This window comes from Bos indicus, chromosome 10 (assembly GCF_029378745.1).
Source record: "Bos indicus isolate NIAB-ARS_2022 breed Sahiwal x Tharparkar chromosome 10, NIAB-ARS_B.indTharparkar_mat_pri_1.0, whole genome shotgun sequence".
In the NCBI taxonomy this organism is placed as follows: domain Eukaryota; kingdom Metazoa; phylum Chordata; class Mammalia; order Artiodactyla; family Bovidae; genus Bos; species Bos indicus.
Genome location: NC_091769.1, coordinates 85601688 through 85743280, shown reverse-complemented (window position 1 = coordinate 85743280; position 141593 = coordinate 85601688). Strand labels below are relative to the sequence as shown.

Genomic DNA, 141593 nt, shown 5'->3' with positions numbered 1-141593 from the left:
AAGGCTGGGAATCCAGCCAGACACTCCAAGGAGAGGCTTGGGTGGAAGAGTTTGGGGGATGGGAAGGTCTAGGTGAGCATGAGAGAGGGGCTCCAGCTCTGGAGGGAGGTGGAGGGGAGGCTGATTACTATCCTGGGGTGGGGGTCTCCTGGAGAGGAAGCAGATGTGAGCCAGCCAGAGGTGGGAAGTAGGGTGGAGTGTGTGTGTGTGTGTGTATGTGTGTGTGTCAGGGTGGTGGTGGTGGCTTACACCTGGGAACGAGGCAGGAGATGAAGACGTGCTCAGACCAAGAGCAGAGGCTCAGAACAGCGTCCAGCTTTCTGCTTAGGCATCAGCTTTCTTGGTACTGAAGTAAACTCAGGACTTCCTCAGTAATGAGCAGTAAAAGAGAATGTGCTGGCTGCATGCCTGAAAAGTGTAGAACAGGACAGACTTAAGGTCCGTTCTCAACACCATCTGGACTTGGTTTCCCTCCACTCTTGGCTCCACCCTCAATTCAGTTCAGTTCAGTTTAGTCGTTCAGTCGTGTCCGACTCTTTGCGACCCCATGAATCGCAGCACACCAGGCCTCCCTGTCCATCACCAACTCCCGGAGTTCACCCAGACTCACATCCATTGAGTCAGTGATGCCATCCAGCCATCTCATCTTCTGTCGTCCCCTTCTCCTCCTGCCCCCAATCTCTCCCAGCATCACAGTCTTTTCCAATGAGTCAACTCTTCACATGAGGTGGCCAAATTACTGGAGTTTCAGCTTTAGCATCATTCCTTCCAAAGAAATCCCAGGGCTGATCTCCTTTAGAATGGACTGGTTGGATCTCCTTGCAGTTCAAGGGACTCTCAAGTGTCTTCTCCAACACCACAGTTCAAAAGCATCAATTCTTCGGTGCTCAGCCTTCTTCACAGTCCAACTCTCACATCCATACATGACCACAGGAAAAACCATAGCCTTGACTAGATGAACCTTTGTTGGCAAAGTAATGTCTCTGCTTTTCAATATGCTATCTAGGTTGGTCATAACTTTCCTTCCAAGGAGTAAGTGTTTTTTAATTTCATGGCTGCAGTCACCATCTGCAGTGATTTTGGAGCCCAAAAAAATAAAGTCTGCCACTGTTTCCACTGTTTCCCCATCTATTTCCCATGAAGTGATGGGACCGGATGATCCCGGTCTTCGTGATCTTCGTTTTCTGAATGTTGAGCTTAAGCCAACTTTTTCACTCTCCACTTTCTGCCCTCAATGGCAGTGGCTTATTCTCAGGCCAAGTCCTCTGCCCCACAGCTCTTTGCTCACAGGTTCTAACCATTAGGAGCCCCAGCACAAAAGCCTCTCTGGTGCTGAGGGGATGTATCCTGGCCTGAACTAATCCCTGCGGCTAAGACAATATAATGCTTTGATTGGCGTAGGTCTCCATCCCATGACACCACGAGGAAAATTACTTTCACCAGAAAAGTGTGAATGGTTTTGAAACACAGCTGTTTCCATCCGCCCACTACTGTCTTTAAAAAATATTGCGATCTTTATGTTGGGCTAGACTATTTTTACTCCAGGAGAATGTAAGCTCCACGAGAACAGAGACGGGCACATTTGCTCAATGATGGAAACCCAGCACAACAGTGCATGCTGCAACGCTCAGTGAATAACTGCTGAATGAATTCAGCAGGCAGAGTTAATTGCTGGAAACCCCAGACTACTGGCTAGTGATCATTCACTGCTTAGTGTACCTTCGGAGAAGGCAATGGCACCCCACTCCAGTACTCCTGCCTGGAAAATCCCATGGATGGAGGAGCCTGGAAGGCTGCAGTCCATGGGGTTGCTGAGGGTCGGACACGACTGAGTGACTTCACTTTCACTTTTCACTTTCATGCATTGGAGAAGGAAATGGCAACCCACTCCAGTGTTCTTGCCTGGAGAATCCCAGGGACGGTGGAGCCTGGTGGGCTGCTGTCTATGGGGTCGCACAGAGTCGGACACAACTGAAGCGACTGAGCAGCAGCAGTGTACCTTAGACTGTTCTAAGCAGTTTAAACATTTTAAGTTATTTAGCCATTACGCAATTTCATGGCAAGTTGCTGCTATCGCCTGATGGGGAAATTGAGGCACAGGGAAGCTACACAGCAAGACGCAGCCCTAGGGTTCTGATCCAGGCATCTGGCTCCAGCACAGTGTTCGTAAGCACTGCCTCATACAGCTCAGCAGATATGGGAAGTCCACATATTGGACTTTCAGGGCATATGAATTTCCCAGACTCTAATTTCTATGGATACTGCTTCTTTTATCTTTAGGTTAAAAGTTCCTCCAGCTTTCCTCAACCCTCATAAGGGAGTAGAAGTAAGTGATTCTGTGGAACCTGGGAACAGCTCCTGTTGTTTCTCCCGGCTGCTCTGTGGTCACCTAAATGGAAAGGAAATCCAACAAAGAGAGGATATCAGTGTATCAGTGAATACAGCTGATTCACTTCGCGGTACAGCAGAAACTAACACAACATTGTAAAGCAGCTATACTCCAATAAAAGAAAATGAACTGGATATAGCTTCCTAGTTGGGAAATCGCAGAGGGGCTGAGTTTCTATAAATGCACCTTTTTCATTCTATCATTCAGTCGTTCAAAAATATTTACTGAATCAGATGAGACGGGAACATCTCATGGTACTAGAAAAGAAGGAAGTCTTTGGGAAATGATGGGGCATGGCAGAACAAGAAGCCAACTTGTGGGAGCTTCCAGTGGGTGGGGCAATTTGAACAACAAAAGAAAATAATAACATTGGATTATAACTGATAGGATAAAATAAGTAGCCATGAGTTCCAACTGAAGTCTAAAAAATACTGAAAAAAATGAGGAAGAAGGAGCAGCTCCTTTTTTTATGGAAGAATTCCAATAAATATAGAAGTAATGAAGGAAATACAAAATCACCATTAGGCAAAAACAATAGTAATAATTGTTGGCAAGATCCACCAGTGATGAACGCTGTAATCAGTGGGAAAAAGTTTGAGGAGAATCAGGATATTTGCATAGTTTCAAAAATTCTCCCCCTACCAAGAAACTTACTAACTACAAAGGGAAGGAGAACAGTAATTTTACAGTAGTGAAACCCAGTGGAGAAACCCAGCAAACATAAGCTTAACCAAGTGATCAAGTTTAATGTCATCAGTAATGGACATGTTCTCATATGGTGAGGAGAATCCAGCATTGCTCCCATGGTATTTTTACCCCAAATCCACAACCTCCATCACAGGAAAACATCAGACATAATCAAGTTGAGAGACAGACTAAAAAAATAACTAAGAAGCACTCATTGAAAGGGTCAAGGTCATGAAAAACAAGAACAGACTAAAGAACCATCACAGATTAGAGTAGACGGAAGAGACTCAACAGCTAAATGCCACAAAGGGCCCTAGAAGAGAAAGACGTCAAGGGACAAACTGATGAATTTAGCAAGGGTCTGCGGTTCTGTTAATGGTCTCATAACTCTGTTCGTTTAGCCATATTACTTTGGTCATTGTGCCATAGCTACTTAAACTGTGACCATTAGGGGAAGCTGGAAAGGGCATGTGTGAATATCCTAATATTTTTGCAACTTCTGCATCTTTTCTCTAAGTATGCTGCTGCTAAGTCGCTTCAGTCGTGTCCAACTCTGTGCGACCCCGTAGATGGCAGCCCACCAGGCTCCCCCGTCCCTGGGATTCTCCAGGCAAAACCCATTGGAGTGGGTTGCCATTTCCTTTTCCAATGCATGAAAGTGAAAAGTGAAAGTGAAGTCACTCAGTCGTGTCTGACTCCTAGCGACCCCGTGGACTGCACCCTACCAGGCTCCTCCATCCATGGGATTTTCCAGGCAAAAGTACTAGAGTGGAGTGCCATTGCCTTCTCCTCTCTAAGTATAAGTCATTTCAAAACAAAAAATTAAAACATAAATTTATTGAGCACCTACTTACTGCTGAGCACCAGGGATAAAAAAACTTGTTCAAAGACAACTCTGTTGGGGATAAACTCTGTTTCCAAGGAGCAGTGTTTCTCAAACTTCGATGTGCAGTCAGATCCCTGGGGACTTTGTTAGTAAGCACATTCTGCTCCAGTGTGTCCGTGATGAGAGTCTGCGTGCCTAACGAGCTCCCAGGGGATGCTGTTGCTCCTGGTTTATGGACCACACTTAGGGTGACCACGACTGGAAGTATAACAGGAGAGCAAAACATACACACACTGGGCCACAACGAAAGCAAGAGCGTGCACTGCGTGGTGAGACCTGGAGGGCGCACAAGACGGGAGTCCTCGGCTTCTCATGTGGGTTCCTGCTCAGAGAAGGAGCCTCCAGACCATTCGCTCCAGGCTTTTCACTCCATCTGGCCTCAGCATGTTGCTCAGAAGTGTTGGCTGCTTCTTTCCAGGCTGCCTTAGGCTGCAGCCTTTCTGGGCCTGCCCAGGCTGGAGTTCAGTGAGAAGGGACAGGTGTGGCGCTACTGACGCACTCAGAAATTCCATCAGGTCTGCAAGAGCCAGGCCTGGGATTGCACACATGTTCCCGTTCAGACCTCTGTTGGCCAGCACCGGCCTCATTTTCCCTGGAGCCATCCCTTTAACCAGCTCTTCGGCAAGGAAGCGCTGTGGGGCCCCCTGGATTAAATTCCACCCCCGTGCCTGCCCCAGCCCCACCATCTCTAGGGCTTAAGTGTGAAGTCTGAGCTTCTCCCTAAGGCTTCTGTGAAATCTTACAGGCCTGTAGGCCCACAGGCCCTTCTGCATTCATACCTGCTGGGGCAACCCTACCATAGTCATGGCAAAACAAAACCACTTTCTCAAAGCACACCAGTGGTCAGTATGGAGATGATCATGGCGGGGGTGATGATCAATCAGTGTGACTTAGGCCAACCTTCTGCCAAACCTCCCAGGGGATCTGTTGCCAGCCTTTCTCTCCATCCTGAAGCTAGACGCTCCAGGAGGACCTCACAGGTTCCTGCTCGTGCTCCGAGTCCTTTCTTGAACAGTCAAGTTTTCCAAATGACACTACTTCAGAGGGGAAGCAGTCCCTTGTGTTCTAAGGATGGGGGACTTCCCGATGTCCCATTTTGGGGTCCCATGAGACTTCAGGGATCACCATCCAGCCTAAAACATGTCTCTCTCTCTCTCTTTTGAATTGAAGTAAAGTTAATTTGCAATGTTGTATTAGTTTCTGGTGTACAGCAAAGTGATCCAGTTACATATATACACACACATAGAAATATATAATGTATATTCTTTTTCATATTCTTTTCCATTATAGTTTATTACAACATACTGCATATAGTTCCCTATGCTATATAGTAGGACCTTGTTCTTTATCTTTATCATACATGGTAGTTTGTATCTGCTAATCCCAAACTCTTAATTTATCCCCCACCCCTTTCCTGTTTAGTACCCATAATTTTGTTTTCTAAAACATGTCTCTCTTTTGCTTTATCCATCTTGTCCTTTCTTCAGGGTCCCATAGAGCTCACAGCCTCCAGAAATCTTTCTCTGACCACCTCAGCACACAACGACATCTCCCTTCTCTCCCCTGTAATATAGTCTTATTGTCAGATGCATCATCAGAGGTATAGGGTTTAGAGGTTTTCCAGGCAGGTTCTGAACTTGGCTGTCTGGATTCAGATCTCAGCCCTGCCATCTGGGAGTTATGTGACTGTGTTACTTAATAGTTCCGGGCATCGGTTTCATCATCTGTAAAAGGGAAATGAAAATAATTCTTATCTCGTTGAGTTGTTAAGAAGATAAAAAGATATAATGTATGTAAGCGACCCAGACTGAAACCTGGCTGCAGTAACTACTCGGTGAACATTACTCACTGATAGCTATTGGTATTAGTTATTCAATCAGTGCATGTGTGCATGCCAGGTCAGACTCGTGTCTGACTCTTTGCAGCCCTATGGACTGTAGCCCGCCAGGCTCCCCATCCATGGGATTCTCCAGGCAAAAATACTGGAGTGGGTTGTCATGCCCTCCTCTAGGGGATCAGACTCAAGGATCGAACCCACGTCTCTTACGTTTCCTGCATTGGCAGGCAGATTATTTACCACCTGGGAAGCCCATTCAATGAGTACCTAATTTTATATTGTTTTATATCGAGTGACTTCGAGATGTAATCACAGGATGTAATCACGAGGCCTGGAGAAGGAAATGGCAACCCACTCCAGTATCCTTGTCAGAAAATCTCATGGACAGTGGAGCCTGGTGGGCTGCAGTCCATGGGGTCGCAAAGAGTTGGCCATGACTGAGCAATTAACACACTATATCAAGTGACTTCAGGATGTAATCACAGGAAGCATTCTCTCAATAACGATAATCACAACAACAATGTAACTAATGCTGATTATGTGCCCAGCACTGGGTTAAAAGCTTCACTCACAGTATTTCCAGACTTCAGGAAACATTGGTCCAACCATTAACCAATGGAATATTGCGGAAACCATAACATGTCATGAGGATAATTTGAAATGAAGGACAAGTACAAAAGTTTCAACATATTGGCTTGTTTTTGATTCTGCTTTGTTTTGTTTTGGTCGACATAAGTTGGCACTAGAAAACAGAGAAATGAAAGGCACAGACTTGCCAAGGTTCTTCCATCCTTGTCTAGGAGGAAAAGTGTTATAATTCTTTCCTGAGCAAGAATTGCAAATCAATCAGAGGAAACAGTGGGGCCAACCTGCAACCCTTCAGTGTAGAGTTTGGGTAGCTTTGCCAAACACCTCCATGAGACCTAAACGAGGCCTGTTAGCTGCGAGAGTCATGCCCACCATGTTCATTTTCTTTGTTTAGGCGGTTAAGTGCAAAGTCTTGTCTGGCTTCCAGCTCCGATGCTTATAAACTGTGTAACACGGACAAGTTGCTTAACCTCTCTGAGCATCTGTTTCCATATTTGTGGAACGTGGATAATAATAACTGTCTCATCGGTTGCCCTTGAGGATAAAAGAAAATAACATATATCAAGAGCATAGTATAGTGTCGGACACTTGGCACAACTAGTAGCCGTCATTACTTTCCTTATCTTGGAACGTGAAAACTGCTTTATAAACGCCTCTCTTCCCAGATTCTTGGCTTTGTACATTGTAATTTTGTTCTCTTTTCAAGTTTTCTAGATAAGCTCCTTTTGAAAAATGCTAGCCATGTCTTGGCTGAACTTTGGGAAAATGAACATGTCTAGCCCTAGAACAGTGGGTGAGGGCTGCCCTTTGAACCTGGTCAGCATGGTGGCAGCTGGAAAGCTGGGGAAACTGAGGCAGGTGGTGATGGGAAGATGAGAAGCCAGCTACTCGGGTTGGTGGGGGACCATTTCAGATTCTGCTCTCTTCTCTCATGGGGACATGAACCCATAGTCTTGCCTCCCCAACAAATGATAAGCCCCTTTGGTTAAAATTCTTAAGTACCCTCTGCCTCCGTTTCTCCATCTGTACAATGGGTGTCAGCTACTTAGGGCTGTTACGGGGATTCAATGAGAGAATACACACAAGTGCTTTACCACAAAGCCTGGCAATAGTGTGCACTCAAAACGATTTGCTTTTCCTCTTTTACAGCATGGTGATGCTGAGCATCGCTGGGCATGGAGTGAGGCCCCTGCGTCGTGGCTTCCATTCCCAGTAGTGTCTGCTCTGATTCCCTGCAGTCTGCTCTAAGTTCAGCCACTCACACCCCCAGCCTTGTTGATCCAGCTGGGAGGCGATGTTGAAAGCAGGTGATGCTGTCTGTTCAGAGACTCTGAACTGCTTCTGGACCTTGTGTCAGCAGTGTTAAGGGAGCCAGATTACAGCCACACTTAATGAGGAAAACAGGCGCTCAGTGCCTGCCAGAGGGCAACGGAGCGGAGAACACCAGCCCTTCCTCTGGGGGAGATGCTGTCTGCCCGGGCTCTTGGCTGGGGTGTGCTGTGAGGTCTGGCTTCCCTCTTTCTCTTTTCTTTTCCCAACCTCAGGCCCTCACCAGCCACCATCCAGTCCAGCCTCTCTAGCTTGGAGATGGGGTCTAAAACCATGGCTAACTAAATGATTGCTGAGGTCTTTCCTTTGTTTTCTCATTAAGTCATTCCTACAGTCCTATGAGGTAGGTCTCAATATTATTATCTTTTAATTAACTCTGCCTACTGGACACTGCCTCTTGGAAGGTTCCACTGGCATGTCATACTCTACAAGTATTCATCCCATTTTTATGGAAGGGAAAGTGGAGTCTCAGAGAGGTGGTTGTGATTGGTTGTGATCTTTGCTGCAGATCTTACAGCTAAAACGGGAAGCAGCAAATTCTTTCACCTTCAGAACCTTCTCACCGGCCTGACCTGCTTGTCCTTTGGCCCCTTGCAGGGCTGCAGAGGGCTCGGCCATGCCTGTGTGCTCGGACCCTTCTGGGGGCTTGGGGTACTGCTGCTGTCTCCAGGCTGGTGGCTGCCTTTGGCACCTGCCCCAGGAATTGCAAAGGTCAGCAAGGGTCTCAGAGAGGCCAGACTCCAGGGTTAATTAGATGAGGACCAACCGGATTGGGGCAGGAAAACCCCCACTTTGGCTCAGATCCCAGACATGCACCCCATTTCCCATCACCAGGTTCTACTTCTACTTCCTCTCAGGCCCCTCCTCCCCAACCCTTTTTCGCTTGCAGCTCTTCTCCAAGGGCCAGCTGATTGCTTTCTTCTCTAGCCCATCTTTGCTGGTAGCTGCCCTTCCAGCCCGGGGCAGTGACTGTACATGTCAGGAGGCGCCTCTGTTCCCCATGGCTTGGGAAAATACCCCACAGCTGACCCTGACCCCCGGGTGGAGAGGAATGTTGAGGCCGGAGCTTGATCGGGGATGAGTGATGGGGAGGGGTCTGGGACCCTGGCAGGTCAGGGATTCTGGCAGCAAGCACAGGGGGAATCTTCTGAGAGCCCCAGGGGCAGGCAAGGGACAAGATGCCATTCTTGGAGCCCATTCCTCATGACAGATGCTGGACTGGCTCCTGAGGCTCCTTCTTGAAGCATTGAGACGTGCAGTGTTCTGGGAGCCTGTCCCTAGATCACACCCGGCCAGCCTTCTCTCCAGGGAGGCTGGGATAGGTGCCCAGAGTTAAGAGAGAGGATACTGGGGGAGTGGATGACTGTCAAGACTCAACTCTTCTCATCTGAAAATGCCAAGTAGAGCTGGATCAGTGGTTTCCAAGCTGCTTCTGATAAGCTGTGTGGTTCCTCTGAGATGCCTCGGAGGCTACAAGGCAAGGGGATGAGTGTGTGCTGGGGTGCAGGGAATCAGGACTGGGCTGCTTTTCAGCTGGAGTGGCTCCCCAGTTTCAGTGTCATCACTGAGCTGGCCCATGAGGCCCTGGTGGTCTGGTGCCTACATCCCTTCATCTTCATCTGAGCTACCCTGCTTGCCTGGCTCCACCACAATGATCTTCTACGACTTCCTCCAACACAAGCATTTTCTGGCCTCTGGGATTTTTCTTGTAATGTGCCTTGTCTGGACCATCTTCCCTCTAGCTCTTTGCTTATTTCCTACTTCTTTGGGGATGCCTTCCCCAATGTCTCTCAACTCTGTGATAGGCCACCTAGCTGCATATACCTTTTTCATAGCTCTACTTCAGTTGTGACTCATTATTGATCTACTTACCCAATTATTTGTTCAATGTCTGCCTCCCCCACTAGACTGTAAACTCAGGAGGTTTGTGAGGGTTGGGTCTGTGCTGCTACTGCCATGGTCCCTAGCACAGTGCCTGGCACACAGTAGCCACTCAGTAAGTGTTTGTTGAATGCTGAAATACTGCACAAAGGTTCTTGCTACTTTTTGAAAAAGTTGGAGAAGCACAGACCTACAATCTCTAGGCTCTGTCCAGGGTTGCATTTATATCTTTAAAACTTAGGTGCTGTTACTTTCACCACCAAAACACAATATTTAATGGGCCCTTCCCATTAGAACCTTACCTGGCTTGTTCTTAACTTCCAGAGTACTCAGAAGGGAATGATGCGGACAGTAATGGCAAGAAAAATAAAGGAATCCCAAGAAAGGCAAGGTAAGAGCCCCCCTCCCCTAAAACCAACACTGGAGAAGCAGGTGGGGGTGGGGAGGACTGCCAGGTACAGAACCCAGTATTGAGTCCCAGGGCACACCTGTCAAGCTGCCTGGTGGGGTAAGGATGGGTAGCCGCTCAAGCCATAATGACCACAGCTCTCAGGCCAGCTGTTTGCTTGCCTTTGAATTGGTGGCTGACCCTATGCTGTCCCCAGCCTGTTCCAGGCAGTTGGGGAGACTTCCAAGCATGTCTTTTGCAGGCCAGATGTGTGTCCACTGGCTGTGAATTCTTGCATGGGGAACAGGTGGGTGGTAATGATTCTAGCAGGAGAGCTGAGCGTGACTGGAAGCTAAGGAGACAATTCTATCAAGCTGTCAAGAACAGAAAAACAGCGTTCTTTCTCTGTACTTGCTTATACGGGGGGGAGAAGGAGATGGAATCCAGGGCTGGAGAAAGAGCCTTGGCCCCCATGGCAGATTCTGGAGTCTCCTGCAATTTCCCATACCCCACCCCACTCATCTCCCTCCTCTGTAAATCGACATGCCATGTGTAGTGAACATCTGTTGTATGAATATGCCCAGCACTCCTTCTCCTTCCTTGGATAAAGGAAACTCAATTTTCCTTTAGGGAACTCTGCCTTGCCAATTCCAGGCATTCCTGGTGGGGCTGTCAGCCACGGGGACCCTCCCAACCATCCACCTCAAAGGGTGGGCACAGGATCCCAGACACATCCAACAAACTCTCTCCTAGGGAATTTGAATCTGGGATGGAGTCACTACTGACCACAGAAGGAAACTGGCTTAGAGCCACCCTGGCTTCTATATCTTCCCTGGTCCCTGGCTTCCCAGGCCTGGTTGTTGAACACCTCCTTCAGAACCCTTCTCTTTTGAATAAATTCTTCCCCCCACTTAAGTTTACTGGAGTCAGCCCCTAGAACTTACAGTCAAAGCTGATGTGTAGCCCATATGCTTGTATCCCCTGTTTTCTAGCCTCTCCCCTTCGTCTTGACCCACCTGCAGACCCATTTTCACTTTCCACACCCTGAAAACCTTAGTATTTCCAAACCATTTCTCCTATCCAGGTCTGCTCTCAGGAAAGAGTCTACACCCATCATTACACTTCAGAGTGAATGAAAACATTGTTTTGCCCTTCTAGGGGAAGATGGATTTCCAGCTCTGTGTCTAAATGTTCACTGAGTGCCTTTGTCTCTTGTTTCAGGAATGAGAGGTACTCATGAAGAGGTGGGAGAGGCACTTTGGGGACAGAGTGGGCCTTCCCCCAACACCCTGAAATGGGTCCTGACCACTCCCCACCCCACACACATCACTTGCATGCGGTGGGAATGGCTTTCTCCAGCAGTTGCTTACATCTTGATAATTGCGAAGCTGCTCTGATACTTGTTAAATTTCTTTCCCACTGCAGTTACCTGCTTCAAGCTGTAAGATCTTAATTCAGTGCAACTGAGCACTTAACAGTGTTCAAGACCCTCAACCGTTCCTATCCAGGATACAAATATGCTTAGTTGATGTTCGTGGTCTTGTTGAGCAGACTCTACCCCACCATGTCTCCTACAGGAGCTGAGTGCTGCTAGAGAGCTGAGTCAATTGCCCTGGGACCACAAAGAGAGAGGGCAGCAGAGAGGAGGGTCCTGTCATCTAATCCACCCAACTTTTCTCACTTGGTGTGTGTATAAATAGGATTCTTTGGTTGCAAGCAACAACAAGGACTCTGACTAATTTATACATTAAAAAAAAAAAAAAAAAAGAATAGAGTTACCAGAAAGATTTTAGGAGTAAACAGAATAGAAGAACTGAACAGGTAAGTATCGAAAAGGTCAGGAATTCAGGCAGCAACACGGTTCTCATGCCCAGAAACTCCTTCAGAGTATGTCTGTTTGGGGAGCTGAGATTGAGTGTTCCAGTTATAAAGTGTGGGTCTCTGGGTCAAATCATGAGAGAGAATCTGATTGGCCAGTTTGGGTCATGTGACACATGGCAGATATTGTGATTGGCTGCCCCATTGGAATGATCTATAGAAGGTGGAAGGACAGTTACCTAAAGGAAAATGGATGCTGATACCAGAATAAGAGAGAAGGGATGCTGGGTAGATGAAATGACTAAGCTAGAGGGTAATTGATACCTTCTCTGCTGGATCCACTGTTTGACTTGGATTGTTCCCATGACAACCACCAGCTGAGCAAAAGGCTATATAATCAATGAAAATCACTTTGCACAGAACAGATGCAGTCTCTTCATGCTGCAGGTGGATAAACTGAGGTCTGGAGACAGGAGATGCCTCGACTGTAATTTGCAGCCAGTGCTGAACCAGGAGCACACAGAAAGTCAGCCTGGACCCCTAAGCTTCTGCCTCTGGTAGAAGTTTCCACACCAGCAATGGAGTAGGGGTGAAGGTCCCTGTGGATGCCATTGGGAAGGGTCCTAGGATCCTGTATGGGAAAGGCTAAGGTGGATGCTCCATGAGTATTTGTCCCTGCCCTGGCCCCACCCTGGTGTTAGGAGGCAAAGTGGGCTCCCCCACTTCTAAATTGCATGCATGCTTAGTCGCTCAGTCGCATCTGACTCTTTGCGACCCCATGGACTGTAGCCCACCAGGCAACTCTATCCATGGGATTTTCCAGGCAAGAATACTGAAGTGGGTTGTCATTTCCTCCTCCAGGGGATCTTCCTGACCTAGGGATCGAACCCACGTCTCTTGCATCCCCTGCATTGGCAGGCGTATCCTTTACCACTGAGCCACTTGAGAAGCCCATGTCCAGGGTTCAAACAGACATGCCAGTGTCGAGTCCCCCTATCCTGGATCCCTGCAAGATGGACCTGTCTGGGGCTGTGTCCAGCTTCTGGCTTTGGTGGGGCTTTCTGAGCTGGCCTTGGGGTTCCCAAAGCGACCCTTCATCCAGGGCCTCTGGACGGTCCACTGCAGAGAATGCCAGGCTCAGGCCTCTGTCCTGGCCTTGCCCCTCTCTACTCAGCCTCGCCAGGTCCTTGCAGACCCAGACAAGGCTGGTCCCCCTTGGTGTTTACAGTCTGTGAATACTTGTGGCCATTTCTGCCGCCCAGGAGGACTGGGAGGACTCATCCATCCTGACTGCCCTTATTAAGTCAGTCGACCGTCAGATTTGCCTCCGTTCAGCTACAGCTGACGACCGCACTGGGGCCTCTTCCCTCCCCAGGGTTGGCAGGATGCCTCTGCAGCCCCTTGGCTCTCTCTCCCCCTCATGCCCCCGCAGCTTGGCATCTTTCTAATCCCCTTTCCCCCAGGAGGTCTCATTTCAGCCTCTCCGATCTGCCTGCACCTCCTAAGTCCCTTCTCCTGGAAGTTCCAGGTTCCAGCTTGAGAATTCAGGGTGTGGAGAGGGGTTGGGCCCTGTGCCCACCCTGCTCGGCCCTCTCCCATCCAGCTGGCATGGGGAGGCCCTTCCCTTTGCTGGCCTTCACATGCTGGGCCATTTCCTCCTGCTTCCAGCTCATTAGCGCAGGTACACCAGGAGCCAGACCTGTCTCCTGCCCAACCCTCGGCTTAGGGGTCTGCTCCTGCCTGGGCGGTTCCTTCCTGCTCCCCTGGCCCTGGGTTCTCACCCAGTCTGGAGCACTTGGCACTCAGTGTACAGGCCTCTCCCCTCCCCCACCCCATAGTTTCTCTCTCTGGTTTTCCATGGCCTGGCTCTCTTTCCAGGGTCTGGAAATGGGGAAGCCTTTCTGTGGGGATCCTATGGATCCAGCCCAGTCTTCCTCAGCCAACATGGAAGCAGCGTGAAAGTCCAGGGGCAGGTTTTGTTGGGGTGAACGTAAGAGGTCATGACTCCTAGGGCTGGATGGGACTGCCTCCAGCCATCTAGCCCTTCCATTGTCTTCTGGAAAAAACATTAAACCATCCCAATCCCTTAGCACTTTGGGGCAGTTCTCCTTGTATTTCAGAATGAATAGACTATGGGCTCTGGGAGGGGACCTGGCATGTAGAAGATGCCCCACAAATATTTTCTGGGCAAATAAATCACCTCTTGAGTGTCTGTTTTGGTGAGCAGGCAGTAACACAGTTTGTCATCTGCTCCAGGGGCTGTTAAGTAGGACTCCTTCCCCTTTGCAATGGAATCAGAGTTCACGCTGGAGTAATGCCAGCAGCTATGGTCATGGTCACTGGCAACGGGGGCCATACAGAAGCTCCATACAGATTTCCAAGTCCTTTGAAAATAAGGCTCTTCCAACTTCTGGGTGCTGGCTTTTTATTTCTATGTCACGGTGGCCATTCCTGGTGGGTGACTAGGAGTATCAAACAAAGCCCTGATTAAGAAAGCTTCATTCAATTCTTCTTGAGCCCACTCATATGATGGGTTCACTTTCTCCTTCCCGTATTTTACCTCTGGGGGTGTTGGATAACAGTGAGGCAGAGACACAAAGGCAACTGTGGGATTGGCCTTTTGGCACTTTTTAAAATGAGCACTGGTCCTTTCTGGCAGTTCAGCTTATCTCCCCTGGTCTCCCAGGATTACTCAGTTCTCTGAACTAGCTTTGGTGAAACCTGCTGTTGTATGACCACTGACCTCTGAGCTCAAGAGAACTCTCAGTGGCTGAAGAACTCTTGGACAACAGCAGTTGGGTGCCTGGGGTTTCAAGAGTCAGAGCCACTTTCCAAAGTGGCTCTTCCCAAAGGTCAACTCTCAGTGTCTGAGATGAGGAGCCCAAGGCCAAGAGTGGAGAGGAGGCCTTGGGCAAAGAGAGGTGATGAAGTCTTTGGAATACCCTGGGTCTTTCAAACATGCTCCTTAGAAGTCTTCCTCCCGTGTAGAAATCCTTCCTAAATGCCCATCCAGCCTCTCTCTGAATATTTCCACTGTCAGAGAGCACATCACTCAGCAACGGGATCTGCGCTGTTGTTAAACATCTCTAAAGGTTGCATTTACTGTTGAGTGGAAATCTGTTTCCCGTTTTCCATGTTCCTGTCTCTGGATCTGGAACAATACTGTGAACCCTACTATGACAGATAAGAGTCTCAACCTTCCATTGTATGTGATTTCTCAGTAGTTTTGACTAGAGTTGAACTAACCATGCTTTCCTTCTTTGAATCTTCTCTTCCCTTGGGTTCTGTATCACTTCCTCCTTCCACTTTGAATAATCCTTTATTATTTCCCTTGTAGGATTATTCTCTTTCCCCTAACCTAAAAAATACTAAATCTTTAACTCAAAAAATAACATTATTGAAGCATATTTTGTCATCATGTAATTCACCGTGTTTAAGTTTACAATTCAATTGTTTTTTAGTAAATTTACCAAGTTGTACAACCATTACCATTAATCAAGTTTAGAACATTTTTATCTCCCCAGTAAAACCTCTTGTGCTCATTTACAGTTGATATCCTTCCGCCTACTCCCACCCCATCCCTTGAATCTACTGTCTCTATAGCCTTGCCCTTTTCAGATATTTCATATAAATGCAATCATAAAATATATGGCTTTGTGACTGGCTTCTTTCACTGAGCATAATGTGGTTGAAGTTTATCAATGCAGTAGTTGAAGTTCATCCATATATTGGTAATTCACTTCTGTTTATAGTATTTCTTTGTATGGATATACCAAATTTTGTGTGTCCATTCACCAGTCTGTGGGCATTTAGACAATAGGTAACCTTTGGTTTTTATGAATAATGCTGTTAGGTCTGTTTTATTCATGTGGTTGGGGTAGGGAATGGCAACCCACTCCAGTATTCTTGCCTGAAAAATTCCATGGACAGAGGAGTCTGGCGGGCTATAGTTCATGGGGTCGCAAAGAGTCGGACACGACTGAGCCACTGAGTACATTCATGTGTAAGTCTTGGTGTAAATATATTATAATCCTTAACTCTTCTCGCTCCTAAGGTAGTCTCTTCCAAATCTACAATTCTAAAGCCCGCACCCACAGCCTTTTTCTCCTGGGCACACAGTTAGAATACATTTTCCAGCCTTCCTTGTTGTGGTAAGGTACCACCTTGTGATTGAGTTCTAGTCAATGAAATGTGAGCAGAATGATGTTTACTTCTTCCAGACACTACCTTTAGAAAACCTATGCTATCCTCTGCACTTTTCTCTCCTTTCATTTATTGGCTGAATGACAAGGAGGAAGAATCTCCATATTGGTGCTCCATGATGGAAGGATAGCCCTACATGACCATGTGGATTAGAGCCCCACTTCACATGGAACAACAGACTGGTTCCAAATAGGAAAAGGAGTACGTCAAGGCTGTATATTGTCACCCCATTTATTTAACTTATATGCAGAGTACATCATGAGAAACGCTGGACTGGAAGAAACACAAGCTGGAATCCAGATTGCTGGGAGAAATATCAATAACCTCAGATACGCAGATGACATCACCCTTATGGCAGAAAGTGAAGAGGAACTCAAAAGCCTCCTGATGAAAGTGAAAGTGGAGAGTGAAAAAGTTGGCTTAAAGCTCAACATTCAGAAAACAAAGATCATGGCATCCGGTCCCATCACTTCATGGGAAATAGATGGGAAAACAGTGGAAACAGTGACAGACTTTATTTTTCTGCGCTCCAAAATCACTACAGATGGTGACTGCAGCCATGAAATTAAAAGACGCTTACTCCTTGGAAGGAAATTTATGACCAACCTAGATAGCATATTGAAAAGCAGAGACATTACTTTGCCAACAAAGGTTCGTCTAGTCAAGGCTATGGTTTTTCCTGTGGTCATGTATGGATGTGAGAGTTGGACTGTGAAGAAGGCTGAGCGCTGAAGAATTGATGCAGTCCTTGGACTGCAAGGAGATCCAATCAGTCCATTCTGAAGGAGATCAGCCCTGGGATTTCTTTGGAAGGAATGATGCTAAAGCTGAAACTCCAGTACTTTGGCCACCTCATGCGAAGAGTTGACTCATTGGAAAAGACTGTGATGCTGGGAGGGATTAGGAGCAGGAGGAGAAGGGGACGACAGAGGATGAGATGGCTGGATGGCATCGCTGACTGGATGGACGTGAGTCTGAGTGAACTCCGGGAGTTGGTGATGGACAGGGAGGCCTGGCGTGCTTCGATTCATGGGGTCACAAAGAATCGGACATGACTGAGCGACTGATCTGATCTGATCACATGAATAAAAATAAACTTACTCTCCTGGGATTGTTTGTTATTGCAGTTAACCTGTTATGACTAATGCAAACAGAGAACAACTGAATCCCTCTCTTACCTGACAATCCTGCAACAGTTGAAAGTTGCCAGACTCTTCAACAAGATTTCTCTTCTCCAGTTTCTCAACTTTTCCTTCTAGGTTATTTTTATCTTCATTCAGGTCATCCTCTCCTAGATACATTTCAGGGCTGTAATAAGCCATTTAAGACATGGCAGAAGAGTTAAGCACAGAATTGCCATTGTGTTATAATAGTTTGGAGTACACTGATACCCTTCCTGTACTGAGCCCTGGATTCTACCCAAGACGGTACTTGACCTTTTAGAAGTTTACATTGTTGGTTTATTTCAAACCAGTGGTAAACTAGGATATTCCTTTTCAATCGTCCCTGCCCATCCCCACCCAACCCCACCCCCCAAATAAAGTCGTTTCACATGAACTGCTACTGAAACATCTCTGTTGTTATCTAATTACTGCTTTTTTTGGACTAAGATGCAAGACTTTTTCACTTATCTCTATTAAATCTCAACTTATCTGTATCAGTATAAATCTTGCTTCTATCGTTTATTCTTCCAGTTCTATGTCATGTGATAATTTGATAAAAATGCTTTTTCTGACTTCATCCAAATTGTGAGAGGTCTCGTACAGGTCCCAGGCCTGTCTCATGTGCTACTGTAGAGCTCAAGGACCTCCTGTTCATTCTTCGATGTGGGGAATTATCGTTTCCCATATAACTGCCTTACTGGAGGCTCCATATTTTCCCCAACCTATCCACATTGAATAGCTCTTGAATTTCATTTGACTATCATTCAGAAACCTGGCGAAATTTCTCTGATCAGGAACCTCATTGAAAAAGGAAATGGATTAGAATCTGACGTGGTTTAATTTTTGCAAACTTGACTCTGGTAACCATCACTGTGCTTCTTTCTCACTGTCCTTTCCACCTGAGACTTGTCCTGTCTTACAGACCCTGCTCAGATAGAATCCTCTCTGGGAACTTCCCTGACCAACTGTCCCATATTTCCAGCTTGGGGTGCTTTGTCCTGGGTTCAATTGCTCTCTGAGATGATCGCAATCACAGCACTTACCATGATAGGTGTTTCTGCCTTTCCTACTACACTGGAAGCTCCTTGAGGATGGGGACTAAGCTTTATCCTTCTTGGTGATGCTGATGCCTGACAAACAGGTGCTCAATAAAGGATGGCTGAAATGCACGGGGCACTCCCCAGCTATCTGCTTGATATCAAACACATATGGCTTACCTCACTTTGGGGCAAAGCTATGAGGGAGGCTGCAGGGTGGATGGGCTTGGATATATAGATTATGACACAGGCACGATACAAGTTCAGCAACATGAGCTCGTGGGATTATAGGAGGGATCTGAGGCCAAGGAAGAGTAAGACTGAGAGACAGAAGCCCAACTGGGGGGCTGAGTCTCCAGGGGCCCAGAGAAAGCAGGGAATCAGACAGTAGAGGTACCTGATGAAAGGGCTGGCAAAATGGGACCCAGTCAGGTTGGTGGGTCATGGCATCAGAAGGCTGGGGACCAGGCTTCACCAGTTTTATAAGGGAGGAGCCATGTGGAGGGACAGACTAGTTGGAAGCAGGGCCGGGGACTGATTTTAAGCACGGTAAATTCACTGGCTTTATATTGACTGGTGATAATTTGGGATGACGTTGGATAGGTTGAAGGAGATTAAGAGCATGCCACTTCCTCCCCACACAAATGACTCCTTGCAATTGACCAGAAGGCATCCGTTTCAGAATTCCAGATAAATATTCTGTCCCCTTCAGGGCCGCCCGGTGGTTTAGATGTGAGGAACAGGTCTAGGCACGCCATTCATCGACCCCAGCCTACCCCTCCAGCTTCATCTCCTACCTTTACTCCTTTCCTATCCAAACTCCAGCCACCTAAGCTACTTGTAACTCCCTTCAATAGCTCAGGTTTTGTCTTCTATCCATGACTTTCCCTACGAAGTGCTTCTTTTGGGCATGTCCCCCACTCCTACATGGTGAAATCATCCTTAGCCTTCAAGATTCAGGTCATGGGGTGGGAGGTGGGAGGAAGGTTCAGGAGGGAAGGGACATATGTATACCTACAGCTGATTCATGTTGATGTATGGCAGACATCAACACAATATTGTAAAGCAATTATCCTTCAATTAAAAATAAATAAATGTTAAAAAAAAAAGGATTCAAGTCAAAGTCAGGGCTCTTTGAGAAATACTCCTGAGCCAACCCCAACTGCCTTGTGGTTTTTCTACAGTGTCCCCACCAGACTGGTAATTCCCATCTCACAGGCAATGAGGATGCCTACCCACCTCCAGTGCCTAACACAGTGCCTGGCATATACTAGGTGCTCAAAAAATGTCTGTGGAATGGGTGGGGGGCGCTTATGATGCCAGCCAAATAGGCTAAGCATTAGAAAGTAGGCAGGAGCTCAGAGGCAGCTCAGGCAGCAAAAAGAATCCCAGGTCCCACCAAATAGTATGCCTGAGAATGTCAGTATACATTGTTTTTCTGTTTTTTTGAAGTATTTATTTGGCTTCACCAGATTTTAGTTGCAGCACCCAGGATCTTTTAGTTGCAGTGTACAAACTCTTAGCTGTGGCATGTGGGATCTAGTTCCCTGACCAGGGATCGAACCCGGGCCCCCTGCATTGAGAGCGCAGAGTGTTAGCCACTGGACCACTGGAGAAGTCCCCTCAGTACACATCCCGAGACTGAAGTTGCAGGTGGCAGAATGCAGCAGCTAAATAGGTGTGTGTGTGTGTGTGTGTGTGTGTGTGTGTGTATGAGAGAGTGAGCAAAGAGAGGGGCAGAGAGGGAGGCAAGTCCCCTGTGGAGCAACAGCTCAATCAGAAGAGGGGACTGTTTTCCCTCACTCATCACGGACGTGTCAATGTTTCTTCCTGCCATCTGGAAGAAGGGAGATGCTGACAGATTATCTCCCATACGCCTTTCTGGCCCCCAATCCCGTCCCTCCCCACCAGCGGCCTTGGCACGTGCACCTACCCTGTCAGAGATGTTCCCAGGCCCAGAGGCCCCGCTGCTGACATGTACAGCCATTCTTGGCTTCCCTGGCCCAGACGGCCAAAAGGCTCCCAGCTTCTTGGGGGAGTTGAAAGAGAAAGGGTTGAGAGGCCTGGGAGTCAGGAGACCCTGGTTCAAGTGCTGGCACTGCCAGTAGCCAGTCATGTGACTTTGGACAAAGCTCTCTCCTGCTTCGGGTCTCAGTTTCTTCAACTGTAATTGAAGGAATCAGCTGGCTGATTTCTCGGGGAGGGCCCCTCCAGGGTTCACATTCTGTGGATCCTACTGCTTTTGGATCCACGCCCATCGCTTGTCTGTCTGCTCCTCAAGTCAAATTCTTAGTGTTGACAGGGAATTTGAGTTCATCCAATAAAACCCTCTCTATCATACATGAGGAAACTGAATCTGGGAAGGGCCAAGGGCAGAACAGGGAGACACTGGGGGCAGAGGCAGGATGAGAATCAGGGTCTGTGCTCCCTGCTGTGACCTGACTTTATCCTTTCAGGACTGCCTTGTTCCCAGGCTGCCCAGAACAGGTTGATGCCAGGCACGGAAGAGTCTTGGTCTTTTTCAGGCAGTCAGCTCAGGGCCGCTGCTTTCTGAGCCTGTCCCAGAGGCCCACCACCCTGGACCAAAGCCAGGTCTAGAGACCTGAGCATCGGCCCTCTCTGGGTTACTGACCCCAGGCAAGTCACTACACCTCTTTGGCTTTATTGTTCCATGGTTATATGGACCCCTTTGGACTGTGAGCTCTCAGAAACGAGGACTTACCTGCTGTTTTAAGCCCAGGGCTTAACTTTCAAAGTCAAGTTGCTTAGTTTAGATTTTCAAGACAGAATCTTGTATGTCCAGTAACAACCAGTGTACGCATTCAAATCAGACCACAAAAGTCTTAGGTCACTGATCATCGGTCACTTAGCCAATGAAAAGGCTGCCCCTGGGTCTCGTGTTCATCCCTGATCCAATCAGCTGTGGCCTGGAGGGCTGTGTTGGCGAACACAGTTGCTCTATCTAGAAGTGAAGCTGCTTGGTCATGTGCGACCCTTTGCGATTCCGTGGACTATAGCTTATCAGGCTCCTCCATCGTCCATGGAATTTTCCAGGCAAGAGTACTGGAATGGGTTGCCGTTTCTTTCTCTAGCTGATCTTCCCAACCTGGGGATGGAACCTGGGTCTCCCACATTGCAGGTAGACGCTTTACCCTCTGAGCCATCAGGGAAGCCCAATGCTCCATTTAGGGGTGGCACTTTAAAGGACTTCTACTCCAATCTCCTGTTGGTGAGGAAACTGGCTCAGAGAGGCTGTCACTTTAGGGAAGGACACACAACTGGTGAACGATGGTGCTGCGGAGTGGTACTTCAAAGCCCCATGTGTTTCCCACTGCTCCGGACGGATAGCAAAGAGGGCAGAGTGAGATCCAGGGGTTCAGCTGAGGGGGTGAGCTTTTCTGGACTTGGCAATGGTGTTCTGGGAAGGCTTCTTGAAAGAAGTGGGAGTTTTGAGATGGGCATTAAAGGACAGGCAGGCAAGGGGTGGGAAGAACATTCCAGGTGAAGAAAATGGCCTGAGCCGAGGAACTGGGGTAAAGGGACGTGGGTGGGAAAGTGAGGGAGTTCTGAGTGGGACTGTGTTGAGTGCTGGCAGACAAGAGGGGAAGGGGTATGAAACCCACTTGTGTGGAGGGCCTGGTAAAAAGTTTGAGCTGGATTTATGAAGTACTGGGGAGCCACTCACTGAAGATTGTTGAGCAGGTTTTTGGCCTCATCAGACCTGTGCAGCCAGAAAGAAAATACGTATGATTAGTTGTTTACACGTCTGCTTCTCCCTCACTGTTTTTTTTGGACAGAGATGGGGAGGAGTGGAGTGGAGCCCAGGAGGTGCTGGTGGCACCCGCTATCTTCAGGCCAGGACCTGAGGAGGGGTGAGAAGACAGTGGGTGGTGGCCTGGGCTTCACGACTGGAGGTGGAGGGTGAGGAGGAGTGGGAGGAGCCGGAGATGCCTCCCCTTCCTCCCTTGGCCATCCGCCTCCTCCTGCCTGAGGTCTGGTCTGGTGAGGCAGAGCACAGAGCATGCCTCTGCTGTCTGTGTGAGTTCCTGAGGAGTGAGATCTTTAATTTTTGTCTGCTGAGTCCCAGTGGGCGAGGGGCCAGCCTGTGTTACAACCTCCCAGAGGCCTCTGGGCCAAGGCACTCAGACCAAAGTGGACGGAAACGAGGAATGAGTCATGCAGACCGGCTGGGGCCCACTGGGATCTGGCTGCCCCTCCTCCGACCCCCTCAGCCTGGTGTCTGTACCCTGTCCTGGGGAGCTTAGGAGTCCAGGCCTGTCCCTAAGGGCTTGGGGTCCTAGAGAGAGGGTGGCGGGGGGGGGGAGGGGCACCAGGGAAAACCTCATTGAGTATCTCGATCCTCAACATATAATCCAGAGGCAAAAGGGTATCTGAAGATGGTGGCAGAAGCTGTCATCCTTCTTTCTTTGTCTTGATGATGAACAAGTGAGCTGCTATGGACTTATTCTGGGAAAGACCCCACAGCAGCCCCTGTCCTCTGTCCCCCCAAGCTCCTATCCCTTGGGATGTGACAGGTGTCACTGTGCCCATCAGGAAACCAAGGTGGGGACAGGCTGGGAGACGCCGACAACCGCTAAGGGCAGTTGCTTCCTGCTCAGCTTGCCCTCAAGTTCCTGCCCACCAGTCTGGAATCCAGGGCAGGGACGCGTTGTCCTTCAGCCCACAGGGATTCTCCCTGGGGATTTGAAGAAGATATACAGTGTGTGATCTATCTCCACCTGAACAACTCCCTGGCCCCCAGGAGAGTACTGAGGCCCCTGAGGTCTTACTGTTATTCAGTTACTAAGTCGTGTCTGACTCTTTTCAACCTCATGGTCTGCAGCACACCAGGCTTCCCGGTCCCTCACTGTCTCTCAGAGTTTGCTCAAATTCAGGTCCATAATTCAGTGATGCCATCCAACTGTCTCATCCTCTCGTCATCCCCTTTTCCTCCCGCCCTCAATCTTTCCCAGCATCAGGGTCTTTTCCAATGAGTTGGCTCTTCCCACCAGGTGGCCAAAGTATCGGAGCTTTAGTTTCAGCATCAGTTCTTCCAGGGAATATTCAGGGTTGATTTCCTTTACAGTTGACTGGTGGTCTTACTAGGGGGGATTTAAAAGAAGGAGGATTTCCAGGCTGCTCACATAATTTCTTTCTCAGGTCTTCAGAGACTCTGCTTGGAGAGAAGTTATGCTTCAGCCTTCCAGGAGTTCTAGAGCAGAGGCACCCAACCCCTGGACCTCAGACTGGTACAGCCCACAGCCTGTTAGGAACCAGACCACACGGCAGGTGATCTGGAGGTGAGCAACAGGTGAGTGAGTGAAGCTTCATCTGCTGCTCCCCATGGCTCCCCACTGGTCACATTACTGCCTGAATCAGGCACCCCCTCCCAGCCCCTAGTCCATAGGTTGGGGACCGCTGTTCTAGAGGATTCCACTCCAGATAAATAAGAAATGTGGTCTGAACTTCAGCTAAATGCACAAAGCTTTCAGATCAGCCCACCCTTGTATCAGGGATTGGAAATGAAGGGAAACGGAGTGAACTCAGTTAGTTTGAAGAGCTGCCCATTTCACATCATCGCAGGACATCCTGGAGCGAGTGCAGTGTGCTGTAGTGGAAACAGCATGGACTTTGGAGCTGGTCAGACTTTTTAGTTAAATCCTGGCTCGACTCCTGGTGGTATGACCTTGAACGAGAGACTTCATCCCTCTGGGCTTGTGAAATGGGAGTTGCAATGCCTACCTCATTGGGCCACGTTGAGGCTCTGTCTGTGTCACTTCTCTTTTCTGGAGAGAAAAGCTGAGATGAGCCTTACTTAGCAATGGAAAACGACTTGATGTAGGGCAAGCTTATTTCCTTCCTTCTCCTTGGTGAGGAGGAATTGGATGTACCGAACCTCACCATGGTGACTTTTGTCTGCCCTTGACCTAAAATAGACCCCTAGTTGTAAATAGGCCTGAGAAGGGTGGAATGGGCTTGATGGGGACCAGCTCGTGACAGCGACTTCATGTGACCATCAGCCCACACCCCTGCCCCCCACCACACCACAAACAGCTGTGAATGTTTCCGGTTCCCAGAGAACTGCAGCCGGAGATGCGATTCCAGAGAACTGCTCCTCTGGAAGCTGGCATCTGTATAATATTCACCAGGAAAACCAGGAGGGACTCCTCGTGTAGCCACATACTAGCTTTGTGATTCGTTTTACCTCTCTGAGCCTGCATTTCCTCATCTGTTACATTAGGAAGTAACAGTACTTATTACCAGGATTAAAGGAGAAGGACTGGAAAACACTTAGCACAGTGCCTGGTACTTTTTAAGCACTCCAGAAATATCAGCTGGCAAAGGAAGGAGCAGTAATTGACTGCCTCCCATCCCAGGGTAGATAGGGCTGGTTATCTACTTTGCCCTGAAGGTGGGGATGGCAAGAAATGCAGCATTATCTCTATTTTCAGATGGGAAAATAGAAGCCAAGCATAGCTGAGCCCTGAGCTCACCGAAGGCAGAAACGTTCACGTGTGCCCGGAGCGGGGACAGCTCTGGCAGACCAGAGCAGGGTGGTTGTGAGTACTGGGGGGGGAGCCAGGTCATGGTGTCTGAAGTGGTATGGCCTTGGCAGCCCCTGTGGGCTTTGGAGGCCTCACGCAGGAGAGAGCTGGGGCCTTTGCATGCAGCCTCCACCTTCCAGACTGGAGGCCGAGGCTGCACAGTGCTGGGTTCCAGCTGTCCAGTCTCTGGACAAAGGCATCCGAGCCCATGAGCTGCTCCCATCTGGAAGGCCGGGGGCCCAATCAACCTTACTTCAGCTGTTCCACCCACTGATTAATCAGGAAATGTGTTATTTGTTCTGAGCAGGGGAACAAGCTCTCCTAGAGAGAGGAATTCAGGACTGGAGGTCCAGTCACTTCCAAGGAAGAAAAATCCCTGGAATTCTATTGGGAGTCTGGGTCTCAGCCAAGGGAACAGAAATTCGGTCCTCGTTTTTGGTCTTTATTTACCAAATTAGTTCAGGTTCTGGTAGCTCTCTGGCTGCCAGCATTATTCCAACAAGAAGACACGGGGAAGCAATTCAGTTGCGCTGGTGACTAGCAGACTGCCATCACCTTTGTGGCGCACGTGTCCCAGCAAACCTCTCCCCACTGGACTCTTTTTATTGACCTCTTAGGACTCTCTCTGCAGGGCTTTCCAGAGACGATTCCTTTCCCCAGACCCAAGAGATGGGTTAGTAGCCTTAGCATTGTTTTGTGCCTCTTTAGGGAGGAAGTGGGAATCAGGGATAAGGAAGCAGCACCCGGTGAGTCAGAGACCTTGCTGGAAACAGCTCCCCTTCTTTCACTGAACAGGGATGGTAGAAGACAGAAAATTCTGCTACCTCCACATCCCCTGGGAACTTCGTGGTAGGCTAGCCGGCAGGGAAGAGGCTGGGGGGTGTGCAGTGGAGGGTCTTAGGTGGGCACTGCTGCAGAAATGACTGGGAAAAGTATCAGTCATTTCAGTAGTCAGGAAGACTCCTGAGGCTCAAACCCAGGGAGAAGGCAAGACGGTGCTGTCTTTAAAGCTTGGACTCGGGTGGTTGATAACCAGGATTGGAACCCTTCCTCTGCTACTTATCAGCTCTGTGATTGTGGGCAAGTCAGTGCATATTCCCAGCCTCAGTTTCCTCCTTTGGGTACCTGGAAATGACAACACCTCCATTCTTTTCTTCAATGAGTCAATTTATATGCATGCTTAGCACATAAATTCTGGCAGCTTCAAAAAGGAAAAACAAAGAAAAAACTCAACCGTTTATGGGACTGGAGATTCTGAAGAGCTGTATCCACAGATTCCAGCAGTTACAAGGAAAGAGAGTGATGGGCAGTCAGTGGGAGGCAGGACAGGGGGATGGCGATGGGATGGGGGAGTAGGAGATGCCAGTCTTTACAGCAGACTAGCCTGGCTGTGGGCCCCCGGGAGAACAAGGTGGGAATTTCCAAGGACCACTTGTCCTCACCAGGGAGTGGGAGGGGCGCCTAGTGGTGAGTGAAGTGTCTGCGCGAGGGTTTTGGCTGAGGCGGAGCAGCGAGAGGCTGAATGGGCGGCAGACTTCCAGAAGTGCAGACGGAGGAGACGGAGCAGTAATAATGGCTTGGACACATGGGAGGAAAAAATAGCTCAGGGACGAAGTGGGATGCCAAGGTTTCTGGCCTTGGGAGGCTCACGGGGACTTGAGGTGAGCGCTGAGGGATGAAGAGGAGAGATCCTAAAGGAACTGGGCAGGTCATGAGGTGAGGAAAGGAAGCCAGAGCTAAAGAACTGGGTGGATGATGGGGTAAGGAAAGGGAAGTGTGGAGCTGAGGCTTTCCCATAGCTGCAAAGGAGCAGAGTCTCAGTGAGACTGCGGTGCTTTCTGGGAAGTGAGATGGCATTCATCCCAACACGCAAGTGCAGAATTCAAGGAGATCCTAAGGGCCAACCCTGCAGGCAGCAAGCACATGGACTTGGACCAAGAACCACCACCAGGAACTCAGCTCTTCTCTCTGAAAATGGGTATAATGATACCAGCCCGCCCTTCTTGACGGGATTCTTCTGTGGTTCATTCAGTTAACCATCCACTGAACATGTAATTCCTGTCTGTCTATGAGAGGCAAGCCCTGTTCTAGGTTCCGAGGAAACAGTGGTGAGCCAGGCAGGCGAGGTATCTATTCCTTTAGAGCTATCACTGTGGCTTGGGAAGTCAGACAAGACTTCCATAGGCTGTTGAACAGGACTTTTTTCTGTGGTCTTCAAACTTCTGCTGAAGCTGCAAAGGCTGGAACAATAAGATTAAATACTCTCACATGCCAAAGAGAAGTACTAGGCATCTTAGTAAAGGCAGAACCAGTTCAATAACTATCAGGACATAGCCCTGGATGTGCTGTGTGCTTAGTCACTCAGTCATGTCCAACTCTTTGCGACCCCATGGACTTTAGCCCACAAGGCTCCTCTGTCCATGGCATTTCCCAGGCAAGAATACTGGAGTGGGTTGCCATTTACTTCTCTACATCCTTGGATTCCAGTCTATAAATAAAAAGGGATTGAAGAAAGTCACTAAGTCAGAGAACACTTGCCTTGGTAAGCAGGGCTGAGATTTCCCCTGAGGGTACTCCCCAAGCTGACCAAGTGAGGAAAACCAGTCACAAAGATTTGGGGGCCTCCAAAGAAGCAGAAACTATCTTGACTCCCATAACTCTGCCTCTACTGATGCTAGCTGAGGTGCTAGAAGTTGCAAGCACCCCAATGCACCAAAGCACAGCAAGAAAGTTCTTGGGCGAACTCAGCCTATGTCTTCAGGAATTGGGGATGCACATAAAGGAAGTAAATTGTGTGCATCCCTTATCTGGAAAATTCTGCCTGTGGAGCCTGGCTGGAGTGGCTCTTGTAGCAGGATGAGATGCAGCCAACTCAGCACTGGTTTGTTGGCAGGGACAGGAAAGTCCCGTGGCAGATAGGAGACACAGGGAAGTTGTCCAGAGAGTGCTTTTTCTATGGTAGTGCAGGGCAGAGATCCTGCAGAGAGCTTCCAAAGAACCCACAAATGTGCCCATGAACAAGCCAGAGAGCTGGGCACCTGCTAGCTAAGGGCACCTGTCACGTAGAACTTTACCACTTTTCCTCTAACACCTCTCCCCCAACCCTGACACTTGGAGGAGCCACTGCAGAAAAGGAAGGTCAAAAAATCAGACCACACCCCACACTCCCCAGTACAGGATCTTGAGCCAGGGGACAGGCCCATGGCAGGAGAGGAGGGGTATTAAATTGGATACAAGATTGATTAAATTGGATGAGGTTTTGATTTGGACAGGACCAGACATTTTAGTGCCTGAAAAATTGGTCTTAATTATAGAAATGAAACTGTTTTTGTGACTGGTGGGGATGGGCAGCCAAGGACTCTGCTTGAGATGTCATTAAGGGTGGAGAAGAGAAATTCACCACAGTATGAATTGTGGCAGTGAGGGGAGAAAAACAGAGCTGCTTCCTGCTTGTCCCTCTTCAAGTTCAGCCCATTCAATAAATCAATTATTTAGGCAAACAAATAAATAATTTCAACTAGTCTAGAGCAATGAAGGTGAAACAGGGTGATGTATGAGAAAGCGATGACTTGAGAGGTGGTTGGGAAGATACCCTGGAGAAGGAAATGGCTACCCACTCCCGTATTCTTGTCTGGAGAATTCCATGGACAGAGGAGCCTGGAGGGCTACAGTCCATGTGGCTGCAGAGTTGGATAGGACTGAGCAACTAACACTTCCACTTTTCACTTCACTGGGAGTGGGAAGGCTGCTGCTCTTAGGTTAGGGCGTCAGGGATGGCTGCTCCAGGAGGTGATGTTTGAGCTGAGAGGTGAAATGGTAAGGAGCTCATCCTGTAAAACATCTTGGAGATGAGTGTTTCAGGGAGAGCAAAAGTGGACATTAACTTAGTCTGTTCAAGAAGCAGAGAGGAGACCAACATAGCTGCAGTGTGGTGAGCTCTCCAGGCCAAGGTGAGATACATCAGGGAGGGGGCCAGTCACGCAGGGCTTTGGAGGCCAGGGTCAAGAGTTGAGGCTTATTTTCAACATGAGATATTTACTGGGTCTGTCCTTTGTGTGGGGTGGGATGTTATAAACCAGTGTCTTCCTGCCTATTGGGTCTCTGCCTCTCAAGAAGCAGTGTGCTGTGTGTGTGCTCAGCCGCTCAGTCGTTTCTGACTTCTGGCGATCCTATGGACTGTAGCCGGCCAGGCTCCTCTGTCCATGGGATTCTCCAGGCAAGAATACTGGAGTGGGTTGCCGTGCCGCCTCCAGGGCATCTTGCCAACCTAGGGATCAAACCCAGGTCTTCCTCACTTCAGGCAGATTCTTTACCATCTGAGCCACCAGGGAAAGCCCTAAGAAGCAGTAGGCTGCAGAAATGCAGGGGGTGGGAGCAGGGATGGTTGCCAGGCCTTTAGACTTTAGGGCAGGGGACCACGGGGGTGAGTGAGGAGCTGATGGCCGAGGGGTTCTAAGATGGGTGGCCGTTGGCATTCTAGCATCCCTGCCCTCTCCCTGCGGACGCAGAAGATGGGAGCACACACTGCATCAGTCAGAAGCAATCCTGAGGGAGGGAGAGGTGGAATGGGAGGCTAAGAGATGGGATCTGAACTCCAGGCTGCAGGACTGGATTTCATTCACCTCTTGCTCACACGCTGTCTCCTTAAGTGACCTTGTTCCAGATCCTCCATGTTTATTCCTCGGTGAAAAAAAGAGGACACCTCTTGCGGGATCCGCCGCCATCACCGCCTCGGGCTTGTAGGCTCGACCCTGACGCAGCAGGAAGGGGATTAAGATCAAGGAGCGAGGGCGGCCAGCAGCGGCAGGTCTGGACAAGCCGCAGGACAGCCAAGGACGCGGCCAGGTCCACCAGAGGGCGCCCGCCTCCAGACGACCCTCCCGCGCGCTCTCCCCGCGTCCCGCCGCGGCGGAGACAGGCGAGCTGCCCCGCGCTGCCCCGGCTCCAGCCACAGCCCCGGGCCGAAGCCCCCAGTGGCTCGGGAGGGAAGCGAAGGGTCCGGAGCCCGTACTTAGGGTCCGATCTGGCATGCCGTTCTTGGTACCTCTCCCGACCTCCTTCAGACCTTCGAGGCTGCAGCCTTAGTCTTCCAACCATGGAGTTTGTCCTTGAGGTCAGGGGCGGGAGATCAGTTCCGGACAGGTCAGCAGTTCAGCTTGCCCAGGACAGCAGAAAGGTGGCTCGGGTGCCCCTGTCCCGACAGTTGTCATCTCGCCTGCCAGCCCTCGCTCGGGTCGGCCCTGCGCCGCCCCCAGCTCCTCACGGGTTAACCCCCCTCGCCGCCCGCTCGCTTCCCGGTGCCAAAGTGGGTGTTGCTGAAATTCCTCTCTCTCCCTCTCCCGTAATAAGGGGGCTGAACTGTCCCTCCGAGGAGGGGGCATGGTGTGGATAAAAGAGACGAAAAATCAGGGGGAGGTTTCCAAAAATAAAACCCTCCAGTTCTCCTTCCGAAGGCTACAGCGACCGGGAGAAGGCGCGAAGGTGCAACAGCGGTGCGCGCCCAGCGGGAGACGCAGCGCGGCCTCCAGGCTCGGTGCGCGCAGCCCCCGGCCGCTCCCGCCGCCTGGCTCCGGCTCCAGGGAGAGCCTAGCCCGCAGTCTGACTCGGGGCCCCCTAGACGGGAAGAGGCGGGCCACCGGCAGGGGACCGGAGCGCAGCCAGCGGGCGACGGGCGCACCGACTGTGAGCCCCAGGGGCCGTTCCCCGCGCGCGCGCGCGCAGCTCTCCAGGCGCCCCGGCTCCATGAGGCCCCCAACCACCGCCCGCTGCCCTGGGCGCGTCCTGCAGAACCCCTGGAGGAGCTTCTGGCCGCTCACCCTGGCTCTCTTCGTGGGCATGGGTCAGGCTCAGAGGGACCCGGTGGGAAGATACGAGCCGGCTGGAAGAGACGCGAGTCGGCTGCGGCGCCCCGGGGGCAGCCCCGTAGTTGCTACAGCCAAGGTGTACAGTCTGTTCCGGGAGCAAGACGCGCCCGTCCGGGGTTCGCCGCCCGCGGAGCTGGTCCAGCCTAGCTGGGGGAGCCCCAGGAGGTCCACCGAGGCGGAAGCCAGGAGGCCGCCCCGCGCACAGCAGCCTCGGCGAGTCCAGCCACCTGCGCAGACTTGGAGAAGCCGACCCTCGGGCCAGCAGCAGTCCGCACCCCGGGCCCGGGCCGCGCCGGCTCTCCCGCGTCTCGAGACGGTGCAGCGGCCGCGGGCTGCGCGAGGGCGCCTTACGGGGTGAGCGCTGGAGAGGGAAGGGTGGGGGCTTGGGGGAGCGAGGGTCGGTCTCCCGAACACTCGTTCGTGGAGGGATGGGGATGTGTAGACGAGAGGACAGGGCGGGGGCTCTGCCTGTCTCCCTTCTGTCTTCAATACTGCGGGAAACAGACCGAGGTCCCCAAGCTGGGGCTCTATCTGACCCGCTTTCAAAAAGTAGAGAGGAAAGAGAAACACCGTCCACACCCTTTCGTACCAGCTCTCGCCCAGATCCGACGTTAAATCCTTTCCCAAGGCGGCAGTGCATTCGCCCGCGCTCCTCCCGTCTGCCTTAACCGGTGTCTGCTGACGCCCGCTGCCCGCAGAGGTGCGGGGATCCGAAGGGGATCGCGGAGAGGGCATCGGAGTGGGTGTTCCAGGCGCTTGAGAACCGGGAGAAGCTGAGCGGCCTTAGTGCGCGGTGGGTGGACGATGTCGGGGGTGGGGGTGGGGGCTCCAGAGCGCGAGGGCTGATGCATCTCCAGGAACGAAGCTTCGACGCCTGCCGTGGGGACAAAGCTGTGCGTTGGGGCACAGGCCGGCCTGGGTCCGCGGATGGCTGGACGAGGAAGTGGGCGTGGACTCGGGGGCACTTTGGGCAGGAAACCTGTCCGCGGGTGTGGCTGTGACACTGTGGGTCCATGGCGGAGTGGGTCTGTGTGTGCGCCTGTGCAGCAAGGTGTCAGCACGACTTTGCAGGACTAGGTCTCCCCTCAACCCTGCCATTTAGTCTCTCCCCCCGCACCCCGCTCCCGATGCAACATCCGCTGCCTGCCGAGGGCGCCCTCGCGGCGTAGGGGAAGCTCCCCAGCCATCCCCACCCCCCCCCCCCCCCCCACCGGATGAGGATTCTCACGGCTGCGGGGCGCTGGGCCTGGCCGGAGTGGGACAGGTATCTACAGAATGGAGGGCGGGCGAGCCCGGGCAGTACGGGTGCCCGGTATGGGGCATCATCGGGGAGGCTGAGAAGGAACCTGGCGGTCCTTCTGGGCCTGGGCCCGATTTGCCAGTTGGGTTCAGTCCCCCGGAGCATAGCATGAAGGGCGCTGCATCCCCAGGGCTACTCCTGAGGCTTTTCTTACTGCCTCTCCACTCCCTGTTTTCTTTGGCTGCAGCACTGCTCTCCTATATTTCAGCAGGATTCTCTCTCTTCATTCAAATCTCTGTTTAGAGAGGCCCCACCCTCTCTCTTCACCCTGCTGTATGTTTCTTCATAGCAGTAATTCCCATCTGACATATTATGTTTCTGCTTTTATGGTCTGATCTCCCAGGGCACACTAATGTCAGCTCTAGGAAAAGAGAGGCTTTGTATTCTGCATTGCTGGGTCACCAGTGCCTAGAACAGTGCTCGAGTTTAGTTGCAGCTTTCTAAGTACCTGTTTAATGGGTGAAGGAATGTCTCACTGTCCGTGCAAGGCCTGGCTTAAGGCAGACGCAGAGGAGACCTGGGCACTGCCAAGTGGCTTAAACAGAGGATCAGTCAGCGAGCAGTAATGGCTGTGCAAGTGAACACGTGCTTCCTAAGAGCAAGTGTGCCAAGCTAGGGACAGGGGATGCGGCTCGAGACAAAGACATTGTTCCTGCCAGGAGAGCAGCTCAATTACTTCAAGTCAAATTGGAGAAATGAACACATATGCACCGGCCAACATGCTTTCTAGTACCAGAAGCTTCCTGTTAAAGCATAAAGGAAAGGATGATTTGGGCTGAGGCACTCAGGAAAAAGAAGCCCTGTGAGCTCCAGCCCCTGGGGTTCATGTGGGGAAGAAGGTGGGGGTAGCAGGAGTAGGACCCCGAGATGTCACACTGCCCGAGGACAGGGGCTTTTTTTTTTTTTACTGTGGGCAGTGGCCTAAGGGCAGGTCTGTACCTTGGTGTCGGGGAGCCACAGGGCTGAGGCTGGAGGCATAGATTTGGGCCAGATCACGGAGAGAGCTTACCCTGTCAGCATTCTGGTGGGAGTTGGGGGGAGGAGGAATAGTGGAGTGGAGGTGGGAGGATGAACTATTAGCAGCTGTGAAAGGAGGTGGTGATGAGCATAGCAGACTGTTACCAGGATATGGCTGGTAGATGTGCACAGGTGTGTAAGTACCTGGGTTGGATGCCACCCATAAGCATCTGCCAAACACAGGTGCACACATCACCCAGCACATGCTGGGTTTGACTCCTCCCCCAGGTTATTTTCTGCAGCTTTGATAAAGGGTGGGTTCCTCAGGCACTCCAGCTAGCCGGGGAGGGACTGAGTGGCAATCGTCCATCGACTTCTTCTCCCTAAGTCCATTCTGACTAATGGCTTATGGCCAGGCTGACCTCTCTGGCAATTGCCTTGAGAATTGCTCAGGGCCAACCAGGTGGTGCTAGAATTAAAGAACCTGCCTGCCAGTGCAGGAGGCACCAGAGACATGGTTTTGATCCTTGTCGGGAAGATCCCCTGGAGGAGGGCACCTTGGAGGAGGGCACCTTGGAGGAGGGCACCTTGGAGAATCCCAGTATTCTTGCCTGGAGAATTCCATGGACAGAGGAGCCTTGTGGGCTACAGTCAGTCCATGGGGTAGAATGGACTGAAGGGACTAAGCTTGCATGCATGCAAGGACTAAGTGCCACCTGCTGGTAAACCTTGGAATTGCATCACTACTACTGGGGATTCTTCATTCATTCAACAAATATTTGGAAGGTCTCCTGTATGCCAGGCACTCTGCTGGACCATGGGGATACAGCAGTGGCCAAGACAGCCTCTGTCTTCGTGGAACTTGCCATGTAGTGGGGATTTATTGCACACAATGAAGATTTTAAGTGTGTGCCAGGCATAGCGCTAGGTGTCTGGGACACAGAGTAACCAAAGCAGAAACAATTCCTGCGTTATTGAAATTTACAGTCCACACGGGAGTTTTTAAGCTATTGTTTCCCAGTATTCAGTGTTTATTAAGCTTAGCCTCACAGCATACCACTTTCATAATATTTTCCTCTTTTTTTCTTGTTCTATTATTTTCTTTAAATTTATAAACTGTTAAAAATAACAGGATTTTGTGTTTTATTTATTTTCAAGTGTTTTATATTATGAAGTATTATACAAGCTTATAAACCTACAAAAGGTATTGGAAATAATACAACTAACAATCCAATTTTTTCAAACTTTAATATTTTGGCATAGTTTGCTTCTGATTTTTTTTAGTTGAAATATCTTCTGCAAGTTTGTCTCCCCTCTCCCCCAATGTTAACCACTACCTTGAATTTACTAATGATGCCAACCTATGTTTTTATACCATTGCTGCAGATGTGTGCATCCGTAGCTTATATAACATTGTTTTGCATATTTTAGGTAAGTGATACCATGCTGCATTATTCTTCTACAATTTTGCTTTCTCCTCATTAGATTTTTGAGATTTAACTAAGTTAATATAATCAGCCCAAGTTTATTCATTTTAATTGTTGGATATTATGCCATTGTCTGAATATACCACAGTTTGTTTATCCATCCTTCTGTTTTTGGACAGTTAGATGAGTTACATATTTTGGTATTACAAACAGTACGTGACTCATTTTTATAAATAAATAAATCCATTTGCAAGGACACTTTGTATCACTATCCTAAGTTGAAGATGGTACCACTTGTCATAAAGAGAAGGTAACTGTAGGAAAATTGAAATGAAAACAAAATGTACTCCAAGTCTAGTCAGATACCATTATCAAAGGAAGTTCAGCCCTGTGGTGTGTTCACCCTATTGGAAAGGGAGATTGGCAAGTGTTGAGGGGAGAGGACTTGGCATAAAAACCCAACCTCGGACAGAGATTTTTCCTCACTGATCTAATCAGACTAGAAACATCGCTAAAAAGGGAATCACTTTCTCCCTGTGTGATTCAGCATTGCTGCAAGTTCTGAGTATGGTAACCTCAAATCCCCTTTTCTACCCTCAGCGTTGTTCATTCACCTTTTTGGGAAACACTGGCTCCAGTAAAACAAAGAGGTATTAAAGGTGCACCACATGCCAGGCCCTGTGTTAGACTTTAGGGGCACAAAGAGGAATAAGACCCCTTAAGGTACTCGACACATACACCAGCAGCCTGAGACGATCGGTAGCACACCGTGTGGAGGCTGGAGAACAGGGAAGGCTGGGTAGACGTCAGGGGAGGGTCTACCCGAAGAAGGTGATGTTTGATCTGGAGCGTGCCAAGGATTTCAGTCGGCAAAGAAGAGAGGTAAGGCCATCTAGGCAGAGACAGCAGCTTAAGCAAAGGCGTCAAACGGTGCCCACATGTAGTACAGCGAGGGGACGGCAAACTTTGTGTCATGGCTTTGGTTGTGGGTGGCCGTGGAGATAAGGGAGGGGTGATGGGGGCAGTTAGACTCTATAGGCAGGTGGGGTAGGGTTGGCTTTGTAGAGGCCAGTGGAGAGCCTGGCGGCGGCTGTAACAAAAGACCAGTATGACCAGATTTGTTCCAGGTGGAACAGCAGCTGTCCTAGGCTGTTAGCCAGATGCGTTCCCAGGGGTTGGGCAGTGATGCTGGATATCGGGCTAATGTTTGCGGAGCAGTGCCGCCCCGAAGGCTGGGCTTATAAAAATCTCTGAGCGGTATCTTCCAGAGAGCCAGAACCCCTGAGTCATCTGCCCCAGCTAGTCAGTCTCATCTGCTCTCTCCAGCTAACCGGAGCCCACTGAACACTCATCTCCCATCAGGCACCTCCTGGAGCTTGCACCCAAGACTCTGGCTGGTCTCCTGGATCTCTCTGGAAGGCCCTGTTAGCTGAGCGTGGCTCCTTTGCTTGGCAGCTTTGATCCTGACCAGTTCTCCTGGTGGCCCTGGCGGCCTTGAAGGCTCTACCCTGGGCAGGCAGGGCAGGCCGAGCCGCTGCCCTCCTACAGTCAGCTCTGTGGCCATCTTGAGGGCATCTAGGGTGACAGGCTCAGGGGGCCTCCTGGAGCTGGGCTCCACGCCACGACCTCTCGGCCGGGCAGCTTCATCAGTCTGTGCTCTCTGGGCTTCCCCGGATGCTAGATTTTAGAAAACTCCCAGGGCTTGCTGCCTGTTTTTCCTCTCAAAGACCTCCCAGGCCTCTCAGAGGCCTTGTCACCACCACCAGGGATAATGACTTACAAATGGGTGGGTCGTGCCCCCTCCCACTGGGGCACACAACTCAGAAGCCATGGGTAGGAGGGCCAGCCCTTTCTGCAGAACCCAGTGACTGACTGAGATCCTGGTGGGGAGGAGGCCTTCAGGGAACCAGTAAACTGAGGGAAGCAGTCCAGAGAGGCTTCGAGGTAACCAAGATGGCACAGCCCTCGGCCGAGGGGACATTCTGTGAGCTCCCTGGGAGGCAGTTCCCCACAGCTTTGGGCCGAAGGGCCAGAAATGGGCCTCAGCATTTTCAAATGGCAGGGATTTATTTTGAATGTTTTGTAAGGTTTCAAAAACCACACCAGCTTTGGGGTCGACACAAACGTCAACCAAACTCTTAAGTGGGACCAGATGCCCCCATGCTGGCCAAAGAGGTAATGGGAATGGCCTCCTGGTCAGCCCTTCATTCCGACTCTCGGACTCCATACCTCTGCCGCCCTGCTTACCCTGCGTTTCAGTGAGTGCTCGGTAGACAATTTCTAATGGAAACCATGGGATATGTGAGGCCAGAGCCCAGCCCAGTCTGAGCTGGGGAGGCAAGACCCCAGGGGTCTTCTCCAAGAAGATCCCTCTGGGGAATTCACCGGGGTCTGGGCAAGTGGGTCTATAGATCGACAGTCAGGGTGGGTGAAAGCTCCTGGTGCTGTAGGGCTCCACTGGAGACCGGAGGGCAGAGTTTGGGTGGGCTGGGTGAATGGCACTGATGGCAGCTGCTGGTCAGTGTCTCCTGTGGGGTCAGTGTCCTCGGTGCTGGGGGAAGGACTATCCCCCCTTCAAGTAAGTTCCAGAAGCCTGCCCGAATAAAAAGTGTACTCGCCATGCAGAGCGGCTTACGCTGAGTCCCCAGCCCCATTGTCCCACCAGCCTGCCACCTCCTCAGCCCCTCTTAAAGGACATTCTGGAGCCTGGCTTTTTCCATCACCCTCCCAGTTGCTCGGTCTCACCCTGTACCAGCCTGCCCGAGGGCTAAGGCTCCTCCCAGTGTGCATTTGTTGGCAGGGGATACAGATGTAGGTCCTTAAGGCTGTTGTGTGTGTGTGTGTCTTCCAGCTTCCCTTGGATTATCAACATTTGTTGGCAAGGGCCATGGTGATTATTTTTTGGTGAGAGGCCACGTGGACTTGGAGCGTGACTTCGAGTTGGGTCAACCTAGGTTGGAGTCTGGCCCTGACACTTCTTGTTTAGTCTTGGCAAGGGGCTGAGCCACTCTGAACTTGCTTTTTGGTTGTCTTCGTGATCCCCGTGCCAGTGGAGTGCCTTCTTGTGTCAGGGGCTCTATATCCCTATCTTGTTGAATCCTCCCAATAACCCCATGAGGCAGGTATTATTATCTGCCTTGTACAGATGATGAGAGTGACGCTTCCCTAGGTCGTGCCACCAGTGGCAGAATCAGGATTCTGTCTTAGTGCCCGCCCCTGGGCCGTGCGGCCTCCCTCGAGAAGGGGGACAGTGCCCAGCCTGGCAGAGTTTCCCCAGGCCCTGCCTGTAAAGGGCAGGACCATCAGACAAGTTCTGTGAATAATCCTGCTCTGAGCATCCCACGCTGACCCTGTCTTGGTGGCCCTACAGGAGGAATGTCTGCGGGGGACAGTGCTGCCCGGGATGGACAACGGCAAACAGCACCAACCACTGTATCAAACGTGAGTGCCTCCACTCCATCCACCCTCTCCCCGCCTCTCTCTCTCCACTGAGCTGGGCCGGGCGTGGCATCTCTAGAACCTGGAACACACGTGTCTTCCCCAATCCACCTCCTGAGCAGGCAGCCCCTCTCCAGTGGGAAGCAGTGGAAGGGAGTAGATGAAAAAGTGCCTCCAGGGATTTCCTCGGTAGTCCAGTAGTTAGGACTCTGTGCTTTCACTGCCGAAGGCCTGGTTTCAATCCTTGGTCGGGGAACTAAGCTCCCACAAGCTGCATGCCAAAAAAAAAAAAGACTCCTGATGACTGAACTGAAAATGACTTCTAAGATAAATCCCTGCTTGTGTTTATAAAGCTTCCTGTATGCCTCTTCTGATGCCCCTCTGTGTTGGGGCTCACCCCTAGCTTGCCCTGGGGTCTGCAGAACACACCTGGCCCCAGAGCCTCTGCATCACACCTTCCATGGGAAGAGGGCACTCACAGTGCGTGCTGTGGGGATCCACCTCTGCTCTGGCCCCTGGCCCCTGGGGCCATTCTACCAGCACGGTCAGATGAGTCTCTGCTTCTGTGTCTGGAGCAGTCTTCCTTTGGACCTCTCCCAAGCCTGGCAGGCTGGCCCAGATTAGAAAAAATACTGCCTACCAACCGCACCTTTACTACCACCAGCACGACTACCGTAACTACCATTGGCACTGTTATTCCTCCGACTGCCCCCAGCACCGTCATTACTACCACAGCTGCTGCTGCTGCTCCGACTGCTGTTACTGTACCGCCCACACCACCACCACTGATACCGCGACAATGACGATGACTATACTGCTACGAGCTAACAGCTGGGGACTTACTGTATACCCGACGCTGCGCTAAGCTCTTAACATACATCATCTTACTTGAGTCTCCCAGTCCTGTACCGTGAGTATTTACTGCTCATCGCAGTTACAGCCTAGGACACTGAGGCTCAGGTTGGCTAAGAAACATGCCCGAGGAGACAGTACTCTGAGTCTGGCTCAGGAGGCAGACTCTAGGCAGTCTGACCCAGAACCCCGTACTCTTACCTGTGCGGGTTTGCTTTCTCCCAATACTAACTGAGTTTAGGGCCTTCTGGACTCTGGGAGCGCCACAGGTGATGACTGGACAGTTTCAGAGAGCTTGGATCTTCCTCCCTCACACCCCGGGGCCCCTCTCGAGTCTTTATCAGCACCACACGCGCCCCCTCCAGTCTTTGTGGCAGTACAGGAGCTCTGCCCAGCTGTTCCTCCTGGATCTGATTCCACCCTCTGCCCTAAGCCTGGCTGCAAAGCCCTAGTCTCACCAGCACCCCTTCCTGCCCAAGGACAAGCCCTAGACCCTTTCCAGTGTGAGAGTTTCACAGCCAGTGGTCCAGCGGGGTGATGAAAGCTATGGTGTTCCTGTCCCTGATGGATGCCCTCATTTCTGCTCTCCTGATGCCTTCTGAGACGGGGATAGATAGGGATGCAATGGGGTTGCTTCCATTCCTACGGGGCTGGCTCACCAAGCTTCCAGTTCTGCCTCTGACCTCGTGGCCTTGACCCTCTCCCAGTCTGATGATGAAGCCTGGGCAGAATCTTAGGTCTCTCTGAGGATCTCCAGATAAAGACAAAACTCCAAACTCAGAAACAAACAGCAATGCAGATTTCTACCTGAAAATTCTTTCCTTTGGAGGAACCTGAATTAGTGGGGCTTGCAGAGGCTAGGTACGCAGTGACTAGGGGCACAGTTGGGGGAGGAACCCTTCTCCATAATTTGAAAGATAAGGACCGTGTGCCTCAGATGACTTGCTCAAGGTCACACAGCTCCTTAGTAGAAGATCTGGGACCTGAAATCGGTGACTCCCCTGGGCAGAGAAGCCAAGGATGTGGGTAGCCCAGTAAGTTTTACAATCAGGAGAAGCTCTGGGGCTGGGGACTGGACACTGGTATGTTATTAAAGTTCCGTAGGTGATTCTAGCCAGGGCTGAAGACTGCTAAGCAGAGTTTGGGGTCAATCATGGGAAGATCTGCTTTGGGGAGCCCTACTCAAATTTGAACGTTTCCACGAATCCTCTGTTGTTGTTCAGTCGCTCACTTGTGTCTGACTCTTGGTGACCCCATGGACTGCAGCACATCAGGCTTCCCTGTCCTTCACCAACTCCTGGACCTTGCTCAAATTCATGTCCATTGAGTCGCTGATATCATCCAACCATCTCATCCTCTGTCACCCCCTTCTCCTCCTGCCCTCAGTCTTTCCCAGCATCAGGGTCTTTTCCAATGAGTCAGCTCTTTGCACCAGGTAGCCAAAGTATTGCAGCTTCAGCTTCAGCTTCAGTCCTTCCAATGAATATTCAGGACTGGACTGATTTCCTTTAGGATTTTCTGGTTTGATCTCCTTGCAGTCCAAGGGACTCTCAGGAGTCTTCTCCAGCACCGCAGTTCAAAAGTATCAGTTCTTTGGCACTCAGCCTTCTTTATGGTCCAACTCTTACATCCATACATGACTGCTGGAAAAACCATGGCTTTGACTGTATGGACCTTTATCAACAAAGTGATGTCTCTGCTTTTTAATATGCTGTCTAAGTTTGTCATGGCTTTCCGTCCAAGGAGCAAACATCTCTTAATTTAAAGGCTGCAGTCACCATCTGCAGCAATTTTGAAGCCCAGGAAAATAAAATTTGTCACTTCTACTTTTTCCCCTTCTATTTGCCATTAAGTGATGGGGCTGGATACCATGATCTTAGTTTTTTTGAACGTTGAGTTTTGAGCCAACTTTTTCACTGTCCTCTGGGATCTTATTAAAGTGCAGACTGTGACTCAGCAGGTCTGGGGTGAGGCTGGAGAGTCTGTTTCTAACAAGCTCCTAGGGGATGCTGATGCTGCTGGTCCACGGACCACACTTTGAGTAGCAAGCCCTGGGGGGCGCCTCTGGAAGCCCGGGGAGGGATTTGGGGCTAGAAATGAGGAGGAGGGCTCGTAAGTTCTAAAGAGCTTAGCAGAGAGTGTTGCTGATGTTTGAAGTTGGGAAGGCTGGCTTCAGAGTGGGTGGCCTTCTCCCTAGCTGCCCGAGGGTCTGGGCACAAGCCTCGCTTGGGCCTGAAGGCTCTCGATTTCCTGACTTGCTCATGACTTTCCAGCATCATTCTCTGCCAATCTGGAGTTTCAACACTGGAAACTCGAGGTTGGGTGAGTCTGCTGATTGTCAGAACTGACGTGTGTGCGCACCCTTGAGCCCAGAGCAGGGGGCAGCTGCTCCGGTGCGCCGTCAGTACCCACTCCACCCTGGGGGTCCTCAGCCCTGTTATTTCTCTCCCTGGTCTTCTGCTGCCCCTCTAGGTGTCTCTGGGACTCTGGCATGCAGGCTGGCAGCGCTCCAGGAGGACTTTGCCAGTGGGTGTTAGCCTCTCCCACTAAAAGTCGACTTGCCCACTGAAGGTCTGTGTACTAATTAGCTGGGCCCAATGCTGTTTGCTTGTTGCTATTTTGCTGCTAATGAGCCTAATGAGAACCACGTGGATGGTGGGGTGTTGGCCCTGGATGGCTGGTCCAAAGCTCTGTCAAGTATGGGCTCTTGCTTCCACGCCCTGTCAGCTGGCAGTCCTGCTTCCCCTGAGTGGTTTGCGTCTCCCTATCCCCTTCCCACGCTCTACTCCCCTGGCTGGAGCCAAGGCTGCCAGTACTGGGGAGTGTTCATGATTCTGGCCTAGCGGTTTCACAGATGTAGGGTGCCTCTCCTGGTCTGGCAAGATTGGGGGTGACAGGGAGGGGTGTGGGACATTCCCCCAACTGCCAAGTCTAGTCTCAGAAGGGTGCAGGGAGTCAATCCATCCTCTGGTCTCTTCCAGATACCTGTGGGTCCAGCCCACTGGCCACGCACAGGGAGTGATTGTCTTTGTGCCCTGGGTCTCCCCCGACCCCCGGCTTGCCTCCTCTCATGGAATCCTTGGTTGCCGTAACATACCGGCCATCTCCCTGGCAGCCTCTCTCTCTATTTCTGTCCAGCCCCTGGGCTTTGGGGAGCCACAGTGTCTGCAGGTGTCTGTTGCTGGAAGCCTAGCTGCTCTCTGCAGCCTGGCGGGGTCTGGAGCTGGGCCCTCGCCTCCTCCTCTGGTCTCGGTCTCCTCCTTCCCTTCTGTGGCTTTGCCAGCTCTGCCACACAATTTATGTGTTTATGTATTTGTGCAGGCAGCTCGCTGGGGCCTGCCGGCCCGCTCGGCTGAGGCGAAAGACTGCAGGGTGTGGGGAGGCTGGATCCTGTTTAGAGTTAGGGCTTTTGGAAGACTGTCCAGTCTTCCCAGACTGACTCACCCCAATACACACACAGCCTTTGCGGGGACTTCTAAAGGCTCATCCTGGGGAAGAGGATTTGAAGAATTCTCTGGCTTCTCCTTTTATCTCAGCCTAGATGCACAGGGGCTGGGGCTATTCTGGGGAAGGCAGAGGCTCTCAGGGAAGGGGCTAGGAGGACTACCACCCCCACGCCCCCACCAGGACTAAGGCACAGAGTGAGAACATGTACTTTAGATTCCGGTGCCAGATTCAAGGAGTCATGGCTTTGAATCCCGGCTCTGTGTCCTCAAGCAAGTGCCTGGCCCTGTCCCAGCCCCAGAGCCTCACCCAGTGAGTATAACACCCAGTAAGTGAGGATAACACCTCACCCAGTAAGTGGGTATAACAGTCTCTATAGAGCTGCTTCTAATAATAGTAACACACTCAAGATCTTACCGAGGGTTGGAACTTGATTATTAATTTTTAACCCTGACAACAACCCTCTTGTAAATCATATTTGACCTTTATCCCCATTTACAGATGAGGTTAACTCTTTGTCCAAGTCATGCAGCTGGGAATCGGCAGAGCCTGGGTGTGAATTTAAGTAGCCTGGTCCAGAGGACAGGGCTTGACACCACGCTCCTGGGAAACGAGTGAGTGCATATAGAGAGCCTGGCATGGGGTGACTTTGGCTGTGATCTTACTCAATCCAGGAGGCTATGCTGCCTGCCTGGGTTTAAATGCTGGCTCCATAGCTTAGCTGCAGGACCCTGGGCAAGATGTTTAAGCTCTCTGTGCCTCAATTTCTTTTTCCGTAAAATATGACTAATACTAGTCCCTGCCTCACAGAATTCTAAGGAACAAAGAGATAGCTTAGGGCAAATGTTTAGTTCAAAGCCTGGCATGTTCTGGGTGTTCTATACATGTCTGGCCTTGATGGTGAGAGCAGGGACTGTATCTTGTGGCCCCTGCGCCTGCAGCGCAGTGCAAGTGTTCATTGGATACAAGGAGCAAGGCTCACCAACAATGTGCTGAGCAACACAGGGCCTCTCCCAGGCCTTCGCAGAGAGGTCTCCTCCTGTTGCCCTGGGCTCATCAGCCTTTTCATAAAACTCCCCATGGTGCTCGGGAGACCCTGGAATGGCCTGGGCACTTGTTCTTGTGTTTTGGCCCCAAGCCTCTCTACGTGTGGGGCCATTACAACAGCATGACTTCTGGACCACATCTCAGTGCTGTGAGGATCCCCATCCCTTCTGATCTGAGCTTCTCCTGGGTTTCCCTGAAGGAGCTCTTCTGGCCCACCCAGCCCAGCCCTGCAAATGACCCCACCCCAAAGGCCAAGACTCTGGCCAGATGGGGAAGAGCCCCAACTTTGGAGCCAGACTCTGAGTTCAAACTCTTGTTCCATCACTTACTTGCACGGGGATCTCAGACAAGTTTCTGGACTGCTCTAAGCCTCAGTTTGTCCTTATGTCAAATGAGGGTCAGACTGGTACCATGGTTGTTGTGAGAATCTTCAGAGGAGATACTTGTAAAGAAATTGGCCCCAGGGTCTCCTAATGGTAAGTGCTGAGCAAATGTTAGGGAAAAGGGTCAGGGCACGTGTGGGATTTGCAGGTTCATTACTGATTGTTTAGGAACCAGCAGGAACTAGAGGCTCGAGCCTACCTATGGCTCATCTCTAGGTGAATCGTCTGATGAGATTCAGTAGTTGGTGGGAGTGGTAGAAAGGAAAGCGGAAGGTGTTAAGGGGAGTTATCACACAACTGCAGTGGAGACCCAGCTAACACAAAGGCTACAGTCCTAGCAAGAAACATTGCCCATCTCTACCCCCTCCATGTGGGGGTACCCTAGATCTTCCTGTTGAGCAGGTGTGTGCCCTCAAGTCTTTTTGCTCAAAGGAGTATATAGGAGATGCTCTTACCCAGGGCCTTCTCTGGAGGCTCAGATGGTAAAGAATATGCTTGCAATGCGGGAGACACAGAAGTCGCAGGTTTGATCCCTAGGTTGGGAAGATCCCCTGGGGAAGGAAATGGCAACCCACTCCAATATTCTTGCCTGGAGAATTCCTTGGACAGAGGAGCCTGGTGGGTTACAGTCCATGGGGTCACAGAGTCAGACATGACTGAGCGACTAACTCACACGCGCACGGATGTACACACATGCATGCACACATATACACACACACAAAGAATTCTATGGACAGAGGAGCCTGGTGGGTTACAGTCCTTGGATCACAAAGAGCTGGACATCGCTGAGCAACTAACACTTTCACTTTCATTTCCCCAGGGGGTCCTGAAGCCAGGGGCTGTGTCCTGTCGATGCCAGTGGGGTGCCTACTTGGTACATGTGTATTAAAGGACTGAATGGGTGAATGATTACTTGGGTGACCTGACAGTTTCCTTCTGCCATCCCCAGCTGCCTCTTCTCATCTCCTCGGCTTTGCCTTTCCTACTCAACATCTTAATGTTGGGCTACCTTTAACGTTCTCCAGATCTTCCAAATCCTCCTCCCAGAGAGGGGGGACCATGTGAAGCAAATCCAGCATTAGTTGCCCCCCTATCATTGAGTGCCAGTAGGCACTGTGCCAGACAATTAAAACACAACACTAATAAGAGTGGCAGTACTCGCTCTGTGCCAGGGATCACACTAAACCCTTCAGCACCCCCCGCCCTGTGAGCGGCCACCACATCGATCTCTGTGCCGGCTCCTCCCATGTCCCTTGGCTGCTGCTTCTCCTCTGCCCAGCAACTAAACATTGGACTGAGTTCTGGGCCCTCTTCTTTTCTTTTTCACTGCCCCGTCCTGGAGTGATCTAATGCATTCCCGTGGATGTGAGCATCGTCTCTGGGCTGATGACGCCCAGATTTATGTGCATCTTCAGCCAGACCTCTCCTCCAACCTCCAGACTCCTTTCATCCTGCTGCCTCCTCGACATCTTGATGCTCTTGATGCCTCCAGACAACCTCCCACCCCAGCTTTACCAAAGCGAGCTCATGGTTTCCCTCCCTCTGAGCCAATGTCCCTGACCAGGTCTTACCCACCCTGTTAAAAGGCAGCCTGTCTATCCGAATGCTCATGCTGCACTCTTGGGACCATTTAGGACACCTTCCTCTTGCTCGGGTTTTTGTCCAGTCCTTCCCCGAGCCCTGTGTGCTTCACTTCCTAAATCTCTTGGGAGCCTCTCTGCTTCTCACTCTCCCACCCCTCACCCCACAACCAATGCTTCTCCAGTCTGTGGTCCCAGGCAACAGCGCATCCTCCTAGGAGACCGCTGCCGCTGGCTGACTGCTCCCACTGTCCCCCTTACCCTCCGGTTCCATCTCGTAAATTGGATAATCACACGTGCGTGTGTGTTAAGTCGCTTCAGTCTTGTCTGACTCTTCGAGACCCTGTGGACGCTAGTCCGCCAGGCTCCTCTGTCCATGGGATTCTCCAGGCAAGAATACTGGGGTGGGTTGCCATTTCCTTCTCCAGGGGATCTTCTCAACCCAGGGATGGAACCCACATCTCTTATGTCTCCTGCACTGGCAGGCGTGTTCTTTACCACTAGCGCCACCTGGGAAGTCCAGATATTCACACATCGCTGGACAAACCTTCCTGCGGCAGTGTGTCCAGCCTCGTGTGTCAGCCCCTCGCACACCGAATCCAGTCTGGGTTCCTGGGATGTGCCGCCTCCAGGCTGTTCCACGAGATTTCTCTCATCTCTGTAGGTGGCTACCTCCTCATCCTCCTTCCGGTCTCTGTTTCCAGCTCCCCGAACTGCTCTGTGGAGAGTTGCCCCCAGCAGCCTTGTTTTTTTGGATCTCAGCCCCTCGACTGTTTCCTCCATCCTTCATATCCCGACTTCTCTTCCTCTGCTTGTTTGTTTACTCATTTTATGAGTCTTGCTGAGCTGGAGGCTCTGTGAAGAAAAGAATCTCTTTCTCTTCGAAAAAAAAAGTACGGTACCGTCCTAGGCAAAGAGTAAATGTTGGATGCATGACAGTTTTCTAGAGAAAACGAGACTGGCAGAGGTGATGAAACTTGGCTGAGGTCACCAGGCTGGAATTCAAATGCAGCTCTCTTCGACTGTAAGGCTGCCCTCTCCTCCACATGTCTGCCCTGGCCTTGGCTGAGTTATAAGTGGGAATGGTGTACCCCTTCCCTCTCGACCTTCGTGGGTCTTGGGCATGGAGCTGGTGTGTCTGCAGAAGGGCTTGGATGGCTCCATGTCAGCCACAGATCTGTCCTCCATGTCCTGGAGCGGCTCCCCTGGAAAAGACAGGGTCCCTGGGCATGTCCCCGAGGAGGGCTGCTTCAGGATTCCATCCCATCTCCAGGCGCCCTCTTTAAATCCCTGCCTCCTCTAGACAGAGCCCTCGAGGCTGTGAAGGGGGTGGACCAGTGAGCTTCTGCTTTAGGGCAGGAGCTTGCGGCGAGCCTGGGCCTCAGCCCCGGGCCTCCGAGTCCTACCCAGTGGTCCCTTCCTCATGCCTGCTGGAGCTGATGGGAATTGAGGCTGCTCTCTGCCCCAGCCCCTGGCCCCCCAACTGGCCCAGCATCTCGGCGTTTGTTAATGCAATTAGCAGGGCGGTCCATGCTGAGGGGCTGGGGGCCAAGGTCTGACTCACACCTCCCCTTCCTCCCCTCCGGCCGCCAAACGGTAGAGGCCCACTCGGCCTGCCAGACGACGACGTCTGCAGAGCGCGCGCGAGGGGCCAAGAACGGCATCTTTCTCTCATTAGAGGCTTTTATGTGAACACAACTGCTATTTTGGAGCCGGGCGCTTGGCTGGCCCCTGAGCCCCAGGGCTGCTTCCAGCCCTCCTGAGCTGCCGCCCCAGCCCAGCTGTGGTGGGAACAGCCGAGTCCTTAAGGACCTGACTTCTCCCACAGCCTGGCAGTTCGGGACCGAGTCGGGGTCTGGGGGGGGACACAGCCCCTGGTCAGAGTTTGGGTGTGGAGAGGACGAGTCCCCCGTGGATTCTGAGAGTGTATGAAGGCCAGTGAGGGGTTTCCTGGCCCCGGGGCAGGGGCGGGGCTCTGACATCAGGGTCCCCTTTTTTTGGGAATCAGAGGTCAGGCTGTGGAGAAACAGCTCAGGGCCACAGTTACCGCCGCCCTCCACCCCCCCCACCCCCTCCACTCCCCCCACCATCCAGTGAGATGAATTGCGAAGGCAAACTGAGGCTCCAGGTAGGAGTCTAAGGTGGGGTGCGAGGGAAGCGAAGTCCTGAGGGTGGTAGGAAACTGTCCTGCCTGCAAAGGCCTCCAGGTATGGAAGAAACAGGGCCCTGTCCTGAGGAAGGGACCGGGTACTCAGTGGGGGAGATCCTAGTGTTCCACTGAGGCAGAGTTTAGGAAAGATGGCGGTTTAATCTGAGGGGCTGCTGAGGAGCCTCGGGTGTGGGGGTGCTGGGCCCAGAGTCTAATCTGGAAGCTAGATTTATCTCCCAGACAAGACAGCGTGTGGGGGGCCTGGAGGCCTCGGAGGAGGGTGCGGGCTTAAGCCGCCCACCCTGAAGTCAGTGCCTCACCTAATGGATAACTGATGGAGGGAGAAGGCATCTCTAAGTCCCAGGAGAGAGAGCTGATGACAAGAGACCTGCATGATGAGGGTGGGTGGTGGGGAGGAGGCCGGCGTGTTCGGCACCTGAGAAGCAGCCCTGCAGCTGCCCCCCAGTGCGTGTTACATCTGTAACCAGGGCCCACGTTGTCATTGCCTTTTCCTGGGAAAAAGGTTGTGGCAGAGAAATCCAGAAGCCCTCTTGCTTCCATCCCTGGGGGTGTGGGTTTTTTGTTTTTTTTTTAAGCTTTCTTTTTATTTTTAAAAGCTTTGCAAAATGCTGTCCAATACAACTTCCTGTGGAAACTTTCTGTGGAAATGCTCCGTATCCTGCCATCTAACATGGTAGCCATGAGCCTCCTTTAGCTGCTGAACCCTTGACATGTGGCTAGTGCAACTGAATTTTAAATTTTATTTAATCAGTTTCACTGTCAATAGCCCTGTGTTGCTCATGGCTACAGGCTTCCCTGGTGGCTCAGAAGGTAAAGAACCTGCCTGCAATGCAGGAGACCCGGGTTTGATCCCGGGGTTGGGAAGATCCCCTGGAGGAGGGTATGGAGACCCACTCCAGTATTCCTGCCTGGAGAATCCCCAGGGGGAGAGGCGCCTGACGGGCTACAGCCCATGGGGTCGTAAGAGCCGGACATGACTAAGCACAGCGCAGCACGGCTCATGGCTACAGCATTAGACAGCACTGGACAGCACAGCCCCAGAAAGTGCAAGCACTTCCATGTCCCTGATTTCTGCTGAGGCTCACACAACTCTTAGAGGCAGCAATTGTCAGACCCATTTGATGGACAAGACAACTGAGGCGCAGGTTGAGGCATCTCAGTGAGACAAGACATGCCCAGGGGCACACAGGTGGGGTGTGGCTGAGCGAGGGGTCAAACCAGATCTTCCTGACTCAACCCTTTTGCTACCAAGCCACTGTTCACAGAGTCTCTGAACAGATGGCAGGAGCAGCCTGCCTAGTGGAAGCTCTTTCCAGACTCTCCCCCGCCCCAAGCCTGCCCATTCTGAATTGGGTCTCCTCCCAAACGGAGGGGTTTTGTGTGGAAAATCTGAGCAAACCTCTTCTCCACTGTACTGGATGTGAGTGAAGGTGGAAGGGGGCACAGCCAGGAGTCAGGGGAGGGGGCGTGGTGGAGAGAACGATACTTTCTATTTCTTACTTTCAAAGCAGTTTCGGGAGTTTTCTTTTTATTCCCTCTCTTTTGGCATCCTGCTAACTTCACAGAGCTGAACTCCCCAAGCTGAAACTTTCCACATGTCCAATCCTCAGTGAGAAAGAGAGTGCCAGGAATGTGGAGAAGCCAGGGTTCAGGAGCCCAAATTATGAATGGCTAATGGCTGGCATTGGCGAGCGGGCATGGGAATCCAGGAGCAGGATCACCTCCAGGTTCTGAGGATGCTGGTCCCCGACAGGGAGGGGCTGGGTATGTCTTCAGTGGCTAGACACGGGCATTGTGGCATCATGCTTGATAACCCGTCACCAACAATCAACAAAGACTCGTTAGAGCCATATACCCCCTCTGGGTCGATTTCTCAAGTATAAGGCATGACCTCTGCTCTTATGGGAAAATGGGAGGAATGAGGATCCAGGCATGAAACGTGAAGACAGCCCAGCCTGCCACGCTGGGAATTTTCTCTCTTAAACTTCCCACAATGCTGCATGAAACTGCCTCTCTGGGGGTGCCGCAGCATTTCCTTTTTCGCTTTATGCAATCGCCCCTGCCATGGGCAATTCTGCAATGGCTGAGCACTAGATACTTCAGTTTTGAAATCTGTGCTCATTTGGCTTAGGAATGCTTTTCACAGTCTCCTTGAAACAAAAGGCACATGACCACTATGGCCCCCTCCTTCCCCAAGGGTTCCAAACTTCTGCATTTCACGCACCAGTAAATATCCAAAAACATCGTATGTACCAAAATACAGTAGCCAGCTTTTCATTTTGCCAAGTGAGGATATTAGAAACACCATTTGCCATCACCTTTAACCACTTCAAAGAACATTTTAACACCAGAAAAGGAGGCAAGATATAATCTTAAAATAAAAGACACTTAATTTTCTTTTTTATTGGAGTATAGTTACTTTACAGTGTTATGTTAGTTTCTGCTGTACAGCAAAGTGAATCAGCTATCCAGATACATCTCCCCCCGCTTTTTTGGATTTCTTTCCCATTTAGGTCACCACAGAGCACTGAGTAGAGTTCCCTGTGCTGTATAGCAGGTTTTTACTACTTATTTATTTTATACATAGTATCAATAATGTATATATGTCAACCTCAATCTCCCAGTTCATCCCACCGCCCACTTTCCCTTTGAGTATCTATATGTTTGTCCTCTGCATCTGAAAGACACTTTTTCAACGGGGAAGGAAATAGCGTTATAAGAAACACAAGAAACTGTTTTGTTTTTCTTGTATTATGGCAGGCCGGTAAAAACTGACCTGACTGTCCCTCTTCATGGACAGGCACTTGGAACCATCATTTGGGTCCAATTGGGAGTGGTTTTGTGGGGAGTGGGGAGGGAGGAGAGGAGTTTATGCTCCAATCCCATAATGCAGATGCTCAGCTCAGAGCAAAACACTGTAGTGAGGGAATCCCTACCTGCTGAGACTTGAGAAGACAACGAAGAGAAGGATGCAAATGAAGTTGGTGAGAGCTGGCTCACAACCTCTGAAATCGCAGCACTTGTTTCAGGAGGACCTTTCTTAGCCGACCTGGCCTCTGTGCTGGTTCAGAAATGACTGGTCCAGAAGGGTCATCTTTCCAAATGGGTTTTTTCTGCCAACACGTCTGGCTGGTTTGGAAGCCTTTTAGAACTTTTATCGACCACAGTATTACATACATACATACATGCCAGTTTTATAGTTTCCCCCAGCCACCCACTTACCATGAGCTGTTTGTTCATCACACCAACCAAAGTTTGCCAAGCCTGGTCCTCGTTGAAGATCTAACTGCCTGGTGGCAAGGGGCTTGCATGGTTTTGAGAACCCACCACGGGGTCGGGCTTCCTCCATACAGGGAGCAGTCTTGTTGTCTTTGTATCCCTGGCACCCGATCTGACCCAGAGAGTGTGCTCACTAAATGTCTGCGGATGTATTGGTGAATGAGGCAGAACCAGGGACAGGCAAGTCACAGGGAAGTACAGGCTCAAACTGCAGGATGTGGGGCGTTGGATTTTTAGAGAGTGAATGATCTTGTTGTTAAAGTCAAGGACGGGCCATCCTTGCAGCCCAGGAGGGGAAGGACAGAAGCTAGACTGGTTTCGAAAGGCTCTCTTAAGGGCAAAGACCACCCACGCGGAGGCGGAATGGAAACGGAGACTGGGAGGGGCTGTGTGACCTTTCCCTCCCCCATGGCAGGCTTGGCCAGCAGAGAGGTATGGGTGGATCTGAGGGGCTAGGAGTAATGTAGCATCTGTAGTCCACATGGGAAACCACTCAAGCCCTCCCTTTCTACTCCATCCCCAAGATAAACCAGGGCTGACACCTGTCCTGTGCAAACCTGCTTCTGCAGTGTTCGCTGGTCCTGGTTTGGCCCCAGGCAGCCTGTGTCTCTGGTGGTGGTGGTGACAAGGGCTTGGCGGGTGGTTAGGTGGGGGCTTGCTCCACTTGGGCAGGTGGAGGGGCAGCCAGGTGATAGGCCAAAATCCTGCTAAGTGGCAGTTTGTGTTTGCGGAAGTGCTCAGGGTTACAATTCTCTCACAGAGACTGCTTACCTGGAGGTCTGGGGCCAACCAGGAACAGATGCCCAGGCATTGAGGAAAATGCTCTTGCCTTAGGATCTAGCTCGTGGTTGGGATCCTACAGTGAGACCTAATATTTCCTTACTTGCTCCTGAGTAGGCAAGCTGCCCTTGGTTTACACTATGCCCAATCTATTCACCCTTTCTGTCTCTGGTCAGTGTCACCACCTCCAGGGAGCCTTCCCTGACTTTCACGTCTTGCCTCAGGCTGGGTTAGAGGCTCTGGTCAACACTTTTCACATGCCCTATGTCCTGGCTTCCATATGAGACAGGACACTCCTTGAGAGAGGGAACCTCTTTACCACTGGCCTCAGACCTAGTGAGTGCTCGGTGAATGTCCACTGAGTGAATGCATGAGCTGCTAAACATCCTCCCTCTATCTCAGATTGACTGTGTGGGCTTTGGAGAGGAATGGCTCTGATGGTCTGAGGTCTCTACCACCAGAGCTGACCTGGGATGCACAGCGTCCCGGGGCAGCGCTCCCAAGGATGCATTCAGTAGCTAACTTAAGGCCAACAGATCCCTTTTGTTGTTTCATCATCAGCTCTGGGCCAAGGTTCAGAGGTGGGTCAGCCCTGCTGGAGGCAGTGGGGGTGGATGGAGCCTGGGCTTTTCAGTCAAACGCTCCTGGATTGGGTCCTCCATCCAATACCGCCTGGCTGGGTGACCTCTGCACGTCTTTTAATCTCTCTGAGCTTCAGAGGCATTATTTGTAAAATGAGAATCACAATCCCACTTGCTGTATAGGATTGTTTTAGGCTTAAATGAGACAGTGTATCGGAGAAGGCAATGGCACCCCACTCCAGTACTCTTGCCTGGAAAATCCCATGGATGGAGGAGCCTGGTGGGCTACGGTCCATGGGGTCGCTAGGAGTCAGACATGACTGAGTGACTTCACTTTCACTTTTCAGTTGCATACATTGGAGAAGGAAATGGCAACCCACTCCATTGTTCTTACCTGGAGAATCCCAGGGACAGGGGAGCCTGGTGGGCTGTTGTCTGTGGGGTCGCACAGAGTCGGGCACGACTGAAGCAACTTAGCAGCAGCAGCAGCAGCAGCTGCCATAATTAAAGAGCTTCCCAGGTGGCTCAGGGGGTAAAGAATCTGCCTGCAATGCAGGAGATGCAGTAATTATGGGTTCAATCCCTGACTTGGGGAGATCCCCTGGAGGAGGGTATGGCAGCCCACTCTTGCCTGGAGAATCTCATGGACAAAGGAATGTGGCGGACTACAGTCCATGGGGTCACAGAGAGTCAGATGTGACTGAAGCGACTGAGCATGCAGGCACACTGTAATAAAAATAATATCGATTGTGTTGTAATGAAATATATGCTAGGAGTTAAGGAGGAAAAGAGGTGTAAGGGACAGTCACTGCACCTGGGGTGCTGGTCATATTATTTAGGGAGTTGAGACACATCCATAAAGAATCTATCACACTGATGGTGGGCGGGGCTTCCCTGATGGTTCAGTGGGTAAAGAATTTGCCTGCAATGCAGGAGACACAGGAGACACGAGCTCGATCCCTGGGTCGGGAAGATCCCCTGGAGGAAGAAATGGCAACCTTGACAGGCTACTGCCCAAAGGGTCGCAAAGAGCTGGACACAACTGAGCACGAGCCCAGACGGACAGACTGACAGTGGCCCGTCAGGCATGAGTGCTGTGTGCTGTGGTTCAGAGGAGGGAGCAGTACCTGGAGTCAGGTCATCTGGGATGGGGGGCAGGGAGGCCTTGAGGGAACAGCAGGACTTAGTGGAGAGGAACGGGAGAGAGCCCCACGGAGGGGACACAGCACACACAGAGGCTGACAGGAGAGAAGAGGAAACCATGCCTGCAGGCCAGTCCCAGCTGGACAGACCACGCACAGGGAGCGCTAAGCGTGTGTAGAACACGGTGTCGGGGGTGCGGCCGGTCACGCAGTCTTTGACGGGTGGTCTGAACACGGCCGGGCGGCCCTCACCCTCTCCCTGTCTCCGCAGCCGTGTGCCAGCCACCCTGCCAGAACCGGGGCTCCTGCAGCCGGCCCCAGCTCTGTGTGTGCCGCTCAGGCTTCCGCGGAGCCCGCTGCGAAGAGGTCATTCCTGAGGAGGAATTCGACCCCCAGAACTCCAGGCCAGCACCCCGACGCTCGGCCGAGGGACCCCCCAGCCTGCGCAGGAGCAGTGTGGCCAGAGAAAGCACCACGGCCAGAGTGCGCCCCCCAGCGCCACAGCTGCAGCGGGCCAGGTAAGTCCCCTTCCTCAGCAGGCCCTCCCTTCTTTGGGGGGAGGGTGTGCAGCCTCTTTGCGGGGGCTTCTGCCTTCGGCCTGTTTGGTGAAGACCTTGATGGAGAAGGCTGGAGGGACTCTCCTCCCCTCCCCCAACCCCACCGGAGGGGTGGTGAGCGGGTCTGCAGGTTTCAGGGTTGGCACAGGCTCTGGCAGACTGGACTACACGGTGGCGGTGGGAGGGGAGCTGCTACCCTCCAGGTCCTGGGAGAAAGATGAGGAGGGCATGTGCCTGGACCCAGGCCCTCTGCTTTCAAATCCTGGTTGCCACTTCCTAGGTGGGTGACCTTGGGCAAGTTACTTACCTCTCTGATTCCTCATCAGTAAGGTGGGGACAACGACGATGATAACCATGGAATTGTAAGGATTAAATTCGTTAATAAGAAGAAAGTGTTTAGAAGGGTGCCTGGCACAGAGTAAACTCTATAAATGTTTCTCCTCCGCTTCCTTCTTTTCTACCTGTGGTCCGTGCAATGCGGGAAGGACTCCTCTGTCAGAAAAAAAACCCTTCCAGGACTTCCCTGGTGGTACAGTGGTTAAGACTCTGCTTGACTGCAGGGGGCCACAAGTTCGATCCCTGGTCGGGGAACTAAGATGCCATATGCTGTGCTGCAAAAAAAAATAATAAAAAACAAAAAGTTTTTAAAAAGCCACTTCAGCTCTCTTGCCATCAGTGCTAGCAGCCTCTCTCCTTGGAGCAGCCTGCAGGAACATGTAGTGGAAGGCAGAAGGCTAAGAAGTGGGAAGGGGGTGTTCTCGGGCAGAAGTCCCTGGCCTACTTGCCAGCCAACCTGGCCAGACATTTCCTAGCTCAGGACAGGAAGTCTGAACTTTGGTAAACTGGTCCGTTTCTGGGGGCTGTGTTTTCTTTTTGGTTTTTCAGGTTAGTTTTTCCATTTGCTTCCTACTAAGGAAGTTCTTTCTGAAATGTTTGAACCTTGTCTTGCTGAACTCAGGGAAAAAAAGGATTTGCCCTCCCGGAGGAGGCTGACAGAACCAGCAGGAGGAGGCTGACCTCGAGGCCAGGTCCCCAGTGGGAAAGCTCAGGAGAGAAAGGAAAGGAGCTTGAGGTTGTCCAGCCACTCTGAAGGGGGGAGAGCGGGGACAGACCAGGGTCTTGGTAGGGGTGTTTCACCAGCCAAGCGAGCAGGTGGTTTCTGAGGGCAGCCAGGAGCAGAAAAAAGCAGAAGGGTGAACTTGGGTCAAGGCCTAGGGAGCACCAAAGTCAAAACCAGAAGAGCCAAACTCTTTGGCCAAGGCCTTGGGATGCCAGAGCAGAGAGAGAGGCAGAGCTAAGGGCCAGGTGGGCAAGGCAGGGGGCACGGCGAACCGCCTGGGACTGGCTGTGACCAGCTGGGCAGGGCCTGAACCTTGTTCTAATGGGTCCCAGCTCTGGGTCCAAGGTGGGCGGGCCTGGTGCAAAGGCACTTGGAGGAGCCCCAGGGGTGGCAGCTCCAGGGCCGGTCCTGGAAGCAGGGTGGAAGCAGAATCCTTCTAGCCGGGCTTCTCCCTGCCCCTCTCCCCAAAGCTTCTTTTGGCTTGTGGGATTTGTTCATTTTATAGTGCATTTATCCCTCTGTGTTGGTGCTTGCTTGGCAGGTCATTCTGTCCCCTTGGATCCTTGAGTCGGAACTGTTTGACATGCCCTGCCCCGTCTTCCCAGCCTCTCCAGCTCCTCTTTTTCAAAGCCCAGTCCCACTTCCTCCAGAAAGCACCCCCTCCGTCGTGTCTGCCCAGCTCTGACCTCCTGCAGCACATGCTTGGCCCACGTCCCTGGAGTCTGTGCCCTGTGTCTGCAATCAGCCTGTGCGGCCTGCACCCTGGAAGTCAGTGCCTGTCTCAGGCTGGATGTCCCCACAATGCCACCTTGCAGAAATCACTCCATCTGCGTGGCTTTCTGTCGCTTGGTCCCAACTTAAGAGTGACCTCACAAAGGGCCCGCTTGGCCCTGAGCCCTCACTTTGCCCGGGAACCAAGGGCACGCCCGCCCCCGCTGCCGTGGGGAGGGGGCCATGCCTCCTGGGTGCTGCACTTCTTACTTGGCCTCGGGATGGTCTCTTCATTTGCTCCCTGGACCAGGAGCTCCCTGAGGGCAGGGACCACCACGTCCTCCTCTTTCATAGACGTGTCTGGTGCCTCACATTACCCCCAGCACTCTGTAGTCAACACAAGCTGAAGGAGAACACGGATGAGGCGCGATGCTGGGGAGAGGAGGAGGCCGGGAGGGGAGGAAGACGAACCCTGTGAGGCTTTGGTCCCCAGGGAGGGTCCCCCGTGAGCGGGAGGCAGTGGAGGACAAAGGCCCGGGGTGAGGTCTCTGGCCCCACAGCAGGGCTGTCCTCTCTGAGCTTCACAGGCTCCCTGGCCAGGGACTACTGTGATGTTTTTAATGAGCTACAGCCTCCAGGCCAGCACGGTCTCTCTCTCTCTGCCCTGGCGCCTCAATGCCATGAAATCTGGGAAAGTCCGAGCGGCCCGCTGTCGGCCCAGCTGTGTTTTGCTTTGGGAGGCCAAGTCCCACTTGCCTGGTGGTGTCAGACATTTCCTGTGAGCCTGGCCAGCTTTCCCAAGCAGCCCTGGCCTCTCTCCTGATGGCAACTTGGACAGGCCTTTGGTGTCCAGATAAAGGGGGTGACATAAATGCAGTGGGCACTCTAGGAGGGCGGGGTGCAAAATGAGCAGGGCGGGGAGACACTGCAGGGGCTGCTGACGGCCAGAGGCTGCCTTCAGGACAGCACTAGACAGAGGCCAAGGGACTTGTGTCTCAGAAGGAAGATGCGAGGGGGCAGTGGTGGGGGGCGCGTGGGAGAGCCTCGGGCAGCAGGCAGCACGCCCTACAAGAGCCAGACGTGGACTGATGTTGTCCAGCTGTGGCCTGGGCTGGCTGCAGAGGCCCGGAGACTCCCTCTGAGACTCAGGTTCAGACTTCTTCCCCAGGCTGGGCAGAGAGCCTGCCGCACCTGGGGAGCAGGAGCCAGGCAGCTGGGAAAGAGCCTCAGGAGACTGGGAGAAGGAAGTGGTTATGACAGCCTAGGACGAGCAGGCCTGGAAAACAGTGCTTCACACCCGTGCTTCTCAGCCTGCAGTGGCATGTGACTCGTGTTAACTTGTTAACATAGGAACTTGTTAACATGCAGCCTCTGATTTGGCAGGTCTGGGGTCAGCCTCTCTATTATGATCTCAGGTGATGCTGATGCTGCTGGTCCAGGGACCCCCTCCCACCTTGATGTGTGAGAGTCTAAGACTGTAGTTTGGATTCAGAGACTCCTGGAGTCCAGTTCTGGATTTACCAGCTAGCTGTGTGACATCTGCTGTGCTCAGTCACTCCGTTGTGTCCAACTCTTTGCGACCTATGGGCTGTAGCCTGCCAGGCTTCTCTGTCCATGGGATTCTCCAGGCAAGAATACTAGAATGAGTTGCAGTGCCCTTCTCCAGTGGGATCTTCCCCACCCAGGGATCAAACCTATATCTCCAGCATCTCCTGCGCTGCAGGCAGGTTTATTACCCACTGAGCCACCCTGGAAGCCCTGGTAGCTCAGATGGTAAAGCATCTGCCTGCAATGCAGGAGACCCGGGTTTGATCCCTGGGTTGAGAAGATCCCCTGGAGACAGACACAGCAACTCACTCCAGTATTCTTGCCTGGAGAATCCCCATGGACAGACCATGGGGTCACAAACAGTCAGACACGACTGAGTGACTAACACTTTGTGTGACATCAGACAAATATCCCAACCTCTCTGAGTCAGTATCTCCTCCTAATGGGATTGCAGAGGGGAGGAAATGAGACCATGTGAGTAGAGCATGTAGTACGGTGCCTAATGTGAGCACTAATAAGATACGGGTTAGTGTTCAGTATGTGTTAACCATTAGTGGACGAGTTCTCTTTGCTATGGGGACCTGAGTGGCAAAAAGCAGGCCAACAACTGGGACGCCGTGTGTGTGCGCGTGCCGACCTGCTCTGGGGAGAAACCAGAGCCCAGCCCCAGCCTCAGGGGTGGTGTGACCCAGCAGTGGCATCAGCAGTGGTTTCTGGCTGGCTTGGCTTCTCCACCAGGACCGTTCTCACCAGCCCTATGGGGGAGTGGGGAGGGGAGGCATCACAACACTTCTCAGAATGGGAGGGACTCCACGGGGGTTGCTTCTTAGTCTGGTCTGAGGACGTAGAGGCAGGGCCCTGGGGACATCCTCGGCGGGCTTGGTCAGCACTGCAGCAACAAGGGGGATTGTTGAGGAGGACAGGCGGGATCGGAGGAGAAATGTCTGGGAAGCTCTGAGGCCCATGGTGATGGCTCTCAGTAGACTGTTCCCTGAGAAGGCAGGCTTCTTTCCACTGTTTCTTTCCATCTCTCCCTCTCCTCCTCTATCTCCTCCTCTTCGCACACCCTGCAAAGTTAGATGTTTAAAACAATGCTGCATATATGATCCTTCAGTTCTATAGGTCAGCCATCTGACATGGGGCTCACCAGACTAATGGCAAGGGGTCGGCAGGGCTGAGTTCCCAGAGGCTCCGGGGCGGGGGGCTGGGTGCGGAGGGAATCTGTTTTCTTGCTCATTCAGGTTGTTTGTTGGCACAATTCACTTCCTTGCAGTTGTAGGACTAAGGTCCTCACTTCCTTGATGGTTGTCACTTGAGGGCCATCACGTCTAGAAGCCGCCCACATTCCTTGGCCTCTTGCCACCTTCCTATCTTCAAAGGCAGCAACAGCGGGTGAACGCTTCATGTTTTAACTCTTCCCCTCTGCCTCCCTCTCCAGCTGAATCTCTCACTGACTCCTCTGCCTTCTTCTACCACTTTTAAGGGCATATATGATTACATGGGCCCCCTTGGATAAGCCAGGACACCCCCCATTTTAAGGTCAGCTAATTAGCAACTATAATTCCACCTGCAAACTCGATTTCCTTTTGCCATTTCATGTAACGTGTTCAAAGGCATAACATGAGGGGAAAGAGACCATGGGGGCCAGCCACACCCACACACTGCAGCCGTTCCAGCTGGGACCCTCCACCTGCAGTGTCACAGCTCCTCTGATCAAGGACATGCCACAAAGGCGGCCCTACATGAGTGATCTGGCCCCCAAACATCTCCAACACAGCTCTTACCACTCACTTACTCTGCTTCTGCCACATGGGCCAGTGGGTTTTCCCTGGAATATGCCAGAGATGCTCCCACCTCAGGGCCTTTGCACTTGCTGTACCCCCTCCCTGGAACACTGTGTTCCTTTCCTAGGGCTGCCATAAGGACAAACAGAGTGGCTTAAAATAACAGAAATGTATTCTCTTACAGTTCAGAAGGGAAGAGCCCAAAATTAAAGTCTTGGTAGGGCTGTTCCTTCTAGAAACTCTGAGGACAATCTGTTCCATGCTTTCCCCCAGCATCTGAAGGCTGCCTGCAATCCTACAACTCCCTTGGCTTGTAGTTGCATCAGCCTAGTCTCCGCCTCTCAAAATACATGCTGTATTATTTATGTGTGTGTTGGTGGGGGGGATTCTTATAAGAATAGCAGTCACTGGATTTAGGGTCCACCTTAATCCAGTAGAATCTCATCTAACTTTAACTAATGACATTTGAACCACTCCCCCCCATAGCCAAATAAAGTTATATTCACAGGTTGGCAGTTAGGACCTCAACATACCTTTTGTGGGGGCAGAGGAGCACCCAATTCAACCTGCATCAAACCCTCTTCCCAGTCACATATGCACAGGGCTCACTTCCTTCCCACTCCAAGTCTTCCCTTCTCAGTGGGACTCTTGGACGCGTTCACCTGATTTTATTTTACTTAAATTTTTTTTATTGGAGTGCAGTTGCTTTACAATGTTGTGTTGGTGTCTACTGTACATCAGAATGAATCAGCTATTGTTGTCGTTCAGTCACCAAGTCGTGTCTGACTCTTTGTGACCCCATGGACTGCAACTCTCCAGGCCTCCCTGTCCCTCACCATCTCCCAGAGTTTGCCTAAGTTCATGTCCATTGAATCGATGATGCCATCCAACCACTGCATCCTCTATCAAAAGGTTTTAGGGGTCAGAATCGCTATATGTATACATATATTCCCTCTTTTTTGGATTTCCTTCCCATTTAGGTCACCACAGAGCACTGAGTAGAGTTCCCTGAGCAATACAGTAGGTTCTCATTAGTTACGGATTTTATGCTGCTGCTGCTGCTAAGTCACTTCAGTCGTGTCCGACTCTGTGTGACCCCATAGACCGCAGCCCACCAGGCTCCTCTGTCCCTGGGATTCTCCAGGCAAGAATACTGGAGTGGGTTGCCATTTTCTTCTATGGATTTTATACATAGTAGTATATATATGGGGCTTCCCTGATGGCTCAGCAGTAAAGAATTTGCCTGCAGTGCAGGAGACCCGGTTTGATCCCTGAGTCAGAAAGATCCCCTGGAGGAGAGCATGGCAAACCACTCTTGTACCCTTGCCTAGAGAAGCCCATGGACAGAGTAGCCTGGCAGGCTGCAGTCCCTGGGGTCGCACAGAGTCAGACACAACTGAACGACTAAGCAGCAGAAGCAGTAGTGTATATATGGGCTGCTCTGGTGGCTCGGTGGTAAAGGATCCACCTGCCGATGCAGGAGACGTGGGTTTGATCCCCGGGTCGGGAAGATCCCCTGAAGAAGGGACTGGCAACCAACTCTAGTATTTGCACCTGGGAAATCCGGTGGACAGAGGAGCCTGTTGGGCTACAGTCCATGGGGGCACGAAAGAGTTGGACACGACTTAGTGACTAAACGACAACAACTGTGTGTATGTGTCAGTCCCAGTTTCCCAGTTCACCCCAGTCTCCCCTCCCCTCTTTGTGTCCATACGTTTATTCTCTTTGTCTGTGTCTCTGTTTCTCCTCTGATTTGAAACTGCACACCCCCAAACACTCCCTACCCCCTACCCAACTATTCTTTTTCTTACCTCAGTAAAATGTCAGGCCCAGGAGGATGGGGGTTTTCTCTCTCTTCTCTGCAATGTGTCTCCAGCACCTTGAACATGACTGGCTTAGAACGGAGTGGAGCCAGCAGGGCTGAGGGCAGCTCGACTCTCTCCCCGTCATCTTCACTTCTCACAAACCCTGCGGTGGTTTCCCAAAGTCCCCGTTCTGCTAACAAGCCTCGGGGGGTGTGCCAGGCCTCTCGGGGCTCTCGTCTGTGGGGAGAGGGAGGAAGGGCAGGGGCACTGGGGCAGCTCCTGACTCAGGCCTGGCTGTGCCACTGGGCACGTGTGGCTGTGTGTGCCTGCAGGGTGGGCAGGTGTAGAACTCGCCTCCTCGGGAGGACCCCTGGCATCCTTCAGCCCCATGTCTCCACTCTGGCCCCCCGGGGACTTCCTGATGTGTGACCTTTAACCTGCTCTGGCTGAGAGCGAGCCTGCAGACTTCCTGCAGGAGGTGCTGCCTCCCTTCGCGCCCAGGCCTCCTGCAGGGGCTGTAGGGACTCTGCCCCAAGGGGTGGTCCCTGCCAGTCTGCACCGTGAACCACCGCAGCGGGGACCCAGGCATCCTTCCTAACAGAATAACAAGGCATTTGGCCAGGAGATCAATGACCTGGAATCAAACCAGGTCCCTGGGGACAGGGCAGCAGGTGCAAGAAGGCAACCCCACTGTGTGTTTGCTGGGAAAGCACTGGGCTTTGGGGTCTTGCCGCTGCTGCTGCTAAGGCGCTTCAGTCGTGTCCGACTCTGTGCAACCCCATAGACGGCAGCCCACTAGGCTCCGCCCTCCCTGGGATTCTCTAGGCAAGAACACTGGAGTGGGTTGCCATTTCCTTCTCCAATGCATGAAAAGTGAAAAGTGCAAGTTAAGTCTCTCAGTCGTGTTCGACTCTATGCGACCCCATAGACAGCAGCCTACCAGGCTCCTCTGTCCATGGGATTTTCCAGGCAAGAGTACTGGAGTGGGGTGCCGTTGCTTTGGGGTCCAGCAGCATTTAAACCCTAGTGTCCTTGAAAACTATCAAGCAAGTCGCTTCCCCTCACTGCAACTCAAGTTCTTTGAAGCGGGAACAGTGATGCCCATCTCTTGGGGTGGCTGTGAGAGTTCCTTGAAATAATGCACAGAGAGTGATTAGTGGGGTGTCCAGAAAAAAATCCCTTACCGTACTTGCCCACTTCTCATGTTTATGACAAATCAGTGAGATACCCCATTTGCCAGAAGCAGTTTTTTTCTCCAACCCACAATCTGGGCTTACAGAAGGGGAAACTGAGGCAGGGCAAAGATTGGCAGCTAGGTAGCAGGCCTGTCCTGGGACCCAGGAGATCCTGCCTCTGGGCCAGGCGGAAGGCTTGCCGGGGTCCTCCGAGCCTGGCTCCAGCTGAAGCCTCCTCCCTCCTACTGCCTTCTGCCGCTCTGGGCTCCAGCATCCTGCCACATCCTGCTCGTTCCTGCGGGCAACATGATCCCCTCTTGGTCCTCTCTCTTTTTCATTCCAGTCCCTTGGACCCAAGATTAGTCTCCAATACACCCAGGACCTGATGAGAGACGGACTCACGCTAGGAAACCTTGGAAAAGCCCTTCGTCCTCCCCAGGCCTCAGTTTCCATATTTGTAAATGAGAATCAACAAGTGGATTCTCTCTGAGGTCAAGAGCTAGCGGTGTCAGACTCTGGCCGACAGCTTGGCCATTTTCTATCCACGATAGTGAAATGTGCTTATTCCCCCTTTACCCACTCTCACGGTGGTGACAAGGATACGTCTTGCCTTTCATCTGCTAAGGGCAGATCTTAGCTCTCCCTGACAGGAAGCCTCCAGTCCTCCTTGGCAAGGCTGCAGTGGGTTTAATCAGCCTGCATCTTTTATCCTGCATCACCTGCTCCCTCAGGCCCATCAAGTGGCGCCTCTCTGCTCTGTTGACTCAGCCCTGCAATCCTGAGTGAGTCAAGTTTTCAGGACCTCCGGGGGTTGAACTCCTTCCTTCCTTTTCTTTTCTTTTTTTAGTGTTTTTTTCCTGATTTGTTTTTATAACTTTGAGCCCCAAGCTTTCCCCCCTAGGGATTTTCTGGAATTCCCCAACCCTTAGGATCATGACTATACTATTTTGAAAAGATTTAGAAGCAGAGTATGCAATTTGACTTCCAAGCTAAGCCTCTAACTAGTCTCGGACCTTGGGCAACCCACTTAACTTCACTGAGCCTCAATGTTTCTATTTGTAAAGTGGGAGGGATCTTTCCTTTCTGGAAGGTTGCGAAGATTAACTAAAATAATGTGGGTGAAAGATGGATTTGTGAACTGTAATGTGCCTTGCAAATGCTGATTACTGCTGTTATTTAGCAGTCCTGGCAGTGGGCTGAGTTATTTACTTATGCTCCCTATACATGCCTCAGTCGCATTCAGAAGCAGGCCTCCCTGACTACCTCTGTAAAGTTTTAACCTTTTAAAATTAGCCTAAGCCACTGGACTCAACACCTGGGGATGTGCTTCATTATGGCCTCTGTGCCAGCTACCCCACAGTTGTGCAGTGCCCAACCTGCGCCACTGTGCATGGTGACCCTGAACCTGGCTCTTTCCCAAAGGGGAGATATCTCCTATTTTCTTACTATTTAATATCGTAAACCTCCAACTTGAGCATCCTCTCATCTGGTTTTTAATTTCCACATTACTTTCCATTTTCCACTTTCTAACAGAACATATAATTTACTTGTTATGTTTATTGTGTATTGTCTTGTTTTTCCCCAAGTATAGTGTGAGCTGTTTTGTTCAGTGGCATATCCCCAGCTCCTAGAACAGTACCGGGCATACAGTAAGCACTCAACAAATAAATAATATCTACTGAATGAACGTCTCTATCACCATGTATCTTCTGCTGCTGCCTGGAGCCAGGAAAGTTGGTCTCAGATCCCTTCCCTTCTGAGCTGACCCTCAGCTCATCCCCTGGCACGTTGTTGATCAGGAAGGGGCTCTCCCAGTCCTCCCAGCAGGTGGGTACCTGCTCACCCTGTGCCCCTTGGCCTCGGGAGTCTGGAGCCAGGCAAGCGGAGAGCAATGCTTCTTTCCTAAGGGTGGCTGGAGCGCAGACAGAGTAGGGGTTAGCAGACCCTTAGGAGTGCCAGGAGTCTGGTGGGCGCTGAGGCAGCTGTAAAGGGGCCTCCTCCCGGTTCCTTCTATCTCTTAGGCCTTAGAAGAGTCCCATGAATGCTCTTCCCTGGGGCTGCAGGTTCCGAAGAGGGAGGGCTCAGAGGGGAGTCAGGGAGACGCTCACTCGTGGGCCTCCAGCCAGAACAAATGGAAAGGGTTTTATTTTCCCAAGTCTGAAGTCACAGAAGCCCTGCTGCTGCTTTTTGAAGAGAGTAGAAGAGACCTGTGTCTCAGCTGAAAGCTTCCTTCACCTCCCTGTCCCCCCCTCCCTGCTGTTTGCAGAGGGTTCTGGAAACATGGGCCACATTAAGGTTTCTGCACGGTCCCTTGGCACTCAACCCCTGCCAGCCCCACCTATCCCTGCCAGGCAGAAACTGCTTGGAGTAACGGGGTGGGTCTGAAGCACTCTGTTTCCACCGCAGAGAGGAGGGGGCCAGGCTGTGAGTGCTGGATCTTCCAGCCCCTAGTCACACCCCTGATGTCTGTCATATCATAGTCTCTATGACAGGTATTCCAAGAATTATGCAGTGCACAGCCTGTGCAACTGTATGTGGTGACCCAGGACCTGGCTTCTTCCCTGGAGGAAAGTGACTCCCATTTCCCCCATAAAGAGTGTTGCTTCAAGGCAGCCCCCTCCAGCTGGGTTTGGCTGCCGAGGCCCCTCCCATATCTCTCCAAAAGGGAGTTGGACCTTTAGACTTCATGGGGTACAGACATGCACCTCCTCAACCCACACAAATACCCGAGGGCCACGGAGTTCAGGGCCATGGCTGGCCTTAGGGTACCTATGCACGAAAACAAAAGGACACAGGCTCCAGGTGCACAGTCTTGCAAGGCTTTCGCTCTAGGCCAACGGGGTCCGACAGAGGTCGTGAGGAGGGCGGGGCTGGTGTGCCTTCTCTCCAAGCAGCAGAGCCTGCACACCTGTTCCTTCCACCACACTGGGCCCAGGGCAGACACTTCTGTGTCGCTCCAGCCTCTGAGTGCTCAAAGAAGGAGGGGGCCCCAGGCCTTCTAATACCTCTTCATTCCCACCCAGAGCAAGTGGGCGGATTCAAGGAAAATGGTTTCTGCTTCCTGCACACTTCTCTTCCTCCCTCTCATACTGAAGCTTGAAGGTGGACATCTGACCTAAGGGGGCCCCGAAATCTCTGATGAAGGCTGCCTGAGCCCCTTTTCTAGGATTATCCCAGAGTCGAGGATTATCAGGACCCTCCCTAGGTTGGGTTTCAGAAAGGGTCTCCCTCCTGGCCCAGCCCTGGCCCCAACTCTCTGCAGATCTCTGAGATAGGAGCTGTTTACCTCTGATTTGCCCCAGAGCCTGCAGCCGAGTGATGGAGAAAGCATCTTCCTCCTCTAATTCTCCTTTCATCATCACCACCAGCAGGATCTACTGGCCCCTGCTCTGCTCCCGGCATTGTGTAGCTGAGCTACCTGCCTCTCCTGGTTCTCGCCTCATCAAAGTCACCAGCTCAGTGACACGCGGGAAGTGGATGCCGCACAAATGTCTTTGTTGAGCCCAGTGAGGGGAGTACAGGTGGATGGGGTGCGAGGTGTACCCGTCTCAGGCAAGCTCCCAGGCACAGAGGGGCAGGGAGGCTCCCCAGTGCTCCCCACAGCCCTCATCCTAGCCTCACCCTGAGTGGGTGTCTAGCTTTGTGGGTACAGTGAGGAATGTTTGGTTTCCGATTGAGTGGGGTGGAGAGTGGTCCCCAGGGGCAAGATCTCCAGCACCTTAACCAGTCCTCACAATGACCCACTGAGGAGGATACGCCCCAAGGAGGAAATTGACAGGAAGGCTGTGGTCGAGGTGAGGTTCTAGCTCACGATGGGGTGGTGGTTAGGATGGATCAGAGTACGACTTTCGTGTGGTATTAGAATGCGGTTTTAACCTTTGTTCTGTGGTTAGGGTTGGGCTAGTGTTATGTTGGAGTAGAATTTAGGACTGTGGGTTTTCTGAGTGTGGCATGGTTGCTATTTTAACCTACCACTGACGGAGCCTTATTGAGTCAGCCAGCCCTACCGTGCAAAGCACTCTACAGGCACCACTTCAGTTAATACCCATACGGCACAGAGGTTAAGAGCACGGGTCATGAGTCAGACCTCATGTCATCTGATTCTGTTGCTCACCAGCCATTTGATGTTGTGCGAATCTCTTCACCTCCGTAAGTCGAAGTGGATAAAGTGCTGAGTCACATAACTAAGTGCTCAATACATGAGAGCTGAGACTCTTGTCTGTAACAGTCAGGGTTCCAGCAGGAAACAGATGGCACACTCCAAGGGGGCAGTTTGATAAAGGGTCTATTTGCAAAGGCAGGAACAGGTCAGAGGAAACAACAAGGGAAGCAGAGTATCGGGAAACCCTGAGCCCTGCAGGTCTAAGGGGCAAGGGGTCAGTGGTTACTGGAACCCAGAGTAGCCACAGGCAAGGACCATAACAGGCCTCTGGCAGAGGAACAGAGCCCCCCACCCCACAGCCCCCGCCCACAGTGGTCCATCAGGAGGGAACTAGAGGGTCAATACCTCCACTCCCTCTGCCCTCTTGCTGGGGTCCCACGTGGGCTGAGCAGGACTGGAAGACAGAGAGCAAAGGAGCCTCCTACAGCCTAGAGTAGGGTGGAAAGAAGTCCACAGGGGCAAGTGGGAGATACCCAGCCCCTTAGCCAATGCTCACAATGATCCTATGAGAAGGATACTCCACAAGGAAGAAACTGACAGGAAGGGGCATTCCAGCCCAACTCTGATCAAGACTGGATCTCGTGCTCATGGCCATTTTGCTAAATAACTCAAGAGCAGGTGAACTCAGGCAAGCACAGAGCAGCCAGCTTGGTGTGGGAGCTGCTGAGGACTTGGCAAGGCATTTTGTGTTTTTTTCAGAAAATTCCAGAAAGCTGGCGAGAAAGCCTGGAGGAGATTGTTGGGGCCATTAAAACGTTTTAATATATGCAGTTTCCAGCATCTGACTTAAAAAAGTAGTAACAACAAACATTTCAAGCTTGTGGCTGTACTCATAGCATTTAACTGACCAAAGTCCTCTAGGATTTTTGTCTGAAAGGAAAGGTTAGGGAGGGATGAAGCCAGAAGGGAACTGGAAGACAGTCTGTGCTGTTTTTCACATGCCCCAGGGGAATGTCCTTCCCATCCGGTTGCTTTGTACGGAACTGTGGCTGCTCAGGGAATGTTGCCCTCTGATGTGGGTGTGTGTGTGTGCGCGAGGGAGAGAGAGAGAGAGAGACAGAGAGAGAGAAAGGGAGAGACAGGGAGTGGGTGGGAAGCTGTACAGAGAGAACATGCCTCAAAAATCATAATGGAGATTTTTCAGGCCCTGTGAATTCTCCTTTTGAGCTCAAGGTTTTCAAATATATATCAGGTTTCGCCTCTTGTCCGGGACGCAGAGGAAGTTTCTGATTTATGGGTCCAGTAGTTTTTCCAGTTATGCAATCTGTAAATCTGCCATCAGTTAATTAATTTGCCACTGTCAGAAAAGGCACTGCAAGCTTCCCAGGTGGAAATCACTTTACCAAAGTACAGCGCTATTATGATAACAGCAATAAAAAAGGGAGTCTGAAAATGTATACTTGTTTCCACTTGTGGAATTAACTGAATCGGTGTCTTAGCCTCCCCCTCCAGTCACTGGCATGCACACACGTGTGTGTGTGTGTGTACGCGTACACACACACACACACACCACACCCACCTCTGGAGAGCAGCTAAGGAGGAAGATTTAAGCCTTGTAGGGTAATTTTCCAGAAAAGGATTAGAAAGGGAAAATGGGTGAAATGCAAAGTCATCCAATGACCGTGGTTGTACGACTGGCGACTTAGGACTCAGAGGGGTGTGTCTGTGCATCCGTCTGTCTGTCTGCAGATGACATAGCGAAGATTGCTAAATGATTTCCAATAACGAGATGTGAAAACACATAGTTTCTTTGTTAGCCACATAGCTGTGGTTTTGTGTCCATGATTCATTGTGGAAGTGAGTAGCTGTGACAGGCATTTTGTGGGGTTTTTTTTTCTTCTTTTTTGTCCTAAAAAAATATTTGTGAAAGGTCTAAAATTCAAGGAAGTCCAGTGCTTTTTGAAAAAAAAAAAATCCCCATTCCTTGCAAAATGAAAATTGCAAATCAAAACCTCTGGAGCTACCATATTTCTGCTTCCAGTTGGTCGCCCTCACCGCGGTTTCCTCCTGGAGCCTCAACTCCTCACTGCTACCTGACCTGTTCACCCAAGGGTGCACGCAGCCAGCAATGGGTGGGGGTCTTCTGAGGCCTCTGGAGGGCATCTGGTCCTCTGAGGGGTGGGGGCATCCTCTTGAGACCCCGGGCAAGCCACACCATTGGGCACCAAGCTGATTCCACATTGCGTTCTTTTTCTGAGGTCCTTGGGTCAAGGTCAGAGCCCATACAGCAGGCAATAACAGTGTGTGAGGGAGCAATCGTGACATAATTTATGCCTTATAGCTAGATAAGTCTGGGTTAGACTCTCAGTTCAGCCACTTAACAGTTATGCTGTCCAGAACAAGTGATTTGAGCTCACAAGCCTTAGTTTTCTCATCTGTAAGATGGGGATACTCACCACTATAGAATTGTCAGGAAGAGTTACTAATATGCATAAATGAATCTGGCACCTTTTAAGTGTCCTATGAATGGCACTCATCTTATCTTATTTGTCCCCAAACTTTGGGGTTACTGAGACTTTTGTTTATAGCAACGGGAGTAACTGGAAACTCTTGAGAATTTGCCCAGACTACTTGAAGGTGTCTCTGGTCCCGTTGAGATTTCCCGTCATAGTCAAGGGTAAGCAGCAGGTTGGGGAATGCCATCCAGCAAAGGTCAGGCACTCAGGCTTTGAGACGCCACCCCAGCACCTCCCTGCTGTTGGTGAGAGTGGGCAAATAAACCGCTTCTCTCTCTGTGCCTCAGTTTTCTCTTCTGTAAAACAGAAAGTGATCGTTTTTATAACCTAGGATTGCACTAATTAAGTAGCTCTCAAGCATGAACAGCCTAGTAAAATTTTTAAAATGAAGTGCCTCAAGCAGACGTCTCGCACATAATCAGTTGGTAGGTTTGGGATGAGCGAAGGCTTCTTCCCAGGTCTTTTAGAAATCTGGTCCCAGGGTGGAGTTCCAGACCCTGGTAGGGCAGGCTGGTTGCAGGCTGCCAAGACTTTGACCAGCCCCTGAGAAGTATATCCTTGACCCAGGCACCAGCTGCCTCTGTCTACAGCAAGCCTGTTCGGGCAGGTCCAGAAGTGGGTAAACTCATCTGAGGTTGCAGGCCTGTGTTTGCTGTCCAATTAGGCAGGCCAACTAAGCAGTCTGTGTGTGTGTGTGTGTGTGTGTGTGTGTGTGTGTGTGTGTGTGTGTATGCTGGGGGTGGGTATACACGGAAGGGAGAGATGGGTCCCAGAGACCACAGGCTGGGAGCTCCGGATTCAGGAGGTGGGTATCTCATGGCCAATTTGGTGGTGGTGAGAAGTCCGTATACCAAGTTTCTCAAGGCTTTGGGAAGAGGTCCAAGCTCAACCTCCCCAGCCTAAAGGCCTCTTCTTCTCCTTTGATCTGTGCCCAAAGGCCCTGACTCATGTTTTCTTTCCTTCACCTCTTTACCTCCCCAGCCTCTTCCTTTTTTCTTGCACTTCTTTGGAATTCATACAACGCCAGTTTGTGGCGAGGGTGGAGGTGCAGTGGAGGGAGGAGCGTGATGAGCTTTGGAGTCCAGTAGGCCTGGTTTGGAGTTTTGCCACCCGTGAGACCCATGAGCTGGGGGCCAGCGACTTACCGCCTCCACAGTGCATGTGCCCCACAGGTGCTGGGGAGTGAGCCCCGCTTCCCAGGGCACTGGGGTCCTTTCTCAGGTGATGTTTGTTCCGCGCCTGGGACGCCATTAGCACAGCAGTAACTGACCCAGGTGGGGTGTGTGGAGTCCTGCGGCTCCAAGACTTCACCACCTCACCCCCGTCACCCGTGGGGAGAGCCACAAATGCCCTGGGAGGTGGGGGTGGGGGAGGAGAGTGCTCTTGTCCAGGCAGGGTGGGCTCCAGGGAGGAGTCGTGCAGGATTGCCTTCCTAAGAGACCATTTTTAATCTTGTTCCTCCCTGATAAAAAACACTTGCCTTCCAGGCTTCCCTTTTGTACATTAGATTCAAAACATAAGGCCTGGACTTAGGCAGAGGTTTAGTGTACAGGCCCCGGGACCTGATGCAGAGGCAGGTCACCTGTGTCCGATGCCCAGCTCTATTAGTTATGGGCTGTATGACCTTAGGCAAGATACCTAGCAACTCCGCCTCACCTGTAAAACAGGCATAATAATAATACCCACTTCCTCATATAATGACGATTTATTTCATTTATAAAGTGCTTAGAAAAGTACCTGGCAAATACAAGCGCTGTGTAGCTACTTGCTATTATGTATTGTCATCCTTGGGGCTTCCCTGGTGGCTCAGCGGTAAAGCATCTGCATGCAATGCAGGAGATACAGGAGATGTTGGTTCAATCCCTGGGTTGGGAAGATTCCCTGCAGGAGGGCATGGCAACCCACTGTAGTATTCTTGCCTGGAGAATCCCATGGACAGAGGAGCCTGGTGGGCTATAGTCCACAGGGTCGCACAGAGTCGGACACGACTGAACGACTTAGCACACAAGCCCAGCTGTGGGCCCAGCATTGTGAGGACTCCACGAAAGACATAAAGAGGGTATGATCCAGGCCCCTCCTCTCCCCTCTGGGGCTCTGTGTCCCTGGCCACACCACAGCCCTTTGGATGGTCCTGCTGGACCAGAAGGAGGGGAAAAGGTGATTGCCTGGCAGGTCCCCACTAGGGCAAAATGACGTTTGTGTAGAAACTGAGGAGCATGTCCTGGTACCCTGGGCAGCCCCTCAGGGTGCCTTCTCCTCCCTGCTCTGCCCCCTTGAAGTGCCTGAGGTGTGATCTCTGGGCCTGGGCAGCCTCTCTGGCTTCCTGCCCAACTGCCTGGCCCCTCCAGGAGAGGAAAAGGGTGATGCAGCCTGAAGAGTCGTGGGCTGGGCAGCTGGTGAGGCGGGCCGCCTGCTCAGCGGTAAAACGTCCACAGCTGAGCGAGGCATCAGGGGTCCATGGAGTGGAGTGCAGTGAGGCTCAGAGAGGTTTCTGGACCACTGGGAGACTGAGGCAGCACCCACGTAAGGCTGCTCCAGCAGCGAGAGCCAGGCCTCAGTCTCCGGGTGTGCACAGCTCCACCAGCCTCTGACTCTTGTCTGCCCACAAGGAAGCAGGGCACTGCATTCTCTCTCAAGCCGCAGGGAGCAGAGTTGGGTACAGTTCTGGGCAGGGAGGCTCCCCGAGTTCTGCCCCCTCCCTATCCATCAGCCTGGCAGGGGCATCCCCTGGGTGCTTGTGCGCAAGCTCCAGACCTCTCAGACCTGGGTGTGACCTCAGAGAAAACTCCAGGCGCAAACCTCAGAGCAGGGGGAGGTGACTCACAGGCGGCCACCCGGGTGGGGCTGGGTGGGGCTGGGTGGGGACCTCAGGCTGACCAGTGGGCCCAAAGGAGTCAAGTGAGTGGGCACAGCAGGACCAGCAGCAGGGAAGGTCTGGAGATACGTGGGGGGACCTTTTGGGAGGGCAGCGAGGCATGGGGGTGCCAGTGTTGGTGAGGCAGCATCCTAGGGCCAGACAGCGGGGGCGGGGAAGGCCTGAGTCCCCCGGGATCAGCCCACTGACCACGTCACCTCCCTGTATCTCAAATGTCACGGGCCCAGAGCCCCATCCCGGGCGGGAATGCCTGCTGTTTCCTTTCTGGTATGGGAGGGGGGAGCTATTCGATTCCTGGGACAAGATGGTCCTGTCTCTCCAGGGACCACCATGTCACTGGGACAACTGTGGCTTTTTAGAGCCATGTCCTTCCTCAAGCCATGCTGAAACCTGCTCCCTGTGACATGATCCTTGGACCGTGTCTTCCGGAAATCCCGTCTCTTTCCTGCCACATCCTCCTGCCATCTGATGACGGATAATACAGTGTGGAGGCAGGAGAGTAAGGTTTAGGAGGGTGCCAGTTCCCCCAGGCCAGGCCCACCAGGGAACCCAAGGGCCTGGGGACAAAGAATGCAGTGAGGGTAGCCAGGGGAAACTTCTAACCACACAGCTCCAGGCCAGAGTAGATTTTGGGGGTTCCACTCCCAACTCCTCCACTTTCTACACTGTGCTGTTCAATACAGTAGCCATCAGCCATGAAGGGACTATTTAAATTTGTGCGTGTGTGCTAAGTCACTTCAGTCGTGTCCAACTGTGTGTGACCCTATGGACTGTAGCACACCAGGCTCCTCTCTCCATAGGATTCTCCAGACAAGAATACTGGAGTGGGTTGCCTTTCCCTTCTCCAGGAGATCTTCCCGACCCAGGGATTGAACTCGGGTTTCTTACGTCTCCTGCATTGGCAGGCGGGTTCTTTACCACTAGAGCCACCAGGGAAGCCCTCTTTAAATTTAATTTAATATCAAACTCAGTTACTCAGTCACACTAATTGCATTTCCAAGTGCTTCAAAGCCACAAGAGGCTAGTAGTTAGCATATCGGAGGGCGCCAACTATAGAGCATTTCCACTGTCACAGGAAGTCCTATTGGACAGTGTAATTCCAGTTAAATGATCCTGGACAAGTCCTTAACCTCTCTGTGCCTCAGTTTCATTTTCTGAAAAATGGGTTAATAATAGTAGCTAGCCCCTAAAGTGGTTGTGAAAATTAGATGACATAGTGCAAATATAACAATTAGTACACAGCACAACATTATTATTATTGTCTAGGACAAGTGGAACAGAGTTCAAGTTCTCACCTCCTTACCGTGACACCTGGGAACCCACCAACCCTGGCAACTCTGATACCCAGAGGCTGGGGAGTGGCCGCTGTCTTAACCAAGCCTGGGCCTCACCTGCTTGGCCCCCCAGACAAAACACAGTCATGAATCAGCAGGCTCCTGGCTCTGTGACAAGGCTGTAGTGTCCCCTCTTCTTCGCCCCCCAGAGCTGGGTGTCCCCTTGTTCTCTGTGGAGGCAGGGTAGATTTGCAGCAGGGGGCTAGAGTGTGATGTCTGGAAGCACTCCCTTGGGTCTCTGGGGATTTGGCACAAGGGTCATCTGATCGTGAACTGGGTGTGAGATCTGCTTGGCCAGTGAGGAGGAGAGAGGGAGCAAAGTATTGTGAGGGCTTCCCCGCTGCCTCCCCAGGACCCAGATTCTTAGGGGAGACTGAGCCCCTTGGGAGGTGCCAAGGCGTGTTCACCTGTAAGAGTGGGCTTGCAGTCCCGGGAAGGCCAGAAGCATGCCTCCAAGCAGAAGGCCATGAGTTGGAGCCATGCCCTCCTGCCTTGGTGTTCCCTCCTCTCCCCTTCTACCTCTTCAATGCCAGCATTGTTGATTCCCAGGCCCCTCCTCTGCCCGCCTTTATTTTCTCTTTTACTCCCGTGTTTCTCGAAGGGTTTCCATGTCAGAGGACCTGGCAGTCATAAGCAATACCATGAACGATCAATGCAATCAATTCCATGATTAGGGCTGGGGACAGTTTTATTAGCAGAAACTATGACTGTCGTCTGTGTGCGCTAGATAAAAAACCGGCTCTAGGCTCATGCACAGAGCCCTGAAAAGAGCAAGCCGTCGAGTGAAGTACAATGGTCTGTTGCCACATTTTCCCGTCAATATTCCTTTACTGCTTGTTCATTGGCTTTATCGTGTGCTAGCAGACAAGCAGTAGCAGACGCCAAAGTTTGGAGGCAAATTTATGGAAGCAAAATCCAAAACTGAGACTCGTCTGTTCATTAACATATTTCCCTCTTTGAAACTGAGATGTGGAAGCAGACGCAATGCCTCAGTCCAGCAGCGGAACTCTGGACTGGTTTGTTATGCATACTCTCTTGGAATGATATCATCCCTGAACCCCCAGATCTCCACCGGGACTCCCTTGACTGTGTCTGCAGCCCCAGCCTCTCTCCTGAGTGCTGCAGCCCAGGTGTTTCCATCGGAACATCCATCCTAAGACACCAGCACTCATCAGGTCCCAAACTGAGCCACTTCTTGGCTCTCTCCTTGAGATCTTGGCTCTTGGATCACCCTCCACCCATTCGTCTGAGCCACAGCTGGGAACTCTTTATGTATTAAATATCCTCTGAGTCCATGCCCTCTTGTTGGTCCTGTCCTTGGTCCCTACTAGCCTAGACCATAGCCAAAGCCTTCCAGCTGGCCTCCAGCCCTCCCCTTTCTGGTCTATCCACCAGCAGGCAATCTTTCATCAGAATAATAAACATTCAAAAAGCCCATCCCATCATGTCCCAGCCCTGCTTGAAGACCACTAGCATCTCAAGGCTGGTATATGGCTCCCCTGTACCCTCACACCTTTGCTGGAGTGCTGATTCTCTTGCTCAGTCTCCATTGGGGCAGAGGGCAAGACAGTCTTTGCCATCCTTGGGCCTGGATGCCTGGCACGTGGCAGGCATTCAGTAAGTTCTTGAATGAGTGAAAGGGGGTGGGCTGCTCCAAAATCTCTAGGGACTCCCCCTGACCCATGCAATGCAGCCCAGACACCTCCCTGATATTTCAAGCCCTTGACCATATGAACCCAAACCTATTCTCACAGCCTCAGTGAAATGGCAATGGAGAAATGATACGTGGTAGGGCAGCTTGAGCATAAACTTACCTGGTTTGTTAACCTGGCTTCAGTACTCACGAGTTCTGCGATCTTCAGAACTTCCCTGCCCTCTGTTTTCTTGACTGTAAAATGGGGATAATGAGTAACTCTTAGGATTATGGAGAGGGTTTCGTGAGATAATGCATGAGACGTGCACTGTCGGCACACAGCCTGGCACAGAGCAAGCATTCATTAAATTGTAGCACTCATTTATTCCCCTACCACCCACTTCCCACTCCCCCCCTCAACACACACACACACACACACACACACACACACACACAGGAAACCACTTATTAATTCCCAGGGTATCCTTCCAAGGTTGCTTTAGGAATATGCAAATAAATTCAGCATGTATCCTTATTTTCTCTATTTTTACACAAAAGTTTACATGCCCCACAGCAGGAGTCAGCAAACTTCTTCCATAAAAAGCCAGATAGTAAATATTTTAGGCTTTGTGCAACATATGGTGTCTGCAACTACTCAGCTCTGCCATCGTAGAGCAAAAGCAGTTGTAGACAGTGAGTGTGGCTGGGTTCCAATTAAAATGTATTTATGGAAACTTAAATTTGAATTTCGTATCTCTTTCTCATGTCATGAAATATTATTCTTCTGATTTTTTCCAACCATTAGAAATATAAAAAACGATTGTTAAGTCACAGTTTGTACAAAAACAGTCGGTGGGCCAGATTTAGGCTTTTTTTTTTTTTTCATTTTTCTATGTATCTTGGACAGCTTTTCCTATGGATGTAGAAGAGCTGTGTCCTTCTGTTTTGAGGGCATAGGACTCCATCCCATGGATGTCTCTTAGTTTGTTTAACCAGCCTCCTACTGAGGGACACTTACATTGTATCTACTCTTTACAAAACATTTTGCTCTTAGGAAACAGGGCTTCTGTGAATGATCTTGTTCATCCATCACTGTGGACATTTACAAGTGTCTTAGGGCAGATTCCCCTAGAGGTGGAGCTGGAACATCAATTGAGGTGTGTGATTTTGTGGGGAGAGGGAAACAAAATGGGAAGGTGGACAGAGCCAAGCAAGGACTGGTTCTGGGAAAACCAAGCCGAGGCCTAACTGAGGGTGGAGCTTGGAGAGTTGTCCCGCCTTGAGGCGAGGGGGTGGGGCTTTTAAACTTCCGGTTCCGGCAGTCATTAGTTTCGTGGTCATGGTGGTGGGAGGAGCCTGTGAGTTGGTGGCCTTCCGTCCAAGAGAAGCCAGTGTGGGGTGCACCGGCCACGGAGTGGGAGGAACAAGGCGGCTGCAGGCGGACCTGCAGGGGCAAAGCATCGATGCACTGGGGTGTGGATCAGTTCAGTTCAGTTCAGTTCAGTCCAGTTGCTCAGTCGTGTCCGCTCTTTGCGACCCCATGGACTGCAGCACGCCAGGCCTCCCTGTCCATCACCAACTCCCGGAGTTTACCCAAACTCATGTCCATTGAGTTGATGATGCCATCCAAACGTCTCATCCTCTGCTGTCCCCTTCTCCTCCTGGCTTCAGTCTTTCCCAGAATCAGGGTCTTTTCCAATGAGTCAGTTCTTCGCCTCAGGTGGCTATCAGGTGGGGTGTGGATGGGCGTTGCCAAATTGCTCTCGATATCGGCTGTATCGATGAACATTTCTACCAGCAGCATCTGAGATTACCTGTTTCTGCAGGATCTCACCAAATTAATCTGTTATTAAACTTTTGGACTTTTTGCTCATCTTATGGATTGAAAAAGGCTACCTGAGTTGTTTCCATTTGCACATCTCAGAATGATAAAAGTTGAGCATATTTTCACATATTGAAGAAATATATGGGTCTTCCCCCCCCACCCCCCCATGAACTGTTTATATTCCTTTGCTGATTTTTCTTCTACGGCTATTGGTCTGTCTTCTCTGTTTCTAGGAGCTCTTTAAATCTTATGAAGATTGGTTCTTTGTATATAAAAACATGATATAAATTGCACATGTTTTTCCCATTTTGTCATTTGTCTTTTTACTTTGTTTAAAGCGATTTTGGCCAAGTAGAGATTTTTTGATCATAGGGTTGTCTGGACAAGTAAATTATATGTTACATAAAACAGCTAGAATGATGTCTGCTACCTGGTAGGCATTGAAAGGATGTTTTTTCCTTCCCTCCCCTCCATTCTGTGCTTTATCCAACTGTGCTCATTATCCTTCCTTAAATATGACCCGTGCTTCCTGCCTTCATGTATTTTCTTATGTGGAATGTCTTCCTCTTCATTTTGGTCTGTGAAAATCCTACTCAACTCTTAAGCCCTAGCTCAAATGTCATGGTCTTTCTTACATCTGAACTCCTATACATCTGTAAGTCATCAGAGTTCACCTTGGATCCTAGTAATATGCACACATTTATCATGCTTTTCCTGAGCCTCAATTTCCTTTTCTATAAATTGGAGTTGCTGGGGAAAAGACTGATTTGTTTTTATTACAAAATAATACATGTTTACTGTAAAATTGTAAAAACAATTTTTTTTTTTACTGAAAGACAGCTAAAAATATGGAAACATAAAGTTTACACATATACAGGCACTCTCATCTCCAAGGGGCAGCCACTGTTTACAGATCCTTCCAGACCTTTCCTATCTCTTTATAAATATCTGTAGGGGAGAAAGAGAATTTTTTTTTTCAAACAAAAACCTGGAAGCATACTGTCCATATTATTCTGAAACTTACTTTCTTCATTCAATAAAATAACATGGGATACCCTGGTGGCTCAGACGGTAAAGTGTCTGCCTGCAATGTGGGAGACCAGGGTTCGATCCCTGGGTTGGGAAGATCCCCTAGAGAAGGAAATGGCAACCCACTCCAGTACTCTTGCCTAGAAAATTCCATGGATGGAGGAGCCTAGTGGGCTACATTCTGCAACTTACTTTCTTCATTCAATAAAATAACATAAGGTGACACATTTAAAGCACCTGGCTCAGTGCTTTATCCATGGGAGCTATAACTATTCAATGCACCGTGTAGTGGTGTTTTAAGCTTTCTTTTGGCAGCAGAACATTTAGTAAACAAAATAGTATATGTGTGTTAGTCGCTCAGTCATGTCCAACTCTTTGTGATCCCGTGCGCTGTAGCTCACAGGCTCTTCTGTCCATGGGATTTCCCAGGCAAGATAATGGAGTGAGTAGCCATTCCATGCTCCAGGGGATCTTCCTGACCCAGGGTTTGAACCCAGGTCTCCTGCGTTACAGACAGATTCTGGTCTGAGCCACCAGAGTGGAAGCCCCTTTGTAGAGTGGAGCCAAGCGTCCGGTGACAGTGGGTCAAGTGGAGGGCACAGAGTCCCTCACCCACTCGCCTCTCCATCCCTTTTAGAAGCCAGTGTGCTGGGTAGAATGTGAGTGCACCATGTTTACTGAGTGGCATTAATTTGGGTGTACACTGCCCAGGGAGTTCTCACTTAGCTCGGAAGATCCCAGCCAGCTGGGATTAGAAGGTTTTCTTCCCAAATAGGTTGAAAGAGCTCGAGCGTTCTCAGGCTGAGCAAATCTTGGTGAATCTTGTAGCCCAGTAGATCCTGCTTGGTTCCATGCTGGTCTGTGATGGAGACCAGCATCTGTTTTTGTTGGTTCATGAAGAAATGAAGAAAAGCCAATGAGGTGAGATGTCCATGAAGTTAAGCTTATTCCCTGGAGAAGGGAAAGGCTACCCACTCCAGTATTCTGGCCTGGAGAATTCCATGGCCTTTACAGTCCATGGTCGCAAAGAGTTGGACACAACTGAGTGACTTTCACTTTCAAGCTTATTCAAATATTTCTTATTGCCATTGAAATATATTTTCTTTCATAAAATTCAGTTCAGTTCAGTTCAGTCTCTCAGTCATGTCTGACTCTTTGCGACCCCATGAATCACAGCACGCCAGGCCTCCCTGTCCATCACCAACTCCTGGAGTTTACTGAGACTCACGTCCATCGAGTCAGTGATGCCATCCAGCCATCTCACCCTCTGTCGTCCCCTTCTCCTCCTGCCCCCAATCCCTCCCAGCATCAGTCTTTCCAATAAGTCAACTCTTTGCATGAGGTGGCCAAAGTACTGGAGTTTCAGCTTTAGCATCAGTCCTTCCAAAGAAATCCCAGGGCTGATCTCCTTCAGAATGGACTGGTTGGATCTCCTTGCAGTCCAAGGGACTCTCAAGAGTCTTCTCCAACACCACAGTTCAAAAGCATCAATTCTTCGGTGCTCAGCCTTCTTCACAGTCCAACTCTCACATCCATACATGACCACTGGAAAAACCATAGCCTTGACTAGACGGACCTTTGTTGGCAAAGTAATGTCTCTGCTTTTCAATATGCTATCTAGGTTGGTCATAACTTTCCTTCAAGGAGTAAGCGTCTTTTAATTTCATGGCTGCAGTCACCATCCACAGTGATTTTGGAGCCCAGAAAAATAAAGTCTGACACTGTTTCCACTGTTTTCCCATCTATTTCCCATGAAGTGATGGGACCAGATGCCATGATCTTCGTTTTCTGAATGTTGAGCTTTAAGCCAACTTTTTCACTCTCCACTTTCAGTTTCATCAAGAGGCTTTTGAGTTCCTCTTCACTTTCTGCCATAAGGGTGGTGTCATCTGCATATCTGAGGTTATTGATATTTCTCCCGGCAGTCTTGATTCCAGCTTGTGTTTCTTCCAGTCCAGCGTTTCTCATGATGTACTCTGCATATAAGTTAAATAAGCAGGGTGACAATATACAGCCTTGACGTACTCCTTTTCCTGTTTGGAACCAGTCTGTTGTTCCATGTCCAGTTCTAACTGTTGCTTCCTGAGCTGCAAATAGGTTTCTCAAGAGGCAGGTCAGGTGGTCTGGTATTCCCATCTCTTTCAGAATTTCCCACAGTTTACTGTGATCCACACATTCAAAGGCTTTGGCATAGTCAATAAAGCAGAAAGAGATGTTTTTCTGGAACTCTCTTGCTTTTTCCATGATCCAGCGGATGTTGGCAATTTGATCTCTGGTTCCTCTGCCTTTTCTAAAACCAGCTTGAACATCAGGAAGTTCATGGTTCACATATTGCTGAAGCCTGGCTTGGAGGATTTTGAGCTTCACTTTACTAGCATGTGAGATGAGTGCAATTGTGGGGTAGTTTGAGCATTCTTTGGCATTGCCTTTCTTTGGGATTGGAATGAAAACTAACCTTTTCCAGTCCTGTGGCCACTGCTGAGTCTTCCAAATTTGCTGGCATACTGAGTGCAGCACTTTCACAGCATCATCTTTCAGGATTTGAAATAGCTCAACTGGAATTCCATCACCTCCACTAGCTTTGTTCGTAGTGATGCTTTCTAAGGCCCACTTGACTTCACATTCCAGGATGTCTGGCTCTAGGTCAGTGATCACATTATCGTGATTATCTGGGTCGTGAAGATCTTTTTTGTACAGTTCTTCTGTGTATTCTTGCCACCTCTTCTTGATATCTTCTGCTTCTGTTAGGTCCATACCATTTCTGTCCTTTATCGAGCCCATCTTTGCTGGTGGTAATAATTAGTAGTTGTGTGTGTGTCTTAATGTCTTACCTAAATAAAAAGTTGGCCAATTTATGTTGGTCCCCTAAATTTGTTTCAAAATTTTACTGATCCATGGAGTTCTGAAGTCCAGAGAGAGCTGTTTCAGTCCATCATGGCAACTTTGCCAGGACCTCCCTAGAGCAATCCCAGACAGACAGTCTTGTGCCAGGCAAGTCTGAGAACCACTATCCTATGATGAAACTGCAGCAGCTCTTCCAGGGCTGAGAGTGCACAGAACCACACCCTGCACAGCTGAGAGTGCCCAGTCCCCCCCATCCTGGGGACTGTAGTCTAAGGAAGTCCCTTTCTCAGTAACATTCTCACTTGCCTCATTGCCACCAGTCTCTGGGAGCCAGAGTTGAACTGAGAACTCAAACTTGTTGTTGTTTAGTTGCTAAGTCACGTGCGACTCTTTGTGACCCCACAGACTGCAGCACGCCAGGCTTCTCTGTCCTCCACTGTCTCCTGGAGTTTGCTCAAATTCGTGTCTATTGAGTCAGTGATGATATCTAACCATCTCATCTTCTGCTGCTTCCTTCTCCTTTTGCCTTCAATCTTTCCCAGCACCAGGATTTCTTTTTCCAATGAGTCAGTTCTTTGCATCAGGTGGCCAAAGTTGGAGCTTCAACTTCAGCATCAGTCCTTCCAATGAATATTTAGGGTTGATTTCCTTTAGGATTGGCAGGTTTGATCTCCTTGAAGTTCAAGGGACTTTCAAGAGCCTTCTCCAGCACGATGGTTTGAAGGAATCAATTCTTCAGCACTCAGCCTTCTTTATGGTCCAATTCTCACATCCATACATGACTACTGGAAAGACCATAGCTTTGACTATACGGACCTTTGTCGGCAAAGTGATTTTTCTGCTTTTTAATATGCTGTCAAGGTTTGTCATAGCTTTCCTTCCAAGGAATAGGTGCCTCTGAATTTCATGGCTGCAGTCACCATCCGCAATGATTTTCAAGCCCAAGAAAAGAAAACATGTCAGTTTCCACTTTTTCTCTTTCTATTTGCCATGTAGTGATGGGACTGGATGCAATGATCTTAGTTTTTTGAATGTTGAATTTCAAGCCAGCTTTTTCATCCTCCTCTTTCACCCTCATCAAGAGGCTCTTTAGTTCCTCTTCACTTTCTGCCATTAGAGAGGTATCATCTGCATATCTGAGGTTGTTGATCCTTCTCCCAGGTCGCCTCCCTCCCTGCCCACCTCCACAGGCTGGGCTGGGGCTTATGAAGGGAGATCATGGTCTCCTTCTAGGGGTGCTTTCAGCATAAGACATAGGACCTATGAAAGATCCAAGGCTTCCTCCTTGGCTGTGAGCCTCTCAGAAGACTTTGATTTCTGTCATTTAACTCAAAGTTCCCATCACAGCAGTAGATGACAATAGATTGAGCTCAGAAGGCTGTGGTTGTTAAAAATGTGTTGTCACCGGATTAGTCACTTGGCCCTTTGTGTGTAAGAATGCTTGGAGAGTGTAACAAGATATTTGGGGTGTCTTTTATTCCCCTTAGATGGAGAAGAATTTTTGGTGGTTTGGGGAGAGGTATTTTGTCTGAACTGTAGCTAGCACTTTTTTTTCTTTGTTCATGTGATAATTCTGACATAGTTTTCGACTTGTGACCACTTATTTATATTTACAAAGCAATCACATGGTCTCAGTGTTTCTCTTGGTCTTCACCACAGCCCAGTGAGGTGGGTGTCACCCTTCTTGTTTTAGTGACCGCTCACGTGGGCGGTGGAACTGACATCTGCCTAGCCCAAATCCTATCCTCTCTCCTCTGTATAGACAGGTCTTTCTATGACTAGGGATTTTTTTTTTTCCCCCTTCTCTGCAAAGTTGAACCATTGGCCCTAAAGGGATTTGAACTCAGGATTCTTGCAGTCCTTAGCATTGAGTTCCAATTAGAGAAACAAGTGATGGCCACAATAACAACGGTGACCGCAAACTTCCAAGAAAGGACCCTTTGAGTTTTCCACCTCGACCAGATTGGAGAGCTCTCTGTCAGCAGCGTCAAGTTCAGAAATGTCCCAGGTGGTGTGGGCAGAACCTGAACTACTGCGTCCACTTCCCGGGGTGCTCTGCAGTGCTGACACTTTGTTGAGCCGTGGTACCAGCCTAATGCCACAAGGAGGAGACTCCTGCTGACCCACCAACCCACTTACCTCTCACTCTTTAGTGAACTCTTTTAAGCCACTGGAAGGCTTGTGTTTTCTGCTGCAGTTAATTGTGCTGACTTTCTTCTGCGAGTGAAGAGCAGGTGCTCCCAGTTCTGGTCTATGACAGCTTCCAGAGCTTCCGAGGTGGCGAACGGGCCCTCTCTCCCATCCCAGCTCTCAAACCCGGGGAGCAGGCTGAAACCTGATCGGGCCTCTCAGTGTGAGGACGGCGGTTGGTCGCCCTGAGGAAGAGCAGCACTGAAGCTCACGGGAGCCAAGTCCTAGACCGACAGGGCAGGGGCAGGGCTGGAAGGTGTCAGACTCTGAGCCCTGTCCGGGTAGGGCTTCAGCCAGAAAAGGAGGAGAGGGGGATTGCTCATGGCCTGGACCCCTGGGGCCAACACACCTGGAGTTGGGACGGTGGAGGGAGAGGGGCCCAGGACCTTATGCTGCTTGGGCAGGGAATCCAGTGGAAAGCCTAGGGGTGGGACCTGCTGGAGGAAAGCGCACCCCCAAGGCGAGTGCAGAGGCTTCTTGGCTGAGCTTCTGTTGTGGTCTGGGCTGCCTTATTGGGTAGCACAGGGATCTAGCTGCCCTGGGTTGGAGTCCTGGGGTCTGATTTACTGTTGTATAATCTTGGGCAGGTAATTACTCTCTCAGCTTCAGAGTCTACAATGCGCTTATACCCACCACAGTGCAGACACTGTGGTGTATACAGTGGTTCGTACACATCGTGACAGTGACAGAGTAGTGACCGCGGAGGCTGCCTTGTAGAATGGCCTGCCTAATGACAGATACGTAAAGAACGCTCAGATTTATGAGACCGACAGCTCAAATTCCTCAGACACCAAAGACGCGAGCTGAAAATTTTCACAAGTGTTAAATAGATGTGTGAAAAAATTCAACCTCAGAAATTACAAAAAGGGAGCTAAGGTAACACTGCAGTGTCATTTACAATGATTATTACTGATTTATGAAAAATTAATAATATGTTATGCTGGTGAGGCTGCAGTCTAAATGGTACATGTATACATTTTGATGCAGCTTTTTGGGAGCATTATCTCCAGTGTATACCTAGAGCCATAAATGTTTCTAATTTTTGGAATTAATTGCATTCTAGTCTGTGGAATTAAGCCTAAAATAATCAGATCAGATCAGATCAGTCACTCAGTCGTGTCTGACTCTTTGCGACCCCATGAATCACAGCACGCCAGGCCTCCCTGTCCATCACCAACTCCCGGAGTTCACTCAGACTCACGTCCATCGAGTCAGTGATGCCATCCAGCCATCTCACCCTCTGTCATCCCCTTCTCCTCTTGCCCCCAATCCCTCGCAGCATCACAGTCTTTTCCAATGAGTCAACTCTTCGCATCAGGTGGCCAAAGTAACGGAGTTTCAGCTTCAGCATCATTCCCTCCAAAGAAATCCCAGGGCTGATCTCCTTTAGAATGGACTGGTTGGATCTCCTTGCAGTCCAAGGGACTCTCAAGAGTCTTCTCCAACACCACAGTTCAAAAGCATCAATTCTTCGGTGCTCAGCCTTCTTCACAGTCCAACTCTCACATCCATACATGACCACAGGAAAAACCATAGCCTAAAATAATAATCATTTTCAAAATATTTCTTATGAGAAATTTTCAAACATACAGAATAAAAATTAGTTTAATGAACCCCCATACTAAAAGAATATTTTAAATATTTGTTTATTTGGCTGTGCCAAGTCTTAGTTGCAGCATGTGGAATCTTCATTGCCACATGCAGTATCTAATTCCCTGACCAAGGATTGAACCCAGGCCCCCTGCATTGGGAGCACTGAGTCTTAACCACTGGACCAACAGGAAGTCCCCTAAAAGAATATGTTAACTGAAGGAAAAAAAGCCATATGAGTCAGGATGTCCACAGTTGAAAATGTAAAACAAAATAGGTAATAGAATGAATGCATTGTGATTCATCTTCATATAGACTATCATGTAGCAATTAAGATGATAAATGTGAAAACTGTAGAATTGTATCAAGTACCACCTAATATTAATCAGAGTTTAAATGATCTCTACAGATAATGACAATAGCATTTAAAGGCTATCTACAGACAATGACAATAGGTGGGGAGCCTCCTTCTCCCCACCGTTGCTTCCCCGCTTCACTCTCACAATGACAATGATATCTACAGATAATGACAATATACTTAAGCAGAGGTTGATAGGAAATATGCCAAAGTATTTTCTGTGTTGAGGTGGAGGGTGATGAATTCAATTCTTTCTCCTTGAATATTGTTGTTATATTAGTTTAACAATAATCAAGGGGATAGTCAGGTTTTCTTCCCTGAATCAATCTGTGAACATGTATTTGCTGGGCACCTATTCCACAAGCAATTTGTAAGCATGATAGGCTGTATTAATAAGAGATAAGGGGGTGCTTCCCTGGCAGTCCAATGGTTAAGATCCTGCACTTCCACTGCAGGGAACGCAGGTTTGCTACTTGGTTGGGGAGCTAAGATCCCACGTGTCGCATGGTGCGGCTAAAATAAATAAATAAAATATAACAGTTTATGTGTCAAGGTTCATCGCTCATCATTCTTAAAAAAAAAAAAAAAAGATGCGGCGAGGACAGGCACTGGGCCCGGTTTTAGGGCGGAGGCCGGTCCATAGGAGTCTCAAACTCTACAAATGTCAGAGCTACATGAGACCAGTCTAACACCTTCATTTTGCAGTCAAGGGCCTTGAGGCCCAGGGAGGCTAAGTGACTTGTCCAGAATACCCAGCCAAAGCCTGGCAGTCCCACACAAAGGTGGGCATTCCCACCGAACCAGCCAGCTGGCCTGGACCCTTTCTCCCTGTCTCGGGGCACCTCCATTTTCCTGGAGTTGGTGAGAAGGCAGCCAAGTAGAGAACACTCTCCCAGTGAGGAGGCAGGGGCTGGATGTCCTGAACTGGAAGGGCACAGGGATGCTGCCCCCAGGATGCCAACCTCATGCCTTGCTTGTCTCCCCAGGACCCTGAGTGGCCTCAGCCAGACCCGCTCCTCCCAGCAGCATGTGGGGCTGTCCCAGACCGCCCGACTTTATCCAGCCCCTGCGGCCAGTGGCCAGCTGACCTCCAATGCCCTGCCCATGGGGCCAGGTCCTGAGCGGAGGGATGGTGCCCCACAGGCAGCATATCTGGACCGCCCGTCATCCTCCTGGGGTAAGGATGCCCTGTCTCCGGGTCCTCATAGAGCCTCCTTCTCCCCACCACTGCTTCCCCGCTTCACTCTCTCAGAAAGGCTGAGTTGTCACCCTGTCCCTCATCCTTTCAGCCAAAAAACAGTTGTCAAGCACCTGCTTTGTGCCAGGCTCCAGGGGTCCCAAGCCAGCTGTTAGAGAGACTGTGCCCCCTTGAGACACTTAGACCTTAACTTGTCCTTTTCCGCTCCATCTGTCACCTGTCCTGCCTTTGCGTTCTTCGTATCCAGCTGTGAACCTCACCTCCCCGTCCCCAGTCCTTCCCCTTCATCCTCTCTGCAAAGCCCGAGCCTCCTGGACCAATCTGACCAGTTGCTTCCTTAGCACCTACAGCGGGACCTCTGCTTCCCAGAGGAGAGAACCGAGCGCCCCTCAGGATTCCACCTTCGCACATTCTTGGTCGCTGCTCAGCAATCCTTCCTGGGGTGCCTGGACACTTTGTCTCTCTCATTCCTCAGAGCAGCCTCTCCAAGAGGCCCCCACCTTCCCCCGCCCCATCCCACGGCCATGCTTCTGACTCCCCAGAGTCCTCATCTTCCTGCCCCCATATGCGCCCCCCCATGCCATGCACGTCATTCCCTTGCCTAAACCCGTGCCTGAGCTGACTGCCTTTCTTTGTTTCCCATTTTTAAAGTTGAGGGGAAATTCACATAATGTAACATTAACCATTTTAAAGGGCACACCTCCATGGTTTTCAGGATATCCACAATTTTATGCAGCCACCACCACCTCTGTCTAATTACAGAACATTGCCATAACTCCAGAAAGAAGCCCCATGCCCGTTAAGCAGTCACTGTCTTCCCCCCCACCCCCACCCTCTCGCTGTCCTTAAAGATTTGCCAACCGTGGGCATTTCGTGTAAACGGGATCTTTTTGTGTGGCCTTTTGTGTCTGGCTCCATCAGTTGGTATAGTGTTTTCAAGGTGGATCGGTGTTGCGGACAACATGCATGAGTGATCTTTCTTGCCATCTTGAAAAGGAAGTGCCCCTCCTCTTGTCTAAGGCATATGCCACTGTTTCTTGACTTCGCTGGACTTCTAGGCTGTCACTTGGCCTCCCCCCACCCTGGTTCTCCTCCCCCTTCGAACTGGACCACCCTCAGCCCTTCCCCTGCAGCATATACAGTTGCTTATAAATCTCCCATTCTTTCTCTCTCTCATAAACACACACACACACACACACACACAAGGTTATTTTCCTCTGTCACAGTCAAGTCTATACAGACCTTTTATAGTTCCCTTCTCAGCCCCTATGCCTCCTGGCTTCCCTCCCCGGCCCCCAGGATGGAATGAATACCCTTGCTTTGTACATCTGCTGTCACCGCTCACATTGAATGAAGCACCCCCCTCTTACTCTGCCACAGTGACCTCCCAACCGCTCATCCTGCCTCCCCAATCACCTGTGCACCCCAGCTGGGAGGACATAACACCCCCACTCCCCTTTGACCTCTCTGTCAAATGATTTCTGTCAATGAAAACTGTCAATGATTTCCCACCACCAGCTGGATAAAGTGCCCTATGCTCGTTCTGGCCCTTAGGGCCTCCAAAACCTGACTCTCATCGTTCTTTCAGGCATTCTCTTGGAAAACTGTCTACGCTGGCAAGTCTGAGCTACATTCTGTTCTCTGCACTGGGGTTCAGAGCCCAGCTGCCTCCCTTGCCAGCTGTGTGACATGGGATACAATCCATCCCTCACTGAGCCTCAGTTTCCTTACCTGTCAGATGGGAATGCTAACTGGGATCTAGGAACATGGCCAATATTCAACCACCTTAACCTACAAAGATGGCAATTTCTAATGGTTCTACCTAAAATAAGACTCCAGAGGGTTGAGAGTGGTTGTGCATGAAGCCCGAACTCAGTTGCTGGCCTGTCGGCATCACTCAGGAGATGTTGGACCGTGAGCTGTTACCCTGCCCACACTATGTGACCTTGCATCCAGGAGGGACTTAGCAAATGCCCTTGGGATGGGTTCAAGCCAGTCCCATGTGGGCCTTTCTAGCCAGCCTCTGGAGGTCACAGCTGTGCCTCTCAGCCCTGCCCCCTGGACCCAAGCCCTCTCTCTGCAGGGCTGAATCTCACGGAGAAAATCAAGAAGATCAAGATCGTCTTCACTCCCACCATCTGCAAGCAGACCTGTGCCCGTGGGCGCTGTGCCAACAGCTGCGAGCGTGGCGACACCACTACCCTGTACAGCCAGAGCGGCCACGGGCATGACCCCAAGTCTGGATTCCGCATCTGTGAGTCCATTCCCAGCTCAGAAGGTTCCTGGCTGGCCCTGGGGGCGGGTGTGGGGGTGGGGGCTGGGGTGGGGGTTTGTGGAGAGGCAGTTGGTCAGAGGGACCGGCCTGCCTTGGCCTGGAGCCCAGATCTTCTGCAGGAAGGAAGTCCGGAGCTCTCCTACTGTGGCTCTTGTGAGCTGTCTGGGATCACACAATGCTGAGTCCTCACCCAGCTCTGTCACGTGTGACTCGGCAGGTCACACAACCTCTCTGAGTCCCAGTTTCCTCATAGAAGGCGAAGGAGTAAATAGGGCCACTCCCCTCACTATCCTCCTGGTCACCATGGGGCTCAGGAAAGGCAAGGCCTAGTTATTATCCATCCTCCTTCACTCCCAGGCCTCTTGGAAAGTCCCTGCATTTCCGAGGGGACCGGGTTCCGGAAGCCATCAGACTTGGGGGCCCGGTCACCCCCCTCCCCCCACCCCGCTGGCCCACATAGTAGGTGCTGCTGTACGCTTCCGCCGCCAGTCACCCTGAGGTCGGTGTTGTAGATTTTTGCCAGATCCCCTGCCTGAACGGGGGCCGCTGCATCGGCAGGGACGAGTGCTGGTGCCCCGCCAACTCTACCGGGAAGTTCTGCCACCTGCCCGCCCCTAGGCTGGACCAGGAGCCTCCAGAGAGGGGCCCCCGCCACAGGGCCCCGCTGGAGGGCCCCTTGAAGCAGTCCACCTTCACACTGCCTCTCTCCAACCAGCTGGGTGAGTGTGGGGCTGGGGAACCACGTGGGGTGGGTGCTGGCATCCTGATAGAGGAGATGGGAAACTGAGTCTCCAGCACTTCCTTCTCCTCCATCCTCAGGGCCCAGTTTCATTCCTTAAATTTTTCTCTGCCTTTCCTTCTGAGTTCATCAATTTATTTATTTATATGTTTTTTGCCCTTACCCTCTACTGGGTGCTATGAGTAAGACAAAAGAATCTAAGGGTAGGGTCCTGACTTTAAGGAACCCATGGGTCCTGGACAGGAGAGGGAAGATGCCTCTATTATTAGGTGCCAAATAAGGGTACCAAGAAATACAGAATTTTGTAGATCAGGAGAGAGACCCAAGAGTGTTCTGGGAAGGCTGCCTGGAGGAGGTGGACTTCATTTAGGCCTTAAACAATGGGTTGGTTTTGGTTAAGCAGAGGGGAGTGGGAGGGCTTCCAGGGCAAAGGGACTAGTCTGAACAAAGGCATGGGGTGGGAACCACGCAGGGTTGGTTGGGCTGGAGCCCAAAGGCTGTGCAGGATCCTGGGAGGAGGTGGAATCAGGAAGGTACTTTGGAAGTTGGTAACGAAGGTTCTTCATAGGAAGGTGTGGAATGAAGGAGTCTGTGCTTTGTCCTATCCTCCCTGAGAAATTCTTCTGGGGTTTGGGTAGAGAGTGAAGAAAAGGAGGAGATCTGGGGAGACACACAGGGGCCCACCTGGCCTGACGGTGGGCTGATGCCACTCCTTGGAGGGTGGGGCCCTGTGTCCCCGCCTTCTGACCCCAGCCCCTGTGCCCAGCCTCGGTGAACCCCTCCTTGGTGAACGTGCACATCCGCCACCCGCCTGAGGCCTCAGTGCAGATCCACCAGGTGGCTCGGGTGCGAGGCGAGGCCGAGGAGGCCCCGGAGGAGAACAGCGTGGAGACCAGGCCATCGCCCCGGCTCCCCGCCGGCCCCGGCCCCGGCCGCTGGGACAGCAACCGCATCCCCGCCCGGTCCGGAGAAGCTCCCCGGCTACCTCCCCCAGTGGTGCCCAGGACTCCGGCCCTTCTGGGCCGATGCTACCTAAGCACTTTAAACGGACAGGTGAGATCGCAGCTCCAGCCCCAGCCCCAGGGGCTTTGAGACAGTAACTGCTCCCCGCAGTGCCCCTTCTCCTTCTCTCTCCTGCTTGTTCTTAGAGAATGTGGGAGTCTGCAGGGTCTCCCATTTCCCAGATGGGAAAAACTCAGAGCATAAAATTGCCATGAGTGTTGAGAGGTTGGGCAAGCCAAGCCGGGCTCCAATGGGTACCTGTCAGTGCCAGGCACATAGAAGAGGACCCAAGAGAGGCCCCCTCTGCAGGGGAATAGGGGTCCTCGGGTCCCAGCAAATCCTGAGCTCTGCTGGAGCTGAGTATAGGACCCGCGGGGCGTGGATAGAGGGGCTGTTAGATCTGGCAAGGAGTTTGGAGAGTTGAGTCACAGAGATGTAAAATCAGCAAATGCAGGTTAAACCCCAAAGCCTTGGGCATGTGAAGATAAAAGACAATTCCCTCTTTCGCTGACGGGATCCGCAGTCAGTGATGGGAAATCAAGCGAACTTTTCTGAGACCAGGCACCTAAAGACAGGGGCTAAACCAGACTCAGGATGGTTTTCCTAGGGTTGCAGTTTGGCATTTCCAGAAACCCCTCCCAAGGTTAGGGAGCTGGAGCAGGTGGGGAGTAGCTCAAGGATAGGATCCTGGGTCCCTGGAGCTTCTCAACTGCAGTGTTGCTGAGCATGGGCCCTGCTCGTGGGAGGTGGTCCTGGCATTCTCTGGAGTTTGATGGAGGAAAGCCCATCCTTCAGGACCCCTGTGTCTTTGGACTGGGGGCATGGATGGGGGGCAGTTTGCAGACCTCACAGAGAAGATCTTGTCTGGGTGTGCCACTGCCACCCCGTCCCCTGAGTTTAGTGTCTGGCAGGGTGGACCTCGGGTTTCTCTACTTCCTTCTGGGACAACGCCTCCCCTCCCCTCCCTGGGGTGGGGGCATTCTCTGGCAGTATGTGAGGGGTGAACTCATGACTCAGGCTCTCCTGGGACATCTCTGTGCGGGAGAGGGAAGCAGGTGACAAGTGCCCATGGTCCTTTTTTTTCCAGTGTGCCAATCCCCTGCCGGAGCTGACGGCCCACGAGGACTGCTGCGGCAGTGTGGGGGCCTTCTGGGGGGTGACCTCCTGTGCCCCGTGTCCACCCAGACCAGGTGAGTGCTGGGTGCCAGGCTCCAGGGTTGTGAACAAAGCTCTCCCAGGGCCTGGCCTCTGCAGCAGACACCCCTCCCCAACACACACACCCCGCCCTACGTCTCCCACCAGGGTCTCAGAGGCCAGGCCCATAGAAAAGGCTGGTAAACTGGGCAGGCTCTCCAGGTCTGCTTCCGACTGGCGGCAGAAGCTCCTGACAGCTCAGACCTGCAGCCGGGTGAGCGTGGCCTGCCTGCTCCATCTGATGGCCTGAAAGAGGTTACTGCCTTTCACCAGTTGTTCTCACTCAGATTTTAGGAATCCCATCCCAGGCTGGGCCCCCTGGTATACCCCTCAACCGCCTCCCCAGAGGCCCCGAGGTTTTTGATTTAGAGACTCAATGTTTCCTTCATTCTCTCCTCCTCACCTCCTGCTTCCTATCTCCCAATCTTTAAATCTGGGTTGGGTACCTGCCCCAGAATATCCTGGGCCTTGGGGTATGGGAAACTCCGCTTCCCACCCTCTTTCCAGTGATGAGAAAGCCTAACGTATTCATTCATTCATTCAGTCAGTCAGTCAGCAAATACTCACCAGGTGCCTCGTGTACTCTGAGCCCTGAGAATTCAGGAATGCTGCTCTCATAGGCATTGCTCTTAAAGTTGGGAGGCGGGTGACAAGGTTCCTATGCCTGACTATGGCTCCTGCCCACTCAGCCTGTCCTCCCCTCCCCGCCCCATGCAGGTCTCCCTCCTAGGTCTGGGCCCAGGCCTGGCAGGTATTTCTTTTGCCTGTCAGCAGTCGACTTGGTGAGTCAGATTTGTGGGGGGCCTGGCCCAGAGCCCAAAGGTGGGAGCGGCAGGACTGTTCCTTACTTCAGACTCGCCTGTGGAGCAGTGATCATATTTTCCAGACTAAAAAAAAATGTGGACAGTTTGACAGTGTGATAAACCCTTTGGTGAAGCAGCACAGGGTAGTATTTAGCTTTCAGGCCTGAGTATCCAACACACGATGGGTACCAGTCCCAGCTCTTACCTGCTGAGCTCTATCTGCCTCGTCTCCGATCTGTGAAGTGGAGACAGGAACAGTGCCAGCCTCATGGGGCCGCTGTCAAGAGTCAGTGAGATGGTGCCTGTACCTACCATTAGGGCATTTCATGGTGCAGTTGCTCAGTCGTGTCCGACTCTTTGTGACTCCATAGACTGGGGGGCCTACCAGGCTCCTCTGTCCATGGGATTTTCCAGGCAATAGTACTGGAGTGGATTGCCATTTCCTTCTCCAGCGGATCTTCCTAACCCAGGGCTCGAACCCGGGTCTCCTGCATTGTAGACAGATGCTTTACCGTCTGAGCCACCAGGGAAGTCAAACTGTTAGAAAGTATCCCTCCAAAAAGGGTAAAGGGACTGGCCCCGTGGCTTGGTGGGGAAGTGTATGGAACTGCTCAGCATCTCCCCCTGCAGGCCAGAGATGTTTTCACCACTTTTCTTCCTCCTGGTCAGACCCACCCTTGAGACTTCCTCATACCACACTCTATTCAGCCAACACTGATGAAGTACCCACAGTGTGCAGCCCTGACCAAACAGTGAAGAACAGGTAGAAACAGTGCCGCCCCTCTCAAGCGTACAGTCTGGTGGTGGAGCGGGGTTGCAGACAGCAGAGCTGGGGCCGTGGATAGCTCCTGCAGCACTTTTGTGCAAATGAGTGAAAGGTGCCCCTTCCACGTGTTGAGAATAGTCTTTATAATTAGACAAGTGCAGGATGCCAATGATTCTGTCAGATGGCATCCTTCTGTGCAGTGTGCAGCCTGCACATCCGTACACTGTGGGCTAGGAGGTCCTTCCTCAAACTGGTGGATCAGGGAAGGCCTTTGTAGGAGGTGACATCCAGGATGAGATCTAAAGAATTATTAGAGTAAGCCAAAGAGGTGGGGAAGTTCCTAATAACCCAAGAAAATGGCATAGGCCGGCGAGATCAAGCGCGTGAGAACATTTCCTGGAGCAGAACACGCCCAGGGCTGAGGCCTCACCCCCTCCCTGCACCAGGTGGTGCCTCTGAACACCACCTCCCTGCCTGTGTTCAGCACATCTCAGCAAGCTGGGCACCAGGGTGCAGACCCTGGAATGTTAAGCATTCCCCATACTGAGCAAGAAATTACAAAGACAGGGCAATGTCAACATTTAAAATGTGGTAAAGTGCAGTTGGGCATTGTGGAGAGAAGGGGCAGGACGCTGGGGAACCTTGTTTGTATTGACAGGGTGCCAGACAGCTCCAAGCCCAAGCCTGGGGAGCCGGGGTGAGGAGTGTTTCTTTAAGTAGGCAAGACAGGCAAACTACTGTGCAAGACTCAGGAAAAAGAAGGTGAGCGGCTGGGGTGGGTTTGGGAATGGTTGGCAAGACAGGCATGACTCCTGTGTTCTAGAATGTTCTCAGCCCTGGTGGCTTTGCCCCTCTGAACCTCTACTTCTCTTCTGATAAAAACACTACTGTACCCTTCAGGGAAGGGCTTTGTTGCTCCCAACAAGGTAGTCTAATAGAATCAGGGGGTGAGGGAAGTAATAAAGCCAGAAGCTGGGGTGGGGGAGGAGTCACGTGTGACTTCATACTTTCCCTAAATCACCTTTGACTCCTGAGGCTGTACAGGACGGTTGAAGAAGGTCCCTGCAGAATACTGCTATTTGTGACATGGGAAAGGACTGCCTTGATGCTCAGTTACATGGCTCAGACAAATCTCTTTTCTTCCAAAAAAAAAAAATTCCTCAATGTCTTCTTTCTCAAGGAAGCAGCTCAGGGAGTCAATCGAGGCCAGCCTCTGGTCCCCCGACCCTTTCTCCCTTCACTCTGAGTGGCAGATGCAGCTGACCTGCCACGACCTGGCCTGAGCCACATCTTCCTGACCCTTGGGCAGTTATCAGAGGTCCTGGCTCAAGAGCTGTGGCCGTTTGCCCCACCAGGGTCTGGAGAGCACACAGCCCTCAAAAGCCACTTTGATTGAGGCCACATTTTTGAGTTTTCACCCGAGAAAGACAGACATCTGTGTTGACTGGAAAGTTGGCCACTGCCCCATCTGGCTTGGCACTGGCCCCTTTGCTGCGGCAGGCGGGGCTGGCACACGGCACGCGGCCCGCAGTGGTGGGCCCCAGCTGTTTGCCATGAGACCATGTCTCCATCTACCTGGTGTGGGATGAGTTCACCTCGGAACCCAGGCCCCTCTCTGTATCTCCAGGGAGAGCCGATTCTCTTGCTCTGCCCCTTCAAGGAATTATACGACTTTCCCTCTGAAAAAGCAATCATAGCTGCCAGTTACTGAATTTTTACACTATGCTGTGCTTTCACGTGCGTTATCTCACTTCACTGTCGTGACCACCTGCAAGCTAAGGATCTTTATCCCCATTTGTTGGGGGAGAAAAATGTAGCTCAGAGAGGGCTAAAGAGCTTGTCCAAGGTCACATAGCTAGGACCAAGGAGCTATATTTCAAATCACACTGTGTCTAATGCTTAACGGATCAGGATCTCCATAATCAGTGAGGGGGTGAGGGGACTAGTGAAATTCACTCAGTCATGTCTGACTCTTTGTGACCCCATGGACCATACAGTCCATGAAATTCTCCAGGCCAGAATACTGGAGTGGGTAGCCTTTCCCTTCTCTGGGGGATCTTCCTAACCAGGGATTGAACCCAGGTCTCCCTTATTGCAGGCGGATTCTTTACCAGCCAAGCCACCAGGGAAGCCCAAGAATACTGGAATGGGTAGCCTATCCCTTCTCCAGCAGATCTTCCCGACCCAGGAATAGAACTGGGGTCTCCTGCATTGCAGGCAGATTCTTTACCAACTGAGCTATCAGGGAAGCCCTGGGACTGCCTGATCCGTAATCAGTAAGGGGTCGGGTTGGGGTGTTGGGACTGCCTAAAGACAACACCAGTCAGGATACTAGACCAGGATTTTAGTCAAGAGGGTGCATCCCAGGACTGTATTCCAGGTGTACATGAAAGCCAGCACCCAGCCAGAAGACTGGATTGAACAGACAGGCAAGGCACCAGCCAGGAGCACTGGTCTGAGTTAAGGGCGATGTGTTGAAAAAACATGGGGTGGGGAGAGGAGCAGGTAAGCTTGTTCTGTGTGGTTTGGTGAGGGGGGAAAAACAGATGTATGGAAGTTTCTAGTAGGCAGAGCTCAATTGGAAGCTGAGCAGTAGGGAGAACTTATTAAAAACTGCAGCTGTCTAGCTCTATAGTGGGATGTTTCCAGAAGTCCTCAGCCCCCCACCACGAAGAGTGTGCCTACCAAGAACTAGTGAGTGGAAGGAGTGGGAGAAGGAACTTGATTTTCAAGGGGATGGAGGTTTATGTAGATGTCTGGAAATTGATTTGAAACTCTCAGTAGAAGGAAAGCCTTGGTTTGGGTTGGTTTTGCCATGATCCTTGCCCACAAGGGGTGTTCCGGCTGTCAGTCTGTGATGTCAGCCCCTGGGGAGAATGGGCGTGTGAAGGTGATGTCTGAGGGGGCTGGGGCACAGAATCCTAGTGTGAGTCATGGCAGCATCACCCCGTCACGTCCTCCTGTGTGTGTGTGTGTGTGTGTGTTAGTCGCCCAGTTGTGTCCAACTCTGTCCCACCAGGCTCCTCCATCCATAGAATTCTTCGGGCAAGAATACTGAAGTGTGTATCCATTCCCTTCTCCATGGAATCTTCCTGACTTAGGGATCGAACCTGAGTCTCCTGCATTGCAGGTGGATTCTTTACCATATGTGCCACCAGGGAAGCCCCACATCCTCTTTAGATGCTCTTAATTCAGAAGGTGTGATATGAGCCGGGCACCATGCTTGTTCTCCTTTCATTGCATGCTAACCACACCTCTAGGTGGTGTTACTATCTTCATTTTATAGATGAAACTGGCCCTGAAGCTCCAGGTCTATGTGACCCCAGCCCTCTAGTTCTAATTGCTCTGTAATCTGCTTCCTCTGCCTCTTGGCTCGGGCATTCGCTGAACTAGAGGACCTGGGCCGGGGGAACAGCTGTGCCGGGGTGGGGCTCCTGTTCCCTGCGACTCTGGGTCAGACGCCCAGTCTCCTGCCCTAAAGAAATGAGATTTTCCAAATTGCAGTTTGTTGGGCTGAAAAAAGTCGTGATTCTTTGGCTCAGGGTTGTTCTGAGAGCTTCCAAGGGACTCAGAGCCTCCTGGGAAATGTGTCTCAGCTCACGTTCACACCCTTCCTACCCCCGCAGGGGTGTCACTGACACGTGGCATCTCTGGCCTGGAGAGCCCCAGGGAGCGGTGGGGTCGGGGTGGCTGGTGTGGTACCCATTTGAGCCAGGTGTCTGACCAGACCCCTCCCTACCTCATGGTTCATAGTGACCGAGACACCCATTTTGACTTCAGATCCACCCTGAAGAAGCAGTCAGAGCCCATCTTTGGGTGGGATTTCTGCATCACTGGTAGCAGGGAGGGTGATCCATTAGGACTTCACCACCAGAATAATGGACATTATGATAATAATCAATATGTGACAAGCCTCACGCTCAGACATTTTCTTGCTTGTTTAGTGTTCACAATAATGCCCTGAGAAAAGAATGGTCATCTTCATTTTACTGATAAGAAAACCAAGGCTCAGAGAGTTACTTGCCCAAGTCTCTCCAGTCAGTAAGGAGCAGCCGGCCAGCTTGTTGTCCTTAAAACTGTGTTGCTGGAAGGGAGGGAGGGAGGGAGGGAAGGAAGGAGCGGGGAGGTCTAGGGGAGCATCTCCAGGGACTGTGCCAGGCCCTGAGCTAGCTTTAGTCTGATGTTGATCGTTTCAATAAAGTTAATCCTCACAAAAACCCATAAACTGAGTTTCTATCCCACTTCTACATGGGAAAAAAATTAAGGTTTTTTTTTTAATTGAGGGAGGTTAAGAAGTGTGCCCCAAGTCACACAGCTAGTCAGAGTGGAGCCAGGAATTAGATGTGAGCCTGCCTGCCCCAGCACCCACACCCTTTCCGCTGCCCCAGGGGAGTCGAAGTTTTCTTTCCAGCTTACCCGCCAGAGTTTGCAAATCAGGACTGAAGCTTCAGCCTGTACATGTGCCCGTGTGTATCGAGTGTGTGTGTGTGTGTTCTCTGGACCCTCCACATCTCTCTGCTACAACCATCTGTCATCACAGACTGAGATCAGCATGGCTTGTAAACAGCCCCGTAGCCAAACATATGTCTCCCCCCATCTCCTCCCCGAGCTCTGTCAACAGAGTCAGGGCCAAAACTGTCTCCAGCAATTAGTTTGCCCTTGTTGAGGCCTCCTTGGGGATTCCAGCAGCTGAGGGTAAGAATCAGCAGGGCAGGGGCAGGCTGCAGCCAGTGGCCCTTCTGCTTCCTTCTGAGAGCAACGGAGGGTTGGCAGTGAGTGGACAGGGCCCGAGGCCAGGGCCAGAAGACCTGAGCTCCAGGCCCACGTGGCCCAGCTTTCCTGACCAGGAAAGTCACACACATCTGCCCGACCTGCTTCCCAAGCATCTGGGGGTGTTCAGACTCCTTGGACTTCAGGTTGAGTCCAGCTGACCCCTCAGCAGCTGCTTTGGCCTCTCAGGTCAAGGTCCCAACTGCAAGGCCACTCTGCAAGAGCCTCTTTGAAACACCCACAGGAATCCCAGCTCAGCACTCTGTCTTTCCAGATCCACAAGTCCTCTGCTCTCCGACCCTGGTTTTATCTTGATCTGGCTGAGGGGCCACAGGAGGAGTACAGGGTCTTCACTGTTTCCTTTATCAATTCTATATGATTCTCCCATTGTACACATTGTGGAGCATTTGCCAAGGATCTGATTAATTCCCCAGCATCTGATGAATTCCTCTGACCTCCTTCAGCATGACTCCACCTTTTTTTCTCATTCACTCTCTTGATCCCTTGTTCTTAAAGAGGAGGAGGTCCCAGGAAGAGTGATACGTCTCCTTCTGGGCAGGTATCACCCTATGGCCTCTGGACCCTAGGAATTCTTGTCCTAGACAACTCCTAAGGCTTGTCATGAATTCATGAATTCATTCATTCATTTGTAGTTAGTAGAGGGATGGTTCAGAATTTGTCTTCTGGAGGCAGATTCATAATCCCAGTTCCATTCGCCAGCTGGGTGACCTTGGACATGTGTCTTAACCTCTTTATGCCTCAGTTTGCTCATCTGGGCGTTGGGGATAAGATTAGTATCTCCAAGGGCTGTTATGAGGATTAAATAAGTTATTACCTGTAAAGCCTTTATAAAAGGGCCTAGCCCATAGTACAAGATATTTTGCTGTGCTGTGTCAGTCATGTCCAACTCTTTGCAACCCCATGGGCTGTAGTCCACCAGGCTCCTCTGTCCATGGGGATTCTCCAGTCAAGAATCCTGGAGTGGGTTGCCATGCCCTCCTCCAGGGGATCGTCCCAACTCAGGGGTCAAACCCAGGTCTCCCACATTGTAGGCGGTTTCTTTACCGACTGAGCCACCAGGGAAGCCCAAGACTACTGGAGTGGGTAGCCTATCCCTTCTCCAGGGGATCTTCCCGACCCAGGAATTAAACCAGGTATCCTGCATTGCACGCAGATTCTTTACCAGCTGAGCTTCCAGGGAAGCCCACAAGCCTTTTTAATGCTTGCTACTGTATTATTCATTCCATTTTGACTGAGTGCCTGTATTGTTCCATGTGCTGGGCGTGTTTCCAGAGACATAGCAATGACCGTGAAGGTAAGGTTCCTGTCCTCACAGAGTTTACACTTTGTCAGGGGAGCTTTATAAAGAGCTTACAGTTTATCAGGGGAGATGGACAAGCAAAGAGGCAGCCACAGCACATTTAATCACTATGATGAGGGAAGGCCTATGTGCGTTGGGAGCACTTGAGAGATGTGCCTGGTGATACCCGCTCTATCCCATCAATGCCAAAATCTCACCCAGAGCTGTGGATGGGTGCTGAGTTCTCATCCTAAGCCAGGGTCTCTCCCTTCCACATGGTCATCTGAACTTTGGTTTTCTTTCCCTCAAAGAGATATAAGCAGATTTTTCTGGATCGGGTGCTGTACTTGTCCTTACAGAAGCTAGGAAGGAGCCCCTTATAGATGACTTGGCCTCTGTGAGGTGTGAGGAGAGGCGCTGAGGGTCCTGCTAAAGTGGGCATTTCACCAGGAACACTGGCTTCGGCATTTCTTTCTAGAAGCCTGCCCCTGCCAAGTGTTGTCCAATCAACGGTTTCTCTTCAGGCCAGTGAGAGGGCAGAGTCCTCTCGGGAGGAAGGCGCTTTACAGGAAAAGCATGTGTTTCCAGACTCACGAGAGAGCCCAGCTGCTCTCAGTTCACATGTTCCCTGGTTCACAGGGTACAGGGTTTCCTGCGGGTGCCATGGCTGGGTCCACCCTTCCTCTGAGCCCAGCTCTCCACCACCCCTCTCCTGTTTGTTAAAGAAGCAAAAAGTTTGTGGCATATATGTATACATATGTATATACGTATTCGGAGAAGGCAATGGCACCCTACTCCAGTACTCTTGCTTGGAAAATCCCGTGGACGGAGGAGCCTGTTAGGCTGCAATCCATGGGGTCGCTAGAGTCTGACATGACTGAGTGACTTCACTTTCACTTTTCACTTTCATGCATTGGAGAAGGAAATGGCAACCCACTCCAGCGTTCTTGCCTGGAGAATCCCAGGGACGGGGGAGCCTGGTGGGCTGCCGTCTATGGGATCGCACAGTCGGACACAACTGAAGTGACTTAGCATAGCATAGCATACGTATTTCAACTTCAATTTACAATCCTTTGTTAAAGTTCTGCCTAATTTCTCCCTCGGGGCACCAGCTTACTGCCCTGGCCTCCCGGCTCCCCGCTTCCTCCTCTCGGGGTGGGGGAAGCACCCTTCACAGCCAGAAGCTTGGTTGCAACCCTGACTCAGCCCCTTCTGAGAGTCACCGTCCTTCCTAATTTGTTAACTGGGGATAATGACCCCTGCCTCGCGGGGTTATTGTGAGAGACGGGACCATATGCGCCCAAGGGCTCCAGCCTCCGACGCGCCGTCCAGATGTTCCCGGTCCCCTGGCATCCACCTCGCGCCATTCCTTCCCACCTTCTGCTCCTTATAAATCAGCTTGCTTTTTGAGTTTCCCCAAACAACTTCCCCTTGTGCTTTTCCTCCTCCCTGTCCTAAGTTCTTGCCACCAGGCGCCAGGCCAGACACATTTCCCAGCCTCACCCCCATCCATCTTCTCAATGTCAGCAGCGTTTCCAGATCCCTTGCTTATCTCTGCACTGCGGCCTTTTAGGCTGTTTTCCCCCATGTGGATGACGACATGCAAACCCTGGGGAAGACCGTTTGCGGAAAATATGTATAAATATGTATACATATGTAGTTGGTGATGGACAGGGAGGCCTGGCGCTACGATTCATGGGGTCGCAAAGAGTCGGACACGACTGAGCGACTGAACTGAACTGATATATATTACAACTTCAATTTACAATCCTTTGACCCCCCCCCCAAAAAAAGTGAAGTTTTACTAATTTATGGCTTCACTTGATCTCTGTATCAGGCAGTTCCAAGCATCCTCAGGTGAGAGTGAGCCTTCCAGGGAAACACAGCGCCTCTTCATGTTTGTCTTCCGTATCACAACACGGACCGCACGACAGTGTTCTGCTTGTGGGTTTTTTCAGTTAGGTGGTCTGCTGTTAACTAAAGCAACACTCACCAAATGGAGAAGTGACTCTAAAACATTCTTGCAAAGAAACAGGATTTAAAATAATACGAATAACTGCAATCATTTAAAAATGCAAGGCTAACGATTCTCCTCTGACAGGTCATTAGCTATATTCCAAGGTAAAAGTAACAACGGCCTCTCACATGGGACCCAAAATGGACCCCAGGAGTCAGATGATCAAGAAGGCTATACGAAAATACAGCTTATATCTAGCATCATTAATACCAAACCCCACCTTCAGTGTGTAATGTGCCCAGAGATAACAGCTAATGATGAACTAAAATCTATCTTGATTAGAAAAAACATTTTAAAACACCAGAGGACTTCTCTGGTAGTCCAGTGGTTGCAACTTTGAGCTCTCAGTGCAGGGGCATGGGTTTGATCCCTGGTCAGGAAACTAAGATCCCACATACCAAAAACAAAAACAAAAATAACAAGTGAGTGCATACTTTGCTGTACAATTGGATGAAGGTATCTTGGACTGCAAGGAGATCCAACCAGTCCATCCTAAAGGAGATCAGTCCTGGGTGTTCATTGGAAGGACTGATGCTGAAGCTGAAACTCCAGTACTTTGGCCACCTCATGCGAAGAGTTGACTCATTGGAAAAGACCCTGATGCTGGGAGGGATTGGGGGCAGGAGGAGAAGGGGATGACAGAGGATGAGATGGCTGGATGGCATCACCAACTCGATGGACATGAGTTTGAATGAACTCCGGGAGTTGGTGATGGACAGGGAGGCCTGGCGTGCTGTGATTCATGGTGTGCAAAGAGTTGGACACGACTGAGTGACTGAACTGAACTGAATAGGTATTCCTAATGCCTCTCTTGGTACTTGCAAGAATCTATTTCAACAATAAATATATGAAGAACTATCTATTGTGTAAGCCACTAAAGGCTGAATCTATATGGAAGATAGAAGAACTATATTCTCAACAATATATGACTTCTTGAATAAAGATAAGATTTACCCAATAACTCTATAATCTCAGTTGATGTTAGGACCAGCAAGGTAATGGAGCTGAAGAAGACTGTTTGTAATGTCCCCTCACCAGAACCTTCATAGGCAAGCTATTGCCACAAAGGAGTCAGAGCTAGGAGAAGATACGTTGCCACAGGAAATCATCACACTGTTAACTTTATAAAACAAGACATTAAAAGTATTATGGTATCTTTACAGAACTTCGTGTTGCAACAGTATCTGTAGAATCCCTGTACCCTTCAGAATTAGTGGCTACAACTTGACAAGGAAATTATCAAACTGAAACATGAGTTCTTCTTTGTTTTTTTTTTAAACAAAAAGATAGATGCTCCACATTTGTTGCCTTTACCTTTGATGACAGGTAGCTGTCAGCAGTATTCCATCTGCTAGTGCTTTTGAAGAAAAAAAATATTTAAATAAACACATCTTCAAAGGACTTCTTTGGAGGTTGACATATAAATCTGTCCCTCCAAGGTAGTGGAGATGTTTTCTCTGTTCCTATTAGATGTCAGTTGTGTTTTTTTAATGCACACTTCTTTTCTCTCTCTCTTTAAAGTAAAGGGGAATGTTGTGAAATCAAGATAGGAGTTATCAGCACCAAAGTACTGAGAGTTATTGCCTGGTTGGTCCATCTGGACTCAGACTGCTGCCCAGTTTTGTTCACTATAATCTTCAAGCAGGGATGCTTTCCAAGCAAGTCGTGGTGGGAGAGAGCCTTTTGAAAATGGATGTTGGAAACAATCCCATCATCGTGTGATTTGTTGCTGTAAATCCACTCATTTGCATACCTGAAAAACTTGAGAACAGGTTTTCTAACTTTTTTGAATTTGTCAGCGTAACTAACTGACCTTAGGGAACATGAAACTCTACTAACCAAATGTCAACATGGTTGAAATTGCATCACACAGTTGGTGAGTGTGAATGAATGAATATCATTGTTTTATAAGCACAACCAGCAGTGAGCATCTTCCATCTCTGTCTGAGATTCTTTGTCTCAGATAATGCTGTTTATGGCAGCATTAAAATTAAACATCAAAAGAAACCGAACTTAGAACCCGACTGTGAATTGTCATATCCAGATGTTTAAACACTAACAAAATAACTAGTTGTGTAAGATGCAGCCATTAGGAGAAGGTGGGTGATGAGCACACAGGACCTCTGTACTATCTTTTGCAACTTCCTGCAACTCTATAATTACTTCACAAACAGAAAGTAAAAATTGAATAAAACTTGTTCAATCACATGTTTTACAACATTGATATCATATAATATAAACTGTATCTAATATTATAACTATATACAAGATATATAGTCACTTAGTATCATTTTTAGTTGTAGCAAGGTGCACTGAGAGTAGCCTGGTGAGAGCCAGGGAGAGGATTTTGGCCAAGGAGGCACAGCTGCCCAGGGCGATGGCTTGGGGGGCTGAGGCCTCATAGCTGCAGGGTGGGCTGGACATCCAGACTGCGCCCCACTTCCCAGCATGGGTGACAGAGGAGCCCAAGGGCCCTCCACTGAGACCTGTCTGTATCTTCACTCCTTAGCCTCCCCGGTGATTGAAAATGGCCAGCTGGAGTGTCCCCAGGGGTACAAGAGACTGAATCTCACTCACTGCGAAGGTAAGGATGACCAGGCCCAGGGCTGGGCTTGGGGAGCCGAGATGACAGAGGTACGATAATGCAGAGAGCCGCTCCCCTGTGACAGACGTAGCGGCTGCCGCTGTCTGAGTGATCTTCGCTGGGCCAGTAAGCCCCAGCTTGGGCCAGGGGGGTTGGGGGGGGCGGTGGCTGCCAGCTCCAGGGCCTAAGGAAGTCAGAGGGTAATGATGGTGCAAGCTGAGCGGGGCCTGGGAGCCAAACTGTCCCCTCCGCCACTTCTCCCCCGACCCCCACCCAGATCTAGAGCTGTGTGGTGCAGCAACTCAGGGTGCTCTCCCCGCATATCCACTCCCCTCCTGGGCTGCTCTCCCTGGAACAGGAGGACTTTGGACTCTGGGGTGGGAGATCAAGTCAGTCTGCAAAGACGGGATCTCTGTGGACTTTTCCCAGCAAAGCCCCTCAGCTTCTCAGGCCTCCTTCCTGGAGTGGGGCAGGCACAGGCAGAGTTGGGGCCAGGGGAAAGAGACCCTGAAGCACAGTCCCCGGGCCGGGCTGGCCTGGCTGGCAGGCTCTGTGAAGCCAGTGAGGCCTGGATGCTCTGCATTAGAGACCCTCCCAGAGGGACAAGGCCCAGGGACACCTCAGGACCAAAGAATGGGAAGGGGGGCGCTCAGCCATGGCTCTGAGCAGGGAACCCTTGTTGGCGGTGGACCTGGCAAGAGGTATGATGTGAGCTGGGCCTGCCAACCCTGGGAGGCTCCTGGGGTTGAGACAGATGCCCTTTGGGGAACTGGATAAATCGCTGTCTGTATGGTTTGCTTTGGGTGAACCCAGATTAGAGGCAGGAGACAGATGGCCTCCTAGATCCCCTCCCTTGGAGGGTTCTTCAGGAGAGAGGAATCTGGGCTATCTCTGCCTATGGGGATTTCCAGCCCATGGATAAGAACTGGTGCCTGGACCAGGCAAAAGGAGAGGCCTCTGTTCCAGCCCAGCCCGGAAGATCTGCCTTCTTCAGAGGCAATGAAGCAAGGACCTCATGGCCAGTGGGTGTGCAGAGAAGTTAGTATTTTTGCCCTTAGAGAATGCAGTGGGGCTGCTCGTATCTAAACCATCCCCAGTGGCCTCTCTGCCTGGCAGGTCTCCCGGTCTGCAGGATTAAAGGGATTCCCAGGATCTCAGATGGGCTCTCCACCTTCCTTCCGCTGAGCTGCCGAGGGGCCCTCCCCAGGAGACCCTGCCCCTAAAACCTCCTCCTACCCATGTCTGTGGCTGCAATCTCCCTGTCTGGGATGCGACCCCGAATCTCTGCACCTGTAGGAACCGTCCCTATTGTCTCCATCCTTGTCGCCTACTTCCGCAGGCTAATCTGGGGGTATTGCTATAAGCTACAGGCTAATCTGGGGGTGTTGCTATAAGCTGCATGCATTGCTCTAGGTCTTAGTTCACAGTGATGGACGAGACACAGCCGCTGTCCCAGGTGAAGGCAGATGCCGTAACAACTTCACACAATGAGAGAAGTGCTCTCGAGAGGACGAGGCACTGGGTGCTTTGGCATCCTTTCCAGACTGGAAGATCAGGGAAGGCTCCAGGTGATACTGGGCTTCCCTGATGGCTCACTTGGTAAAGAATCTGCCTGCAATGCAGGAGATTTGATTTGATTCCTAGGTCGGGAAGATCCTCTGGAGAAAGGATAGGCTACCCACTCCAGTATTCTTGGGCTTCCCTTGTAGCTCAGCTGGTAAAGAAACTGCCTGCAATGCGGTGATATCTGACCTAGACTTTAAAAACGAGTGTGCTCTGCTGTGTGCTAAATCACTTCAGTCGTGTCTGACTCTTTGCAATCCGGTGAACAGTAGCTCGCCAGGTTTCTCTGTCCATGGGATTCTCCAAGCAAGAATACTGGAGTGGATTGCCATTTCCTCCTTCAGTGGATCTGCCTGACCCAGGGATCGAACCTGCATCTCTTGGGTCTCCTGCATTGGCAGGCAGATTCTTTACTACTAGCGCCACCTGGGAAGTAGAGTAGGCTTGGCCAACTAAAAAGGGACATGGGGATTCTAGGCTGAGGGACCAGCATGAGCCAAGAAGCAGTTTGGGCTAGCTGGAGTACCGCCAGTGTATCCACAGGAGATTACACAGGCATCCCAGGGTCTTATCAGAGCCACCGATTCAGCCACAGGCTTTTGGAAAATGGTGGAGAGCCTTGGATACCAGGTGAGAGTTTAGAGGCTCCCTCTAGGAGGTGATGGGGAGCCCAGAAGCTTTTCAAGCAGACGGGAGGCAACTCAGATTTGTGTTTAGATGTCACTCTGTCCACAATCTGGAGGCAAACGGATCGGTTCCCTTCTTATCTCTCCCTCCCCCAATAGAACATCCAGCAAGGAGTAGCTCCCCTTGGTGCCCAAGCTGGGTCATCTTTCAACATCTTTATTCCTGTGCCCAGTGCCTACTCCCCCAAAAGCCTGTGGGCAAGCAGGTGGCTCTGGGCTGCCAAGTGTTACCTGCAGGTCCCAGAGCTGGGTGCCCATCACAGATCATCCATGTTCACCATCGTCAACAAAGGTGCCATCGCCAGGAGGGCTTCTGACATCTTGGAGTGTGAGGGTTGGGATTTCCCCTGCCCTCCTCCCAGTGCCTACCTCCAGCCTCTCACCTCATCTTCCTTGCTGAGGCCTCCCATCCTGCAGCTTCTCACTATGGACACGACCCTTGGATCTTGGGTCCAGCAGAGATGCTTCGGGGTCTGTCCAGGAAGACTGAATAGGAGGCACTGGGCACCATTCTCCACCCTCCAAGCCACCTCTCCCTTTATCTGCTCCTTTTTACTTCCCAGGATGCCACTTACTAGCTGAGTGACTTTGGGCAAGTCACTCCTGGAGCCTCAATTTCCTCACTTGTAAAATGAGGCCATGTGGACCTACTTGATAAAATTGTGAGAAGTAAATAATATATCATATGCAAGGGCTTCCCAGATGGCAAAGTAGTAAAGAATCTGCCTGCCAGTGCAGGAGACGCGGGTTTGATCCTTGGGTCCGCAAGATCCCCTGGAGTAGGAAATGGCAACCCACTCCAGTATTCTTGCCTGGAGAATCCCAGGGACAGAGGAGCCTGGTGGGTTCCAATCCATGGGGTCACAAAAAGCCAGACACAACTGATCGACTGAGCACGTACCCACACACACACACACACACACACATCATATGCAAACCAGCTGGTGTGGTCCCTGGCATGCTAGGCACTCAGTGAACACTAACATTAACATTATGACCATAATCACCAGTTCCTGGACCCAGTGATTTGCAATGTTTATCTAATTTTATCCCCCTAATGGGACTGCATGGTGGTTACTACTATTATCCCCACTTTACAAATGAGAAATTGAGGCCCAGCGAGAGGGATCACACTGAGTAAACAGCTCTTATTGCTGTTCTTCTACTTGGAGAATCGTAGCAGAGCTCTGCCTGGGTTTCTCTGAATGGGTGGTGGGGGGGGTCCCTGGTCATCTCCCTGCTCCCCACAGATGTCAATGAGTGCCTGACGCTGGGCCTGTGCGAGGACTCGGAGTGTGTGAACACGAGGGGCAGCTACCTGTGTACCTGCAGACCCGGCCTCCTGCTGGATCCGTCCAGGAGCCGCTGTGTGTGTGAGTGCAGGGAGGGGCCAGGGTGGGGTACTGGGGGGCGAGATGGGACTCTGGGGGTCCACAGGCCAGCTGAGAGCAAAGATGCCTCTAGACCCCAGGCTGCCTCTCCACCTAGGACTGGGCCCCAACAAACCCCCTCTGCTTCATCCTACTGGGATGGAGACAGTCACTGCTTCTCTTTTGGCTTCAGGCATTTCTTTGAAGGCTTTGCAGTTTGGGATTTTCTACCTCCTCTGTTTCTCTCTCATCATTGCTGTCCCATCTGTTGCCTCATCTGCTCTGGGGGGATGTGCGTTGCTGTGATATCTCACTGAGCTGCGGCTGCCTCTTGCAGCGCCTGAGCCCAGCTGCCTGGGCGCTTCGCTGCAGACCTTTCTTAAAGAGCCTGCCATCCCCAGGGCCTTTCCATAAATCCCGTGGTCCCCGTGTCTGGACGTGCTCTGTGTCCGTGAGCACAGACATGTCACTAGTCATCTCAGCATCGTGTCTGTGTGTGTGCTTGTGTGTACACTCAGGCAGCTGTTTCCAGGGACCTCTGTGGTTTCCAGCTGGGAGAGGCCCAGGCTAGCAGTCGCCTGCCCACGGCCCCCACCCCCCTCCACCTCCCACCCCCGTTTGCCACTCCCCATGGCAGAACTGACATCACAGCCCAGACCAGGGAGGCCTGACCAGGACTGAATAAAACCAGTCTCAACTGGACTCTGCAAAGTAGCAACTCAGCTCAGGTCGGCCACCCCAAGGCTCAACAAAGCTCCCTGCGGCCGGCCAAGCCCTCAGTCTGTGAACTGCCAAGTCCTGGGTCTGCGAGACCACAAGACAACTGACTCGAGCACCACTCTCACAAGAGGGAGCACCCTTGCAAGGGAGAGACTGGATCCAGCGTCCCCAGTGTCCCCAGAGGCGATAGTAAGAGGAGACAGCAAAGGATGAGGGGATACAGAGTGGGGAGAACATGTCAGGAAGAGTTCACGGTCACTAATTTATTAATGCTGGAAAGAGATCCTCCAGGCAGGGAGGCAGAGATGGCCCCGGCTGTTATTCTCTAAGCCCAGTGTGGCTCACGTTCACTGCAGTCCACGGGATTTTGATTCATGGATCTAGCCCTCCATCTGTCCATCAGCGAGCATTGACTGAGCACCCGCATGAACCAGACACTACCCCAGTTGCCTGGGCTGTGAAGATGGCCAAGCCAGGGCCCCTGTCCTCAAAGCTCCCCATCAGTCCGGTGGTTCTCACCTTGACTCATCTGCCTAGGGAGACCCTGTGGCCCTCAGGGCACACTGCTCCCACGTGGGCCCCCCAGGATGGCTTTTGACAACACCATGGACTGAGAATCTGAGACAAGCAAGCACATCCCCTTCCCTGCTCTCAGTTCTCCCATGTGAGGCTGGGCGTCCAGGCCCCTCAAACAGATAACCTGAGGAGGGGCTGAAGCATCCCTGCAGCCACTCTTCCTTGTGTTCTGTGGGCACTTTCAGGGCCCCAACTTCTAGACCGAGACACAGGCCTGGCCGATCTGAGCCCGTGTGGCTGGCCACTGCACCATCCTCTGCCTTTCCCCTCCCGCTAGCTAACTGCCCACCCTCACCTGGCCCCCATCACTTGCCCACCCCCACCTGCTGACATACCCAGTGACCCACCCCCTCCCGCCCACCCTCACCTGCCGCTGTGCCCGTTGCAGCGGACAAGGCCGTCTCCATGCAGCAGGGGCTGTGCTACCGGCTGCTGGGGCCCGGCACCTGCGCCCTGCCTTTGGCCCAGCGGATCACCAAGCAGATATGCTGCTGCAGCCGCGTGGGCAAAGCCTGGGGCAGCCTGTGTGAGAAATGCCCCCTGCCTGGCACAGGTAACCCTCTGTTCCCTTCTTGGCCCCAGCCACTGAGCTGCTTCCTCCATGCCAGTGGCCGCTGTCCCCCTACCCTGGACCTAACCTAAGGCCAGAGACCCTGAGTCCTCCTCCCTGACCATTTCCTTAACCTGACCTGGGGCCTCTCCCTTTTCGCTGCCACATTGCCTTGCCCCCCAGGAGGGAGGGAAAGGAGGACCCTGGATTCCTGCAGGAACAGCACCCCCTCAGCTGGTCCTCTGACGCTTGAACTTGCAGAGGCCTTCAGGGAGATCTGCCCTGCGGGCCACGGCTACACCTACTCGAGCTCAGACATCCGCCTGTCCATGAGGAAAGCTGAGGAGGAGGAACTGGCCCGGCCCTCAAGGGACCGCGGCCCGAAGCGCAACGGGACCCTGCCCAGGCCAGCAGAGAGGCAGCCACTGCGGGCGGCCACCGGCACCTGGGTGGAGGCCGAGACCATCCCCGACAAGGGTATCTGGTTTGGGGAGGAGGTCTGAGGGCTTCCCCACCCGCTCAGGTTACAGCACCTCAGAGAGAAGTGGGGTGTTTACCCTGGGCCCGTGGCGTCCCACCTCAGGGGCGTTAGGAAAGGGAGTTGGAAACGCAGCTTGGCCTTGGGAACCTGCTCTCATGGCCTGGCCTGATGGAAAGGCCACGCATCCTCCTTTGGGGTCAAAAGGTGCCCATGTCCCAGAGAGCTGCTGGTAGGGGCTCCATAGCACCACCCCCCAACCACTGCTGACCCTGCCTTTCCATCCCCTGCCCCTGCCGCACCGCTTCTGGGGCTGGTGCTGGCATCCTAGGGAATCTAGGGGCTTCAGATCCCCTCCCATGGCCTTAGAGTCAGAGCACTGGCTCCAGGTCAACTGCCTTGGGCCCAGGAGGCATGGGGCTGGAAAGATACGGGGCTTGAGGCAGCCCTGGCAGGTGCCCTGGGAAACCATGCAGAAGGCACACCTGGGCTACTGGTAGCATGGAGTCCAAGGGCGCGTTAGAACAGGGAGGACTGTGCGATGAACAAAGTGCTCTGCGAACCAGGAGCAGGCCGACAGGGCAGTCAGGCAGAGCCCGTCACCGTGGTAACTGGGCGCTGGCCAGGAGCAATCCCCGCTTCCCAGAACTGTTGCCTTGCCCTGGAGCCTGGAGCAACCCTGCGTGGCCGGGAGGCTTGCAGTGAGGACCAAAAGTGCAGACTGGCCCAGAGCGGCTGGGACTCCTGTCGCCAGGGGCATTCAAGGAAAGCCAGAGGTGTCCTCTCGCCAACTGACCACCTTGTAGGCCCCCAGCCCGGGGATCCTGGGATCTGGGCTGGCCAGTCCTGGAAGGGTGGCAGGGGCAGGTAAGACTAGTCAGAGCTGTCTCTGCCACCGGGCCTGCTGTGGACAAAGTAGGGAGGTCACAGAGTGAACCAGCCCTGGCCGTGGGGGGCGGGAGCAGGCAGCCGTACGTGTCCTCCCTGAGCTCACGCTCTCCCCTTTCCTCCCCAGGCGACTCTCAGGCCAGCCAGGTAAGTGAGTCATCCCACCAAGGAGCTGGGCAAATGTGGCAGAGACCGGGACCTGGTAGCCCTGAGGCTGCAGGGCAATGTCACATGAGGGAGGGAAGGGAGAACGATCCAGTGTACGCAGGATTTTACTAACAGAGAAGCCAAGGTGGGAGAGTTGATCCCAAGACCCACTTGTACCCTGAAAGAAGTAATAATCACAGCTCTGGTTTTTCTGGCAGCTACAGTGCAAGTTCTGTCATTTGAGAAGGTCAGTGGGGGGGAGCCCTTCAGAAAGAGAGCAGGAACGTGTCCTTTAGTCCTGGCTGTTGCTCAGACTTTCATCACAGCACATGAGGTCTAGAACTATGTGCTAAGTCACTTCAGTCATGTGATCCTATGGACTGTAGCCCACCAGGCTCCTCCGTCCGTGGGATTCTCCAGGCAGTGAGACTCCTTCTCCCGTTTCTGTGCAGGTGACAACCAGTGTTACCCAGCTATCCACCTGGGTCCCAGGTGAGTGCCTCCTCCTAGTGGCGCCCAGGAAACAAAAGGAAGGGAGGAAAGACTTTAACTAGGAGTAGCAATAGTACACGTGAGCTGATGCCAGAGGCTCGGATCAGGTGAGGTTGCGGGTGATGTCAGAGGTGAACACTTTTCCTGGGAGCTCTGTACACCTAAGGTGTTAGAAGGTCACTGAAAGACGCTGCTATGCCTTGTGAATACCTCCCCAGCTGCAGCACTCGGTCTGCCCTTTGTGGTGCTGAGACCAAAAGGAACCACAGAGGAATAAAAGAAACCAAAGAGGAAGAGCTGGCTGAAGTGGGGGCAGGTCAGGTCCAGAGGGCCCTGCTCCCAGGCCTGCCTTCCCTCAGGAGATTGTTAGAGCTTTGCAGAGCCTATCAGGAGATGATTAGAGCTCCAAAGAGCCCAGCTGTCTGGCTGGGGACAGGACACTGTTCAGAAGTCAGCTTCAGCTTCCTCTGCTGTGAGGTGGACACGAATGCCTGCCCTGCTGCCTCTTAAGGCAGGTGAGATGTTGGTGTTTGAGGCAGAGCTCTGTAACTCTAAAGTGTTTTGCAAGCAGAAGGAGAAAGCTGAAGTAGGCCTGGGCTTCGGCTTGTCTCCAAGAAGCTAGCAGCTGTGGAAGAGTGGCTGTTCCCGCAAGCCTCCGCCTCCTCCCCTGCAAAGTGGAGGGTGAGACTAGATGTGCTCTTAGAGTCTCTGACTTTTTGGAGCCAAGTGGAGTTTCAAGAGACTAGGAGGCAGAGGGGATGACCTGCCCAGGCTCCAGCCCTTGTTCTAGGAAACTGACGGCAGAGGGGAGGGAAGGGCGCTGCCTGGCATCTCTGGAGGGAATGCTGTCCAGGAGGTAGGAAAGTGGGCAGCCCAGGGGCCAAGGCCCACTTGCACCCCCACCCCTCTTCCCTCCACAGGAGGTGCCCTGGGAACACCAACACCATCAGTGCCTGAACAGGGGATCCCGGAGGCCAGGGAAGAAGCACAAGTGACTGCTCCCACCAATGTGCTGGTGACCCCAGAGCCCTCAGGTACGTGCAGCAGCCCCTCAAGGTGCTTCCAGCTCTCCCCCAAGATGCACAGTGCTCAGTGGAGTCCTGCCGGGGTCAGCACCCCTGGCTGCATCCCACAGAGGGCACGGGGTGCCCTAGTGACCGGAGGAGTCCCGTCTGGAGCACCAGTCAAGCCAGGAAGGAGAAAGAGAAGGGAGAGTTCGCCTTCCAGGAGAACCCCGGGGACCCTCTCCAGGAAGGGGCGCCCGTGGGGCCTCCAGGATCTCGACTCTTCCAGGCTGTTGACCCCGAGTTGGCTGAGTGCCCTGGTGGCGGGCAGTCTCCCGCCCATGGGGAGGGCCGACTTTCAGGAGAGAAAGTGGTTCTATGTCTAAAGTTGTTTGGCTGCCTGGGAGCTTGTGTCCCCGGCTCTGGCTGCTGCCGCGGTGAGGGGGTGTGGTGCGGGGGAGAGCCCTGGCATACCCACCTTGCTCTGGAATGCACCCTCCTCAAAGCCTCTTTGTCTGGGGACTTGGTTCCAGAGAAGCAGGGCCGGTGCTGGCACAGCTGCTCCCTGCTCACGTGTGTGCTCACGTGTGTGTGTGTGCTCACGTATGCATGTGTGTTCACATATGCGTATGTGCTCGTGTGTGTGCTCGTGTGTGTGTGTGCTCACGTGTGTGCTCATGCATTTGTGCCCACGTGTGTGTGCTTGTGCTCGTGTGTGCACTCACGTGTGCATGTGCTCACGTGTGTTCACGTATGTGTATGTGCTCGTGTGTGTGCCCACATATGTGTGTGCTCGTGCTCGTGTGTGTGCACTCACATGTGTATGTACTCGTGTGTGTTCTCACACGTGTGTGCTCACATGTACATGTGTGCTCGTGTGTGTCCGCTCACGTGTGTGCTCACATTTGTGTGCTCACTTGTGTATATGTGCTCACATGTGTGTATGTCCACGTGTGTGCTCACATGTGTACCCCCACGAGTGCCCTCGTCAGGGCCTTGCTGCTTTTAACCTCATAGACTGAGGTCACCTTGGGGTGAGGGGTATGTCCTTCAGCAAAGGGAGAGACCCTGCCGGTTGGGGCAACAGTCCAGAGAGTGATTGGGCTGGGAGTTTGGCCTTCCTAGGCCTGAACCGGGATGTCCCCGCTGTCCCCCGCCAGGACCCCTCTTCTATGGGCTCAGTGCACTGCTCCAGGGAGTGTCCTAGGCCCCGCACCACTCAGCAGGCAAGATGAGCTGGGTTCAGGGGCAGAGCTGGGGCGTCAGCTTTGTGAGGACACAACGCCGCACACACACACAGCCCAGAACGTTTCTCCTGGTCCCTTCGCCCCTCGCCATCCCCAGCCTTAACCCTTGGGGAGGACATGTAGCTCCTGGCTAGGGGTCCTCCTGAGTCCCCAGGCTGACACAAATTCCGAGCCAGGCCAGGGGCAGGGTAGCCTCACACACAGGCCAGTGTGGGCATTCAGTTCTGTTCAACCTTGCAAACACTGTGAAGCCCTGTTATGCACCAACACAGGCCCATCCCGGCCCATTCCCTGGGGTCTCCAGGGGTTTCCTCAGTGCTGTGGGGCTGGGCGGGGACCCTGGGTGTGTAGGCTTCAGCCTAAGACTTACCGTGAAAGCCTCTCTCGTTCATTCAGTCATCTGTTCATTCGGCATGTTTTAAGTGCCGGGTACACTTCTAGTGTTAGGGACACAGGTTCAAACGAGCTATAATCTCTGCCCTCCATGCAGCCTCAGCCCTGAGTCCTGGTGAGTCTCCAAACTGTTTCTGAATTCAGTATCTGCTTCCCACTTTCTACCCCATTACCACCACCTAGGGCAGGCCTTATTTAATTCATTTTGGCGGGTTTCTAGGGGCCCCTGTGCTTCCCCTCCCACCCCAGTCCATCTGCCACCTTCCTGCCTTTCTGATCGAGGCGTTATATGAGAGATGTAGTCTTCCTGAGATGGCTCTGATTGTACCCCAACTCCCATGACCCCCTTTCTTACCAGCTTGTCTCAATGTGGCATTCAAGGTCCTGCTTAGCTGGCCCCGGCCCACCTCTACCCTCATCACCTGGCAGTTTTCCCAAGACCCTACTCACCAGATCTGTCTGCCTGTCTGGGAGAAACTGGGCAAGGTGTACCAGGGGAGGGAAGCCCTCACTCTTGGTGAGAACTGACCCTGTATTCAGGGTGAGGTCAGCCTGGGGGCCTCAGGAGCGGAAGCCCTTTGCTGGGATGTAGGACACAGGTTACTGGAACCCCTGGGTCTCAGTCAGAAGGATGCGCTACTGCACGCTCCATCCTGGTAGGACTCGGGTCCCTGGGAAGAGGGGCCGTGCATGGGGTCTTCTACAATGCCTCGCTATACGTGGATGTGGTAGGGCCCAGCCAAGGCTGGGGTGAGACTCCTGTGCTCGTGTGCCCTGCCCCCACCCTCCCCCATCCTGGTCCACTGCTCTCACCCGTCCCCACCCCGCCACAGCCTCAGCTGCGCTGTCTCCCACAGGCATAGACAGATGTGCTGCTGGGGCCACCAACATCTGTGGCCCGGGCACCTGCGTGAACCTCCCGGATGGATACAGATGCATCTGCAGCCCCGGCTACCGGCTGCACCCCAGCCAGGCCTACTGCACAGGTGTCCACGTGGGCAGCCGGGGCTCGCTCGGTGGCTGGGGTGGGTGGGGGCAGGGCTGGGGGCCAGTCCAGAGGCCAAGGCAACCAAAAGTCCAAGCAGTGCTGTGTGGTTGATGGGCAGAGGAGCCACAGTCCCTATGGACAAAGCTAACCTTAACCTTGGGGAGGCTGGTCTCTGGAAGGACCATCTGAGGAGTCTTCAGGAGAGTGGGAAGCCACCCCTGGGCCTTGGAGCCCAGAAAAAGAACACCTTTTACTTGGTGCCCTTGGCTCTGAGATCAACCCATCCCTCAGACTGGTCATCTCGCTGTCTGCATAGCAGACTGAAGCCTGACCTGCTGTCTCCACCACGGCTATCCCTGGCAAAGAAGTTTGGAGGCACAACACATAAATCATCCAGTGTGGGCCTGATCCACTCCCCCAGTATTTTATACAAGGGAGACACATCTCCTGTGCCTTGAAGGAGAAAGGAAATGATCACGGGCCCCCGGGAAGGGGGACACGGGGCAGAGAGGGGGTACAGGGCCACTGCCCCAGGCCCTTGGTTCCTGAATGAGCCAATGGATGGACTTCAAGGTCCCCAGGGTCAGAGATTTTTCGTCTCCCCAGTCTCCTCTGCTCCCTCAATCCCTCCTTGCCCCATAGCACCATCCCCTATCCAGCCCTTAGCATGGCAAGTGGCTCACAGCTACCCAGAGAAGGGCCCCCCTGACTGCCCTCCCCATCTCCCTCTGCTCAGATGACAATGAGTGTCTGAGGGACCCCTGCAAAGGAAGGGGACGCTGTGTCAACCGTGTGGGCTCCTACTCCTGCTTCTGCTACCCTGGCTACAAGCTGGCCACCTCGGGGGCCACACAGGAATGCCAAGGTAAGCTGAGCTGCCCTTGCCCCTTGGAGGGTACAGGACCCCACAGGTGGTGTTTGGGTGGAGGAGGATCCAGGCATCCGCAGCACCTAGTTACAGCGCTGCAATGTGGGGAATGGGGGGACCGCAGGAACCGAGACCAGGGCTCAGACTTGGACCTGGGAGGAAGCAGCCTACACTGAGGCTGAGGTTGCTGAGACCAGATGGAGGGGTGTGAATCTGAAAGGCAGCAAAATATTCACCACCACTCCAAGGAACTGTGACGGGAGCCGAGAGTATGAGGGGAAACCTGGGGACATGGCTAGAGATGAAGACGAGCAGCCAGGTCCCCAAATTCTGAGTGACAAGGAGTTTCTTTCCTATTGGGTACAGAGGGTGACCTGTGAGGACACCAACTGGGACTCCGGGCAGTCTGGGGAGCAGGGCGCCTTTGCTGGGAGATGCCTACAAGCTTTAAGCTTCCCTGGGAAGCTCTGCGTGGGGTCGCTGGACAAAGACACCTCCAACAAAGGCCCTTTAATATGCAGCATTTATACCACATGTGAAACACTCCGCTTACATTTTAACTAATGAGTTTACAGAGAATAGGATGCAGTGGTTTCCAAGCAGTGCCGCAAGACTCATAACCCAGTCGGAATCCTTCACCTGGAGAATGGCCCTGCTGTTCTCAGGACTCACGTTTCTGGTTCTGGCCCAGGAGCCGTGTGAGTACTGCAGTGAGTAAGGCGTGGACTCTGGCACTGTGGAATGAAGACACACTGGTTCCATGGAAGAAAGTGCGAAGGTTTCCCACAGGAATGTTTGAGTGGGGCCAGAATAATAACAGCTACCATTTAATGAGCTGTTCTCATGTGCCAGAGCCATCGAGAGCCCTTTATTTTGTGACGCACATCATCCCACCCAACCCCATGCAGTAGAAACCCTTATCCCCATTTCACAGTTTAACAAACTGAGGCTCAGAGAGGTGAATTGAAACACCCAGAGACCTCACACCTAGAGCCGTGGCTGAGCTGGAAGCAGAATCAAAATCGACCTGGCCCCAAAGCACGGTTTGCTTCCAACACCCTCCCTCACACACAGACACATACAGACACACACACACACACACACACACACAGACACACGGTGAAGGAAAAGAGGAAGCTGAGGGTATTTCAGGGGAAGGGAAGTGTTTTTGCAGAGGGCAGAGCCATGAACAAGCCTGGCGCGCTCTGGGAATAACGATAAATCCAGAGTGATGGGAGCGCCCGGTATGTGGAGGAAGTGGCGGGAATCCACGCCAGTTTGCTGAGTGTCTTGAGCGCCAGGCTGAAGCGCTTGGTCGCCGTCCCACAGACAGTGGCAGCCAGCAGAGGTCTGCGAGCAGAGGGCGGCGGTGCGGTCAGCCGGCTCTCAGGGAAGTGACTCAGGCAGCAGTGCTCAGAACAGCCTGGAGTTATCGAGGGCAGAGGCCTGGGAGCTAAGGGGCTTCTCTGGTGGGCTTTGCAGCCTTGGCAAGTGCTGTGGGCCAGAGGCACTGCTCCCTGCAGGCCCAGCCCAAGGTGCTGGCCCGGGACAGGCAGTGGCTGCTGCATGGAAGGGTGTCACCAGGTCTGACCCAGACAATGGGTCCTGCCGCGTGCCAGCCCGGGTGTCTGGATGTCTGTGCCAGCCTGCCAGCTGGGGGAGGAGGCCGGAGGCTCAAGGTCAGCTCTCAGAGCTTCTTCAACAGGGCGTGGCTGCCACCTGATGAGGCCTCATCCAATAACATTCATTTTCTAAATGTTGCTGCTCTCGTAAAAGAGTATCCTCCTTATTTTAAATATTTTTAGTTATAAATTATTTCATTAATTTATCTAATTAATAGAAACCACTACAATTTCGAGAACAAATTATATGACTATTAAATATTTGAGCTTCCCCAATGGTTCAGCGATAAAGAATCCGCCTGCAGTGCCAGAGACCCAGGTTCGATTCCTGGGACAGGAAGATTCCCCCCACCCCGAGGAGGAAATGGCAACCTACTCCAGCATTTTTGCCTTGAGAATCCCATGAACAGAGGAGCCTGGTGGGCTACAGTCCATAGGGTAACAAAGAGTCAGACATGACTGAGCAATAATTATTATTAAATAATAATTTAAATTAAATATTTAACATTTGCTTTACTAGTAAATATGAGCATCTCTTCATATGTTAGCCATTGGGTTTCCTTACCTAGAAATTGCTTGTCGTCATCTTTTGCTCAGTTCAGTGGTCATTCCTGTTTTTCCTTGTGGCTGTTTAGGAGTTCCTTATATATTCCAGATACTCGCCTGGGTTTAGATATGATAATTCTTACCTCTTGTCCTCTGCCCATTGACCTTATCCACGTATCCTTCTTTGAACAGAAATTCTTAGTTCTGGTGTATAGAAATTTACCTTTTTTGCTCTATTTTTATGCTTTGAGGGATTTATGTAAAAATTCCTTCCCCACTATAAGTCACAAATACATTCTACACCTTCCTTTATTACAGTTACAGTTTTGCCTTTCATGACATGTTCTTTTTATTTAGTTAGTTATGTATTTTGTTTATTTGGCTGTGCTGGGTCTTAAATGTGGTGTGTGGGATCTAGTTCCCTGATCAGGGACCCAACCCCGGCCTCTCACTTTGGGAGTTCGAAGTCTTAGCTGCTGGATCTCCAGGGAAGTCCCTTACAACATGTTTTAATCCATCTGGAGTCCATCCTTGTATGGGTGTTAAAACTGAGTCTTTTCCACCTCCATTTTTCTCCATAAAACAAGTCCGTTTTCCCAGCCTTATTCATCCAGCAGTCATCCTGGCCCCAGCAGTTAGTGAGTCCTTTAGCAAGTTTCCTTTCCTCTTCCACTGGGAATAGAGCTTCCCAAAGTGAGGACCGGTTATTTCAGAATTGCTTGGAGAGCTATTAAAGTGCAGGTTCCTAGGCCCGCCCCAGTACTACTGGGTCAGAATCTCTGGACATGGGCCTCGGAGTGCCTGTTTTACGCCCTCTGCTAGTGACTCCAGTCTGCACTGAAGTGTTATGAGGTATTGCTCAGATGAAAACATTGTCTGAAAACAAATGCTTATAATCCCACTCATGCAATAGGTACTTTGGGGGTTCTGGGCTAGGCACTAAGGGCCTGGGAATAATAAGGCACATTCTCAGAAGTCATGGGGGTGCGGGGAAGCAGTTACTCATCCCTCCTCATCCCTAAGGGAACCCTGGGAAGGGCCGTGTGGGTTGGAAGGGCGAGGGCAGCCTCACTGAAAGATGGAAAGGAGACAGCCAAGCTGGTGGGTGTGAAGCCACTCCAGGCAAGGAGGCAGAGCAGGCAGAAGCCCAGAAGCAGGTTCCATGTGGCTGCTGAGGCTAGGAGGTGTGTGGGAGGCAGGAACCACAGTGAGAGAACCAGGCAGGGGCCAGGTCATGAGAGATCTCACATGCCAGCAGAGGGGCTTGGGTTTTACAAAGTAGGTTTAGTGCTGGAATAATAATAATAATTGGAGAAGGAAATGGCAACCCACTCCAGTATTCTTGCCTGGAGAATCCCACGGACAGAGGAGCCCATGGACGGGCCACAGTCCACAGGGTCGCAGAGAGTTGGACACGACTTGGAGACTGAGCACAGTAATAATAATTCAGTGCTTACCTCGTGCCAGGCAGGTGCTGTGCTAAGCCCTTCACCTGGATGACCTCATCTCATCTGCACAGAGCCTCTGTGAAGTGTTGAACCATTGCTGGGAGTGGGGGTGGGGGGAAAAGACAAGTCCTCTATTAATTTGGCTGTGGTGGGCAGGGAATTGGGGGTGGCCAGAGCCATCTAGAGTTGATAAATTGAACCCATCCTTGAAATGGGAGCAAGTTTCTGCTGGCCGTCAAACCAAGCAGAGGCATTTGTGTGAACGAAGGCTCAGAGGCTAGACCAGTGGGGATCGGCAAACACAGCAAGGCTGGGGTGAGGCCTTGTGAAGCAGCCTAAGCAGCAGGGAACCCTGGTAGGGCCTTAACAGAGGAGGGCACGACCAGGCTTGGGCTTTCGAGCCATTATAGGGCCCCATTATGCTTTGGGACAATAGAAGAAACCACAGGAACAGATCCACAGCTGCCTAAGATACTGTCTCTCACTGGCTGCTTAATTCCTAACCTTTTTTTTTTTTGGCTGCTCCACACAGCTTGCAGGATCTTAGCTCCCCAACCAGGGATTGAACCTAGGCCGCTGGCAGTGAGAGGACCAAATCCTAACCACTGGATCACCAGGGATCACCAGGGAATCCCAATCCCTAACCTTTAATCCCTAACTTTGGGCTTCCCTGGTAGCTCAGACGGTAAAGCATCTGCCTGCAATGCAGGAGACCTGGCTTCAATCCCTGGGTTGGGAAGATCCCCTGGAGAAGGAAAAGGCAACCCACTCCAGTACTCTTGCCTGGAAAATCCCATGGATGGAGGAGCCTGGTCGGCTACAGTCCATGGGGTCACAAAGAGTTGGACACAACTGAACAACTTCACTAACCTTTAAGAAGGCCCCTAAGAACTCTAGGAGCAGAGCTCTGGGGGATGTATTGGGGTCAGGAGGGGACTTTGGTGGCCTCCTCGGAGAGTGGCATATCCATTGCCACCTGACTTCAAGACCAGCCCTTACACTGGAGTGAGCAGACAGCTGGAAGGCTCTCCAGGGGCCCCCAAAGTAGCCACCTTCCCTGCGAGAAGGAAACTCACGAGTTTGCAGAGGCCTGAGCTAGGTTAGTCTGACTTGGCCTCAGAGCCCCTGCCGTTCATGGCTCTGGCAAGGACGTCTTCCCTGTCTGGGCCTCATCATGCACATCCTTGACCTTGGCCTCTGAGGGGATGCCCCAGGACCCCCTGCAGGGCTGGCCCCAACTTGGGACTTTTCTGTGTGTTCACAGACATAGATGAGTGTGAGCAGCCAGGGGTGTGCAGCCGGGGTCGGTGCACCAACACGGAGGGTTCCTACCACTGTGAGTGTGACCAGGGCTACATCATGGTCAGGAAAGGACATTGCCAAGGTAAGGAATGGGGTGCCGGCCCCATCATCTCCTGGTCCCCTTCCACCATCTGTTGTCCCTCCCTATCATCTCCTTATCCCTCCCCACCATCTCCTGGTCCCTCCCCATCATCTCCTATCCCTCCCCATTATCTCCTTATCCCTCCCCACCATCTCCTGGTCCCTCCCCATCATCTCCTATCCCTCCCCATCATCTCCTTATCCCTCCCCATGCACTGCCCACCACCAGCTCCCCTTCCAGCTTATGCCTGACTGTTCTCCTTGATGCTGAGCCCACTCCTGTGCACAGAGAGACCTGTCTAGGGATTCAGGAGCCTCTCTGTTCCCTTAGTGGGATTTTGGCATCCTGTTTGCCCTGACAGCATGGGAGCACAGTAACTTTGCGTACATGAGATCCCAGGGGCTCCCCTCTGTGCACCTCTGCCCACCACTTGAGTTGCATGGTAGAGGGAAGGTTGATATCTGGAAGGTGCCTCAGGCATCAAGCTTGATCTACTGGCTAAAGCTTGTTAGGCTGTCAGCTGGACCATATCCTTAGATGACCGTGTGTGGACACGTGACAAATGTTCATGCGTTGGACCAATACATGCTAGTTGAAAAAAATGAATGACTGAGCTCTCATCCCAGCCCCCTTTCCCAGTGTCACAAGTTGGCTGTGACATTGCCCACTGATGTCCTCACAGACTGGCTTGAACCTGCCACCATCGTGCCAGCTCCCGGCAGCCCTGCCACTTCCACCTCCCTGCCAGGCTGGGGTGTCAAGGGCTCACAAAAGGCCTGGGTCATGTGCTCCCAACTGGCTGAGACAAGAATGGGTGAGGGTAAATCAAGGTTCTCTCTGGAAGGAAGTCCTGCCTTTGATCCAAAGATAGGTGCAGACTCCTCTCTGCCTCCAGGCTTCCCACGGCCAGGGCTTGCCTGGATTCAGAAGATCCTGGAGGTGAGAGATGAGCCTGTATGTCTGGTGAAGGAAGACCACCCCAGCTTCCCAATGCCGCTACTACAGAAGCAGAGTCACTAGGTGGTGAAGGACAGACAAATCCCTGTCTGAATCCCCAGCATCTCACCTTCCCCTCTCAATGCCTCCCCCTTTAAAGTCAGGCCCACTATGATCAAAACCAGACCCAACTCCCCTTGTCCTCATGAGCTTGCTGAACCACAGACAGTCTGGCATTTTCCAGGACAAGGGAGAGTGAAGGGAGTTGGCATTTGATGGGTGCCTGCTATATGTGCCAGGTGCTGGACTAGAGACTCAATAGATTGCCTCATTTAAGCATCCAACATTATTCATTTGGCATGAAACCTGATTAAAAAGTAAAACCAAAGGAAATGAACTAGGAAAATCCAAGGACATCTAAAGTCTCAGATTTATACTAACCAGTCCACATTGAGGGCACAGGCTCTGGCGGAGACAGATATGGGTTTGGCTTATTGTCTCAGTGTCTGAAGATGGAAACCATAATGCCCATCGCAGGGGCTCTGGTTAACCTGCCGAACAACCATGCAAAGGGCACAGGCAGCCCTGCCGCAAGTAGGGGAGCCCATTCTCTCTCATGTCTTGTCTCCCCGCAGTGCCCGAGCCCGTGCCTCTGGATCACCTCCTTCCCTTCCGGAGGAAAGGGCCCAGACACACACAGCTTGGCTGGGAGGTCAGGCTGAGTTCCTGGCCCAGGAAAGACACTCTTGAGTCTGTTGAAAGAAAGACTAATGTAGCCTGCACGCTCCTCCAGGTTTCCACCCGTAACCACAGCCCCGGCCCATCACCCCGGGAGCCCGGTCAATTTCCCCCTCCCTCTTTCTTCTTCCTCCAGCTAAGAAACCACTCTCTCTCCACTTAAACTCAGAGTCTCTGGTGAAGGGCCCGAGTGGTCTGGACAGCAGCCCGTCCAAAGTCTCCATGGTATTTCCGTCGTCCCGCGACTCTGGGTTCCCACGGAGAGGGGCTAGGTTCCCCTGCAGACTGCCAGGGCCCCGCTGTCCTCCACCTACCCCCAAAGTCACCCGTGGGTCCAGCCCCTGCGGGAGCACCGTCTCCACCGTGTGCTCTCACAGCACCCTTCCCTTCTCCTCAAGCAGAGACTGCAGTGCTGGTTAGAGAACTCCACCATCTGCCGGGTATACAGACAGCAGGCTGGCAAGCTGGTCCCTGGAGTGCCTGTTTCCTGGGGTCTTCTGGGGTCTTTCCCACAGCCTCATGCCAAGAAGATATGAAGCTTTAGTGAATCACATGGTCTCATTCTTTGGTCAGCAAATGTTTCTTGAGCGCCAGCTGTGTCCCAGCCATGGGCCAGGAATACAGCCATAAAAAAGACAGACAGCGCCTGCCCCCCGACGACCAGGGTAAAACCTTTACCAAAACATACCATAATCTTAGGTTAAAATTTAAACCCTAGACAAGGCAAAAAACATCTGGCTCTCGTCCAGGCACTGAAAGGTTGGTGGGACAGCCTCAGGATATCTGGTGACTTCAGAGCCTGTGCTTTTAACAGGGATTCATCCATGGCTTGGCTAGTGGCTCTGATATATCAGCCCCCATTTAGAAGAGGCCCACCTGGTTCAGGTAGAGACTGGGGGCTGCTCTGACCCTCTGCCCCCTCCACCCCCACCTCCCAAGCATGAACATCACTGGCTGGGGCTCTGGCCTGAGGAAGGAAGCCCGTGGCAGTGTGCCCGGATAGGCCGGGTTATGCTGCAGTAACAACCAGCCTCAGTCTTAGTGTCGTGTAGGACATAGCAGACTTGATATCTGACCAAAGCCGCATATCCATCATGAGTCTGCCGGGGGTCCTGGTCCACATCTTCTCATCCTTGAACCAGACTAAAGGAAGAGCATCTTGAATGTGGCCACTGTCCGTGGAAGAAAGAAAGAGCACTCTGCAGGGTTGCACATAAATAAGTGTTTGGGCCCATAAATTACACACGTGATATCCACTCAAAGCTACTGGCCAGCACTAGTCCTCCTGCCCCACCCAACCACAAGGGACCAGGAGGCACAAGCCCACCACGACCCAAAAAGTGAGAGCTGGACTTCTCAGTGAAGCGGCATGTGTCCGGCAGGTCTCCTAATGCCCAACATAACGCACTTCCGGCACCACCTCCACAGGTGTGCCCAGAACACTTGGGGCAGGGCAGAGCTCAGAGCCCTTTGCTCCCGCTAAGTCTAACCTCCTTCCGATGTTGCCTGACCCTGCAGGAGAGGTCCAAAGACTCCGTTTTTCCTCGGTGTGGTCTTAGAGGAGGATCCTTGCCTCCATCTCTTTCTCTTCATCCCCGAGTCTCGCATCCCTGAAGCAGACTTGCGGCTCATTCCCAATGGCTTTGCCCATCTTGCTTCCGGTATCTCAGCCAGGACTGGCAGGCCAGGGTGCTGGCCAAAGCTGGTGGCCCTAGAACCTTCATTTCTTCCACCTCCGCCTTGTTCTCTCCAGTTCTGTTTTTACAGAAGCTTCTAGAATAGTTTAGCCTGGTATCACCACAGCCCAACTAGGGGTTCTTGGCTGCCCTCTTTCCTGAGATGAGCCTTATCTCAGTGTCCCTGAGATTGCCCAGGAGTTCTGGGTGTCTCCTAGCACACACACCTCTGAAACACCCTCTGCTCTGTGTATGTCTTCCTCATGTGGACACGTAGCATGAAGTTTTGGCCGTGAGAGGTGACCGGTTCCCTGGGCTCTGATGGACCCGGTCTTCTGCAGACCAAACAACCTCAGAGGAGATTCATTTTCACCCTCCACTTCCGGCCCATGTCCTGTTTTATCATGACAGCTGCTCCTTGAGTCCTTTTGCAGGAAGCCTGTGTTCTGACCTTTGGCCCTGCCTCCTGCCTTTCTCTTCTCCCTGGGTGCTGACCAGGTCTTCCTCCTAGTCAGTAGGGCCTCTGAATCTCCATGAATGAGCAGGTGGACTTCCTGCGGGAGGGCGACAATTACCCATGCAGGGAAAGTGAACTGTCCTGTTTCCTCCAGAGCTCAGTCAGTCTGTCTGTAGTAAAGAGTGACTGGGAGCCTGCACACTGGGCCAGAGGAGCTGAACATCTTCCTGCCGTCTGGACCCAGAGTTCAGTCCCTGGGTTCCAACCTCTCCAACTCGGCCCAGGTATCTGGGGTGCCTTGGAGGCTGGACTCCCCAGCATGCCGGCTTCGCATTGGGCAGAGCCCTGTGTGCCGTCCCGGGAGCAAGCTCGCCTTCCGCGCCTTTGTTCTCATCCCCCAGGACTGGCTCCTCTCCCTCCATGGCTCACCCCTCCCCCTGCTTGTCTGATCGGTGCTCAGACTCATCCTTTCAGGCTGGCTTTCCTGAATCTCACCAGAGTGGGTGTGGGAGCCCTACGTGGTTCTCAGCTGGAAGAAAATTCCCCTCTCCAGCAGCCTTCCTAGCCTCTGCATCAGCCTCACTCTGCACCAGCCTCAGGGCTGGTCTTGGCCACATCAAAGATTGTGGGAGTCATCCTTTGTCCTCGTTTCCGGGTGCTGGGAAGCCTGTTTTGCCTTCATTGCCCAGCCAGGATCTATCCTGGGGTCTCTGGGGCCTTCTGTGCCAAGCACGTCCAATCCCATCATCGTCACCCCTTGTAAATGAACAAGGGAGAGACGGAGGCCCTTCCCAAGAGTCCAGCTCACGACTTCGAGCCCTCTCACCCTCCCCAAGCTACTGAGAGCACAGCCTCCTGCAGCAGGGCTTCTCCCTTCCTCAAGGTCTTCCATCTTTCTTTTGTCCAGGACAGTGGGTGGGAGGTGGGGCTGGGAACACAAGAGAGCACTCACATTTTCCTGGTTTCCATCTGTACAGAAACTGACATCCTTCCTTCTCCCCAGCCGACGGCAGGGTCAAGGATGTGTTCCTTCACAGCCTGCCCATGGGCCGTGGTTCCCAGAGATGACCAAGACAGGGGTTGTTATTTTTGCAGATATCAACGAATGCCGTCACCCTGGCACCTGCCCTGATGGGAAATGCGTCAACTCCCCCGGCTCCTACACTTGCCTGCCCTGCGAGGAGGGCTACAGGGGCCAGGGCGGGAGCTGTGTAGGTGAGGGCTGCCTGCCAAGGCACGGAGGGGGCTGTTTGGCCTGGGGACCCTGGGTTGAGCCCACACTTGGTGGTGGGGGGCGGGGGGAGGCGTGGGCAGAGGGAAATGGCTTGGAGGCTATTGTCTTTCGTGACCCAGCTGGGTTTCCAGATGACGCTGGGGATGAGGTGGGTGTGCTTCAGTTACTGGTGCTCTGCCCTCTGAATCAGCCAGGGTGGGGGGACCCTTAGGCTCCTTGGCCATATCCGTCCAGGAGCTACATACAACCCAAGGTTCCAGAGGCTTCTGTGGCTGGATTCTGCTAGGTAGGCTGAAGGTGCCATGTGTCTTTTGGAAGAGGCTGATGCCAGTGGTGTGGAGGAGGGGTCTTCTGCCCTCCTGGACCTCAAGAGCAACCTCTAACACCAATGCCTAAGAGAACGGCGGGAGCTCTTCTCTGGAGGTTGGGGTGGGGGGTGGGTTGCATGTCAGCCATAGGAGGAATGCGCTTTCCCTCAGCCCCCGCAGGAAGAAGGGCCCAGGGCTGGGGATGCCAGGAGGGACTGAGTCGTGAATAGAGACTTTGAGGCTCTGGAGAGGGCAGGCATTTCCCAGGCCTTTGGGACTGCCGCTCAACCGCCCATGCAGAACTTGGCCTCTCTCTGTGTTACCCACTCGCCCGCTGAAGCTGGTGGGTGGGCTGAGAACTTGGGGTCATACCCATTTGGTTGGCGGGGAGGAGACCAGAGAAGTTCAGACTCACTCTAAGGTGAGGCAGAAGTCTTAGACACTTGCCTCCAGGTGTCCTAAGATGGGCCAAACCAATCCCAGGACTGGGTGGGGAACCTGGCCCCCCCTTTTCTAGGAACTTGCAGGGTGCTCTGTGTCACTGGATGGAGCTGAAATCAGCTCAGGGATGGAAGTTAGTTCGGCGGGGGAAGGGCACCCAGCCTAGGTAGATGGGTCCAGGAGCAGGAATGACCTCTGGTCCTTCCCAGGGTGCTAGGGCCCCTTGGAATGCTGGTTCCCCGGCCTCACAATGGAGACACTTGGCCTGATGCTGGAGGCTGCGCGAGGGATAGGAGGCCAGCTTGGACTTCTCTCCCACAGATGTGAATGAGTGTCTGACCCCTGGGGTCTGCACCCACGGAACATGCATCAACCTGGAGGGCTCCTTTAGATGCTCCTGTGAGCAGGGCTACGAAGTCACCCCAGACGAGAAGGGCTGCCAAGGTACAAGGATCCAAAGCGCCCTTTGTCCTCCATGACACGTCCGCCTGCAGCTCCTTCCTTCTGGCCCACATCCCTGAGCTGACCCAACACAGCGCTGCTGCATAGACTATCTTTCCCCGACACCCCCCAACCCCACCCCACTCCTCCCTGTCAACCTCCGGCTAGCCTGGCATGTCTGTCCTGCAGAGAGCCCCACACAGAGCTCAATGGCCTGTTTCAGATGTCGACGAGTGTGCCATCCGGGCCTCATGCCCCACGGGCCTCTGTCTCAACACGGAGGGCTCCTTCACCTGCTCGGCCTGTGAGAGTGGGTACTGGGTGAATGAGGATGGCACCGCCTGCGAAGGTAACCCTGGGAAGGGAGGTGGCCAAGGGTGACTGAGAACACAGGCCGTCAGACCTCCCAAAGAACCCTCCGTTTGTCCTCTGGTTTGGGGTTGATGCTGGGGGTCTCCAGACTAGGCGAGAGGACTTTGTGAATGGACTTGAGCTTCTGTTTTCTCCATGAGGACAGAAAGAGAAGGGAGTCACAGAGACAAGAGGGAAGGAAGCTCATGGCCGAGCTGCCCCAAAAGCATCCCCGGGGAGAGGGTACAGGGGTGGCCTTGTAAGAGGCCCAGAGCCAGGGGCTCCCCTTCCCCGGGGGGCCCACAGAGTCCGGCAAGCTCAGAGAGGAAACCAGAGGCGCAGGGTGGTTCTGGCCTGGCCAGGTGGAGGGAGGCATCCCCGGGCCCGCCGGGTGACTGACTGGCTGACTGTCTGCCCTAGACCTAGACGAGTGCGCCTTTCCTGGAGTCTGCCCGTCTGGAGTCTGCACCAACACCGCCGGCTCCTTCTCCTGCAGGGACTGCGAGGCGGGCTACCAGCCCAGCGCCCTGGGCCACACCTGTGAAGGTGAGGGCCCCCGACAGGGAGCAGGAGACTAACCCTTCACCCTCAGAGAAGGGAGTTCGCCTCAGATGGTGGGGGAAGCCTATTCTCGCCCTCCCTCCCTAAACAGGCGTCAGAAAGGCGACTGCAGATCTGGGTCTAGGGAGCCAATGAGCCACTGGACCAAAGCTTCAGTGCTTGTCACAATCACGGGGACTTTGTTCGATCGACATGCGGCTTCCAGGCCTTGTCAGACTGGCTAAGTCTGTCTGTTGGGGATGGGGGTCTTGAGATCTGTTATCTAACAGGCTCTTCAAGAGTTCCTTATAAAGGCGGGTGCTGCGACATTATCCTAAAGACCCTGGCCGGTACCGGGCCATCTGTGAAAGAAAGCAAAAGTGTTAGCTGATCAGTCATGTCTGACTCTTTGTAACCCTACGGACTGTATGGACTGTAGCCTGCCAGGCTCCTGTCCATGGGATACTCCAGGCAAGACTACTGGAGTGGGTTGCCATTTCCTTCTCCAGGGGATCTTCCCACCCAGGGATCAAACCCAGGTCTCCTGCATTGGCAGCCGGATTCTTTACCAGGGAAAAGAATCTGAGCCACCAGGGAAGTCCCAGGGCAATCTGTAGGCCAATTTAAATAATCCACTTTCTGTTACCTCCTCAGGTTCTCTGTATCTGCTTCCTTGGCTTATTTCTCAGTTGTTTTCCTGTTGTTTCTGTAAAATCTCAGCCATGATGAGGGCAGTAGGGTTTGGCCACCTTAGGCCAGGGTTGCTGCTGGAAGAGACCAGGTGTTCCCTGGGTGGGCACAGTGTGGGAAGCGGGAGGCCAGGGGAGCCTGCCGGGCTGGGCTGGGGCAGGATGGAGGGAGCTGCATCCATCCTGCTCCCCAAAGGCTCCCTCGCCAGCTTCTCCCAGCTGTGCCAGTTTACAAGGGGATGGTGCTCCTATGGGTCCAGTCTCCTCTGGCAGACCTCTAGGTCCTCTGGAGACCTCCCTGTTGATCCTTGCCCTTGGGAGGTCTTCCCATCGGTTCCACCTCCCCACCCCACCCCTCCGTACTACCATCTCCTCGTGTGGCCCTGCAGATGTGGACGAGTGTGAAGACCCCCAGAGCAGCTGCCTGGGAGGCGAATGCAAGAACACGGCTGGCTCCTACCAGTGCCTCTGTCCCCCGGGCTTCCAGCTGGCCAATGGCACGGTGTGTGAGGGTGAGTGGCTCAGGTCTCCCTGGCTGGGGACGGGGTGGGGCGGAGGGTTTCCCTATGCCGTGCGCTCTCCGGGGAACGTTGCCCCCCTCCCGGGGGAGACACCACCTGCTCATCTGCCCGCAGATGTGGACGAGTGTGTGGGCGAGGAGTACTGCGCACCGCGCGGCGAGTGCCTCAACAGCCACGGGTCCTTCTTCTGTCTCTGTGCTGACGGCTTCGTCAGTGCAGACGGGGGCACCAGCTGCCAAGGTGAGAAGCCGGCAGCAGGGGCCATTAGGGGTCATCCCACGTACTCACAAAACGCTCGCGGTCCACCTGGGGTGGGAAGATGGGAGGCTGAGGGATGAGGTTGGGAGCCAGGTGTCAGGGAGGATCTCTGGAACCCTCCTCCAGGGCCTGTCCACGATGCGTACAGCAGGTGCCTTCACCCTCTGCCCTGCCTGGTTCCAGGGCTCCATGCTCAATGGCGCCTCTGGCTTCCAGCTCTGGTCTCTCGCTCAGATCTTCCAGCCCTTTTCTACTTCGAGCCACTCCCTGGCCCTCCTCTGGGCGAAACTGCCCAGGGCCCTGGGGACCCATGGCTGGCCCTGCTGACAAACGTCTCTATTCTAGATGTGGACGAGTGTGCAGTCACTGACCGGTGTCTCGGGGGCCAGTGTGTCAACACCGACGGCTCCTTCAACTGTGTGTGTGAGACTGGCTTCCAGCCCTCCCCAGAGAGCGGGGAGTGTGTGGGTAAGGGCTCCAGGGGCTAAGCAGACAGGGCTCTGCCCCATGTCAACAGACAGACACCTCCACCCTGCCAGCTCCTCAGCTCCCTGGGGCCAGGAACCCCAGCTTCGAGCACTTTCCATAGATTAATTATCCAATGGATAATGTCTTTATTCAGCCTCTTCTGACTCAGGGATTGCCCCCAGGATGTCCTTGTGCTGTAGCAGAGCACACAATCTAGTTTTTTAAAAGCCAAATGGATGCAATAGACATTTACACCACCTGGGTTCAGTGCCTTTTGCTGGGACAAATGGACAGTTATGGATAATCTTGAAACTAAGCAAGGGAGACATATGAAGACAGCTCTCCATAATACACTTTGGGAAAGGTTTTATATAGAGAGAAGTCGACACTGTTCTGCTGTGGAGGGCAGGGTGCAGGGGGAAAGGAGTGTCACAGAGGCTGAGAGCTCTCCTGGACAATCAGGCCTGCGGCTCAGGGGAAAGGGTCCTGAACTTGATGTTTTGGGGTTGAAATGAGCATAGTGGTTTGGAACCAATCAAGAACCTCAGAAGTTGAGGGGCACGACCTTGTCATGCCAGAGAGATGGGGTCAGGGTAGTGACCTGGCCACTTCTGTCCCCTCTCCTGGCCCTGGGGACAGACATTGACGAGTGCGAGGACCTCGGAGAACCGATATGCGGGGCCTGGAGGTGTGAGAACAGCCCTGGCTCCTACCGCTGTGTCCTGGGCTGCCAGCCTGGCTTCCACATGGCCCCGACAGGAGACTGCATTGGTGAGTGGGGAGGGGGCGTGCGGGCTGGGAGGCCGAGGACAACATCTACTTTTCACGTACCTAGCTAGAAACGATTTTTGCAGCTGTTTGTGTGTTTTCCACGGAGCAGTGCTTACACAAAAATTGAGGAGGACTGTTTAGTTTAGTTTTCTCACCCTGTGTTCAGAAGTTAGTGTTCAGAGACCTTGGTGTTAATGAGCCAGATAAATAAGTATTCCCAGCGAGTAGAGAGCACAGCCTACACTGTAGCCCGCCCTGTCCCGCAGACATAGACGAGTGTGCCAACGACACTGTGTGTGGGAGCCATGGCTTCTGCGACAACACCGACGGCTCCTTCCGCTGCCTCTGTGACCAGGGCTTCGAGACCTCGCCCTCCGGCTGGGACTGCGTTGGTGAGAAGCCTGTGGCCTAGCCAGCTCTGAGCCAGGGAAGGGAAGGCTCTCGGGCCCTTGACCCCGTCTCCACAGATCTTGGCTGCCCTGCATAGAGGGGCCCTAGGGCCCTCCTCCTGAAAGGTTCAGGGTCACGTGGGCTCCACTTGGAGCCCTCAACACAGAGTGACAAGGAAGGGGGATTTCAGCTCCCCCTACAGAGGATGAGTTGGTTGGATGGCATCCACCGACTCGACGGACATGAGTTTGAATAAAACTCCGGGAGTTGGTGATGGACAGGGAGGCCTGGCGTGCTGCAGTCCATGGGGTCGCAGAGTCAGACATGACTGAGTGACTGAACTGAACTGAACTACAGGGGACCTCGGGCTTCCCAGGTGGCTCAGTGGTAAAGACCCCACCTGCCAATGCAGGAGATGTAGGAGACGTGGGTCCGATCCCTGGGCTGGGAAGATCCCTTGGAGTAGGAAATGGCAACCAACTCCAGTATTCTTGCCTGGAGGATTCCCATGGATAGCGGAGCCTGGTGGGCCTCAGTCCATGGGGTCACAAAGAGTGGCACCCGATTGCCCAGTGGAGCACACACACACACCCACTGGGGCATCGTGGACAGGTTGATCAGGGAAGCAAGGCCGCCCTTCTACCAGCAGGGGGAGCAAGCACACTAGTGAAGGTGCCACCTTTTCCCAGAGACTCAAGGGTTCAAGAGGCACGTTTGGGGAATGTGCAGGAGGAAGCCTTCCTCCTTGTCCATTTATGGGCCCTTTTCTGCCACCCTTCTCCCTCCCTTCCCATCCCCTCTGCTCACCTGGTCCTCCTTCCTTCGAAGTCATACCCACTTCCCGCTCTTCCCCAGGCCCTAGCCTGTTTCTTTGGGGGTTGGGCGGGGGGTGGCAAGGATGAGATGGGGATCTGCCCGCGGGGCTGGAGGCAGGGGCAGGGGCCTGGGCCTCTCCCTCGCCCGCGAGCCGGTCCTCCTGTCTGGCAGACGTGAACGAGTGTGAGCTCATGCTGGCGGTGTGCGGGGCGGCGCTCTGCGAGAACGTGGAGGGCTCTTTCCTGTGCCTCTGCGCCAGCGACCTGGAGGAGTACGACGCTCAGGAGGGCCGCTGCCGCCCGCGAGGGGCTGGAGGTGAGCCCTGCGCCCCACCCTCACAGTGCACTCTCCCCCCCACCCCCCCTCCTCGCTGTCTGGCGTACACAGTGCTTCCGCTGCTCCAGCTGCAGGGCTGCGACGACCCTACAGGAGGCTCTAGAAGCTCTAATGCCAACTGGGGGGAGGGGGCAAGGAGCTCAGATTGAGCCTTGGTTGTTATTGTTCAGTCGCCAAGTCTGAGGTCACTCTTCGTGACCCCATGGACTGCAGCACAACAGGCTTCCCTGTCCCTCACCATCTGAGCCTTGGAGGGACCCTCAGTCAAACCCCAGGAAGCTTTTGGGTGAGGGAGGCCCAGGAACTGAGCTAAGCTCCACTCTCCCGTCCCACTCCACTCCAGAGCTGCCGGTTTCAAACTCTCAGCCCAGGACTAGGATTCAGCTGGCCTTCTCTGACTTGGGGGAAAGCTAGCAGGACCTGGAACAAGGAAGGGTGGGCGGGGCAGGGGTACAGTGTGACACAGAGGAATGGAACGGTGTACCATACCATGCTCGTATGGTGTGATGTGCCGGGGACTGGGGCCACCTCACTGCAGGGGAGGAAGGCAGGATTGTATCTTGGAAAGAGCAGGGGTGTGGCACCAGAGGAACTGGGGTCACTTCCCTGCTCTGCCACTAGGTGGCCCCTGCAAGTCACCTAGCTTCTCTAAACCTCAACTGCCTCTTCTATAAAAGAAAGCTGATGATAATAAGCTCTTCATAAGGCTTATCAAGTGAGATAGTAAAAGTACACTGTACTTTATAAATGTTTAAAATTTAAATAAATTCAAAGGCCAGGGTGCCCCAGGGGGCTATGAACAGATGTTAACAAGGGGCGTCTGTCACACACAGGTCCGAGTGTCCCTGAGGCCCGGCCAGGGGCACACCCACCAGGCCCTGTCCGCATGGAATGCTACTCTGGACAGAAGGACCAGACGCCCTGCTCCAGCCTTCTGGGCCGGAACACCACGCAGGCCGAGTGCTGCTGCACCCAGGGCACCGGCTGGGGAGATGCCTGTGACCTGTGCCCAGATGAGGACTCAGGTAAGGCCCCCAAGGGTCCCAGGTCCTCTCAGAGTCGGCTCTGCAGGGCGACACAAAACGAAGTAGGGGGTGGTGTGCAGAGTCTTTCTCTCTCTGAGCTTGGATGCCTCCCTGCACAGTCGAGTTCAGCGAGATCTGCCCTAGTGGGAAAGGCTACATCCCTGTGGAAGGAGCCTGGATGTTTGGACAGACCACGTACACAGGTAACCTCCCCAAGACCCTCTTCCCCAAACGCCACTCACCTCAGTGGGCCTGGCCTGGTCCCCCAGGAGGCCTCTGCATGCAGGCTTCGCCTCTCCGGTTGCTTCTAACCTTCCTGTCCCAAGGCTACAGATCTACAGATCTTTAGCTGGAAGTTCTGACCTGAGCTCCTCCTGGATTGTCCCGGCAACCCCACTTTGGTTTCTCTGCTCCCCACGAGGCTGAGTTCTCCAGGAACAAGCTATGATGCCTTGACTAACCCACTCCCAGGGCACAGGGACAGAGGCCAGAGGCAGCTGCTGATCTCCCTGGCCCCACTTACAGAGCCAGAAACTTTGGGGAACTCATCCTCAGAAAGGGTGGTTTGGGTATGGACTTATACCTGAAACTGGAAAAGGAAACAGCAGAAACGGAAATGGTTCTCCTTGAGTGCTTATTATGTGCCAAGCACTATTTTAAGCACCTCACATGTATTAGCATCTCAACCCTCATAACAACTCTACAAGGTTAAGGAGTAGGAGCCACATTTTCTAGGTAGGGAACTGAAGCAAGGGACAACCTAAGCAATTGGCCCAATGTCACCTGCCCCATCAAGTGGCAAGGCTGGGATTTGGCCCCAGTCAGTCTGGCTTTTGGAGAAGGCAATGGCACCCCACTCCAGTACTCTTGCCTGGAAAATCCCATGGACGGAGGAGCCTGGTAGGCTGCAGTCCATGGGGTCGCTAAGAGTCAGACACGACTGAGCGACTTCACTTTCACTTTTCACTTTCATGCACTGGAGAAGGAAATGGCAACCCACTCCAGTATTCTTGCCTGGAGAATCCCAGGGACAGGGGAGCCTGGTGCCATCTATGGGGTCGCATAGAGTCGGACACGACTGAAGCGACTTAGCAGCAGCAGCAACAGTCTAGCTTTGGAGCCCCTAGATCTAAGGACTGCCTCATCCCGCGTCTCGCCTTGCCCTCACTCAGCTCTGCCCTCCCACAGATGCCGACGAGTGTGTGATGTTCGGGCCCGGGCTCTGCCGGAACGGCCGGTGTCTCAACACGGTGCCTGGCTACATCTGCCTGTGCAACCCTGGCTACCACTACAATGCCGCCAGCAGGAAGTGTGAGGGTGAGGATGCCCGCCACCCCTCCCCACCCCGGGGCCCACAGCTGAATGCTGCCCCACCCCTCTGCCAGGCAGCCCATTTCTGGCTGGAAGTGTCCCCCCTTCCCCAGGGAGGACGCCCGCTGCAGCGGGGGGCAGGGGGGCCTAATGGCAAGCCATCCTTGGGCTGGGGCCTTCCAGGCTGGGCGGGAGGTGGGGGGGCCGTTATCAGTTACGAGAAACCCCCATTCCCTGAAGGCGGCAGTGGGTGGGCACAGCGCGTGGGCACTGCCCCCGACGTTCCTCCCCGTCTCCCTGCCTCCCAGATCACGACGAGTGCCAGGACATGGCCTGTGAGAATGGGGAGTGTGTGAACACGGAAGGCTCCTTCCACTGCTTCTGCAGCCCACCCCTCACCCTGGACCTCAGCCAGCAGCGCTGTGTGAACAGCACCAGTGGTGTGGGTCAGTGGGGGTGGGGGTGGGGGGGCAGCAGGGGGAGCAGACCGGGGCTGGGGAGGCTCACGTGCCCTGTGCCCCCAGAGGACCTGCCTGACCACGACATCCACATGGACATCTGCTGGAAGAGAGTCACCAATTACGTGTGCAGCCATCCCCTGCACGGCCGCCGCACCACCTACACCGAGTGCTGCTGTCAGGATGGCGAGGCCTGGAGCCAGCAGTGTGCTCTGTGCCCCCCCAGGAGCTCTGGTGAGAAGGCGGGGACGCCGCAGAGCTGGGCCCCCAGGGTAGGGGATATCCTCACCTTGGAAAGGGGCGGGGGACTTCAGAAAGGAGTAGGGCAAGTCACGGGCCTGCCTTCCCTCCCTCTTGTTTGGGGATGGATGCTGTGGGGCAGAGCAGGGTGGGGAGAGGAACTCGGGGCAGTGGTCCCAGCACCTCCCTCTGTTCTTGAGTCGGAAAACAGCACCCCGGGCCTCAGCTCCCAAGAGCCCGGGCCCAGCTTCCTCTCTCCCTCCTGCTCCTGACAGAGGTCTACGCTCAGCTCTGCAATGTGGCCCGGATCGAAGCCGAGCGGGAGGCCGGGATCCACTTCCGGCCCGGCTATGAGTACGGCCCGGGGCCGGATGACCTGCACTATAGCCTCTACGGCCCAGACGGGGTCCCCTTCTACAACTACCTGGGCCCCGAGGACGCCATCCCCGAGCCACTCTTCCCCAGCACGGCTGGCCGCCCAGGGGACCGCATACCGCTCCCTGAGCCTCCCCTGCAGCCCTCAGAACTCCAGCCCCACTATGTGGCCAGCCACCCAGGTCTGTGTTGCTGCAAAAACGGGGAAGAGGTGGGCTCTGAAGCAGTTTCACTTCCATCTTCTCCATCTGCTCATCACTGTCAGCAGGGTGAGGACAGGAAAGGGAAAAACCCACCCAGCCCTTTCACGGGTCACCCAAGGGACAGGTGCAAACAACCCCCTCTGACGGACTAACTAACACAGGGGACACTAAGACGTACAGGACACCATCCCAACCTCAAAGCTGCTCGTGGGAGCTGAGAGAGGGGCCAGCAGCACACTCCTCCCACACCACGTACAGTGTGCAGAACACGCTGCTCTACAGGTTCAAACCTGTGACCCCAAGTGGGAATTGTTGTTGTTCAGTCACTAAGTCATCTCTGGCTCTTTGTGACCCCATGGACTGCAGCACACCAGGCTTCCCTGTCCTTCATTATCTCCCTGAGTTTGCTCAAACTCATGTCCATTGAGTCGGTGATGCCATCCAACCATCTCATCCTCTGCCATCCCCTTCTCCTCCTGCCTTCAATCTTTTCCCAACATCAGGGTCTTTTTCCAGTGAGTCAAGCTCTTCGCATCAGGTGGCCAAAGTATTGGAGCTTCAGCTTCAGCATCAGTTCTTCCAATGAATATTCAGGGTTGATTTCCTGTAGGATTGACTGGTTTGACCTCCTTGCTACCCAAGGGACTCTCAAGAGTCTTCTCCAGCACCACAGTTTGAAATGGGAATTAAGGATTTCTAACCCCTTTAAAGGCCCACTGTGGTGACCTGGTTCGTAAGTGGCAATGACCCCAGCACTCAGGACTTGGATTCTAATAAGGAAGTCGGGCTTGGCATCTGTGCAGTGGTGCTTGCCACGGGCACAGCCACAGTATCAGACTGATCAAAACTACACTGAGGTTAGGAGGAGGGTCTTTTCCAGGGGAGGCGAGTTACTTAGAGAAAGAAGAGGGTTAGGCAGAACTAGGAGCAGTTTTGCTTTATGGTGAGTGAGGGTTGTCCCTTTTGCTACCAGTCCTGTCCACCCCCAAAAAGCTATGTGAAGATTTTACCGTAACATCCTGCCACTAACCACAACAAAGTCAAAACTATACAGAGATACCGAAGTGCTCAGGATCCCTGGTGTTGTGAAAGCAGTGAGTCCCTACCTCCCTGGAGCCTCATTTAAAGCAAGCATGTTTCCCCATCTAAAAATGACACATAATTATTTTTTACGGGTATTGCCTTTTGTCTCACCATCTTTCTGTGACAGTGTTATAACCCTCCCCACCCCAGGAGTTCATTAGGCTCCTCTGAGCAGAGGGCAAGGGCCCCAGGGTGGGGTATGAGACCTCAGCCCCCCTGGCTCTCTGACTCCCTCCTCCCAGAGCACCAGGCTGGCTTCGAAGGGCTCCAGGCAGAGGAGTGCGGCATCCTGAATGGCTGTGAGAATGGCCGCTGCGTGCGCGTGCGCGAGGGCTACACCTGTGACTGCTTCGAAGGCTTCCAGCTGGACACGGCCCACATGGCCTGTGTGGGTAGGTCTGGAATCAAGAGTGCTAATGCCCGGGGGCAGGACGGCCCTGCTGGATCCATGTGGAATAGTCAGACTGGCCCACTGCTCACTTAGGGATGCCTGACTTGGCCTAGGTGGCAGACCCACTGCTGCCTGCTAGCGGCCCTGCTGGGCACCAAGCCAGGTGGTGAGAGCTCCAAAGGTCTACCACTGTGATTAGAAAGCCCTTTCCATGGAGGTTCCTAGATAGAAGAGAGGCAGGGGCGAGACAGCATGGTCACAGTATGGGTTCACGACCCCTGGCTTTGTGTCCGTGAGTTGCTTCCTTTCGGGCATCCTTTGGCTGCCACACGGACGATTCCGCTGTGGGGCAGTGCTCAGGGCTTACTGACCAGAGGGGCACCGGGGGCAGCAGGCCATAGGCACGTGGGCTCCCTACAGCTCTCTCCTCCCTCTCCTCCTCTTAGATGTGAATGAGTGTGATGACCTGAATGGGCCTGCTGCGCTCTGTGTCCATGGTCACTGCGAGAACACGGAGGGCTCCTACCGCTGCCACTGCCTCCCGGGTTATGTGGCTGAGGCAGGCCCCCCACACTGCACTGCTAAGGAGTAGCAGAGACGGGTCGAGTGTGGGCAGTTACCTGGAAATGGGCCCTGGCCACAGGCGGGGCCTTGAGGAAGCTTTCCTAGCTGGGGAGATGCCATGAAGACACCGGCCGGAGGCCCTGCGGCCCAGCTCCCAGCCAGCCTCGCCTGCTTTTCATCTCCCCCAGCTTCGGCTCTTGCTGTGTGAGCATCTGTCACGGCCTCCACACCACCATGCCCTTGCTTGGCTCAAACACCACCAAGTGCTTTAATGCTTCAACCACTGGCCACGAGGCCCAGTCTGCCATCTGTCCGGGCCTTGCCATGGGATGCTGATCAAAGGACGGCCCTCAACCAGCCCCTCAAGCTGTGCAAACTTGCAAGGTCCTTCGGCCTCACGCTGTACATACCCCTTCTCTAGACATGACCCACGTATCATCCTGATGCTTCTACACCTGGATCGGAGGCCACACCTGCCCTGGAATGGCCCTTCAGAATCTATCAAGTGAAAAAGGATGGGGCGGGGCGTGGGAGAGGAGTTTGGGGAGTGATTGTCACCACTCAGCCAGTCTGAGTGGCTGAGGGCCAGATTTAGCCACGTCTCCACCCTGTTGCCAGTTTTGTGGCCCTGGAGAGGGGCAGAAGATGCCCTCATCTCGGAGAAGCAAGACTGATACTAGCTTGCTAGTAAGAGACGCATATGAAGGGGAGCAAGGAGCCTGAGAGAGCAGCAACAGGACAATATTTAAAAAAAAAACAAAACGGGGAGTTGATGAGAAAGGGGGCACCACGGCTTTATACAGATCTAAAGAAAATAATCAGTAGCTTCAGGTAAATAACCATTCAGTCTACCCAGCGATAGCTCCTGTGCACCACAGCAAGGGCTGCCCCGAGACAGGGTGCCTATCTCCGAAGACCTCCATTAAATACATACTGCTTCTTATAGGACACAAGTCTCTCCAGGGTTCTCCTTTTGTGGACACCTGTTGGATGTGCTAAAAATAAAGAGGTCCGTTTTCGAGCTTCTGAAATACAGTGTAATCCTGTTTAGGAGAAGCCAGGTTCCCTGTGTTGTTCCCTCTCTCTACTCAGAGTCATCTGCCCTCTTTCCCCTTCATACAATGGCTGGCTGGCATCCCACTGAGTTTACAAGTAGAGACTCACTCCAGCCTGGGCTAGCAGGGAGTTTAGAACCACGGTGGAATAAAGAAATGTACATTTCTGGGCTATTCTGGTTTTGTTTTTATTTCATATTAAACCAAATTTCTTTACCACGTTGACTGAGTCTGAACGTTAGAGATGAGACTGTGCTTACCCCCTCATCAGCTCTCCCAACATGACTGGGTTCCAACAGGAGAAGCTTCTTTCCCCTTCTGAGGCAAGGCAAGATCTGACTTTGCATTTCTCTGATGAATGGCGATGTAAATGAACAAGGCTCCGTGTGCCTGAAGATGTGGAGATGAATCCTCTTTTCTTAATTGAATCTGTCCTGTCCTACTTGCTGCTCTGATTGTCAGCCATCACGTGATAACTTATTGAACGCTTGCTATGTGCCAGGCCTGTGTTGAACGCTGTACACAAATTTCATTTAATCATCCAACAATCCTTACGATTTTGATTCCCAATTTACAGATGGGGAACTTGGACTTACAAAGCTTAAATAATCTGCTCTAGGTCACTACACTAGTTGAGATGTTTTCAGCAGACAAAAATATATAGTTCTTAAACATATGAAAATATTCTGACCTTCATTCATAATAAAAAGAAATGCACATGAAAACTATACCTAGACACTTTTTTAAACTATTAGGTTGGTAAAAATTTAAATGTTTGTTAAAACGTTGAGTTGGCAAGCATCTGTGGGAAAGCAGTACACTCACACACATAGCTGACAGGAATATATTCTGATACAACTTCTGAAGAGGATGGCAATGTCTTTCAAAATTATAAAAGCACTTATTCTTTAAATCAGTCATTCCACTTCTCGGAATTTAAATTTAACCTTCAGATATAGTCTCACCAAATGTAAAATGACGTATGTAAGGGGTTATTTATTTTAGCATTATTTGTAATAGCAAAAGGTTAGAAACAATGCATTGCCATGGAGCACCCCCCCCAAAAAAAAAAATAAAAACGGGGGTGGGTGCTCTAAATGCCTGGATAAGATATCCAAAGCAGATTAAGGGAAGAGGAAGGTAGCACAGCAAAGTGAAACATATGCTGCTATTGCCGTCTGTCTAAAGAGGAGGAGAAGAGAAGCGGGTATGTGCTAGCCTCATCTCCGCTACTCCACCTCACACCTCACGTTTCAGAGAGCTCACCCTTCCTCGGTGTACCCTTCAGGCACTGCATCTTAACTGCTGCTCCCATGGCCCTACCTCCCAAGCCCCGCACTCCTGTCCCCCTTCCAGGGATGTTTCCATGCTGGTACACATATTTCCTTGTGTTAGAAACACAAATATTAATAGCACACCATGCGTGCTGTTCTGCACTTTTCTGCTTCTTTTCACGTCATATACTTGCACATAAAGGACTGCCTCAGTCTATTTTATAACTGTATACTTCTCCACTGAATAGACAAATCATAATTTATTTAATCAGCCTATTAATGGGTGTTTCCATTGTTTTCTATCTTTTGCTATTATAAATAATGCTACGATGAATATTCCTGTGCATATGTTACTTCATATTGTATCTATGGGGTTATATCTGTGGGGTAAATTCTTAGAAACAATGGTAGTTGACGGGAAGGGCAACAGGTGGATGCGCACAGGACTGGGAGACTCTTCACTGTATCCCCATTTGTGTCTTTTCGAATTTTGTACTGTGTCTTACCTATTCAAAAATAAAATATTTTTAAATACAGCTGCTGGACATAGACTGCTTAAATGTTCCCTCTCTTTATATATTCATCTGTTTTACAATTAAAGCCAGATGATAACTGTTTCAACACTTCTTAAATCAAATTTCCTTTAAACATCCTGGTGGCATTTCTCTGGAGAAATGGCAAACAGGGATTTTAAAAGGCAATCATAAACATCGAGGCTGCTGCTGCTGCTGCTGCTAAGTCGCTTCAGTCATTTCCGACTCTGTGCGATCCCAGAGACGGCAGCCCACCAGGCTCCCCCATCCCTGGGATTCTCCAGGCAGGAACACTGGAGTGGGTTGCCATTTCCTTCTCCAATGCATGAAAGTGAAAAGTCAAAGTGAAGTCGCTCAGTCATGTCCGACTCTTAGTGACCCCATGGACTGCAGCCTACCAGGCTCCTCTGTCCATGGATTTTCCAGGCAAGAGTGCTGGAGTGGGGTGCCATTGCCTTCTCCGATGCTAGATACCTACAAAAGTGGAGGAGTTTCCTGCATTTGAGACAGACATGCAAAGCCATGTTGCAAGGGACACTTAGACCCCGCCCACTGAAGGGTGTCAGTTCAGGGCCCTGAGTTCAGGGGAGGGCTACCCCTCCCAGCACTGACCATCAGTGCTGCCCACTTCCCTGTACAGGATGTCACAGCCAAACTCTGACCCTTCTCTTATGCTTTACAACGAAAGACCAAAAGAATGGGGCGCAATTCTCGGAAGAAAAAGAAGAGTATCTTCTTGGACACCTACTTCAGTAGTCCTTCCTAGTCTCTTATCCCGGAATCCCCTGTAACTGGTCAACATTTCCATACACAGAGACTAAGGGCAGGTGGGACACCTACAGTTAACAGCCAACAACATGAAGACTCACAACATAAAACAAGGAAGGGTCTCATGCCTTCAGTTCCTGCACAATTGTTTGGCTACAACGGTGGGGCATGCTACCCCAGGCATCACTAGCTCATGAAGGTAAATAAAACCAATTCTACAATAAATGGGGTCTTGATAACCTCCCCTCAAAGTAACGGGGAGGCAAAAAATCTTCCAACTGATCCCGGAAAAGTGTAACATTTACCTAAATGAACTGCACAGTGAACAAAACTTGTGAAAATGTCTGCTGGCTTTTACAGCCTGCCAGGAAGAGGGCATCTGGTCAGAAAGGCCTGCAGAAGATCCTAAACCTATTTTACCATCACTGTTTATTTCAAGCCAATTGCCCACTGTCCCCTTGATGCCATTATCTCCTCATGCCCTGTGTTCTTAAAATTTCTACATCGCCCTCCTCCAGTGGAGACCTCTTGTCACCACCTCAGGCTTCCCTATGAAGCTTTCCCAATGTGATGAAGTAAGCTGATTTCTCCCAAACCCACTTTTTCTAAACACAAAATTCAATTCTTCTATTCATAGGAGGTATTTATACAGTCTTTGGAAGAGATCCTGTTCTTGCCTAACTGACCACTAGAACTTAATGGTTTATGGAGTAACTAAAGCTTAGCTATGTTTGTGCTAACCCACAAAAAGATCAGAGAAGAGGTTTAACACTTAAAATGTAACAAAATCTCTTCTCAAGGAGGATGAAAGGACTTAGTCTATGCTGAAAACCTTATTAGGCCCAGGTATTGGCAGCCACTTTCAATGGCTTAGTAAACACAGATGCTTCCACACACTGCTTTCTGACTTTTTCCATGGCAATTTGCTAAGAAAAAAACCTGCTCAGGTTTCTGAGTGACCTTTTGTGTCTGTATACACTGCAGACACACGATAGGTTTGTTCTAAGTCCTAGGTTTTCCCACATTGAAAATGTAAGTAAGTTTCTGTCTCAGATTCTGTATTTCTATTTTTCTTATGGATAATTCTTTTATTGAATGACCTTAATTAAGTCTAGAAAAGTTTCAATCCATTCCAGAATGCAAAATTTGCTGATACGAACTTTTAGGCTCTCAAAGAAAAGATGAGTTTAACCAGTAGCCCTTACAGAGTCAGCTTGGTTGTGGTTTCCCCAACGTTAGCAGTTGTTAATCATTTGTCATGGTGGTGCTTTTTACCTTTTCCTTTAGTTGTCTGTTGCCACAATGGCACCCCACTCCAGTACTTTTGCCTGGAAAATCCCATGGACGGAGGAGCCTGGTAGGCTGCAGTCCATGGGGTCGCTAGGATTGGACA

The 141593-nt window shown here is 52.1% G+C and overlaps 1 protein-coding gene across 3 annotated transcripts; it reads left to right on the top strand.

The window, feature by feature from the left end:
* Positions 1-29676: 29676 nt before the first annotated feature.
* Positions 29677-139435, top strand: LTBP2 (latent transforming growth factor beta binding protein 2). 3 transcript variants are annotated; one of them, XM_019969234.2, is made up of 36 exons: positions 29677-30969; positions 37670-37740; positions 53267-53513; positions 84918-85108; positions 87213-87383; positions 87917-88123; positions 88910-89196; positions 90233-90335; positions 102505-102579; positions 106079-106201; positions 107883-108047; positions 108306-108521; positions 109538-109557; positions 110010-110049; positions 110970-111083; positions 113551-113679; positions 114418-114546; positions 119430-119549; positions 124452-124571; positions 125661-125783; positions 126004-126129; positions 126552-126677; positions 127750-127872; positions 127996-128121; positions 128485-128607; positions 129247-129378; positions 129645-129770; positions 130756-130899; positions 131754-131945; positions 132065-132148; positions 133134-133262; positions 133565-133696; positions 133781-133948; positions 134230-134598; positions 135858-136007; positions 136453-139435. In XM_019969234.2, the coding sequence occupies exons 1-36, from the start codon at positions 30131-30133 to the stop codon at positions 136596-136598; spliced, it is 5886 nt and encodes a 1961-aa protein (XP_019824793.2). In that variant the 5' UTR covers positions 29677-30130; the 3' UTR covers positions 136599-139435. The 3 variants fall into 3 exon arrangements, with proteins under 3 accessions (XP_019824793.2, XP_019824792.2, XP_019824794.2); XM_019969233.2 differs by having other exon boundaries at positions 29678-30969; positions 133565-133702; XM_019969235.2 differs by having other exon boundaries at positions 29679-30969; positions 133565-133702; positions 134230-134511.
* The last annotated feature ends 2158 nt before the right edge of the window (positions 139436-141593 follow it).

Excerpts from the sequence above, each read along its gene's own strand:
- LTBP2 (XM_019969233.2), top strand. The coding sequence starts at position 30,131 with ATGGTGTGGATAAAAGAGACGAAAAATCAGGGGGAGGTTTCCAAAAAT. Across the intron at positions 88,124-88,909 it reads GCCTCTCTCCAACCAGCTGG|CCTCGGTGAACCCCTCCTTG; the intron begins GTGAGTGTGGGG and ends CCCTGTGCCCAG. Across the intron at positions 128,122-128,484 it reads CGGGGGCACCAGCTGCCAAG|ATGTGGACGAGTGTGCAGTC; the intron begins GTGAGAAGCCGG and ends TCTCTATTCTAG.